This window comes from Musca vetustissima, unplaced genomic scaffold, assembly GCF_032173495.1.
Source record: "Musca vetustissima isolate MV318-11 ecotype Yass unplaced genomic scaffold, APGP_CSIRO_Mvet_v1 utg91577, whole genome shotgun sequence".
NCBI lineage: Eukaryota > Metazoa > Arthropoda > Insecta > Diptera > Muscidae > Musca > Musca vetustissima.
This window is the reverse complement of record NW_026876742.1, coordinates 9,250-153,428: the sequence shown is the minus strand read 5'-3', so window position 1 is coordinate 153,428 and position 144,179 is coordinate 9,250. Positions and strand designations below refer to the sequence as shown.

General features: G+C 34.0%; 7 protein-coding genes across 7 annotated transcripts; 3 read left to right on the top strand and 4 right to left on the bottom strand.

The window, feature by feature from the left end:
• Positions 1-70,734: 70,734 nt before the first annotated feature.
• On the top strand, positions 70,735-84,844 carry LOC133321303 (period circadian protein). The gene is made up of 11 exons (XM_061530396.1): positions 70,735-70,863; positions 77,847-77,930; positions 78,004-78,164; positions 78,230-78,426; positions 78,494-78,914; positions 81,059-81,415; positions 81,485-82,854; positions 82,935-83,090; positions 84,414-84,512; positions 84,579-84,719; positions 84,779-84,844. The coding sequence occupies exons 1-11, from the start codon at positions 70,772-70,774 to the stop codon at positions 84,842-84,844; spliced, it is 3,144 nt and encodes a 1,047-aa protein (XP_061386380.1). The 5' UTR covers positions 70,735-70,771.
• Positions 84,845-85,209: 365 nt separating this feature from the next.
• LOC133321300 (N-glycosylase/DNA lyase) lies at positions 85,210-87,327 on the bottom strand. Its single transcript, XM_061530393.1, has 6 exons — positions 87,305-87,327; positions 87,167-87,250; positions 86,774-87,103; positions 85,782-85,899; positions 85,355-85,720; positions 85,210-85,302 (listed from the first exon to the last, which is right to left on the bottom strand). The coding sequence occupies exons 1-6, from the start codon at positions 87,325-87,327 to the stop codon at positions 85,210-85,212; spliced, it is 1,014 nt and encodes a 337-aa protein (XP_061386377.1).
• Positions 87,328-90,680: 3,353 nt separating this feature from the next.
• On the top strand, positions 90,681-92,305 carry LOC133321299 (uncharacterized). The gene is made up of 4 exons (XM_061530392.1): positions 90,681-90,820; positions 90,887-90,989; positions 91,424-91,879; positions 91,942-92,305. The coding sequence occupies exons 1-4, from the start codon at positions 90,681-90,683 to the stop codon at positions 92,302-92,304; spliced, it is 1,062 nt and encodes a 353-aa protein (XP_061386376.1). The 3' UTR covers position 92,305.
• Positions 92,306-93,006: 701 nt separating this feature from the next.
• On the bottom strand, positions 93,007-94,075 carry LOC133321298 (uncharacterized). Its single transcript, XM_061530391.1, has 2 exons — positions 93,920-94,075; positions 93,007-93,852 (listed from the first exon to the last, which is right to left on the bottom strand). Exons 1-2 carry the CDS (start codon positions 94,067-94,069, stop codon positions 93,007-93,009), a joined length of 996 nt encoding a protein of 331 aa, XP_061386375.1. The 5' UTR covers positions 94,070-94,075.
• A 1,324-nt stretch (positions 94,076-95,399) lies between these two features.
• Positions 95,400-96,008, bottom strand: LOC133321297 (gametocyte-specific factor 1 homolog). Its single transcript, XM_061530389.1, has 2 exons — positions 95,809-96,008; positions 95,400-95,741 (listed from the first exon to the last, which is right to left on the bottom strand). The coding sequence occupies exons 1-2, from the start codon at positions 95,995-95,997 to the stop codon at positions 95,400-95,402; spliced, it is 531 nt and encodes a 176-aa protein (XP_061386373.1). The 5' UTR covers positions 95,998-96,008.
• A 2,326-nt stretch (positions 96,009-98,334) lies between these two features.
• LOC133321302 (large ribosomal subunit protein eL37A) lies at positions 98,335-99,417 on the top strand. The gene is made up of 3 exons (XM_061530395.1): positions 98,335-98,421; positions 98,773-98,908; positions 99,231-99,417. Exons 1-3 carry the CDS (start codon positions 98,419-98,421, stop codon positions 99,371-99,373), a joined length of 282 nt encoding a protein of 93 aa, XP_061386379.1. The 5' UTR covers positions 98,335-98,418; the 3' UTR covers positions 99,374-99,417.
• Positions 99,418-114,902: 15,485 nt separating this feature from the next.
• Positions 114,903-141,567, bottom strand: LOC133321304 (nose resistant to fluoxetine protein 6-like; the record flags this gene model as incomplete). The annotated part of the gene is made up of 9 exons (XM_061530397.1): positions 114,903-115,130; positions 115,198-115,346; positions 115,422-115,738; positions 115,808-116,170; positions 123,479-123,639; positions 123,751-123,935; positions 124,087-124,163; positions 124,255-124,463; positions 141,299-141,567. Coding segments are annotated over 9 exons (1,958 nt in total), but the record flags the coding sequence as incomplete, so codon positions are not given.
• Between the last annotated feature and the right edge of the window lie 2,612 nt (positions 141,568-144,179).

Below are 144,179 nucleotides of genomic sequence, written 5' to 3'. Positions count from 1 at the left end.
TTTCCTTTCCGTTCCATTAAGTTAATTTGTCTTGTCAGAAACCTAAAACACACATTATTTGCAATGAATCAGTAATAATGTTTAAAAGGTCACGGAGGTGGTGTCCTTACAGGAGAATAATGCAAACAAATTGATGGATGATACAAAATCTAAAGGGAAACGACACGACCTTTCCATACATATATATTTAAAAATTCCATGTTAAAAATAGTCTTTGAAAAGTAAGTTTATAAAATACACGACTAAAAAAGTTCTTGAAAAATAAGTTTTAAAAATCCACGCCTAAAAAGTACTTGAAAATTTTCGTTTTAAAAATCCACTCCTAAAAAGTACCTGAAAATTTTCGTTTTAAAAATCCAATCTTAAAAAGTCCTCGAAATAATCCTTGTTATGTGTGGATTTTTTAATTTACTTTAAATTTACTTATAGTCCTTGTTAGGTGTGGATTTTTTAATTTACTTTAAATTTACTTATAGTCCTTGTTAGGTGTGGATTTTTTAATTTACTTTAAATTTACTTTTAAGAAATAGTCCTTGTTCGGTGTGGATTTTTTAATTTACTTTAAAAAATCTACGCATAATAATAGTCCTTGAAAATTTACTTTAAAAAATCCACGCCTAATAATAGTCCTTGAAAATTTACTTTAAAAAATCCACGCCTAATAATAGTCCTTGAAAATTTACTTTAAAAAATCCACGCCTAATAATAGTCCTTGAAAATTTACTTTAAAAAATCCACGCCTAATAATAGTCCTTGAAAATTTACTTTAAAAAATCCACGCCTAATAATAGTCCTTAAAAAAATTACTTTAAAAAATCCACGCCTAATAATAGTCCTTGAAAATTTACTTTAAAAAATCCACGCCTAATAATAGTCCTTGAAAATTTACTTTAAAAAATCCACGCCTAATAATAGTCCTTGAAAATTTACTTTAAAAATCCACGCCTAATAATAGTCCTTGAAAATTTACTTTAAAAAATCCACGCCTAATAATAGTCCTTGAAAATTTACTTTAAAAAATCCACGCCTAATAATAGTCCTTGAAAATTTACTTTAAAAAATCCACGCCTAATAATAGTCCTTGAAAATTTACTTTAAAAAATCCACGCCTAATAATAGTCCTTGAAAATTTACTTTAAAAAATCCACGCCTAATAATAGTCCTTGAAAATTTACTTTAAAAAATCCACGCCTAATAATACCTTGAAAATTTACTTTAAAAAATCCACGCCTAATAATAGTCCTTGAAAATTTACTTTAAAAAATCCACGCCTAATAATAGTCCTTGAAAATTTACTTTAAAAAATCCACGCCTAATAATAGTCCTTGAAAATTTACTTTAAAAAATCCACGCCTAATAATAGTCCTTGAAAATTTACTTTAAAAAATCCACGCCTAATAATAGTCCTTGAAAATTTACTTTAAAAAATCCACGCCTAATAATAGTCCTTGAAAATTTACTTTAAAAAATCCACGCCTAATAATAGTCCTTGAAAATTTACTTTAAAAAATCCACGCCTAATAATAGTCCTTGAAAATTTACTTTAAAAAATCCACGCCTAATAATAGTCCTTGAAAATTTACTTTAAAAAATCCACGCCTAATAATAGTCCTTGAAAATTTACTTTAAAAAATCCACGCCTAATAATAGTCCTTGAAAATTTACTTTAAAAAATCCACGCCTAATAATAGTCCTTGAAAATTTACTTTAAAAAATCCACGCCTAATAATAGTCCTTGAAAATTTACTTTTAAAAAATCCACGCCTAATAATAGTCCTTGAAAATTTACTTTTAAAAAATCCACGCCTTATAATAGTCCTTGAAAATTTACTTTTAAAAAATCCACGCCTAATAATAGTCCTTGAAAATTTACTTTTAAAAAATCCACGCCTAATAATAGTCCTTGAAAATTTACTTTTAAAAAATCCACGCCTAATAATAGTCCTTGAAAATTTACTTTTAAAAAATCCACGCCTAATAATAGTCCTTGAGAATTTTCTTTTAAAAAATCCTCGCCTAATAATAGTCCTTGAAAATTTTCTTTTAAAAAATCCACGCCTAATAATAGTCCTTGAAAATTTACTTTTAAAAAATCCACGCCTAATAATAGTCCTTGAAAATTTACTTTTAAAAAATCCACGCCTAATAATAGTCCTTGAAAATTTACTTTTAAAAAATCCACGCCTAATAATAGTCCTTGAAAATTTACTTTTAAAAAATCCACGCCTAATAATAGTCCTTGAAAATTTACTTTTAAAAAATCCACGCCTAATAATAGTCCTTGAAAATTTACTTTTAAAAAATCCACGCCTAATAATAGTCCTTGAAAATTTACTTTTAAAAATCCACGCCTAATAATAGTCCTTGAAAATTTACTTTTAAAAAATCCACGCCTAATAATAGTCCTTGAAAATTTACTTTAAAAAATCCACGCCTAATAATAGTCCTTGAAAATTTTCTTTTAAATAATCCACGCCTAATAATAGTCCTTGAAAATTTACTTTTAAAAAATCTACGCCTAATAATAGTCTTGAATATTTGCTTTTCAAAAATTCACGACTAAAAATAGGCCTAGAAATTTTACTTTTAAGAAATCTACACCTCAATATTTGTAAAAAATTCAAGCTTGTAACTTTTGAAAAAATACGCTTCGATAAATATGCATTGAAATATATTAAAAAAATTCAAAATATTCTTCCAAAAATATGTTTAAAACATCCACACTTATTATTATGCTTTGAAGAATACTTTTAAAAATCCACGCCTATAAGTATGCTTTATAAAATCCGCGTATAGCAATAGGCTTTGTATTTTTATTTTGGAATTTATTTTGTTTTTGTTATTTTTGCTTTGTACTCATTCCAAAACTGTGAAATTCCATGAAAGCACAGCAAACATGAAATGTCGTACATGAGTACATACAGAGGAGCATCATGTATTACGCACAACAATGCAACATGGATTCAAACATACACACACACTTACACCTAACTTTTCATTTGCACGAACTAGCGTGTCGCTCTGCTTATGGGCTTACTTTTTTCTGTATTGCTCCAAATGCATTTGTATTTGTTTGCAACATGAGATGCACACACAAAAAAAACGACAACAACATAAACACAATTTTTACACAAAAACAAAGTACTTAACAAGAATCAAACCGTTTAACAATACCACCCCGTGTGTTATTCGTGTTTTGTATATACCGTCCGACCAAGCCGTACCGCCCCCATGCCCCATGTTGTTAGATTAACATACGAATGAGTTCGAGAGAAACATGTTAAATTTCAAAAATGTTCGTTTTTTATTTTGCATTCTGTAGAACCTCACATTAGTGGCAACCCAGTGAAAATCGTATCGTGAAAAAATTAAAAAGATTCTACCTTGAAAAAATATTCTTTAAAAAATACACGCCTTGTGTTGATTCTTTAAAAAAAAATCTTTAAAAAATACACGCCTTGTGTTGATTCTTTAAAAAAAAAAATCTTTAAAAAATCCACGCCTTGTGTTGATTCTTTAAAAAAAAAATCTTTAAAAAATACACGCCTTGTGTTGATTCTTTAAAAAAAAAAATCTTTAAAAAATCCACGCCTTGTGTTGATCCTTGAAAAAATATTCTTTAGAAAATTCACGCCCTGTGTTGATCCTTAAAAAAAATATTCTTTAAAAAATCCACATCTTCTGTTGATCCTTAAAAAAATCCACGCCTTGTGTTGGTCCTTAAAAATCCACGCCTTGTAATAGTCCTTGAAAAAATATTCTTTATGACTAGGACTCCTTGCTTAAGACTGCCACATCCTTTCAAAATGTTTGTCTTCTCCAAATATTTTGCTGGTCCTAGTAATGTGGGCCTCATAATAAACCGGTAGGTGGGGAAAATTTTACAGTTATTTTGAGCTCATTTAAGTCCTCTAAATAAATGATAAAAAAACGAACTGGGGTGGCAGCTATTGTTCTGGTTGTTGTTGTAGACACATACAGAAGATATACAATTGTTTTGGATGAGTGTAACGGATGCATTAACTGCATCCTGCTCATTTGACATAAGGATAAAAAAAGAAAACAAAGACGACGGCGACGTTCCGAAGATGAAGGTGAGAATGAATTTACAAAGCAAGGTAGTAGTTGCGAATGTTGCTGTGTGTGTGTCTACTCAGCTAAATCAGATGAAAGAAACTTTTTATGTTCGTCTTTCTTTTTCTATTTTTTGAAATTAGGTTTATGTGTTGCTTTTGATGTAAACACACGAAGGCGAGTGAGTAGCAGGCAGCTGTAGGTATAGCTGCTGTTCGAAAGTGTTGGTTTTCATTACAGCTTGCAGGGCAAAAAACACACATACAGAAATGACAGGATTCAGGGATAAGAGGTAATTTCGAACATGTGTGTCGAGGCATAACTAGATTTCTATAGCCTCCGGCACGCGAACCCCTTCTTCTTGTATCACACATGTGTGTCTAGCATATCTGTAACAAGTATTAAGACGATCCGACAAAAACAACATTACAGACCCCAATTCGAAAAACATGGAATTCAGGGTGGAATGGAGGGATGGCGAAGGTGGCTTAGCAGAATAACAAATATGATATAAGTTAGACTTTAAGTAGGCAGGGAGGCAGGCAGGATGGCAGCCATGTACACCACTCTGATTTTTTGGGGTCTATTACATACTTTTGCGACATAAGTATCGCAAAAGGACACTTGACATTACATGTTTCTGTCCTCGTCGTGTGTTTGTTCGTTATTTTGCAATACTCAATGGATATGTTTTCGAATGTTTTTTGCTCTTCATTCATTTTTTCTATTTTCTCTTTTTCTTCCACTCCTCATAATAATGATGATGATTGGCAAATGAATAATAAATAATTCGACATGGCAAACAATGGATGTGTGGATAGATGATTATGCAGCGTCACATGAAGGATATGGTGGTTTGTTCGACTTGTTCCTGCAGGTCCTTGTTGATCGCATACTACTTCAATATTCTTATTTTTTGTTTATTTAAGGGAATATTTATAGAAATAAGAAGAAAGAAGAAGAAAAAAAAACATTATTGACAAACAATAAGCATCCATCCAAACCATCCTTGGGGAGATTTCATCTATTATCCATAGAATATTTTGTAAGCAAATTTGAATATTTATTGACTCCATGCTTGAACACAAGTCCCTTGCTTATGGAGGATAGAAGTGAACCCTACCCCTGTCGCTACAAACTTTATTTGTTTTGCTAATTGTACCAAAAAATGTCCAATTAGAATATTTTTCGGAAGGGGAATCCCCAAAAATAAATCAACTTGAAATATATTACAATATTTTTGAAGGACTATTAAGGATTTAGAATAACTAATTGTTAAAAACAAAATTTAAAGACATAGATGGACATGGGACCTAAATAGTGGGGGACCCACGAAGACGAGGATTTTTATGAGCCTTCAAGCGAAAAAAATTCAAGGACCAAAAAGGTGTGGATTTTTAAAGAATATTTTTCCAAGGACCTTTTCATAAGGCATGAATTTTTAAAAAAAATAAATTTCAAGGAACTTTCCATAAGGCTTGAATTAAATTTTTTTCGATGACTTTTTTATACAGCATGGATATTTAAAAAATATTTGTTCAAGGACCTTTTCATAAGGAATGGATTTTTAAGGAAAATATTTCAAGGGCCTTTTCATAAGGCGTAGATTTTTTAAGGAAATATTTCAAGGACCTATTTATATAGCGTAGATTTTTTAAAGAAAATATTTCAAGAACATTTCCAAAAGGAGTGGATTTTTAAGAACATTTTCATAAGACGTGGATTTTTTAATGACCTTTTCATAAGACGTAAATTTTTGAAATTTTTTTAATGACCTTTTTGTAAGAAGTGTATTTTTTAAAGAAACGATTTCAAAGACCTTTTCATAAGACATGGGATTTTTAAGGACCTTTTCATAAGACGTGTATTTGTTTAAAGAAAAAAATAAGGCTTGGATATTTTTAAGGAAACAAATTCAAAGGATTTATCATAGGGTGTGGAGTTTTCAAGGACCTTTTCATAAGGCGTGGATCTTTTAAGGTCAAATTTCAAGGACCTTTTCATAAGGCGTGGATCTTTTAAGGTCAAATTTCAAGGACCTTTTCATAAGGCGTGGACTTTTAAGTACACAAGTTCAAGGGCCTTTTCATGAGGCGTGAATTTTATAAGGACAAAATGTCAAGGATTTGTGTATTTTTAAGGACCATCCATACAAGGCGTGGATTTTTAAAGGATATTTTTTAAGGACCATCCATACAAGCCGTGGATTTTTAAATTATATTTTTTAAGGACCATCCATACAAGGAGTGGATTTCTAAAGGATATTTTTAAGGGCCATCTATACAAGGCGTGGATTTTTATAGGATATTTTTTAAGGACCGTCCATACAAGCCGTGGATTTTTAAAGGATATTTTTTTAAGGACCATCCATACAAGGAGTGGATTTCTAAAGAATATTTTTAAGGACCATCCATACAAGGCGTGAATTTTTATAGGATATTTTTAAGGACCATCCATACAAGGCGTTAATTTTTAAAGGATATTTTTAAGGACCATCCATACAAGACCTGAATTTTTAAACGATATTTTTAAGGACCATCCATACAAGGAGTGGATTTCTAAAGGATATTTTTAAGGACCATCCATACAAGGAGTGGACTTTTAAAGGATATTTTTTAAGGACCATCCATACAAGGCGTGAATTTTTAAAGGACCATCCATACAAGCAGTGGACTTTTGAAGGATATTTTTAAGAACAAAGATTGGATTTTTTAAATAGGGATTTTTAAAGGGTATTTTTCAAGGACCAAAGAGCGTGGACTCTTTAAAGAACCATCTTTAAGGGCCATCTATTCAAGACGTGGATTACAAGGAGTGGAATTTTAAAGGATATTTTAAAAGGACATGGAGTGGTTTTTTAAAGATGGATTTTAAAAGGTATTTTTCAAGGACGAATGAGCGTAGTCTCTAATGGATATTTTTCAAGGACAGTCAGACCAATGAGCGAAGATTCTTTAAAGGATATTTTTCAAGGACTATTAGACCAATGAGTGTGGATTCTTTAAAGGATATTTTTCATGGATTATAAGAGCAATGACCATGAATTCTTTAAAGGATATTTCTCAAGGACTGTTAGTCGAATTAGAATAGATTCTTTGACTGATATTTCTCAAGGACTGGCAGACAAATTAGTAGGGGTACTTTAAAGGATATTTTTTCATGGACTATCAGACACATGAGCGTGGATTCTTTAAAGGACTATTAAGCAAATGGGCGTGGACTCTTTAACATATATTTTTTAATAACTATCAGGCCAATGATCGTGGATTCTGAAAAGGAGTTATCGTTTCCATTATTTCCGCCTTAAATATTTATAACCTGCAAATTAAATGACAATTTCTCTTGAAAAAAAAATGATGCTTAGGGTTGTTAACTTTTGTTACAATTTGACTACAATGGTGGTGTTGAAAAAAATAGCTTTTATCACTTTTATGTGTGTGTCTCCATATTTTCTCCATGACATATATATCGAGCTCATTTTGGCTTTAAGCCACCAACCTCCTCTACCACACAAACTAAATATTTGAACAATATTTTTCCTGGAAATCACAAAAAAGCAAATGCCAGGCTTTTGCCAAAAAGTTACGGTAAAATGCTATTCTTTCACAGAAAACCAACCGAACAATCCTACCAGCCAAGCAAATGTCATTGGTATTATATTACACCGACTTTTTTCCTTGTATTGTAACAAAATTATCCCACCTACTATAGTTTCCAGCAAACGAGCTGAGCGACGCGGCGTAAAAACGTGTATTTAGAGATTTATTTGCCAAGGACAAACTTAAATCTAAGCCCATTGGCATAAAATAAACTTTAGACGTCATTATGTTTTGTTGCTGCTGCAAATGCTCATAGGATCCAATATACTGTGGCAAAGAAGAAGAAAAAATCAAGCCAAGCGAGCACATATATCTACTCAATGAAATATGGGCATGGGGAGACAAGGGCATTCTTTGCAGATGATGGCGATGGCGACATACTGTGGAATTTTTTAGAAATATTAGAAGTTTTTAGAAAATTTTTTTCGTTTCATATTTATATAGGGAGAAATACCCCTTATTTGGTATCCCTTTTCATTCTTGCCTTAACTTCTTTGTTGATTTTATGGTATATTCCAATCTACAACTATAACATGTGCAAACATTGTCTTACTTTTTATTGTTGTACAGTGGTTCAGAAAAATATCGAAAGTATTTCAAATTTTTAAAATACTTCCAATTCTAAATAGGCGTTTTCCACCAGATTTTTGTTTTTTGTTTATTGGATTTTTATGAATACCTTTTCCAGGACTATCATACCATTGAGCGTTGAATTTTCAAGGACTATGGCTATTTAAGGACTATCAGACCAATAAGCGTGGATTTTTAAATAATATTTTTTCAAGGACTATCAGACCAATAAGCGTGGATTTTTAAATAATATTTTTTCAAGGACTATCAGACCAATAAGCGTGGATTTTTAAATAATATTTTTTCAAGGACTATCAGACCAATAAGCGTGGATTTTTAATGAATATTTTTTCAAGGACTATCAAACCAATAAGCGTGGATTTTTAAAAGAATATTTTTTCAAGAACTATCAGACCAAAAAGCGTGGATTTTTAAAGAATATTTGTTCAAGGACTATCAGACCAATAAGCGTGGATTTTTAAAGAATATGTTTTCAAGGACTATCAGACCAAAAAGCGTGGATTTTTAAAGAATATTTATTCAAGGACTATCAGACCAAAAAGCGTGGATTTTTAAAGAATATTTTTTCAAGGACTATCAGACCAAAAAGCGTGGATTTTTAAAGAATATTTTTTCAAGGACTATCAGACCAAAATCTACGCCTTCGTAGTCCTGGAGAAAACATTCATTTGAAAAGTATGATCAAAATCGTCAACATCTTTTATTATTCTTCTAAAAGTATTTAATTCAATTTCCCTTCCAGTGGAACCCACTGTTCATCATACACAATAAATATACGCCCTTCATCATCTTCATCACTCTGTAAGTATGTATGTGTGAATAAATGTACATATTGTGGGTGTAGTTAGAATATATTCCTTGAAGGACTTTTTTGCCAACACTTTATTTATATCTTTGGAAAGTTTTTTGCGTTCTAACACCACTATCCCATATAGCCGAAGCAAACAACCCACCACACTCTCTGTTTCTCTCTGGGTGCATTGCATTGTTGTTATTACAATATTATTAAAGGTCCTTGTACTTTACAGTTCTCCTCTCTGTTTACATGACTTACAACACACTAAATGCATGAAATATTATATGAGTGTGGGTGGGTGTGTAAGTGTGACTCTGAGTGTGGTGTGCGCTCGTGTAGAATAAAGGGAATTCTGATTATTATTGTTGTAGGTAGTTTTCTGTGGACTTCACTTGATACATATATAAATAAATACACACACATTTCTAGTTACTCTGTAAATGTATGTATTCTAGCAAAGTATAATAAGTTCTTAAAATAATAATAATAACAATGAAATTTTCATTTAAGGATAACAATAAGATGATGTTGATGATGACGATGAGACGATGACAAGGAATACGGTATTGTTGTTGCTGGCGAAGTAACCGAAGTAGAAACAATGACTGTTAACTGGACGCCAACACGCACCAAAGTAAGGACTATAACAGAGACATTAAGGATAGTTTCAAGTCAAGTAAGTATGTATGTATTATATATGCTTCACTCTCCCTATTTTCTTTCATTTTATACATATTTATAGAAGGATAAGAAGAAGAGTTTAATTGTCATTATTCTAAGATTGCATGAACGACCACTTATGGGAAATATCACTTAGCTAAATTATATGAATTTTTAAAGATTACACTGGCTTACGGAAATTGTTGTGTGTGAAAAGAAAAAATATATATGAATATGTAATTATAAATAATATTTAAATATGCCAGGAGCCAATTTTAATCAAATCTGCGCCTTAAAAGAAAAATTTTTGTAAACAAATAGTCAATGAAAAAATATATTTCAAAAATCCACACCTCCATACTCATTGAAAAAAAAAAAATTTAAAAAATCCACGCCTTCATAGTCATTAGAAAAATATTTGTAAACAAATAGTCCTTGAAAAAATATGTGTAAACAAATAGTCCTTGAAAAAATATTCTTCAAAAAATCCACGCTTTTTGATAGTCCTTGAAAAAATATTCTTCAAAAAATCCACCTTTTTTAATAGTCCTTGAAAAAATTTTCTTCAAAAAATCCACGCTTTTTGATAGTCCTTGAAAAAATATTCTTCAACAAATCCACGCTTTTTAATAGTCCTTGAAAAAATATTCTTTAAAAAATCCACGCTTTTTGATAGTCCTTGAAAAAATATACTTTAAAAAATCCACGCTTTTTGATAGTCCATGAAAAAATATTCTTTAAAAAATCCACGCTTTTTGATAGTCCATGAAAAAATATTCTTTAAAAAATCCACGCATTTTGATAGTCCTTGAAAAAATATACTTTAAAAATCCACGCTTTTTGATAGTCCATGACAAAATATTCTTTAAAAAATCCACGCATTTTGATAGTCCTTGAAAAAATATTCTTTAAAAAATCCACTCCTTTTGATAGTCCTTGCTAAAATATTCTTTAAAAAATCCACGCTTTTTGGTAGTCCTTGAAAAAATATTCATAAAAAAATCCACAATTTTTGATAGTCCTTGAAAAAAAAATCTTCAAAAAATCCACGCCTTTTGATAGTCCTTGAAAAAATATTCTTTAAAAAATCCACGCTTTTTGATAGTCCTTGAAAAAATATTCTTTAAAAAATCCACGCTTTTTTATAGTCCTTGAAAAAATATTCTTTAAAAAATCCACGCCTTTTGATAGTCCTTGAAAAAATATTCTTTAAAAAATCCACGCCTTTTGATAGTCCTTGAAAAAATATTCATAAAAAAAATCCACAATTTTTGATAGTCCTTGAAAAAATATTCTTTAAAAAATCCACTCTTTTTGATAGTCCTTGAAAAATATTCTTCAAAACATCCACGTCTTTTGATAGTCCTTGAAAAAATATTCATTAAAAATCCACGCCTTTTTATAGTCCTTGAAAAAATATTCTTTAAAAAATCCACGCCTTTTGATAGTCCTTGAAAAAATATTCTTTAAAAAATCCACGCTTTTTGATAGTCCTTGAAAAAATATTCTTTAAAAAATCCACGCTTTTTTATAGTCCTTGAAAAAATATTCTTTAAAAAATCCACGCCTTTTGATAGTCCTTGAAAAAATATTCTTTAAAAAATCCACGCCTTTTGATAGTCCTTGAAAAAATATTCATAAAAAAAATCCACAATTTTTGATAGTCCTTGAAAAAATATTCTTCAAAAAATCCACGCCTTTTGATAGTCCTTGAAAAAATATTCTTTGAAAAAGCCACGCCTAGCTAATGTTTAAAATATCCATGTCCATATTGAAGATTTTACGGACCCCTTCCCCAATTATTATAATGTTCTATTAACAATAAAAATTTAACACTTTACCCCCACCCCCATATGTTGGGACTTAAGTGACATGTTACGACCTTAAGTAAATCCCATTATAAAAATAATATCATTTATTATAACTAGGAGGAGGAAGCAAAGGAAAGGACCTTTAATATTGACAATAATGGAGCATTTTATATGTAAATATGTGGGGGATTAAAATAAATACGTTTATTACTGTTTCTGTCTGAATGGCCTCTCTCTATTAAATCTATGAAAAAATATGATAAGCATATGTTGGTTATCCTATTATTTTCACAAAACACACCAACACCAAATTGTATAGCCTTCGCCATATTCTTTTTCTATGCAAAAAAAAATCACACCACCCCACCAAAAAACACAACCAACCAAATATTAGTTCTAAGCAACCTTCACAACCAACCACATTCTCTCCCGCACTGCTGATGATAGACATATCATGGTCAGTCCTTGAAGGGATACAACAACACGTTTCTTCCTCTTTATTTCATTCCATTTTTTGGACTGTGCGAAACTGACCATAACATTTATTAAATGTTACATTCTTGATCGTGATGCAGCTGATGGTTATGAAGATAGAAATCTGGGTCATTCGTGAACACATAAATGTTTGCAAAAACAACATTTCGCTAGTAAGACATTAATATAAATGGAGAAAAGATAACAATTAAAACAAAACGATACGATACCGAACTCAAATCACACATAGAGGACATTTTAAGGATACTACTATGTATGCAGTACAACGTTGAAATCAATTCCCACCTTCAGTTGGAATATTGGCGACTAAGTGTTATTACCATGTAAAGGATTGAGGCTAAGCGATGGAGGACAGTGTTGAAGTAAACGATGCTAAAGGGTCACGCAATATTTGTAATGCATTAAAAAATTATATTACTTGTTAAAGGGGCATGGTGAATATAAAGTAAAAAATCGGTCAGGTTGTAATTTGTTTTACATTAATTGCGGAAAAGTTAAATTAATTTTAAACATTAAAAGAAAAAATATCAGCCATCACAGTATTTGAAAAAATAAGGTTAATAAACACATTAATAGACTTTAAAGAAATTGTTTTTTAAAAAATCCAGGGCTTGATTGTCATTAATAAAATATTTTTAATAAAAATTAAATTAATTTTAACAATTGTGTTTTGGGGAAACCGAAAATTCATTATAAATCCAGGAGAAACATTTGAACATAAATAAGTTTTAATTGATTTTGTTTAACAACTTTACGGTGATAAAAAAATATATATTTTTTGTTTTTGGAATCCAGACTTTACGCCATAGGCGTGAGTTTGTGAAAACTTACTTTTAAGTACTATCAGGACATGAATATTTTAAAAATTAATATTTCAAGGAGTGCCAAGGTGGCTGTCGATTTCATCAATGATAATTTAAATATATATATATATATATATTCAAAGCTGATCAAAGCTTGCCTTTATTTAATATAAAAACTCTTCAGAATGCGGAGTGCATTGGAAATTTTTTAAAAAATCCTGGGCTTGATTGTCATTAAAAAAATAATTTTAATAAAAAATTAAATTATTTTTAAACATTAAAAGAAAAAATATCAGCCGTCATAGTATTTAAAAAAGGGTTAATAAACACACAAGCGATTTATAGTCATTAAAAAAATAATTTTAATAAATCCACCCCTTGCTGGTCCTGAAAAAATATTTTTAATAAATCCAGGCCTAGGTAGTCCTTGAATAAGTCCTTATAAATCCAGGCCTTGATAGTCCTGAAAAAATATTTTTAATAAATCCAGGCCTAGGTAGTCCTTGAATAAGTCCTTATAAATCCACACCTTGCTAAAATCTTTACGCCTTGATATTCCTTAAAAAATATTTTTTTATAAATACACGCCTTGATATTCCTTAAAAAATATTTTTTTATAAATACACGCCTTGATATTCCTTAAAAAATATTTTTTTTATAAATCCACGCCTTGATATTCCTTAAAAAAAATGTTATAAATCCACGCCTTGATATTCCTTTAAAAATATTTTTTTATAAATCCACGCCTTGATAAAAACTTTACGCCTTGATATTCCTTAAAAAATATTTTTTTTATAAATCCACGCCTTGATAAAAACTTTACGCCTTGATATTCCTTAAAAAATATTTTTTTATAAATCCACGGCTTTACGCCTTGATATTCCTTAAAAAATATTTTTTTTTATAAATCCACGCCTTGCTAAAAACTTTACGCCTTGATATTCCTTAAAAAATATTTTTTTTATAAATCCACGCCTTGCTAAAAACTTTACGCCTTGATATTCCTTAAAAATAATTTTTTAATAAATCCACGCCTTGCTAAAAACATTACGCCTTGATATTCCTTAAAAATAATTTTTTAATAAATCCACGCCTTGCTAAAAACATTACGCCTTGATATTCCTTAAAAAATATTTTTATTATAAATCCACGCCTTGCTAAAAACTTTACGCCTTGATATTCCTTAAAAATATTTTTATTATAAATCCACGCCTTGCTAAAAACTTTACGCCTTGATATTCCTTAAAAATATTTTTATTATAAATCCACGCCTTGCTAAAAACTTTACGCCTTGATATTCCTTAAAAATATTTTTTTATAAATCCACGCCTTGCAAAAACCTTGATATTCCTTATATAAAATTTACGCCTTGTAAAAGCCTTGATATTCCTTATATAAAATTTACGCCTTGATATTCCTTAAAAAATATGCTTTAAAAAATCCAAGCCTTGTAATAGTCCTTGAAAAAATATTCTTTAAAAAATCCACGCAATGTGTTGGTCCCTCAAAACATATTCTTTAAAAAATCCACGTCCTTGGAAACATACTCTTGAAAAAATTCACGCCTTATAATAGTCCTTGAAAAAATATTTTAAAAATTCAACCCTGTAATTGTCATGAAAAATATTTTTAGAATAATCCAAACCTCGTTCAGGTCCTTGACTGCACAAATATCTCTTAATTAACAAAGTAAAGAGCTGATATTAAAATTGATGACCTTATCCAAATATGTAGTTATTATTTCTAGGTTATGTTGTTTTGCGCATCCCTTTGTTTATATCATTAATGAAACTAGTTTATATATTTCTACTCATAATGAAATTTCTGTAGTTCAAGTTGCTTTCACATCAAACAAATAAATTTTTAGAACAACAACAACACATACATACACATAAACACAAGTTATTTTTTATGTCTTTCATCCATCGTAACATCTGAACGTGTCCTTGTTTAGATTTTAAAAGCCTTTTTTTCACTGATATAGACGAAAAGTATCTTTTCGTCTAAGTACATTAAACAAATCAAAAAAATATGTATACGAGTATGCTTGTGTAAAGGAGCATGTGTTTGTTTACAAGAAACAACAGCAACAATACCAATGAACTTATATATTGTTTAGACGATAAACTATTTGCCAAGATATGTTGTGGGGCGAATACACGAAGAGGAGGAACGTTGGGTTGGTGTAACAAAATTATGTTTAGATTGCAAATAATGTCATGTGAGTATGTATGTAGAGAGGTATGTGTTTTGGTTTTTGGCAGCCTATTTTAAATAAATGTTCTTCAGTTGGATTTGATACTGCAAACAATAGCCTACAATTTCCAATTACGTAGAACAATTGTGTTTTGGGGAAAACGAAAATTGGTTCTCGATACAGGAGAAACATTTGAACATAAATAAGTTTTAATTGATTTTGTTTCCAGAGTAAGGATAGATTATTTTATTATTTTTTTGTTTTTGGAGGGGTACCAAAGACCAAAACTTGGATTTCTTTAAAACTCAAGGCGAAAGTCTTTTAAGAATATGTTGTAAATGTTTTTTAAGTACTATTAAGCCGTGGATTTTTTAAAAATATATACTTTAAGGAATTCCAAAGCGAATGAAGATTTCTTCATGTATAATTTAAAAAAAAATATTTAAGGTCTATTGAAGTTATTTTTTTAAATATATTTTATGAATTAAAAAAAAAAACAAATAAAAACGTTATAATATTCGATGGGGCCAATATTTTCATACCTTCCAGTATGTGATGTGCATTGGAAATGTTTTAAAAAGGTCGGGACCTTTATATAAAGACTATGTCCTTGTAAATTATCTGCTAGTAGATTTTTTATGCTCTAAGAAAATTAAATGCCAAATTACCGACCCTCAGGATGGAATATTGAACTAGAAAATTGAAGAACGTAACGAAACTTAAGAGGGGCTATATATGGGGGCTATTAACAAAAACATGTACCCAGATTGAAAAATTTCTGCGATGGAGAAATTCGACTAAGAGGATGCCACATTAAAACTGTGTGAAAACATGAATCTACATCAAAAAACCACCAACAAAATTTCATTCATCCCACAAGAACTTGGAATTCCACATTACAGCCGTTTCAGTTGGCAAATGCGAACAAAATCTATATGGGGCTTAGTCCATGTCAAAACATTGAACTACATCGAAAGATCATGCCAGGAGAACCCGGAAAGTTTATATTATGCGGATCATTTATATGGGGGATATGTCCAAGCAAGGACATATATTGAATATTTTCTGCAGATTATATTTTTAAAATAAAATATACAAAATATCGAAAATGGGGCAGGACCTCTGTGTGGAGGCTATGTGAAATCACGGAGCTATAAATATTTTCTGTGATTTATCCTCCAAGAGCAGGGAATGTAAAAATATTTACCTAAACCCTCCAACAAACTAAACTGTTTTCACCTTCCAACAACACTGAATGTCAAATTACAGCCACTTCGGCGGGAAAACACTGCTAATGCCTTAAAATTGCTGAGGACTACCATTATTTGGCAGATATGTCAAAACAAAAATTTGTATGCGCCATGAACCCGCGATGCTAAATTACAGTCACTGCGATGTGAAAATGCAGATAAAACCTAGAAAATGCCGCAAATAGGGCGGGACCTTTATGTGTGAGCTACACCATAATTTTTGGTAAGAAGGTTTGACCCACGATGAAAACACAAAATATCAAATTACGAGCCAATTCCACAGAAAACCATTCAAAAGTACACAGAATACCGAATAAAGGTTTAGATATAGCTTCCATATACATTTTCGTCCGATTTTATAAAAATGGCGCACCGAGAAGTCTATGTTTGTTCTATATTCACGAAATTTAGCAGCGGGTATGGAATATAGTGTTGAATGGTTTTTGTTAAGTTTGAAATCGGTTCAGATTTAAATATAGCCACATATATACTTTAGTCCCATGGTGCACCATAGATTCTGTTCTATTTGCACGATATTTTGTTGTTTAAATCGCTTCAGACCTAGATAAAGCTCATATATATATATATATATATATATATTCCATCTAAAGGATATTATAGCATCTCTTGTATGTACCCAAAGTGGTGAAGGGTATCATATTTCGGCACCGTCCGACTTTAGAACTTTTTTTTTAGTAGGGAGGTTTTCACCTTAGGAGAATAAAAAATATGAAATTGGAGTCAATTGGATTCAAAAAACTGAATGGTAAAGGATACCCTTTTTTTGGATATATACCAATATCGATATGGACCGATATCTTGTATGTTCAACATTAAACATCCTGGGAATATTAGTAATGTATTTGCTAAATGTAAAACCTCCATCATAAGTATTTCGAACTCTACCCTGACTTAGTCCGTTGAAGTTGAAGACCTGCCTAAATCGACATAGAATTTTATTCGATTGGTATTGCAATGGGGTATATCTACACCCGTTTAGGTATAGCTCCCATATAACGGTACCCCCCAATATTCGATTTTTAATGGTTTGGTAGTAGATCTTCCTGCATAAAATGATCAATGTTGGTCCAGTTTCCCTAAAAACTCCCATATAACGCTAGTCCGGAATTTTGGGGAGCTTGAGCACGTGTTGAAACGAATTTGGGTGAGATTGAATATTTTACATTCTATGGAGTACAAAATTTCCGTAACAAAACTCACCAACATTGGTCAATATTTCCGGGTAGGAATGGAAAACCCCACTATTCGGTATTTTTAGGATATTGGGCACGTTTTTAACCGAGTTGGCTTTCATTTGATTTTTCTCATGGGGGGTACTAAATCTGCATACTAAAAATGATCGATATTAGTTCACTTCTTAAAGAATCCCCATATAACGCTACATCCCGAAAATCGGTACTTTGGGGAGCGTTGACTCTTGCTACAACTAAATTAGCTGTATTTTCATATTTTGTGTTCTCCTTGAGTGTAAAATCTCCTTACCAAAAATTCAACCCGGCCGAACTTAACGACGTTGTTACTCGTTTGATAATTTTATGTTCTCTCTTCAATTTAATATCCGTTTAGAAACACAATTGCTTCGAAAAACTCTCAAAAACAAGAAATAATCAGACAATGATAATCGTGCTGGTAGGTCAGTATAATTGCGCGTTTGCTGTTCACCATTCGTGTGTCACGAAGTGCATGTTTTTGGGGGGCGAAATTTTGACCTTATAACATGTAACGATAAAGATCAAATACATAACGAAGCCAACCTAATTACTTTGCTATCGATAGAAATTAGAACACCTGGATCACGATAGCACGATCACTTCCGATTATTTAACCACAAAGAAATTCGATATTCAAAAAAACAATTACCCAAATAATTAGCTAGCCCACACCCCCATAAAAAATATCATGACATTTTTTGACATACCTGTGGTGTACGATTACTGTCATCTGTGGCGGGTGCCGGTACCGTCGCCGATGACGAATAATTACACTGACAGCCCTCCTCGCAACACAATCGTACCAATTCATGTTCACCGCACGTGCATGGCTCCTCATCCTCTTCATCGTAGGCACAATCCTCACGTATCAGTATAATATAATCAGCTTCGAAAAATTCATTACGCGTTTCATCGAATACGACACGATTTTTACGCACCGGTGGTGGACGATTCGGTTTTTTAAGTAAACCACGCAATTGACCGTTAACTTCACGCATTTTGTTTGGCGAGCGATTGTTCGGGTGCGAAGTTGCGAGAGAACGTCTTGCAACGACAACAAGGGCGGCTCGTCGTGCGGGTAAAGGTGGTGGTGGCGATGGTGTTGAAGATCGATTTATTGAGTGATTTGATTCTTGTTTGGGTTGTTGTTTAGATTCGGCTTCTTCTTCAAGTTGACAATTTAGGCAACCACATGGAGATGATGTTGTGGAACTTAGTGATTCGGCATCATCTTCAAGTTCTTTATTGTTGTTGTTTTCGAAATTTTCATATGGTATAGGGTAATCAGCTACAATTGTTTGATTTGCTGGCTTTAAATTTTGAGCTTCCTGTTCCAGTAATAGCTCATCATAGCACTGATAAATAAGGGGCTGGAAAAATTCAGTTAACACGTGTCCACTGCCACAGCTGGTGTAGTGGTTGTTGTTGTTGTGGCTGGCAGCAACAGTTTTTTGTTGTTCCTCCCCCTGATATTGTTTTTGTAAAAATTCACTGAACCGTTGTGTATCAAACTCAGCTGGTCCAAGATCCGCTTGAGTTGTGTGTTGAAGATTATTATTTAGTGCAACCTCTGCTGTGCTATTTCCGTTACGTGGTATCAACCGAGGCTCTATTTCCGGTTTTGTTGGCACAAATGCACTTTTATATGCAGCTGATGAAACGGACGACTCCCCTGGAGCTTTGTTATCCCTAATTGCTGTGGCACCGTTCGGTTGTTGTTGCTGCTGGTTCTGACGCTTAAGCAATTCTTTGGTATTGACAATATGTTGCAGATTTAGGTTGCAACGTTGTTTAGTGGGTGATTCACTGGAGACTCCAACTGTTTCAGTAGATGGCTCCTGGTGGGTATTGCCGTTTAAGTCGTCGTTGGTGGCGGCTAAGGGAAACCCCACTGCATTTGCATTTTCATTGTCTGGCCTTTGATGTGTGCTGTTGTACTGGTGCTGACAATGATGATGGCAACTGAATTGTTGTTGGTTCAGTTGATGTTTGTCGTCTACGTTTGACGTCTGATGGGGGTCTGTCGCGGTACGTGGCGTTGCTGCTCCAGCTGCAGTCGTCGTGGAGCAATTTATGTGGGAGAGAGTTTGTTGCTTTTGTTGCTCTAATGTCAAATGGCTGACAGACTTTTGTTGTTGTTGAGTCTGTTGTTGTTGGCGCAAACGCACTACCTTGGCTGTGACATATGCCTGTGGTGAGTTTGTCGTTTGCCTTGCTATCTGCTCCTGATGGCTCAATTTTTTCGTTTCTCTCAAAGTTTTTGTTATTTTTTCCAATTCCTTTTCTTCTGCTTCTTCTTTGGCTATTTGTATTTCTTGTTTGTTCTTCTTCGCTATTCCCTCATCTATTTTTTCTGTATTTTGTTGTTCATCATAACAGCAGTAGCTACTTGTAGGCCTATTGTGGCTCGTGGAGGTGGTGGTGGTGTTGTTGTTGTTCTTGTTCACGTAGCCTTTATGTATTGGTATCCCATACTCCGTTATGCGTTGCTTTGTTAAGGACGACCTTTCTAAAGTTGTTTCACAGTCTGCCTGAAGTTTGTTAGCCTTCGTCGATGTTAATGGTGTTGTTGTTGTTGTGGCTTTTGAATTTAAGACAGCAACCACCCCCTGTTTACTTTGACTAACAAATGAATTGTCCTTAACATAAAGATATCGGCCTCCTGCTTCTTCTTCTTCTGCTTCCCCTAGAACAATATAACTGGGGTTGTTGTTGCTGTTATATGGCTTTTGTTTTTTGTTAACAAAATTCAAGGATTTTAACTCTTCTTCTTCTGCTGCTGGTGCTACTGCCTTTTCCACTTGTACTATTTTAGTTTCTTGGGATGTTGTTGTTTTTATTGTAGTTTGATTAACTTGTTTATAATCCGATAAAGGTGATGATGACTGGTATTTGAGGGGAGGTATGGTTTTCAAAAGGCGCTTCAGACGTTGGCTGGCCTCAAATTCCTCGGTATTTAAAGGGTCTTCACAGGACGAAGATTTCTGTTTGGATACAACTTCCACAGAATTGTTATTATCCTTAGCAAATACCTCAGGATTTAAAAGGTCTTCACTTAAAGAAAATTGTTGCCTCGGTGAAACTTCCTCTGATTTTTTAGTATCCTTAGCAAATTGTCTAGCCTCAAATTCCTTGGGATTTAAAGGTTTTTCGCGGGATAAAACTACCACAGAATTTTTATTATCCTTTCCCAATTGAGTGGCCTCAAGTTCCTCTGGATTTACAGGATCTCCACTAAAAGAAAACTTTTGTGGAACTTCCTTTGAATTTTTATTTTCCTTCCCCGAACTATTTTCCTCTATTGACCAAGTTTTATTAAACAGGTCCTTCTTCTCCTTGTTGGGATTTTTCACAGATGTTTTTACACTTTCGTTTTGTTTCGATTTTTGATTCTTTTTTGCCTTTTCTTCTTCTTCTATTTTTTCGTCGTTTACTTCTTTACAATTTTTATTATTATTTTGTGTATTCTGTATTGTTGTCACTTCATCCACCCTTTTTGTGGTTTGTTGTTGTTGTTTCTGATTTCTGTTATCACTTTCTTGTAAATATGATTTTTGTCTTAGATTTTCCAGATATTTTTCAAAATTTTCCAATGTAATATTTTCCACAACACTTTCACAAGATTTTGGGAAATTTTCTTTATTTTTAGGAATTTGTGTTTCACAATTTCCATTATATTCTTTGGATTTTGCGAGATTTTTAACTAAATATTCTTGTTCATAATTTTTAAAAACTTTTTCATTATTTTTATGAACAATTTCATACAAATTTTCAGTATTATTTTCACTTTTGGAATTAATTTCCTGATTAATTACATTAAATTGTTGTTCCCGGATTTTAGGTATTTGTGCATAATTTTTAGGAAAAATTCCTAAAATTTCACTCTGAACAAAATCACTATTTATGCTTAGAGATTCTGGTAAATTTATGGAATTTGGTTTATTTTCTGTTAAATTTATTTCATTTGTTATTTTTGAATTTTTAGGAAATTGTTCGTTTAATTTATGAACAATTTCATAGACTTTTATCGATTGATTTTCTTCTACAACGTCCGATTCAATAGATTTTGATGACACATTCAATATTTCTGGTTTATTTTCAGAAATATTTTCTTCTTTTCGAAGTGCAGCAGATTTAGGAATTTGATCATTTGTTTTATGAACAAGTTCGTAGATTTTATTTGATGGGGTTTCTTTTACAATTCCATGATCATGAAAGACTTCTGTGAAGATTTGTTTATTTTCCCAAGCAGATTCTTTATTTGAGCTTTCTTTTGGTTGAGAAAACTGGTCCTCAATCTCAATTAAGACTGGTTGAGATTTGCCTTCGTCTTCTTTTAAATTGATGAAGGTCGTCTCAGAATTTCTAGGAATTAGTTCATTCAAATTACGAACTTTTCCTAAATCGCACGAATTTAGTTCTTTATCAGCTTTCTTTGGGAACTCAAGTACTGTGATTTTATTTCTCCCGCTGTTGTATTTTTCTTCTTTGAAAATCTCTACTGTGAATTCCTGCTCTTTTAGAATATCTTCATTAATTTTAGGAATTAATTCATAAATTTGTATTTCTTGTTTACTGGCGTCCTGCTGTTGGCAATTATGAGGCCCGTTTTGTTCTATAAATAAATTCTTTGGCAATCTATCATTAGCATCCACATAATTATGGTTAACACTATTCCCTTTTTCTGTCTCTTCGTCTCCTTCTATTTGGCGTTTGTCTTCGTTTTCTCCTTGTTTGGGTTTATTATTGTGGTTGGTGGCCTTAACGTCTACTTCCTGAGATTTCAAACAAATTCCATATGTTTTATTCCTTTGACCACATATCTGAGATTCATTGAGATTTTCTTTGTGGTTTTTGTTGTTGCTATTAAATATTGTGTATTCTGTTGTTGGTGTATTTAAATATTCCTTTGTCTTGTCACTTTGCTTTTGCTTGTCTTCTTCTTTTGGTCCTTCGTTCAGTCCAAAGTTGACGACGTTAGCTTCGACGTCGTAATCGTTGTTTTTACCTTGCTGTCGTTTTGTCGTCACCTGCTGCTGGCCTTCGTTTTTTGTCGTCGCTTTCGTCCACCATACATTATTTTCAATACAATTTTCGAACTTTGTGAATACTGGTGGCAAGGATGGCAATGGTGGTGATGATGTTAATGTTTCTTGTTCAAAGTAATAATTTCTAGTTATACAATTTTTGTTGGTATAGACTTTTCCGATTACTTTTTCTTCTTCGTTTTTGTTGCACAAATTTTCACAATTTATTGGAATTCCTTGGTTTGAATTTTGATAATTTTTTGAATTTTGCAAATTCCCATGAATTCCAGGGCCACTGAATTGTGTATCCTTTTTTACTGATACACCACTACTATTGCTGCTGCTGCTAATGATTCTGCTTCGTATGGCTGTCGTTGTTGTCGTCGTCAGCAGGTCTTTGTTGTCTACAATTTTTTGTTCTTCTGCTTGTTCTTCTTCGTCGCAAGTCTGGCGTCTCAATGATAAAAAATATTCACAATTTTCATTTAAAGGATTTTTTTCAAAATAATTTTCGAAATTTCCGTTTTTTAATTTCGTTTCATGCAGAACCCGTTCTACCTCTTCGCGATTTTCTTTATTATTTTTTGGATTCTCTATAACACTGGGAAATTTTTTTAGTATATCATTACATAAAACATTCGAAGCACTTGAAGAATATCCTTTGGATAATCCCTTTTCACTTACACCACTACACTGCACTGGAATCACTGGGTTTTTTACACAATTTTCCGTTAAACCGTTTTCATTCGAATCTATTCGATGGAATTGATTTTTCTCTGCGGTTGTGAAATTTTGCAAATTTTCATTTTTTTGTTTAGCAGAAGTACTGGCCGATGTGTATGTATCGACGATGATTTTTTCATCCTCGTCTGCTGATGGTTTCAGACATTTTGCACAATCCCTTAACGTATACGCACCACTGGCGGACTGTTGGCAATGATGATGATGTTGTGCCAGTAGGTGTTGTAGATTTTCGTGGTGGTGGTCGTCGATGTCGTCTCTTTGCTCGAAGGAGAATTTGCTGTGACAAATAGAGAAACATTGATGGTGTGGTGAATTATCCAAGTTCTCTTCTCGGGGTCTAGACAAACAACTGGTTGGCAATATTGTTGGAATTTTATTTCCATCCACTGGTGGTTCTGACTTTGTCACTTGTCGTCTACAACTAATCGTTGTTATGTTTTGACATGTCTCTGGTGTGGACTGGTGTGCGCATGTCGTCGAGCAAATCTCTCCGTATTCGCTGTCAACGTCAAACGCCACGCCGCTGACTCGACTAACGGTGACAGCTCTGTTCTGCTCACTTTCCTCAACATCGTCTGTCTGTTGTCGTCGTCGTTGACTATGACCACCATTTAAGTGTACATTTACACACGTAACTGGTGTTTTTGTTTCATTCACCTTCTCCGTCTCTGACATTTCCACCTTTACGCTTCGCTCAAACGTTAATTTTTTGTTGACCATTTGCTGTTGTTGTTTATTATTTATGCCACATTCAGCTTGAATTTCACCAGTTGGTTGGGCTATTTGCGGTCGTTCTGGTATCTCCTTACTTTCCAACAGATTTTGTTCCTCTAATGTTTCATTTAAATCACAATATATTGTTGTTGCAAAATTGTTCGGCCTAAAATTGCTCGAAATGCCCAAAATTTTCGTTTTCACCAAATTGTCATCATCGCCATCCTCATCAGCCATCAGGGTGGTATTAACAATTCCAGACATGTCTTGAATGAAATTATTTGTCTTTTCCACAAGTCCTTGATCCGAGGAGAACATTGAAAAGTCATCTAATGGTCCATTGACATCTGTGAAAATATGTGCAAAAGAAACCGAAAACGAAAATAAGTAAACATAAATATTTGAAATAATTAATAGTCAGAGAAAAATGAGAATTTTGAAATGGATGAAAAATGTTGGGATGTGGGGGTAAGCGGGAGGAAATAGAAGGCCTAATACCACAAGGTGACATTTATTATATTTTTGAGGCGAAAATAACAAATTAATATTAATAGGTTTACTTCGCATTCTCCACAACAGATATTCATTAAAATTAGGTAATTTTTCATATATCATAGGAATCTACATGTGAAGTTGTATGACAATATTTTTATGAATTTTTTCATATCCTCTATGAACAGTTATTTAAATAGTTATAATTATGAACAGTTCCATAATTTGTTATTCATGTCTCATAATCTAGATAATGTCTGGATTTTTTTTTTAAATCTACGGGTAAAAAATTCGCAATTCTATTACTTCTAGAAAAATATTTTTAACCAGTGAGCGGAGCAGTATTTTCGGACGGGGCCGACCATATGATACCCTACACAACTTCCACGAAAAACTAACTTTCTGTGGATCTATATTCTGAGCTTAGGCAATATTTCGCGATACTAGAGACCGACAATTACTACTAATGTTCGGTACAACCCTTCTATTTACTTGTCCAGATTTCCTTCCCTTGTGTTGTGATCTTCTTATTCCCATTGGAGACTATAGATCGACTCGAAAAAAAAAAAAACAAAAAATTAAGTTTTAGGTTCACTTCATCACAATATAATTATCTGATCGTCACCGAAAATTGTAGACGTTATCCTTGACCATACCTGGAACTTCATGGAACATTTTAAAGCGATCAGCGCTATATTTCCGCCCTCTAGTGTGGTAAAGGGTTACTAAATAATACCTGAATACATAATCACCTGTAAATATTTACGTGTAAATCCCATATCTAAGTACATATAATTGGTATCAATTTAAAGGTCAACCACTGCCCTTGGATATACCAACAACTTTTCGGGTCCATGTCCTTCAGGGGTAAATCTATACGCTATAGAATACAAATTTTGTAATTTTTCACACAAAAGTCAGGGTCCATTTGACCCGCTAAATATTGACCGATCCATTTCCATTTCATTCCCTAGATATTAACCGATCTTTACCAAAAACAATAGGGGTCTTCATTGTCCAGAACCCATCCTACATGATGGGTTCTGGTCAGCGGCGTTACAAACTCTTTGGGCTGCACAAAGCTATAATACCCTGACAACATAGATGTGTGGGGTATAAAAATTCGAAATTTCTAATATTTTTTGAAAATATATATTAAAAAAAATACGCACATATAATATTCATTATACATATAATATTCCGTATACATATAATATTCCTTATACTGTTGTAGGCATTTTTGATTTACTGTCGAAATGGAGTATTTTTTGATTCTGTTTATAATTGTAACAGTTTGTGGGGGAGTTACCAGAAATGATGAACGTCATAGCATCGATGTTTCATATAAAAATTGAGGTCTGCTATGATTGTATCCAAGAGTTTACTATCGGACAGTCGCTCTAATATTTCATATGAAATTAACCCTTTGTGGAAGTTTGAAATGACTGTTGGAATGCAAAACAAATGTTTAACGAAAGAAAACTATCACTGAATACTTCCTGCGTCCTTATAACAACCAAAATTTAATATTTACATGGCACTGCGAAAACATGTTCACCAATCTACATTCTGTCGAAAACTGGAGATTTTATGAGCGCTGTTTTATACCCTACACAACTACCACCGAACTCCAAATTTCCAGTCTGGACAATATTTCGCGGTTTTAGCACCCTCTAGACGTAAACAGGTCCTGTTTCTTACTCTGGCATATTTTCAGAATCTTGTTTTCCGGAGTTGGACATTTACGTCTTAGCATGTAAATGCTGTAATTTTACACAGAAAGTTTTGTGGCCTATAGAGCGTCTAAAAAACAGACCAAAATAAAGTTTTCAGTACATTTAATTTCGTAACTATCGTCAAGCGTCCAGAAAAACAGACGAAAATTAAGTTTTTGGTAGTTTCATCCCCTAAATATTAGCCGATCATTAAGAAAAACAATAGAGGATTTCTTAAGCAGAAACCGAACCTACATACAAATGTTCGTGATGATTGATTATGGAACTGTCCCGTGTTTACAAGTTATAACGGACAGACGGACGGACACACATGAGTAGATCGACTTAGCTGGTCGATATATAACGATCGGAATTCTATAAGATGAGTCTAGGACTAACATTTTGCTGCCTTACAATCTTTTGGGGCCACACAAAGCTATACTACCCCGAACTATACTACCCGAGCTATACTACCTCAAATAATGTCACAACTGTGACATTATTTGAGTAAACTGTTTTTTTTTTTTTTAAGAATCCGAACCTTTAGTAATTGGTAAAAACTTAAAACATATTTTTAAATACGCCACAAGTAAAATACTCTTTGAAAAATATTTTAACATTCTCACAACATTCCCTAGACAACGTAGTCGCTGCAGCTCGGTACCTCTGACCGTGTCGATATCCGAGAATATATGGTACACTGTCGACGCAGATCGACCCATAGATCTTTCGGAGAAATTTTCTCTCAATCACTCCAAGAGTTGCCTCATCTACTTGCGCGTTAATTTAGCATTCCGGGTTCGTGGATGGTGGAAAATATATTAGGGCAAAGTTTTCCATATATGTAGGTCCATGTTTCGATATACACTTTTCCACGCAAATATTGATTTTAGACTCCATGTTTCTTTGGACCAAACCCGTTTCAGACAATTTGGAGTCGATTTACAAATGTTCATTCGTCTCTATGTCGGGCTGGCTGGTGCGCACGATTACTCTCGAAACGAGTAACCGATTTTATCCGAACTTTGCACATTGTAATATTTCTTCGAAACTTATTTTAAATTCGAATGTGGGAGATATCGGTCCACTATTTCTGCTACTTTCTTCACAAAATGTTGCTGATAATTATTCTTACATTATGCGAACCAACTATCAGATATTCGGAAGAAAGTAGCAGAAAGACTGTCCCATCTTCGAATTTTAATAAAGTTTCGCCTAGATCCGGTCCAAAGATGAGAAAAGTTGGTTCACTCCTACTGATACATCTCCCACAAACGGTGAAATTTTTCAATATTTATAAATCCAATATCAGGCGAACGAAATAGGCGATTTGAACCAAACTTTGTGCAATATATTATCTTTACAAAGCCTAGATCTAGTAGGAAGATGGGACCGATTGGTTGACTCCGTCTAGTACCTACCCCATAAAAGGGTCAACATTTTCAATATTTATAAATCCAGTTTCAGACAATTGGAATGTTCGAATTGAACCAAACCTTGTACAACCTATTGTCTTTACCAAGCCTAGACGAATTCCGAATATACGACCCATTGGTCCACTGCTTCTGGTACCTCCCCAACAGATGGTAAAATTTTCAATATTTATAAATCCAGTATAAGGCGAATGAAATAGGCGATTTGAACCAAACTCCCCTAACCTCCCTCACAAATGGTCAACATTTTCAAATTTGTTAAATTCAATATCAGTGATTAGAATGTCCGATTTGAACCAAATTTTGCAAAGTCTATTATTTTTACCTACCTTAGATCAAGTCTGAAAACGACATTTGAATACGTTGTGAATATTCTATTCTACTAAGACCCAATCCCAGAACGATGCAGAACCTCTAAATTTCTTAAAATTTCAAAAAAAATCATTTCTTACCTCTGTTCTCCCACCGCATCGAATCCATAAGGGGCAACATACAGCCGCCGCGGATCGGTTCATTAACTATCTCGGTAAAAGACATTAAATTGAGGGACTCTTCGGAAGGTCCATTAGAAATTCCCATAGGCAACGTTGCACCGCCAAATGGATTTTCGTCTTCCACCAAAAACTGAATTTCGGTTGAACCGTTTCGAGGCTGAACGGAAGATCCAGACAATTCAGCCATGACAAATGACTTAGGCTGATGTATAGCAGTTGCAGGGGTAAGAGGAAATGCAGTGGTAGCAGCAGCAGCAACGTCGACATCGACGTTCCCGTCATTAACTTTATGGTTGAGCTTTGTCGTGGAAATAGTTCCGTTGGTTGTTGATAGCTGTTGGTTGCGTGTTGATAAAACGCACTGAACCGTTGCAGTTTCGCTGCTGTTGCTGCTGCTTCGATTGTTATTACTGTTGTCGTTCACGTTGTTGTTTTTGTTTATGTTTGTGTTCCATTGAATAGTGGAGTGTTTATTGTTTTCATTGCTGTTATTTGTTGGGTGACAACGAGCACTAAAACCACCACCACCGGCTCCGGCTTCGTCACCCCTTGCAGTACTATCATGACGACCATGGTTATCATTGTCATAGCCACCAGCAAAACTATTGGAATCCCAAATATCAACATTGCTATGCTTGGCACTATCACTATTTGTCTGGTTGTTTTTGTTGTTTTCAGCTTCTTCTTCGTCTTCTGCGTTTCCATAGTTATGTCCAGCAATTGATTTTAGAGCTGCCACCACCACTGTGGATAACTTTAATGCTTGCTCTTGGGGCATACCTTTACTATCGGCCACACCACCCCCACCACTACTACAAAATATTCCACTGTCAGTGTGTGTGTCAGCATTAGGCCATGTTTGATGATGGTGTAGTTGTTGTTGCTGCTGGTGTTGGTGCTGATAGTGGCTACAATGACTTTTGCTGATGATGGTGGTGTCATGAAATACTTTCGTTGTTGCGGCCTTTACATTTGTTGTTGTTGTTGTTGTTGTTGTCGTTGGCATTGGTGGTGGAGGGGGTGGATGAGGAGGTTGAGCTGCTGATGTTGCCACTATTCCATTAAAGCCAACATTATTTGGTTTATTTGTTTGGGCCAAGTTTAATTGTTGCTGTTCCTGTTTATCATTGTTATCGCCCTGGTGGATGTTGTTAACCGAATTTAATGCGGTTGTATTGATGTTGCCATTGTTGTTTTCCTTTGAAATAAGATCGCAATTGTTGTTGCTGGTGGTCGCACAGTTGTTGTTGTTGCTGGTTTCGCAATTGTACTTTGCCATTGCAGTCTTTGAATACTCGAAAGAAGGCGACAGTTCAGGTTCATGTCTTTGTTGTTGTTCTTGTTCTGTCATTGTATTGCTGGCTGGATGTGATGTTGATGTTGTGGTGGTAGTGGTGTCGTCCGATGTTATTGTTGCTGTTCGCATTCTTTTATTATTGCTATTGTCGTTTTTATTGTTGTTGGTGCTGGTGTTCTTGTTGCGGCTTTCAATCATGTCTTCATTTGCATCAGGAGCTTCATCAACTACAACAATGGACGATGATGAGGGGGAGGGCGATACTACAACTTCAGCAATGACAGCAACAACTTCATCAGCAGTCGTCAACAAATGGTGTGACTTTTGTTGTTGTTGACATTGTTTTTGGTTTGATGTTTGAATATGATGGTGGTGGTGTTGGCCTTCTGGCTTTGGAAGCTGCAGTAGCTTTTGTTTATGTTGCTTCTGTAGTTGTTGTTCTTCTTGTTGTTGCTGTTGATTTTGATTGCATTTATTTGTTGTCATTTCACTGGAGGACTTTGGCAAACCACAACAAATGATCACTACTTTTTCAGGCAACAATTCATCAATTGTCGTTTCAATTTTTTGTTGTTGCGTTTTCGTTAATGACAGACTTAAGGAATCCAAACTTATCATGATCACACATTTCGTTCAATTATAATCATTTTTTCGTGGAATTTTATTCTGAAAAAAAACAAACAAAATGCATTAATTTACCAATCAGGGAAATCCCAATCAACAGTTGTTTTGAAGAGGGTTATTTCACCCTTCATTTACATTCCCCACCCTCGTCTCAAAATTCTTCTTGTTTACTATTTATATGAAGCTAATAAATTTAAATCGATGAGCTTTTAATGCTTCATTGACTTCAGTTCTTCACAGACGTTTTATGATACCTTATTGTCATGGCATCGACACAAAAAGGGTGGAAACAAAATTATTACTTAATTTATCGCTGGACCTATTCGGTGTTTTCGTATTGTCAATGAAATGGAACTGAATTCCAAAGAGGTTTATATCCGTTTCCGTGTAATTTATTTTGAATTTTTGTGTATCAAGGGTTGAATTTTTGAAAATTTGTTATGGTTGGTGGGTTTTCTACAATTGGAATTATAATTTTTTGGGATAATTAATGTTTTCTTTTTTTAATTATGTATTTTCAGTTCTAAATAAAATAATAAATTTTCTATCTTTAAAAAAGGTCGATTAAAATAAGTCAATACAATACCAATATATAATAATAATTTAAAAAATAGTGGATAATATTTGAGAGCTATATTCACAAAAGTTTTCATTAAATATAATTAAATTTGATTTTTTATAACATTTTTTGAATGTCGTTAAGTTCAAGTAGACCGAACTTTTTAACCCTCCACTATCGGGATGGGGAAAATAAGTACTGAATTGAGGACAAGGAAATTAATGTTAATGAAGCTAGAACCTTCAACATAATGCGATCGTATATAGAAATAGAACCTTTCCACAACCTCACGCTAATCGCTGAAAAAGTTGTCATATTTTGACAAAATGTAGCATCAAGTAGTAGTAGTCTGCAGGCCGGTCATGTTCGAAGGAAATGTATGCATATGTTTACAAATACATTGTTACCGAAGCACCAACGAAATTCTCAAATAAGAGGACCCATTGGTTAGCTAAAAACTTCGATTTGTTACAAGTGATAATTGGGTTTACATATTTTTTGTAAAGAAGCTAAAAATAGCTTTTGGGGAGTATACCCTCACAAAAAACTATGGGATGATATGTGACGAGATCTGATACTATAGTGTACAATGCCATACTTATGCCCACTAATAAATAGTTGTTTTTGTAAAACAACAAACTGGGATTAAGTCTGAAAATTTGCAGTAAGAAAATATTGGTCCATTTGTATACATTCATCCTTATGGCTAATGAGGGTATAAACACTTTGATACGACAAAAATGGGTCTCATCGAAATATTAGTTTAAGACCCCATATTTGTTTGCGTCAAATCTGTTTCAGACAATTTGGAGTCGATTTACAAATGTCCGGCGTCTGTCTGTCGGACCGGCTAGTGCGCACGATAACTCTCGAAGAGAGTAACCGATTTCATTCAAATGTTGTACATCGTAATATTCCATCCAAACTTAGTTCAAGTTCGAAGATGGGGAAAATCGGTCCATTCCTTCTGGTACCTCCCACACAAAATACAATATTAGGCGTACGATTTAAACCAAACATTCCAAAACCTATTACATTCACCAAGACTAGATCAAGCCCGAATATGAGACTTATTGGTCCGCTCCTTTCTCCTCCACGAAGGGCCATTCTTTGAATCTATATAAATTCAATATTAGGCGAAATGAATGTCTGATTTGAACCAAACTGTGCACAACCCATTAACTCTACCAAACCTAGATCAAATCCGAATTTGGCTCTCCCCTTCTGGAACCTCCCCCACAGAGGGTCAATATTTTATAAACTTGTAAATTTAATTTGAAGCGATTTGAATAACTGATTTGATCAATATTAAATCCGAAACCTCTTTGATAAAAGTATATACCTTATATAAAGCGAATAATATATCCTGTGTGTAATTCCGAAGACTTATGCCAAAATTTTTAATTCACATTGGTTAGGAAATCCGCAAAAAATGTATGAATATTGGCCAAAGTTTTCCTACATTTTCTTATTTGGGCCAAATAAGTAATTTATTTGTATTTAACTACCCTTATATTGGTCCAAAAAAATATATTAAGACATCCATTTTATTAATTAGCCAGATTTTCTTCCTCTTTAAAATTTGCGATGATCTGCTTATAATTGTGACCTTTTGACCGATTAGAAAAACAAATTTTCAGCCCTTTTAATCCCCTAAATATCATCTGTTCTTCACCGATAACTATACATAACTGTACATGCCCTCTAATGTGGGATTGGTAATACTAAACAATATCAATTTTGTCAATTTTGGTCAGAATCGAAGCTGCATGTAAAATTTTGTGATGATTGGTTCATAGCTACGGGATATACTTTTTTTACAACTTTTAATAGACAGACAGTCGAACGGACTGGCACACATGTCAAGATCGACTCAGTTAGTACAGACATGGCGATCGACTCGGTGTGTCCAGGACCAATATTTCGCGGCGTTACAAACTTTTGGTGTCACATAAATTTATAATTCCCTCAGAATATAGTAATAATTGTGACACCTATTACGGTTGATTTTTTGTAGCTAATATATTTTGGGCAACAATGCTCACATACGATTCGGGCTTTGCTTCACCAGCCCATAGGTGGCATCAATCTGCGTAATTCTGCGAATCGTAACTGAATGATATGCTGTTGAAAAATTATCCTATAACCCTCTATTACTACTTAAAACCAGTAAAGAAAGCTTAAAAGTCGGACGGGGCCGACTATATGATACCTTTCACCACTTTGGATACATACAAGAGATGCTAATATATACAACAAAAAAACTTCGCATATGTCTATCTGGACCTAACTCCGTACATAGCGCAAGATTTTTTCTCAATCGGACAAATATTGGGAGTTTTGTGCACTTGGACGAAACTATATATGAGAATTATCAAAATCAGAACCGATTAAAAAAAAACTCCACAGGCATTAAACTGGAATTAATTTGGTTGCTATTTGGATGAACCGATTTCAACAAAACTTCCCAGAAATCAACCTGGACTTAATTAAGTACGCTGTGCAAAGTGCAATATCGCGTCAATCGGAAAAATATATGGGGTTTGGTAAAATCGGACGAAACTATATATGGTAGCTTTATCTAAATCTGAACAGATTTCCACAAAACATCGTATACATCAATATGGACCTATTTCAGTACGATGTGCAAACTTTTGTTTGAACCGGACAATCCGTGGGAGTTTGGTGCACCATTTACCTAAGATCGGACGAAATTATATATGGGAACTATATCTAAATCTGAACCGATTTTTTCCAATTTCAATAGGGTTCGTCCTTGGGTCAAATAAGTGAGCTGTGCCAAATTTCATCTAAATCGGATCACAAATTCAATTTGTACATTGTTCACAAAAATACATACAAACGGACAGGCATAAATCAACTCAGAAAGTGATTCTATGCATATTATCAAAAGAAATCATGTGTCTATCTCGTTTCATGCATGTTACACACATATGCGCAAAGACATAATACCCTGTACCACAGTGTGGTGAAGGGTATAAATAGTAGCAGTCTACCAAAAAATATTTGTAAGAAATTTTCTTTACAAAATATTTTCAAAATAATAGTCCTCCAAAATATTTATTAACATATTTACACGACATACGAATTGTATGTATTTATATAATGTGTAAGTGAGAATCAGTCTGCTTTTTACTTATTTTGTAAAAGACATTGTTCAATGAACTTATTCTAAATTGGTCCCAAAACATACCAGAAAAATATGAGATGAATTTTAAGTTGTGTCATTTTACCGCGACATATTTTCCGAACAAAATCTATGACCAACAATAATATACAATTTCAGGCATTATGAATTTATATCAATAATGATGTTTTTGTAATTTCATTATTAAATACACCTTCCTTCATTAAATACACCTTTCCTTAAAAAAAAATTAACTAAAAATAAAAATTGCAAAATGGTACTAATTATACCCTTCACCACACTGTGGTACAGGGTATTATGTCTTTGTGCATATGTTTGTAACAGGTAAAAGGAATCGAGATAGACCCATAGTTCCTTTTGAGAATATGCATAGAATCACTTTCTGAGTCGATTTACGCATGTCCGTCTGTCCGTCCATGTATTTTTGTGAACAAAGTACAGGTCGTATTTATGATCCGATTTGGATGAAATTTGGCACAGTTCACTTGTTTGGCCCAAGGACGAACCCTATTGAAATTGGGAAAAATCGGTTCAGATTTAGATATAGCTTCCATATATAGTTTCGTCCGATTTAATGTAAACGGTCCCTATATATCTTTCGATTTGCACGAAATTTGGCACAGCGTAATGAGTTAGGTCTAGAATAATATGTGTAAAATTTCATAAAAATCGGAACAGATTTAGATATAGCTCCCATATATATTTTCGTCCGATTTAAGGTAAATGGTGTACAAAAGTCCCTATATATTTTTTGATTTGCACGAAATTTGGCACAGCGTAATGAATTAGGTCTAGAATAATGTGTGTAAAATTTGATGAAAATCGGTTCAAATTTGGATATAGCTCCCATATATATTTTCGTCCGATTTTAGGCAAATGGTGCACCGAAGTCCCTATATATCCATCGATTTGCACGAAATTTGACATAAAGTACTTAATTAGGTCAAGAATGAGGTGTGCTAAGTTTCGAGAAAATCGGTTCAGATTTAGATATAGCTCCCATATATATTTGCGTCCGATTTTATGTAAATAATGCACCAAAGTTCCTAAATATCTTTCTATTTGCATGAAATTTGGCATAACGTACTGAAGTGAGCTTAGAGTGATGTCTGCTAAATTTCGTGAAAATCGGTCCAGATTTATATATAGCTTCCATATATAGTTTTGTCCGATATTATGTAAATGGTGCACCAAAGTCCCTATATATATTTCGAAATTTGGCATAACGTACTTAATTGAGGCTAGAGTGCTTTATGCCAAGTTTCGTAAAAATCGGTCCAGATTTAGATATAGCTTCCATATATAGTTTTGTTCCATTTTATGTTAAAGATTCACCAAAGTCCCTATAAATCTTTCGATTGCACGAAATTTGCTATAGCATACAGGATTGAGCCTGGAATGATATGTGCTGAGTTTCGTGAAAATCGGTTCAGATTAAGATATATATATTTCCGTCAGATTTAATGTAAATAATGTACCAAAGTTCTAATATTGTATAGATCGATTGATTTTAAGTAATTGACGAACCAAGGAACTAGTATATGGTTGATAGAAACAAAACGTACTGAAATTAGTATAACCCAACCTGTGACAAGTTTCGTTGAAATCGGATCATATTTGGATATAGATTCCACATACATTTTCGTCCGATTTTAAGTAAACGGTGCAAATGGTGTTTGTCAAATTGACATGAAATTTTGCGCAACGTATAAAATTGAGCATAGAATAACGTAGTTGAGTTTTCTAGAAGTACAGACATAGCCCAACGGCCCAACATTTGTCCCATTGTAACAAACAAATGACCTGCTTATAGATTGATCAAAGTTGATTCACATTTAGATAAATATCACATATTTTAGTTCATCCAATTTCATGTTAATTGTTCTGTTTAATATACCCATAGTGGTGAAGGGTATCATATAGTCGGCCCCGTCCGACTTTACTACTTTCCTTACTGGTATTATTTATGTATGTGATATATCCTTAATCCTGTAATTTCACGTGTTTGTAAACATTTCAGATTCGTGAGAATTATTATTATTTCAGCCAAAGTCCCTATCAAACAGATTTCTAGTAACTAAATTTAACTAAAAAATATCTCTCTGCCTTTAGATTAGCATAACTTTTACTTACCACAATTAATTTTAATTATCCTAATTTATTCAGTTCTGTTGTTAGCTAGTCCAAAATGGAAATATCCAATGTAATTTCTTAAAATTTTATTCACACACTCACACAAACTTATTTGCATATTAATGTTAAATTTTCTTTCTTCTTTTCAAAACTTGTTTTTATTGCACATTTTCTACGTTTCCTTATCACTTATTACTTTTTTTGCTACTCGTTTCGTTTTGGTGGGAAATTTTTACAAATTATGCAAAATACACACACTCACACACACACGACTTCATTCACTCAAGTGTCAAACACTTGTTCCCACAGTCAAAAATTTCCTTTCTTGGTGGTTTCTTTTATTTTTATTTTTCGTTCGAATATAAATTCCAATAGAGAAAAGTGATCACACAACAGGTGCACAGGTGTTTTCTATCCTCGGTAACACACGCTACTACTCCCTACAACACAACAAGGATAATCATTTAAAAACACCGGTAGAGATAGCGAGAGAGGGAGGGAGTAAGTGAGAGCAGATGACTATCCCCTGGGATGACTTTTAGATAAAAACCAAACAGACACACACAGGACACAGGTGATCGATTTTTCCAATAATACAACAACAACACCAATAATAATAATTAGCTCCCGTGCACTTAAATATTATTGTTGTTTGTGATCCTTGACCATGTTTTTGGTCAATTCGATATTTTTATTTTGAGGGTTGTTACGCTCGATTGACCCCCGTGTTGGAGTTTAAAAATTGGTGTATGAAAATTTATTTCTTTTTTTTATTTTTCACTCAAATTCTAGAATTATTTTTCTGTTTTTGGGTTTCTCTCGTTTTGCTTCCGTTATTACGTTTTTCGAAGGAAAACACGTCCGTTCTCAAAGACACTTAAAAGTAAACTAACTTACAGCGAATTTGTCCATCAAACCAAGTCTGGCTTCAGCCATGGTCGTCCATTCGATGGTGGTGGTGGTGACTGTGATGAGCTGTAGTTGTTGGTGATGATGATCGTCGTAACTCCTCTGAGAAAAAATGACAAAATGCCAAAACCTTCAGACCAAAAAAGGGGGAAAACTGTCGCCGACGTCGTCGTTAGCAGTAGTGATGGTAGGCAGCAGTAGCGTAGTGGCTTTATTATTAAAAGTTATTGTCTTAGAAAGACAGTTTCAGTCTCAAGCTCTTGCTTTTCACACACAAATACACACACCGAGTATGGGTAAGGTTGGCTTTGTAAAAACTTGAGTTTGGGTTTTTTCGCTGCTTCTTCTTTGTCTCTAAAACAATGCCTGGGTGAATTTTTATTCATTCATAGTTACCTTGGTTGTACTCTGTAATTTGCAGAGCAAAAAAACGAAAACGAAGCTCTTCTTTCAAAATATTCTCAAGCTGAAAATTCTCAGTGATAATTGTTGGCGATCGTATAGATAAGTAAAGTTTTTGGAGAGGTGTAGAGTGAATTGAAATACAAGGCATTGTAGTTTACGGATATATGATAACTTCCGAATGATGTCCATAGGGTTTACTAGTCCCGGATCATGGATCGAAACTAGTAGGGTTACCATTTGCGAACTTTGTAGGCTTGTGGAATGATCGTTGGGTGAGGATGGGAGACGTTGTTTGGAAATTGACATCGAAAGGTAATAGTTTTTGCATATGTTATCCATCCTCTTTTAACGGTTATTCCATAGTGGAGAGCCTATTAGTTCAAATAGTAATAGTTTTTTGCTACGAAAACGTGCAGAGGCTTGTCTGTGGGGGACCATTCCTAGGAATGCGGATCTAGCCTGACAGTTAGTGTTGGCCTTTCGGGGAGCATCGTGCTGGAGGTGGTTTATACCCAAATCGCGGTAGATCTTCGGCTCGGTGTGAAGTTGGATTAAAACCCATAGAAATGCAGGAGTTTTAGATGGAAGCGATCGCGTCCAAATACGTGTCCTCGATTGGTACCTGGACTTGGGTGCGTTTGTATTAACTGGGGTTGACAGTACCGTGGGGTAAGACTGCTAAGTAGGTATCCTAGTACTCGAAGGATCTCTGTTGAATGCTGCATAATTCAATGGTTATGTTGAACAGAGGCGGGGGTTTACACCACCAGATTTCCAATATTTGGATATACACTAAAGCCAATGTAAAGTCCTGTTGTGTGATCTAGCAAGGAAGGAAAGTTAGAAAATTCCAAGCTTCACTTTTGGTCTCCCTAAGCTTCTAAAAATCCGATCTTTTTTTTGTGACTTCCACTCCAATTCTTGTCTTCCCAATGTTTATGTAGGCATCGCTGGACATGTAGCGTTATTTACCTTTAGTCCAAACCAGACTTGCCGTAGAAGATCTGTCCAAGCCTACCACAAGGATAGCCCTCTCTTCATCCACTTCTTCATCAGCAGTGTATTGTTTTGCAGAACATGCGTTGTCATGAAATCGCTGCCCCAACCTCTGACCTCCAGCAACAGTTTTTTTGTCTCGCTTATGAAGACAATGTATGCCACTAGGGTTTCAATGCTATTCGAGAACTCAAATTCCAGCATTAAGTAATCGCCTTTCATACCTGTCCAGATAGATAGGGTCCCTTCTGTTGCAAGGTGCTCCATGATCCCATATTGACTGCATTCATCAACACTATTTTCGTAGACAACTGCATAGCACTCTTTTCCTGACAACCTTCACCTATGACAGCGGCTCCTTACCAATTTTTGCAGCCCTTCTTCTGGCTGGTCCTTTTAGGATTCCATATCATCCGGTGCAACACTCGTCTTCTGGATATTGATGGATTATCGTAGAAGTCTCCTTCAACTTTGGATTAGCTGACGGGATGTTCTCATTCTTATTTGTGGATTCGGAATACATCTACTCTTCCCGCAACCTTATCCTCTACGCCGCTTCCAAGGAATTGGAGGCTTATCCATTTGAACATCAGTTTACAATTGTTTCTCCGCTTCATACTGGCCAGTTTCCGTTTTTGCGCCCCGGATAGCCATTTTTTTCTTTCGACATCTTATCAGTATCTCTCGTGTTTTGACTCGGAATTGGCGCTTCCCAGTGGTTCTTAAACTTAAACACTAATTTTTGCTTATTGGCTGTGAGCTTGGAGCGAAATCCTCGATTACAGATGCCACCCACATCTGTAGGAAATGCTCAGGATCGCAGGATGACGACGGGGCGTGACTCGCGGACAGATCAACGACAACCACCGACACTGATTTATTTAGCCACTGCACAGTAACTTTTTTCTTCTTATTTCTTTTTATATTTTTTTATTTTTTTCAGTGGAACACCCCCATAGTCAGTTTTAGTCCGCCGAAGCTAGGCCGTAAATATGTGTGAATTAAATATCCTATTACATCAAGATTTAACTGATTACAATCGATCAGTATGCTCATCCACCTTCCCCCTATCCACCACTGGTAGCACACACTCTCTCAATAGGCAGCATGGGCTATCGCCATGCGAATTATGGGAGCTAATAGGTATATTTTTCCTGGAAAACCACATTTAGCTTCATCGGTGGGAAAATACTGCCAAAACCATACTGACAATGGGGGCTGTAATTTTATGGGTGCTTGTGAAAACATGGATATCTATCAAAATAGTTTTGCGTAAAGGGATGTCACCCTCCAGAACCCGAAATCCCACATTGCTGAGTACAGGCAATTCTGCGAGACCTTTTTGTGCAATGGTGGGAGATACCACTTGCAAGTTTCAACTCATTATGTCGATGTCATAAGTGTGAGAGAGTTGCGTATGCTGTTTGGTTTACAGTGTGTCGTTTCTGTTTATCTTCGCATCTCTCGATTTTTTTCCAAAAGGACGGTTAATATGTCACACGAACTTATCAGAATTATCTTTCGGTATTGAAGTGCTTCCGAACAGTACTTTCGCTGCTGATCTTGTGTCAGTTAAAGTTACGCAGATATGGAATGCGGATTTGTAGTCGGTGAATAAGTTGAATGGGTCGTTGTGTTTTCCTAGGTCTTTTCCAAGATTTGTCGCAATATGAATATCTGATATATAATGGATTCAGGTCCATTGGTTTTAGTCGTTCACACAGCACACTTGATGACACTTTATATACGATGGGAAGGATACTGATTCCGATTTAATTGACACATATCGTCTTACCTCATATTGAATACATGGAGACAGGATGTCGAGGTTGCAATCATTTGACCCCCGAGTTTCAGGGTTTCTCCAATATAAAGCCACCCCCAAATTTCGGTATTTTGGGCATGTTTTTCAATAAACTTGGCTATTAAACGACATGTACATTAGAACTTTTTGCAGGGTCAATCTACATTATGAGGATTTTTTTGACAAATATGTAATTGAATTGACAACAATGTAAACGTACTATAATTTAGTATTTTGAATTGCCTACCGAAATTTTTTGGATTATTTGGCCGGTATTTAGATATTTTATGAAATCCAAGATCATTGAACCAGCCTCTCGTACATTTGTCTGTCTCAACATGACAGAAAACAAATTGTAACAACAAACTACACTATATCGAGGAAATGTCATCACAACAAAACTCACTCTGGTGACACAATGATATCAATTCGAGTTGAGTGGCCAAACGAATTTGGTCGGCTTCATCAAGGAAGTACTGGAGGAAATAGAGGAAGTGTCACTACATGACGATCAACACTTGTCCCCACTTCTTCTTACATCCATACAAACATTTGGTCAGCTGCCCAGCCAAACAACATGGTTAAGACATTTCCTAATAAATCTGTTTTAATTACAAGATTTGTGTGTAAATGTAATCCTCCTCCCAAAATACTACTAACCAAGGTCCGAACCTAAAACAACGTTTGTGGTTTTATTATTTTTTTTTCACTATTTCGCATTTACCAAGATTGTATTTCATTCATAGTTCAATTTACACTAAAATTTAAAAGTTTACGTACGGTTTTTATGGGTTAAAGACAGTTATTTTGTGTTCGCACTTTTTGTCATCACTTTAGTGTCACATTGTCATTTTGTCGTATGTCATTTGATCGCTATCAAACAACAAAAGACAATAGATGTAATGTTTTTATTTTGTTATGAGGAACTGGTGTGTGTGTGCGTGCGTGAACGCTGGACACACAAATGAAGACACAATCACCGACCACCATAAACACTGCTCTCTCCCTCTCATATTATGGTATCATTAAACTACCCATATCAATTGCGCATGCGTCTACTACTTGCGTGCCCTGCTGTCGGCCTGTAATAAGAGGGGCTCTCTTTACTTCGCCTTTTCTTGCTGCGCTGATTTAAGCATAACCATCATCATAATAATCATAGTTAGTTCTTAGTTCTTATTTTTATGAGAAATAAAAATTATAGAATTATGTCTGTATTTTTAGTACTTCTTGTTCTGCTGCTGTTGCTCATGTCATAGTGTTTAGGTATGATACTTCTATTTGATGATTCTTATAAGAAAAACAACAAAATTTTTACCGGTACATTTAATATTTCATATTTATATACAGCCGGTAATTAAAAATTAGTGTTGTGTTTTTTTCATTTCGAAATTCATGAATCTATAGATGTACTCCACTCCATACATCCCGTATTTTTTTCTGTGAGTACTCCAGAGAATGCAGTATATTAAGAATTGCTTTGCGTTTGTTTTCAACAGAAATACCCTTAGTCTTTACATGTAAACTGCCATTAAATCGTCTGTGGCAGACAATGAAGAATATATATTACCGAAGAGACAGTAGCGTAGCACGAAATAATTAAGGTCAGCGTGGGAAATATGCAAAGTGTTTAATACATCAAATCAGTAGAATAACGTATATCAATATACTCTACAAAAAAAAATCTGAGGATATTATATGTTAAGCACAGTCGTGGTCAAAATTTGCTGAATGCATTTTTTAAAATTCCCGCTTATCTTAAAAAACACCCTTTACATAAGGTGCTCCTAGGATTTCTATATTTAATCATCACTTCTTTATTTCATCAAAAAAAATCGAGGGTTCTAGAATGTATTATTTCTAACACGGAAAATCTGTAAGTAAAACAAATAATCATTTATAATAAAACTATATCAAAAATTAATCATCGAACAGCGACATAGGAATTATGTCGATATCTGTAAGTAGAACATATCCCATAAAAAATCGGATAAATCGTTAATAATAAAAATATACCAAAAATTAATCATCGCAATGACGCCCAACATATGGTTGTGCGTGTTTCGTCCCCTTAATATTAACCGATCATTACCAAAAACTATTTTTTTTGTTAGAATTGGGATTAAATGGTACATTTTATCCCCTAAATATTAACCGATCATTACCAAAACCTGTTTTTTTTATCATAATTGGCTATACATGCAATATTTCGTTACGATTGGTTCATTACTGTGGCCTGAATCGTATTTACAATTTATAATGGACAGACGGACAAACATGTCTAGTCGACTCAGCTAGTCGAGATATGACAATCGGTATACTGGGACCAATATTTCGAGGCCTACCTCTTGCGGCCACCCAAAGCTATAATACCCTGACAACATACTTGTGTACGATATAAAAAGCTACACATAACGCCTAACGTCCCTAAAAAAGTCGATTACTTACAATGTTTGAGAGTTTTATTTTGTTATGCAAAGCTACATCCAAGGATTTTTGAAGGTAGAAAATACTACAAATGGCGCCCAACGTAGCAACAAGTGTTTTTTGGTTTCTCCCAACTTCGTAACAATGAATTTATGTTGCCTTCTACCAAATTAGTAAGATGATAAATTTTTGCGAGTACTTACTTACTTCCTTAGCTGGCTTGTTACAGAACAGTTGTTCCATAAGCCGAGCTTAAAAAAGATTTGCAAGCACGTCGGTCTTGTGCTCAAGTCCACCAATTTGGAAGACCAGGTTCCAAGATGTTGTTTTCTACTTGATCTTTCCATCTAATTCGTGGCCTTCCCCTTCTACGGGAACCATTTTCATTCATCCGCGCATTTTCATTCATCCGCACAACATGGCCTAGCCACCGTAGTCGCTGCAGCTCAATACGACCGACTATGTCGATGTCCGCGTAAAAATTGTCGATGTCGTCGTTCATTCGACGCCGATATTCACCGTCGACGCACATCGGCCCGAAGATCTTTCGGAGAATTTTTCTCTCAAACACCCCAAGAGCTGCCTCATCTGCTTGCGCAAGTACCCATGCTTCTGAACCATATAATAGCACGGGTAGTATCAGCGTCTTGTAAAGTGTGAGTTTGGTCTGGCGGGAGGTGGCCTTGTTTCTAAACTGCTTACTTAGACCATAGTAGCATCTGTTGGCCATCACAATCCTTCTCCGAATTTCAAAACTGATGTCATTCGTTTTATTTATGGCGGTACCAATGTATATAAAGTCTTTAACTACCTCGAAGCTGTAGTTCTCAAGTTCCACAGTTGGTCCGAGTATACTGGACGTCTTGCGCGTTGATACCATCAGCTTGGTCTTCTGGCCGTTTACTGCCAGACCCACTTTGGCAGACTCCTTTTCAATTTGTTCAAAGGTGCCTGTTACCGCTCGCAATAGGTCCTTTCCTACTTTAACTGCTGACCTTGTGCCACTTAAAGTTATCCTGCATAGCCGTATTAATTTTGCAGGAATGCAGAACGCAGACATGGCTTTAAACACCTCTGAACGGATAGGGCTGTCGAATGCGGCTTTATAGTCTAGAAATAGGTGGTATGTGTCGATGTGTTTTTCGTGGGTCTTTTCCAGGATTTGCCAGGATAATTTTTGCGAGTAGCATTGAAATATTAAATGTATAAGAAAATTACAAGTGCTATTAAATTAGATGCCTCCTACCGGGCGTGTCCCCTAGTTGGCGGATTTGGGGAAGATGCATGATTGCTCTAATCTGTTATAGTTGATCTGGGTAGTTAGGGCCTTATCCCCGCGGAACAAACCTTACTGTGTGGGTGTTCCTCTAAAACAAAAAATAAACGCCGAAATAAAGAAGAAGAATAAAGTTAAGGTACAGAGCCTAATGAAATCAGTTCCGGGGAGTGTCGTGGATCTGCTCACGTCGTAATCCTGCGATTTTTGGCATCTATAGACGAGGGTATCGCTTCAAGCACGCAGGCAATGAGCAAAAATGGACCTGAGTTAAGGAACCACAGGAGAAGAACAATTTCGACCCAACCTTCTAAGACAAGCGCAGACTTAAACTTCAATTCCGTCTTTGAATGCCGGAGGAGAGGAGAGGCTGATAAGATGATAGAGGAAATGAGCAAGGGGCTCACAACAAGAAAGAAGCAGTTACCTGAGGTACAAAGGCGAAAGCTGACTAGAACGAAGCACATGAACAAGCGCGAAACATTAACTTATGCCCAGAAATGTCGCGATGTGACAACACACAACAGTGGGAAAGGTATGGTATTGTTTGTAAATGCCTTGTTAACCTCGAAGTGAGGCACAAGGGAAATTCGCATGCAGTTTATTTCGTTGGTCAGCTAAGTACTTCGCTTTGTTACAAGAGACATATGGGTATTAAATGTTTTTTGTATAGAAGCAATAAATAGCTTCTGGGGAGAATATCCCAACAAAAAACTAAAGGAACTGATGAGGATCAGTGGCATGATCCGAAACTATAGTCTTCCCTGCCTTACGCCTCGGCAAACAATGCCACACATTCCCCACTAATAAATAGTTGTTTTTATAAAAACAACAAACTGGGATTCAGCCTGACTATTTTGCTAAAACCAAATATAGGACTTTATTTAACATGCATCGGAATGTCCGATTTGGGCCAAATATGCATAGTTTTGTTGTATGATTTGTCATTAAAGAAAGTTTGCAATGCAAGAAAAATATGATAATCGATAATCGCAGTCCGGACGACTGTATGGCGGATGCATTAAAACTTTCCTACCAAGCTCCTGAAGGTCCTGGCGAGTCACTGTAGATGTGTGTGGCCTAGCGTTGTCTTGGTGGAACACGATACATTTCCTGTTGTCCAATTTTTTTGGTGAATTGTAAACGGTTTAAAACAGTTTTATGGTCGATTTTTAGCTCCTGGGCGATGTTACGACTGCTAACATGCCGGTAAATTTCGATCATATCTCCGTTTTTATCGGCATTTTCGACCGGCCTATTTGTGCGAGATGCATCTTTAACATCAGAAATTCCTGAACGGAATCTACGATAATTGTTACAGTATCGGAACAATAAATAACATTCAAAATTTTAGCCGCTTGGCCTGCATTTTCGCCTCTGTCATAGAAAAACGGTAAAATGTACCGAATTATCTCTTTGTGCACTTCCATTTTTAAAACCCTGCAACTCACAACTGCATGCACCAAACAAAAAAACAGCAACATAATTTAGTTTACTGCGAAATGTCACCCTTCCAACGAGCATAAATCTGAAATTGTTTGATCGATACTTTACGAGAAATCTATCAGTAAAGCCATCTGCCGAAAAAATAATGGATCTCTTTTTCCCCAAACTAATATATAAAATACTTTATTTTCTTCTTTTGTGTGTATTAAATATGCCGCTTTTATTTTACTAATTTCTATTTCCATTTTTGGCACCTCATTTAACCATAAATAAAACATTCATTTGCCTTTTTCGTGAATAGTGAAAATAAATTAAATTCTGAAACTGAATCGTGCAATATATACCACCTTTCCTGTCTAGACTATACGTTTGGATCCCTGCTGTACAGGCAAAACAGAAACACAAATTACGAGTACTTCCAAAAATGCCACCTTTCGCCCCATTACAATTATAATATAAACATATCTTTCTCCCAGCTCATCCGACACCACACCACTGTTCTTCCTACCAACATAAACCAATTCGCTGAACGGTTGCACCTCTAAGAAGAGTTCATCATCAAAGTATTTTTTGTTCTTTTTTTTTTACTAAAAACATTAAATTTAGATTATGGGAATTTTGTATAACAACGTGGGAAAATAATTAACCAAAAAAATATGAAACTATTTAACACACAATGGAACCATTAAACACAGTACAAAAAGCACGCTCACACTCACATACACGAGTAGACAGACATGCAGGCAGGAAGGCATATAAACGGGAGCAAAGCACAAACACAGGCTCTTAATATTAAATATCCAGACTTGAGCCAACAATAAAAAGAAAAACTGAAGAAGAATTCCAGAGGTAAATAAAAATTCACACCACAGACAAACAAACATCCTCCTTAAGTGAACCGTAGTAATGTACAAGAAGAAGAGCATCGGATTTTTGTTGATGAAATACTGTCTTAAATAATTATGATGGCTTTTGATTCGATAAATGATCATTAAATAGTTGGAACAGTGATTTGTTTTCAACATGAAATGGTTAACAATACAGTCTGATGGTTCCTCAGAATATTTTATTTTAAAATCCGTCCTTAAAACCCTTATGATTCTCTAAAAAATATCCTTTAAAACCCTGTCATATTGGTCTAATGGTCCTCCATACCTATACTATTTAAAAATCCACGATTGAAACGCTTATGGCTCTTCTCAACTATTAGATTGGGGAAAACGAAATCCAATAGGCCGGTCGTCGATAAAGTCCGAGAAATTATCGAAGTTGACCGGCATATTACTGTTTGAAACCATTTACACAAATCTGGATTCAAAAAGAACCTAGATTTTCCATCTGCGAAGCCAAACGGAATGAGATAGAACCACGTCATAAACGGATGGTGACTGGAGATGAGAAATGGATCACATCGATAAACGATCGTGGTCAAAGATCGGTGAAGCACCTCAAACGGTGGCCAAAGTAGGACTAACGGCCAGGAAGGTTCTGCTATGCATTTGGTGGGACTGAAAGGGGATTATTTATTATAAGTTGCTTCTATATGGCCAAACGCTAAATTCTGATCTCTACTGTCAACAACTGGGCAGTTTGAAGATAGCAATTGAGCAGAAACGGCAAGAATTGACCAACAGGAGAGGTATCGTGTTTCACCAGGACAACGCTAGGCCATACACATCTACAGTGACTCGCCAAAAACTACGGGAGCTTGGTTGGGAAGTTTTAATGAATCCGCCATACAGTTCGGACTTGGCACCAAACGATTATCATTTTTTCTTACATTTTAATGATTAAAAATTGATTAAGGATTGTGAAAATCAACTTCTATGAGAGGCATTATGAAGTTACCTTTAAAATGGCAAGAAATCATACAACAAAACGGTGCAAATCGGACATTCCGAAGCAGACATTCAGAAACATATATATACATATATATTTTTTTAATCTACGCTTAAAGCCCAAACATTTTTCAAAATATATTCTTAAAAAATCCAGACAAAGCTCTGATCTTATTCCAAAATCCTTTACAAAACCTTCCTAAAAGCCCTGATGGTTCTGCAGAAAATATTCTTTACAAATTCACGCTTAATGATCTGATGGTTCTCCAAAAAATATTTTTTAAAAACCCTGGCAGATCTTCAAGAAATAGAATTTAATAATTAAAGTTTCAAGCCCCAATAATTCCGCAAACATATTTTTTTAAAAGCCTGATTAAAAAGCCTGATGTTTTTAAAAAAATATTTCCTTGTTGTCCGTATTGTACTTCAAAAAATATTCGTTAAAAATTGATAATTTAAAGTCTGGATGGTTCTTCACAAATAATTATAACTCCTCAATAATTCCAATTATTCCTCAAAAATAGTCCTTCCAAAATTCTGCTGAAAAATCCAAGCCTATGACAGAGGTAGGTAGTTCTCCCAACAATTTACGTTAAAAATCTAGAAAAATATTTTTAAAAATACTTCTTAACAAATCTTCGCCTAGTCCATTTTTTATAGTCCTTCCAAAAGTACTCCTGAAAATCCAGAAATATTATTTTTAAAATTCTTTTGGAAAAACCAGAGCTAGTCCTTCCAAATTATTCTTCAAAAAGCCACAAACTCTTCTTATAAAATCCACGCCTATGGCAGAAATAGTCCTTCGAAATTGTTAAAAATTCCAAAAAACATGCCTATATCAAAGATAGTCCTCCCATATTATTCTTAAAAAATCCCCAGTTAGTCCTTCCAAAATGTTTCATGATAATCCGGAGACAGTTCTTCGAAAATTATTATTGAAAAATCCACGCCTACGGCAAAGATAGTCCTTCCAAATTCTTGTTGAAAATTCACAGTTAGTTCTTTCAAAATGCTTCTTTATAATCCGGAGACAGCTTTCCTTCGAAATTTCTTTATTAAAAATCCACGTTTATGACAGAGTAGGACATTCCCGAAATTCCACTCATTTGGCAGAGGTAGTCCTCCCAGAATTCGTCTTAAAAATCCAGAGATAGTCCTTCCAAAAATCTTCTTGAAAATTCGGAGATAGTTCTTCCAAAATTGTTAATTGTTCTTGAAAAATATAGAAATACTCCTTCTAAAATTCTTCTTTAAAAATCCACGCTTATGGCAGAGATAGTCCTTCCAAAGTTCTTCTTGAAAGTATAGAAATACTCCTTCCAAAATCTACGCTTTTGGCAAAGATCGTTCTTCCAAAATTATGTTTAAAAAATCCACGCTTTTGGCAAACATCGTCCTTCCAAAATTATTTTTAAAAAATCCACGCTTTTGGCAAAGATCGTCCTTCCAATCCACGCCTATGGCAGAAATAGTTCTTCTAAAATTCTTCTAGAAAAATGTAGAGATAGTCCTTCCAAAATTCTTCTTGAAAAAGAAACGCCTATGGCAAAGATATTCCTTGAAATTCTTCTTGAAAAATCCAAGCCTATTACAGAAGCAGTCCTTCCAAAATGCTCCTTGAAAAGTTCACGCCTATGAAAGGTATACTTCTTCCAAAATTCTTCTTAAAAAGTCCACACCTATGGCAGAGATAATACTTTCAAATTCCTTTTAAAAAATCCGGAGATGGTCCTTTCAAAAATTATTCTTCAAAATCCAGACATAGTCCAGCGATAGACCTGTCAAAGTAAGTCCTTTCAGAATTCTTCTTAAGCAATCTAAAATTCTTCTCGAAAATTTAGAAAGGTTCCTATATATCATCTTGATCATTTTGAAAAATCCAGAAAAAGGCCTTCCAAACTTCTTGAAAATCCAGAGATAGTTCAAAAAATGTTCTGTCAAAGTAAGTCCTTTCAGAATCCTTCTTAAACCAACCAAAATTCTTCTCGAAAATTTAGAGTCCTTCCTAATATCATCGTGAAAAATCCAGAAAGAGGCCTTCCAAACTTCTTCAAAATCCAGAGATAATCCTTGCAAATTTCTTCTTAAAAATCCAGATATAGTATTTCCAAATTTCTTCTTGAAAATCCAGAGATAGTCCCCCCAAAATTCCTCTTTATAAACCCTTGCCCATGACAGAGATAATCCTTTTAAAATTTTCTTGAAAAATCAAAGCCTTAAAAAATATTCTTTATAAAACACCGTAAAAACCACTGTGTAAAGCTCAACCAAGAACAACCATGTTACACAAAAAATAAAAGTCTTAATGAACAAATTCACTTTGAATTTAAATGATGAAGAAGAAGAATAGGTACACGCGACCCAAGGAAATTTAACTCATCTTGATGGTGTTTCTAAAAATGTATATACACACATATATATTTTTATTGTTGGGGTTATCGCGTTTTATTGTTGTTGTGGCCAGCATTTGCTCGGCCGTTTGTTTTGGAATTTTCATTTCATTCAACCTCCAATCTCTGTGGTTTGCGTGTTGAAACATAGATTTTCCATGGGGTTAAATGAATGGTAGGTTCAACACACACACACATAGGCAAACGGCCAGCCACCAATCAACCAACTCTGGCTTGAATGAATTACTTTTAGGCGTGTTTTTGTTAGTTTGTATGTCAGATTGTATTTGTGTGTGTGTTTTTGCGTGCCTTTCAACTCTTTTTTTGCGTTAAATTGCAATTATGCGAAATGAATATCTTAATTGCCATTTTGAATTGAATTCAAAATTATGTTGAATTTTAAATACAATGTTGTTGTCGTTGCTTCGCTGGTAGAGGGAATATTTGAGTGAGATACGCTGAAAACAATTCCTACTTAAAACGTTAAGTATATAACACACACTTTTTTATATAAATCGGATTTTATTTCACATTGTTTTAATTAAAATAATTGGTAGTGTATCAAATTATTTGTTTAATATGAAATGTTATTAATTTTAAATAAAGTACATAATATTAAATTTTGAAAGGACTATCCCTGCCATAGCCATGGATTCTTTTTAAAAATTTTGAAAGGACAAACTCTGGAATTTCAAGAAGAATTTTGAAAGGATGAATTCTGGATATTCAAGATGAATTTTGGAAGGGATATCTGCGTCACAGGCGTGATGGTTTCAAGTCGAATTTTCAAAGGACTATCTCTTCCATAGGCGATAATTTTTAAGAACAGTTTGTAAATACTGACTCTGGCTGTTCAAGAAGAATTTTTGAAGATTTATCTCTGCCATAGTTGTGGCTTTTTTAAGAATTTGAGAAGGACTATATCTCCCATAGACGAGGATTTTTTAAAAATAATTTGGGAAGGACAATCTCTACCGTAGACGAGTATTCACTCTAGGTTTTCAAGAAAAATTTTGGAAGGATTATCTCTGTCATAGGCTAATATTTTAAAGAACCTTACGCGTGGTGTTTTCAAGACAAATTTTGGAAGGAATATATTTGTACTATATATTTTTGGTAGGATTATCTCTACCATTGGATTTTCAAGAAGAATTTTGGAAGGACTATCTCTACTATAGGCGTGGATTTTTTTCGGAATAATTTTGGAAAGACTAAATCTGGATTTTCAATAAGCATTTTGAAAGGATATTTCCCACAGGCGTGTATTTTTCAAGAACAAATTTTGCAGGACTATCTCTGCCATAGACGTGGATTTTTCAACGAATTCTGGAAGGACTATCTCCGCCATAGGCCTGGAGTATGTAACAAGAAGAATTTTTGCAGGTCTATTTTTGCCATAGCAAAGGGTTATCTCCTCGGTATTCGTGACATTTTCAAGATAAATTTTGGAAAGACTATCTCTGGATTTTGGAAACATTTTCGGATGGGCTAGTCTTGATTTTCAAGAAGAATTTTGAAATAACTATCTCCGGATTTTTTAATAAATAATTATGGACTACTTTGCCATAGAATTTTTGGAAGGACTATCTCTGGATTTTGGGAAGAATTTCGGAAGGGCAACTCTGGATTTTCAAGAAGAATTTTGGAAGGATTATCTCTGTCATAGGCTTTGATTTTTCGAGAAGAATTTTGATAGAACTATCTCTGGATTTTTTAATAAAGAATTTTAAACTATTTCTGCCGTAGACTTGCATTTTTCAAGTAGAATTTTTGGAAGGGCGTATTTACTTAGCTCGGTTATTACAGAACGTTTGTTCCATGAGCCGAGCTTAAAAAAGATTTCCAGGCGCGTCGGTCTTGTGCGCAGCTCATACAATTTGAAAGACTATGTTCGGAAATGTTGTCTTCCACTTGATTTTTCAATCGAATTCGTGACCTTCCCCTTCAGCATGAACCGTTGGCTCCCCTTTATATGCATTTTGTGCTGGGGCATCTTTATCCATTCTGACAACATGACCTGCAGCTCGATACGTCTGACTATGTCGATGTCCGAGAATAGATGGTACAACTCATGATTCATTCGACGGAAATATTCACCGTCAACGCAGATCGGTCCAAAAATGTTTCTTTCATAAATCTATCTCATCTGCCTGCGCAAGTACCCATGCTCCATATCCATATTTTAGCACAGGTAATATCAGCGTCTTGTGAGTTTGGTCGGGCGAGAGGTGGCCTTGTTTTTGAATCGCTGACTCAGACCATAGTAGCATCTGTTGGCCAACATAATCTTTCTCCGAATTTCAAAACTGATGTCATTAGTTTTGTTTATGGCGGTACCGTGGTATATACAATCTTTGACTACCTCGAAGCTGTAGTTTTCAAGTTCCACCGTTGATCCAAGTCTACTGGACGTCAACTTGGCCTTCTCGTCATTTACTGCCCACTTTTGTAGACTGCTTTTCAATGCGTCCAAACATGGCTTTCACCGCTCGCAATGTTCGACCCATTACATAGATGTCGTTGTCGTAGGCGAGTAGCATATGCTGCTTGGTGTAGTGAATGTCATTTCTGTTCACCTTTGCATTTCGTATGACTTGTTCCAGCACCAACAAAAAGTCACAAGACAAACTATAAATTTGTCGGAATCCTCGTTCGGAATTTAAGGGCTCTGAGAGGTCATGCCTAGCAGGCATGGCTTTATACACCTCTGAGGGGATTGGGATGTAGAATGCGGCTTTGTAGTCGACGAAAAGGTTTAATGTGTCGACATATTTTTCGTGGGTCTTCTCCAGGATTTGGCGCATGTGAAAATCTGGTCTGTAGAGGACTTGACAGGTCTGAAGTCGCATTGATATCATCCAATAATATCATTGTCGTTCACACAGCACGCAGGATAGCTCTTTATATGCGATGGGAAGGAGACTAATTCCTCTATAGTTGACACATATCGCCTTGTCTCCATTTTGTGCACAGGTCACTAAGGTTTCAATCATTGGGCTTACATTTCTCTAGCCAAATTGTACTAATCAGCTGGTGCATGTTTCTGACCAGCATCTGACCACCGGTCTTGAATAGTTCGGCGGGTAATCCATCGGCACCTGCTGCTTTTTTGTTCTTCAGTCGATTAATTGTTACTCTGACCTCATCTTGGCTAGGTGATATACAATCTATACAGTCATCTCTAATTGGTTCTGGGGTATATTCTTCAACGTTACTATTTGATTTTGAAAGGGCTATCTATGGATTTCCAAGAAGAGTTTTGGAAGAACTATCTCAGAATTTTTCAAGAAGAAGGATTATCTCTGCCATTGGCGTGGATTTTTAGGAAGAATTTTAGAACGACGACGATATCTGCCATAGGCGTGGGTTTTTGCCGAAAATTTTGGAGGGACATTTTAAGGACTGTCAATGCGTTAATTAAAAGCTCATTTTCGCCAATGAAACAATTCCTTACAAAGTTAAAACAAATACCCTATTCAACTTTGTTTGTTGTGTTAGAGAGGGATATCAAAAGCTTTCGACTTAGAATAATTCGAAGTGGAAAAATGCTATAAACAATTCAAAAACAAAACATTTGTACAGCATTTTATACCGGCCTGCCTTGCCTCTATTTGGTGTGTGTGTTTGCATTTGAGGTGAGTAATTTCAATAAACCAAAAATAATAACAAATACGACGACACAATTTTGTTACGACATTCATATTCAAAATCCGCCTCGCCTTGCCTGCCAGTACTTGGCGAGAACCAAAACAACAGCAACACCAACAATTTCATGATAGCAACAACAACTAAATGTTTACAAAAACGGAGCAGCAATTGATTCACGTGTCGAATATGCGTGACTGACGACGAACACAGAAAACAAATGTGGCAGTGCACCATGGCATAAAATCATATAATCAATGGCTATAAAATATGCACAGTAGGCCAGGATTTATATGAAACACATAAGAAGAAATGTTGCAAGGTGAAGGAGATAAGACGGTCCGAACTTTTGATAACTTCCACAATGAGGCGGAAGATTTGCTACATAATTAGTATTCAAAATACCATATTTAAGCCTATACGAATCAAAACTTTAGGTAAAATTCCCAAAATTCCGAATACCGTTATATGGAGGTTACCCTCAAAAAAGAATCATTATTGATAATTTTGGTAGGGTTGAAAGACGAGCCAAAAATTACGATTTATAGGATCTATACGAAACTTGGGTCAATATTGATAATCTATATTAGGGAAATTGTCTACCCAATGAGAATCCCAAATATCAATTCATTTCGATTACGTACCTAAAATACCGAAATTTGCCATGTAGCATTACCTTCACTTCCATCCCACTGTGCGCACAAACAAATATTGGCTTACATTAAATAGTTTAGCTTTTTTTGTTACGCTCTCTCAGCAGGTTAAATGTGCAAATGCAAAAAAAGGAGTTGCGGAGAGTAAAGACAAACACTTTTACTTTTATTATGAAACAGACGAACGGGAGGTTGTTGACGGCTTTTGACGAAGGTGTACGTACACCTAGAACGACGACTATTGGGAGAAGAAGAATTATTAGATATGAAAATATGAATATGATGAAAAACGTCTAAGATACAAATGCAACAGATACTTTTTATACACCGGAATAAAAATGTTCGTTGCAGTACACTTATTCTCCGAACGTATCGGCTTAATCCAGAGTCCATGCTTTGCAATAAACCCCATATGAGGGTCCACCGGAATAAAAATGTTCGTTGCAGTACACTTATTCTCCGAAAGTATCGGCTTAATCCAGAGTCCATGCTTTGCAATAAACCCCATATGAGGGTCCGGCAACATTTTTAGTATTTTGACAAGACTGTAACTTGGCATTCCGGATTGTTGGAGGGTGGAAAACATATTTGCAGAATATTTTCGATATAGTTCGGTATTTTGATATATAACCCGGACCATTTTCAATATTTTGACAAGGGTGTAATTTTTCATTTCAGGGGTGTGAGACATATCTTTTATGGCCCTTGAAAAAATATTCTTTAAAAAATCCACGCCTTGTTATGGTCCTTGAAAAAATATTCTTTAAAAAAATCCACGCCTTGTTATGGTCCTTGAAAAAATATTCTTTAAAAAATCCACGCCTTGTTATGGTCCTTGAAAAAATATTCTTTAAAAAATCCACGCCTTGTTATGATCCTTGAAAAAATATTCTTTAAAAAATCCACGCCTTGTTATGGTCCTTGAAAAAATATTCTTTAAAAAAATCCACGCCTTGTTATGGTCCTTGAAAAAATATTCTTTAAAAAATCCACGCCATGTTATGGTCCTTGAAAAAATATTCTTTAAAAAATCCACGCCTTGTTATGGTCCTTGAAAAAATATTCTTTAAAAAATCCACGCCTTGTTATGGTCCTTGAAAAAATATTCTTTAAAAAATCCACGCCTTGTTATGGTCCTTGAAAAAATATTCTTTAAAAAATCCACGCCTTGTTATGGTCCTTGAAAAAATATTCTTTAAAAAATCCACGCCTTGTTATGGTCCTTGAAAAAATATTCTTTAAAAAATCCACGCCTTGTTATGATCCTTGAAAAAATATTCTTTAAAAAATCCACGCCTTGTTATGGTCCTTGAAAAAATATTCTTTAAAAAATCCACGCCTTGTTATGGTCCTTGAAAAAATATTCTTTAAAAAATCCACGCCTTGTTATGGTCCTTGAAAAAATATTCTTTAAAAAATCCACGCCTTGTTATGATCCTTGAAAAAATATTCTTTAAAAAATCCACGCCTTGTTATGGTCCTTGAAAAAATATTCTTTAAAAAAATCCACGCCTTGTTATGGTCCTTGAAAAAATATTCTTTAAAAAATCCACGCCATGTTATGGTCCTTGAAAAAATATTCTTTAAAAAATCCACGCCTTGTTATGGTCCTTGAAAAAATATTCTTTAAAAAATCCACGCCTTGTTATGGTCCTTGAAAAAATATTCTTTAAAAAATCCACGCCTTGTTATGGTCCTTGAAAAAATATTCTTTAAAAAATCCACGCCTTGTTATGGTCCTTGAAAAAATATTCTTTAAAAAATCCACGCCTTGTTATGGTCCTTGAAAAAATATTCTTTAAAAAATCCACGCCTTGTTATGGTCCTTGAAAAAATATTCTTTAAAAAATCCACGCCTTGTTATGATCCTTGAAAAAATATTCTTTAAAAAATCCACGCCTTGTTATGGTCCTTGAAAAAATATTCTTTAAAAAAATCCACGCCTTGTTATGGTCCTTGAAAAAATATTCTTTAAAAAATCCACGCCTTGTTATGGTCCTTGAAAAAATATTCTTTAAAAAATCCACGCCTTGTTATGGTCCCTGAAAAAATATTCTTTAAAAAATCCACGCCTTGTTATACCCTTGAAAAAATATTCTTTAAAAAATCCACGCCTTGTTATACCCTTGAAAAAATATTCTTTAAAAAATCCACGCCTTGTTATACCCTTGAAAAAATATTCTTTAAAAAATCCACGCCTTGTTATGGTCCTTGAAAAAATATTCTTTAAAAAATCCACGCCTTGTTATGGTCCTTGAAAAAATATTCTTTAAAAAATCCACGCCTTGTTATGGTCCTTGAAAAAATATTCTTTAAAAAATCCACGCCTTGTTATGGTCCTTGAAAAAATATTCTTTAAAAAATCCACGCCTTGTTATGGTCCTTGAAAAAATATTCTTTAAAAAATCCACGCCTTGTTATGATCCTTGAAAAAATATTCTTTAAAAAATCCACGCCTTGTTATGGTCCTTGAAAAAATATTCTTTAAAAAATCCACGCCTTGTTATGGTCCTTAAAAAAATATTCTTTAATCCACGCCTTGTTATGGTCCTTAAAAAAATATTCTTTAAAAAATCCACGCCGTGTTATGGTCCTTGAAAAAATATTCTTTAAAAAATCCACGCCATGTTATGGTCCTTGAAAAAATATTCTTTAAAAAATCCACGCCTTGTTATGGTCCTTGAAAAAATATTCTTTAAAAAATCCACGCCTTGTTATGGTCCTTGAAAAAATATTCTTTAAAAAATCCACGCCTTGTTATGGTCCTTGAAAAAATATTCTTTAAAAAATCCACGCCTTGTTATGGTCCTTGAAAAAATATTCTTTAAAAAATCCACGCCTTGTTATGGTCCTTGAAAAAATATTCTTTAAAAAATCCACGCCTTGTTATGGCCCTTGAAAAAATATTCTTTAAAAAATCCACTCCTTGTTATGGTCCTTGAAAAAATATTCTTTAAAAAATCCACGCCTTATTATGGTCCTTGAAAAAATATTCTTTAAAAAATCCACGCCATGTATGGATGGTCCTTGAAAAAATATTCTTTAAATAATCGACGCCTTGTTATGGTCCTTGAAAAAATATTCTTTAAAAATCGACGCCTTAAAAAAATCCACGCCTTGTTATGGTCCTTGAAAAAATATTTCTACCCACTGCGAATTCTAAATATGAAATAAGAATCAATTCGGTTCTAAATCGCTTTAAAACGCACCTAAATACCGACATTTGGGAGATACCGTTTTACAGAGACTAACCTATGTTTAATAATTATTAAACATAAAATTCGAATAATACCGATACAAAAAAAAAACTATTTCATTCAGTACGACTCACATTGTTTTGCTTCTCTCGAGAATGATTTTTCATACTCTGTTCTGCAATGGTCCCCCTCCTGTTGCTTTTTTTCAATTGCAAGCACTCAAACATGGAGCAAGGCAGATATGCACACACACACCCAACACAATATACACGTTCTCTAATAAAGCTTTTACGGAACATTTAGTTACAATTTATTCCATGAATTATTCACTGTCAATCAGTTTACGTGCGAATTTGTCGGAGTAAAGACCTAAAAAAACACAAGCGAACAGATAGATCTCAGATAAAATTTTGAAAAACAACAAAATAACAAAGCAAAAAAAAAGAAATTAAATTAAAATACATTCAAATGAAAGCAGAGGAAAAATAATGCATTTTTTAATCTATAATTTAAATTTGTGTATTTGAATTGAAGTGCAAAAAACAACAACAACTAATAAATAAAATGAATTATAACAACAATGCAATTTTCTACAAATAAAGTAAATTATTGATTATGCTTATAAATAATAAATATTAATGTATAAAGTGTTGATTGTGTTTATGTGCAACGCTATTGTCACAATTTTTCATGAATTAATGATGTTTTGAAAAAAAATATGTTCATTAAAAAAGCTTTTCATTGCAATTAAAATGTTAAACACAAAAAAAAATACGTTACACCGTAAAAATATAATTAAAATATTATATTTAAATATTTCTCTAATTTTAAATAAAATAATAATAATAAAAATATAAATAAAAAAGTAAACCAGTGAGCGGAGCAGTATAGTCGAACGGGGCCGACCATTTGATACCCTACACAACTTCCACGAAAATCTAACATTCTGGGGTTCTATATTCTGATCTTGGCAATATTTCGCGATATTTGCACCCTCTTGACCGGCTAGAAGTCAACAAATATTACTAATATTGACTACAGATTCCCATCCTTTTTAAAGAACGATTAAAAAACACCACAAATTTAAGTTTTCGGTCTAATTCATCCCAAAATTAGTATCTGATCATCGCCGAAAATTATAGCCGTAGTAGTTGACCATACCTGGATCCTCATGGAAAATTTAAAAGCGATCAGCGCTATATTTCTGCCCTCTAGTGTGGTAATGGGTTACTGAATACTATATCAATAGGTAAGCACCTGCAAATATTTAAGTGTAACTCCCGCATACGAGTACCTACGGCAATATAATTGGTATCAATTTAAAGGTCAATCACACCTCTACGGCATATTATCAACTTCTCGGGTCTATGTCCTTCAGTGGTAAAAATATACGCTATAGTATACAAATTTTGTCATTTTTCACACAAAAGTTAGGGTCCATTTGACCCGCTAAATATTATCCGATCTTTATCAAAACAGGCATGCTTATTCCTTGGCCCGAACCCCTTCTCCATGCAAAAAATCGATTTTTGGGTCATAATTGAGGCCTCTGGAGCGACCAGAAAATCAGACAAAAATAAAGTTTTTGGTCCATTTCATCCCCTAAATATTAACCGATCTTTTCCAAAAACAATAGGGGTCTTCATTGGCCAGAACCCATCCTACGTGCAAAATTTCGTGAAGATTGTTCCATAACTGTGTCCTGTGTCGTGTTTTCAAATTATAATGGACACACGAACGGGCGGACACACATGTCTACATCGACTCAGCTAGTCGAGATATGACGATCGGTATACTTAAAGGTGGGTCTAGGACCAATATTTCGCGGCGTTACAAACATTTGGGGCTGCACAAAGCTATAATACCCTGACCACATAGTTGTGTAGGGTATAAAAATATCTGCGACCGGCACTTTTGTATCAGGACTATGTCATAGTAAATTTGTGGTATAAGATTTGACACCCAATGAAAACCCAAAATATCAAACTATAGCCAATTCGACCAAATGCATAAAAACACCGCATAATGTGTAGGTATATATAGGGAGATTTTGTAAACAATGAGAATCCAAAATACCATATTTTCTTCGGAAAACGTCCTACCAAGATTTATCTACATTGATCCACATTATTGACAATAGCCCCCATATACTATTCTCAAAAATGGATCAATGTTGGGAAATGGGGACCCTTACATGAGGATAATATCAAAGTATGGATCAATATCAAACAATTACGGAAAATATATTTTCACTTTTTCAGGTATGCAAAATTTTAGGCACTTGTATTTGAAAATACAGGTTCGTTAGCGAACGTGATGATTATTTAATTATGGCTACATACATTATTTTGTTTTCACAGAAGAGCTGCTAATCACCCCACACACCAATATTGACCTTAATTAAAATATTAGTACAATTTAGTTCCTTTGTTCTCTAATAGTACATATTTCCAAAACTACCTTTATATCTCAACACTACACACTAATTCTTGTACCATTTATTACCTTTCGTACACTTGAAGTACGTATTTTCGAAACTAATTCGAAATTTCATGGCTTGAGCTATATAGATTAACCCAAATCTTAATTTTATCAAATTTAGTACCATTTAGTACACATTAATATAAATCCAATAGAAATCAGATTTCCCAATTTCAGGATTCCAGCCCGATCGCTTCACCCATATATAATTGTACCAAATTTAGTACCATTAAAAAATTAGTATGAAAACTTCCTATATACCCCAATTCTACACCCCAAAATGACCCTCACACAAAATTTTAGGATTCCAGCTTTATCGGTTCACTCAAAATTAAAAATGTACCAAATTTAGTACACATTAGTACAAATTTCCAAAACTTCTACATATCCCAATCCTACACACCAACAGTGATCCTAACTTTTAATTTCAGGATTCTAGCTCTATCCGTTCACTCAAAATTTAAATTGTACTAAATGTAGTACACATTAGTATGCATTTCCAAACTTTCTACATAACCTAATTCTACAGCTCAGATGTTAGCGTAACGCCAAATTTCAAGATTCCAGTTCTATCGGTTCACCAAAATGTAAATTGTATTAAATTTAGGCACATGTGTTTGTTCGTTAGCGAACGTGATAATTATTTAAATATGGCTAAATACATTATTTAAATAATTATACATATATTTTCCCAGAGAACTGCATATTCAGAAGAGCTGCTAATCACCCTACACACCAATATGGACCTTAATTAAAATGTTAGTATAATTTAGTTCCTTTGTTCTCTACTAGTACATATTTCTAAAACTACCTTTACATCTCAACACTACACACTAATTCCTGTTCCATTTATTACCTTTCGTGCTCTTGAAGTACTTATTTTCGAAACTAATTCCAAATTTTATGGCTATATAGATTAACCCAAATCTTAATTTTACCAAATTTAGTACCATTTAGTACACATTAATATAAATCCAATAGAAATCATATTTCCCAATTTCAGGATTCCAGCCCGATCGCTTCACCCAAATATAATTGTACCAAATGTAGTACCATTAAAAAAATTAGTATGAATTTGCACCCCAATTCTATACCCCAAAATGATCCTCACTACAAATTTTAGGATTCCAGCTTTATGGGTTCACTCAAAATTAAAGATGTATCAAATTTAATACACATTAGTACAAATTTCCAAAACATATCCCAATCCTAAACACCAACAGTAAACCTAACTTTTAATTTCAGGATTCTAGCTCTATCGGTTCACCTAAAATTTAAATTGTACTAAATTTAGTACCCATAAGTATGAATGTTCAAAACTACATCCATAGCCCAATCCTACACTCCACTATTTCCATAATTCAGTTTTTCAGCTCTATCGCTTCTCCCAAATCCGAATTAAGTACCATTTAGTACACAATAGTACGAATTTCCAAAACATCCTACATAACCCCAATCCTACACCCCAACAATGATCCTAACTCGAAATTTGAGGATCCCACGTCTATCGGTCCACCAAAAATTCAAATTGTACCAACTATAGTACCATTTAGTAGCCATAAGTATGAATTGCCAAAACTACATTCATACCCCAATCCTACACTCCAAAAGTAACCTTATTTTCAAATTTCAGTGTACGATTTAGTACCAATCCTACACATCGACAGTAATGTTAATTTCAGGATTCCAGCTTCATCCGGTTCTCCAAATTCAAATTGTACCAAATTTAGCAAAACCACCTTCTTATATCGACCCTACCGCTCAACCGAAATTCAACATTCCCAATTCTAAGTTTTTAACTCTATTCATTCACATGCTACGATATTGTCCCAAATTTAGTACATTTTAGTACTTTTCGGATGCTTATAGTTCGAACCTCATTTAAAATTTAAGAGCTGTAGCTCTACCGGTTCGCCAAATACAAATGGTACCACATTTCTAGTACGAATTTTCAAAAACCTAGCCTTATCTGACCAATCACCCAAAATTTCAATATTCTAGCTCCAGCCACCATCTCCTTAAATAGACTCTACATCTCAACCCTAATTCGCATTCGAAATTTCACGTTTTTAGCTCTATCCATTCACATGCTACGAAATTGTACCAAATTAAGTAAATTTTAGTACTTTTCGGATAGTTATAGTTCGAATTTCCAAAAACCCTTTGGTACACCTATCCTACACTCCATCAGTGACCACCAATCCAAATTTCAGAGTTCTAGCTCTACCGGTTCGCCAATACAAATGATATCACATTTAATGCTTTTCGTATCTTTCTAGTACGAATATTCAAAAACCCAGCCTTATCTGTCACCTTTGGACCAAGAGTGACCCTCACCCAAAATTTCAAGATTCTATCTTCAGCGTTTGGTCTGGGCGTTGATGAATCGTTCAGGCAGTCAAGTCAATCACTTTACTCTTTTATTAGTATAGATTATGCGGAGGAACACCAAAAACCACGGAATGACCAATTACACTCACTATTGTGGGAAAAGGCTGCTAAAACCTTCCAAATCCAAAAATGCGGGCGATAGCTTTATATGGGGACTACATCTAAAGAAATACCTTCAAAGTATCCAACAATTTTGGCCTGTCCAAATATACGCTTATTTAAGTCGATATGTGAGAGTTCGCATTGTTTTTGCGCACAATAATTTGTCTTCCCTTGCTCGTTCGTTCTGTTTTTAATTTCTCCGAAGACTAACAACTGTAGTGTTCCAATTAGAATTGATAGACCTCCTACGTTGCTCAAGCGGATTAGTCGTCATATGACCTGACGGAACAAATGCCCAGAAGTGCCGCCTCTATCTCACGGAATGTTAAATGACGATCACTCTTGATCAATTCACGCATCGCATCAATGTTCTGCATCTATTTGGATTAAATGAACTTGACACAGCTAATTCAATTGGTCCAAGAATAAACCCTATTGAAATTGGTGAATTTCGGTCTGACTTGCCGACATATATAACCTTAGCGGAGGTTTACAGAATAAACTATAGGTTTTATTATAAAACGTACTCGGACGTAATCGGAATCACAGTCTAGACTAGTGTCGATGTGGACATTTTTTCCTAAGATCTATCTCCTACGTTTAATCTGCGTTTGTAAAGTTCCTGTATCGTCAGGTTCCACAGGTCTACGTTACTTAGAATGATGGGCCAGAATATTTTTTACATATGATCCTGATGTATCTCTTGGTTTCTGCAACACCACTCGTTGTTACAGTGCTTCCTATAGCAGAATCTAAAGAAGTGCAGTCAAAATCGTTTATAACTATAATATTTATAACGACATATGATTTACCCAAGGTCCGAGAAAAATTCTGCCCTTCATTTGATATCGTTTATAACGACGTTTCGATTTCTCCGGTCTTTTAATTTTGACAGAACATATGACATTCCTTAATTTACTTTTGCGTTGTTGCGAAACGGTTGGATTATGTTCCCTTTGTGAAGAACTGGAAGTTCTGAATTCGCGTATATCGCTTTAATTATTGGGAAAATTTTCTGGGGTACGGCCTTTTTTCTCAAGGCTTTCTATATGGTTGTTCGTCTGATGGTATCGAAAGGTTTCTTTAAGTCGATGAACGGTATGTTGTTCTATTATGATTCGTAGGGTGTTAGCCTGGTCCATCATAGCTTACTTTGTCTGAAGCCAGCTTGTTCGTTTCTCACAATTGTTAATTTTCATTGCTTTGCTTTTCTTGATGTTAATCTCAAGTCCAACATTGCAAGCCAGTTTCTCTGGTCTTCTAATTTTGACTGCATTGACCTCGCATAATCTAAGTCTTTGAGTTATCGTGGGAGACTCCACATTATGCCTCTTCTTTGATACCAGACTTCATTCATTATTTCATCCAGTACAATTGTAAACAGAACATAGGGCTTTCCTTGTTTCACTTACACGCTGTTTCGAAACGGTTGGACTGTGTTCTCGTTGTGAAGAACTGCGAGTTCTGCATTCGGGAATATCGCATTAATCATTTGGAATATTTTCTGGGGTACCGCCTTTTTTTCGCAAGGCTTTCCATATGACAGTTCGACTATATGTTATCGAAAGCATTCTTGAAGTCGATAAACAGTAAGTTTTTATATTACGACTCGTATGGTGTTAGTCTGGTCCATACAGTGTATTCTTGTCTGAAGCCTGCTAGTTCATCTCCCAAAAATGCACCATTTTGTTTTTGATTTGTTGCCATTTTAAAGGTAACTTCATAATGCCTTTCTCATAGAAGTCATGCTCTCTATTTACAAAAAAACTCAAGTAGTCGATTTTCACAATCCTCCCTAGATACCAATTTTTTATCATTAAAGAAATTTTGTAATGAAAGAAAAATATGATAATCGCTTGGGGCTAAGTCCGGACTGTATGGCGGATGCATTAAAACTTCCCAACCAAGCTCCCGAAGTTTCTGGCGAGTCACTGTAGATGTGTGTGGGCTAGCGGAACCTTATTGTCGTTAGTCCTGGTTTGGCCACCGTTTGAGGTGCTTTACCGCTCTCTGACCACGATCGTTTTCGCACAGGGTTATCGTATGTAATCCATTTCTCATCTCCGGAAATGGGTCTATATCATTTCGTTTGGCCAAGGCTTCCCAGGTGGAAATTCGATCAATCCTATTTATACCCTACACAACAATGTCGTCAGGGTATTATAGATTTGTGCAGCCTCAAGAGTTATGTCGCACTTATGACCCAAACATCGCAATTTTTTACATTGAGAAGGGAATTGGGCCAAAAAAGAAGTATGCCGATCAATATTTAGCGGGTCAAATTGACCCTGAGTTTTGTGTGAAATGGCATATACATTTAGTTCTGAGGGAGATAGACCCTGGAGTTAATGTATGAAAAATGGTTGACCTTTAAGTTGATACCAATTATATTGTCGTATGTAGTCGGATGTGGGAGTTACACTTGAATATTTACAGGTGCTTACGTTTTCATATATTATTTAGTAACCCATTACCACACTAGAGGGCGAAAATATAGCGCTGATCGCTTTGAAATTTTCCATGAGGATCCAGGTATGGTCAAGGACAACGCCTATATTTTTCATGGATGGTCAGATAATAATATTGGGATGAAGTGGACCGAAAACTTTTTCGAGGCCGCAATTGAAATCCGAACATCCGAACGTGGACGAGTAATTAGAAGGGAATCTGGACAAGTAATTAGAAGGGGTTTACTGAATATTAGTAATATTTGTTGACCTCTAGATGGCCAAGAGTGTGTAAATATCGAGAAATATTGCTCAAGCTCAAAATATAAAACCACCCAAAATTAGATTTTCGTGGAATTTGTGTAGGGTATCATATTGTCGGCCCCGTCCGACTATACTGCTCCGCTCACTGGTTTTTTGTTGTTTTTGATAATTAGTGTAGCACCCAAACATCGAGAACCTTTTTGAATCCAGCTTTGTGTAAATGGTTTAAGCTCCCGGCATAATGGATTTCTTTTCCTTTCTTTATTTCTTTCTTTTTTTCTTTATTTCCTTCTTTTTCCCCAAACCATTTGCAAAGTTGGGAAAAGGGGTTATTAACTTCGAGAGTTATCTAATTTTTCGGTATTTTAAGGATTTTCACTCATTTTTATCTAAATTTGGTGTCGGAATTTTAAATTCTAACCCTACGACCTTATTTACTTTCAGCAGTAGCAAATATTGAAAGTTTCTATCAAGTGGTTTTTATTTCGATCAGTGTATTCGATACCATTATCTGCATTGCATTCTATACCAATAGTTATTTAATTATTGTGTGCTCTTTCTTGTTCTTCATTATTAGAATTTTAGTATATCACGAGGCCAAATTACTAAACAACAAACAACAACAGTACAAAGTCACATGGATTGAGAACATGAAACATGTGTAGTCAAGTCCGCCAGCAGCAATGACATTTAAAAATGCCGTTAAAATTCACAACACCAAGAGAAAGAGAACGTAAAGTTTTCCGGTTGACTAGGCCAATAAAATGCAGTGTTCTCAATAGTTATATTCGTTCTCTCGGAAAAACAAACTAGTAAAAAAAGATATTCTACAGATTAAATTTGTTGTTGTGTTGAATGTTTATTTTTAAAAGCTTTTTTCCATTCTTTACAAAAAAAAACAAGCCGCCGCCTCGTAAACAATACGACTTATTGACAATGTGCGGACGAGGAGCTTGACTGCTAGACTAGTTCTCTATGTTGTTTTTTTATTGCTAATCGTCGTAACATTGACTGCAGTTCCGCAGTCAGCCAAACATATGTTCAATGCACGTGAATTACAAAAGGAGAGAGAGCGTAAAAAGCTTTGACAGACAGGTTTTGTTTTCATTTTGTATTGGCAAATGCATACAATGCGTTTTAGGGTTGCCGTCATAGGGGTGTGATATGCGAAAACGTTGATCAATATGACCCATTTTCTGTAGTAACGGTCCCAGTTGTAATGACGTCATTAAAATTGTTTAAAGTTTGATATTCCGAACTTTGATAGGCGACTTACTGATTTTCAAACTTCTAGTGACGGTATCATTGTAAATTATTTGCTAGTAGGTGTTTATTTTTTTAAAATAAAGTACTGAATTGTAGGTACTCAGCTTAGAAAACTGGGTTAGGAACATCGGCGTAAAACATTGAGCTATATGGACAGTTTTCACTTATTTAAGAAGAATCCGAAATGCCAAATTACAGCCACATATGAACTACTTCAAAATACCGAAAAAAAGGCGGAGCCATTATATGTCCACACATGGAAATTTAAAATTTGAAATTCGACATAGGTTTTTTTCGCCATTCAAGAAGAAATGCTACTAAAACCTTAAAAGTGGCAAAAAGTAGGCAAGACCTTTATGTGAGGGCTATGTCAAAACCTGAACCTACATTGTACCAGGGTTACCGTTGCAACCTTTTTGATGGACTATAACTCCGTTTGCAACTTTTTGAGCTTAGTGCGACTTTTCTTCCCTGATTTTGTTATGTTGTATTCTCCTTTTTATGTGTAAATTGAAACTAATTTGGATTCGTCTACGTCGAATTTGTGTTCCTAGGGTATCTGGCATATTCTCGGAACAGTTTTATTGGCAAATTTACATTTTTGTGCGACTTTTTTTAAGCGAAGGACCTTTTGTGCAACTTCTTTTTAAATTCGCAGTGGTAACACTGCATTGTACGCTTAGAAAAGCCGGAATGCCAAATTACAGCAATTTGAATGTGATATTGCCGTTTTTTCAATGGACCGGTGGAGAATTGCGGGTAAAATCTTAAAAATACCGACAATTGCAGCTATTTCGAAACATGTATCCATTTTTACAGCATAACCAAGAAGTGTCAATTTTCTTCATATAAACAATTTATTGTTGTAATGAAAAAGTTCATATTGAACCATAGTTAAGATATGAGACCCCTAAAACTGAATTAATAATGGGTGGAATTGCTTACGCAAATATTATGAGATAAGTATATGCACACAACATGTGTTTGAAACCTGTGAGGAAGAACAGAAACGTTATCTTCTTGTATCATGAAAATATTTGTATGTGTGCATGTGTTTCGGAAAATGGATACGTGATAAAAGGCATGACTTTTGTGATCAATATACAAACATAATAAGAAGTAAACCATTGAGCGGAGCAGTATAGTCGGACGGGGCCGACCATACGATACCCTACACAACTACCACGAAACTCTTACTTTCAGCGGATGTTTATTCCGAGCCTGGGCAATATTTCGTGATAATTGCAGCAGCTTGCCCGATTAGAGGTCAACAGCACCTCTTCCTTACACTGACATATATTTTGAATATTACTAATATATTCAGTACAGCCCTTTAATTACTTGTCCAGATTCCCTTAATCAGGGTCCATTTGACCCGCTGTATATTGACCAATCCTTATCAAAAAGGCATACTTATTCTTTGGCCCGATGCCCCCTTCTCCATGTAAAATTTCGCGATGTTCGGGCCATTGCGGCCTCTGGAACGACCAGAAAAACCGACAAAAATTAAGTATTTGGTCCATTTCATCGCCTAAATTTTAACCGATCTTTACCAAAAACAATAGGGGTCTTCATTGGGCCGAACCCATCATAAATGCAAAATTTTGTGAAGAATGGCCCATAAGCCGAGATCCTGAGTCGATCTAGACACACATGTCTAGATCGACTCAGCTAGTCGAGATATGACGATCGGTATACTTAAAGGTGGGTCTAGAACCAATATTTCACGGCGTTGCAAACTCTTGGGGCTGCACAAAGCTATAATACCCTGACGTATGTATGTAGCATAATGGGGTTGTCCCCATATGGGCGTATTCTACCATAGTATGGAGGATAGTCGCTAATTCCTACACTATGTAATCAATATTGGTTACCCTTGAGGCATTGCCTCGTATAACGTTGCAATCTAATTTGCAGTAGTTTGAGGATTTTATACTGCAGTCTATTTGGTGTTCAAAAATCGGTTTGTAAAATTATCGGTATAGGTCCAATTTTTGATATGTTCTCTATATTTTCATTAAAAGTATCTGTCCTATGGTTGAAGGTATCCAATTTGTCGGCCCGGCCGAACTTAACGCTTTTTTCACTTTTTCAAAATAGGAACGGTTTGTAATGGAGGTACCAGAGATCGTTGACCTCAGCTAAATCTATAGTTTCACCACTCGCTTTATTCATCTTATATAGATATTCTATAATATTGGAAGGTACCAAGGTAAGTTGCTCTATGTGCGGGCTATGTCATATTCACATTTAATGTAAGTTTGCGTAAAAACTTTAGTTGCACTTCTATTGATATAAGGCCCTACATAGGCCCTATATAGGCATTCTTCAATTAGGTACAGGTATTTTGATATTGGAACGCCTAATACCAATGTTGTGATTTTTAATGAGAGGTATTTACAATTTCCTTTAGACTAGAAATGAAAATATAGGGAACATATCAAAAAGTGGACCTATACCGACATTCTTTAAAACGGATTATGTAAACCATAGTGTAAACCAGCAACGTACACAGGATTTCATTTCGGGGGGCCCGGTAGTACAAAATGAAAAAACTCGCTGTTGCAAACATAAATTTATTGTGAAAAGATTCATTTCGTCCTGCGTACGTCCCTGGTGTAAACCATAATACAAATTTCAGAATTTTTTAATTAATAATTATACCCTCAGCCTTATGGCTAATGAAGGCGTATACACTTTAACACGGTGAAAATGTGTTTCATCGAAATATTGTCTAGAACCAATATTTCGATGTTCCTTTGGACCAAATCCGTTTCAGAAAATTTAGATTTCGTCCAAACTTTGCCCATCCTATTATTTCTTCCAAACTTAGTTCAAATTCGAAGATGGTGAATATCGGTCCACTCCTTCTGGAACCTCCACACAGGGGCTAGGTTCTAATTTTTTATCTCGCTATCCTCCGCTAGAGTGATTACAACAGAGGGACAGAAGGACTTGCTTAGATCGTCTTAGAATAGGTCGGAAATGATTATTTCGATGAGTTACAAACGGAAAAACAAAATTAATATACCCTCCATACTATGGTGGAGAGTATAAAAAACATTTTTGCCCATAATTCTATTTGTAATAGCTTAAGTTACATACAAATTATATATATATATATATATATTAAAATTTGGTAATACAGTATTAGTACTTTTTAGTAGCATTTAGTACTAATTTCCAAAAAAATATTTTGTTGCAACTCATCTTTAGCCGTTTCGTCTGGGCGTTGATGATCAGACAGTCACTTATAACGCAACTATTTTATATATAGATTATGTGGCTTCCTCCATAGAGGATACCTTTTATCCACATAGATGGACTTTTTTTCTCCGTCTTCTGGATGGACTTTTTACGTCTTCTGAAAAAAGAGTACTTTTACAAAGCATCGCCAACTTTCTCAATTAATATTCGTCTTAGTTTCGTTATCACTTCTTTTTATTCCAGCTATGTTGATGAATCGTCTGCTGTAGCTTGACCTATGTGATGAAGCTGCCATCTATCGGTACTTAGAAACAAAACCTCATTAAATTCTCAGCCAATGCGCAGAATTTAATGAGGTTTGTTTTTATGTACCGATAGATGACATCATCACATAGGTCAAGCTACAGCAGACGATTCTTGCTTATTTTAGTGTTGTCATTTGCCTCTGGATGACGCTATCTCCTGTCATTTCTTTTAGGTTGTTCTCAAGGCGATGCATTCTGGAGGCTTCATAAAAATGTCATCTGTATGATTAGCTTCTTTTTACAAAATTTCGAAATATAAAAGGTCTACTATATTCCATCATTCTACTCTACTAGGACTTGTAGGATAGAATGATGTATTTCATCTACATCCAATCCCTTTATATTCGGTATAATTCCATGAAAACATTTTAAACCTAAACAAACTACAGATAATCTCCAAAAGAGAATAATGTCTCTCCATGCATCAACGACAATAATAATAAACATAACTCATTTAAATATGGGTAAAGAGTATTCGAAATGTGGTCATAAATGATTCATGAAAATCGCACTACAAATATTCGCAAACACAGACACACACGCAAACAAACAAATAACGGATATGAATAACGAAACACTAAAACGTTTCGAATTTTCTGGAAAACCCCACAAACAAAATCAATTCGAAAACGGTGTTCATCCTTATTTGTTTTTTTTTTTTTTTTTTTTTTCCTTTTGAGAAGGAGGAATTCCATAAGACCACATGTACGACATGGTGTATCTGTTGCTTGCCTTACAACTGCTGTATTTCATGGCACATTGGCCATTGTCGTGCGTGGCGACAAAAGATGGTTAAATGGTGACGATGGCAATGGTATTTTCTGTGTGTTTTGTATTATGGAATGGATAGATGGACGATATGCTTGGATAGATGGATGAATGGGTGAGTGAGTGGGTGGGTGGTACTGACACCCGTACGTAATCATGTAGACGACGCAAACATCCCTGAAGAACATGTGCTACTTCGAACACTGCCACTGACACGTGATCCCATAAGGGATGCACGTCAGATATAGTCAAATTGTTTTACAAAGCAGCGTTCAGTGTCGACTAATAATGCACAGCGGATACATTGTGGGAATAAAAAACAACAATAACAACAAAATAAAATAATAATTTGTAACAATAAATATTCTACCCATTAATACACAATAACAGAAAATACAACAACAATAAAATAAATTAATTAAACAACAAATAAGTTATTTAGTGTTTTGAATAATTATTTTGAAATATTTTAAAGGAAAAAAATAAAATCAAGTGAAATATAAAAAATAATGAAATATAGCCAATAAGTATATATTTTTATGGAATTTTATAAATAAAAATAAAACATAGTGAAGAGGCCAATTACACCAATTTTTGCAATTAAAAACAATAAAAGTGCACAATAAACTACAAAAAATAACAAAAATGGAAGGCGAATCTACAGAATCAACACACAACACTAAGGTGTCAGATTCGGCATATTCAAACAGTTGCAGTAACAGTCAATCCCAAAGAAGGTATGTTTTCTTAATTGTGTGTGGCCATTGATTGAAAGAAATAGTAACCAAGATGAAAATACCCGTCTATTGACTTGACCCATAAAAAATGTGTCACTGTAATCTTCAATTGCAGTGGATACTAAGCTATTTTTGGGCGAAGTGACCGAATATTAACCAATGACATCTGTTAAAAGGTAAACACGTCGTTTCTTAAGTCGATCGGGACATTTATATGGGGACTATAGTATGGTGTTATGTGATAGTAGGTTGTTCATGCTCCCAAAAAAAAGTGTTTCAAATTACAAACACTCTAGTTGGATAACCGAAATTTGACATTTTTAATTTATTTTTTATTCATTCATTCGATATGTCAAATTATGAGAAAATTCGGTTAAAATTATATTAATACCGATAAAAGCTGAACTTTAGGTGGGGTTATATCAGAAATTGGTCCGATATATATACCGCACAAATGTGTATATAAGTCAGCCTTCCAGAACCCAATTACAGTTCTATCGGTTCGAAAATGCGCCTTAAGTCTTAAAAATACCGAAAATGATACCTTTCTGTGGTAGTTATATCAAACCGTAAACTGACATTGATAATTTTTGTTTGGAAAATTTGACACCCAGTGAGGACCAAACGTAGCAAAGAAAAATATTGTAGTCTGTATGGAAAAACAATCAATCGCTACAAGAAACATTTTTCTCTGAAAAGAAATGTTCTGGTGTGATGCCAAATGTCAGAACCTTGACACGGTTGAATATAATTCGTAGATGCAATTTCGCAACAATATTCGACATAAATACAACATATCAAGTAACGACATTTGTAAGCCACATTGACCAATATGCCTGATGAGCCGCTTAACCAACGGCCTCCCGAGAATATTTCGATGTGTTGCGCGGGAATGGAAAATTTAATATACTCTGGTGGAGGGTATAAAAACGTACTTGGTAGAAAACATGCTGGAACAAAACAATAAATTTTTATTTAACCTCTGTGCGTTTCTTAGTTCTTCGCGTTTCAGGTAGTATCCCCTATTGAAATAAGGGATCAAAACCTTCCCATTTGACAGAACTTTGAAGAGTTTTTTTCGGTTACCTTCTCGGCCCGGTTATACCATTTGAACGTGTTCTGCTCATAATAGTCTAGGCAAAAATCAGTGTCAACATTTCAATTCTCCATTCCATATTCTCCAGGAATCCAGAATGCCAGAAATTAGTCCAAAGACCTGCAAAATGTCGTAAATGTGGTGGGGCTATGTCAAAACATGATCCTCTAACAATTATCCGGAAAGCAGAAAAACTAGACTAGAAACCATTGTAGGGTCATATATTGAATATTTTTTAAGAAGAAGTTTTTATTCGTCAGGAATCTGGAATGATAATTTGCCGCCACTTCGATGAGAAAATGCCGTGCGAAAGCACCCGGAAAACTTAATAACAGGACATTTTTTAATATTTGGTAGGGCCATAAACGCTTTGGCATACATGCCAAAGGTGTGGTAGTGTAATAATTATGTATGCACTATGGGCCAGAGAAATAAATAAATATCTCATATAAGGGTGGCGGTAAAAATTTTAAAAAATTAATTTATCAAATTATTTTTGGACACGTTTTGTCACTGATCATTGATTACAACTGTGAAATTAAAAAAAATAAATATTATTTTTTTTGCAGTATTTATTATCAAAATAGCATGAATCGTTGTGGTATTAAACTATGGTACAGCTTAATTATAATTGAAATATAGACGAGTTAGTCAAAAAAACGTGATGAAAATCCCCAAGTATATTGGTAGGTTTTGGTACTTACATTTCACACCCAATGAGAATACAAACAGGTGAAAAAAGAGTTAAGTTCGGCCGGGCCTTTGAAATTATACTGTCGAATCTTCTGATTTAAGGATGTGTTCTATACCGACAATTCTATCATACGATTGTTGTAAGCCATAATGCACACGAAATACATATGTCAGCAATTTTTTATGGAGATTTTTAAAATCTCAAAACTCCAAATCGTGACCCGATATTGATGAAGCATGGTAGGTTGCAACATGTGTATAAAATCATCAAAGTACTGCAATTTACATGCCAAAGTCATGTGTGGTTCTATACATAAGGGTGATCAATATCGTCTAAGAATTACCGAACATTTGGAGTTACCATATGAGGGGCTATCCCTAATTGAGGACCGATATAGCTCAAATTCTAATCTAACCTCGTTTTGTATGACTATATATATCTTTAAATATTAAATTGGTAGGTATCATTATATGAAGCTAAACCTACATGAGGGCCGGTATAGTGCATTCTCGAACATGAGGTTCTAGTTGTTTATCTCGATGTTATAATCATATTTTTTGGGGTATACTCTGAACATTTTGAGTAGATAATATCCCCCAAACTATGGTGGATTTTGGCTATATGGAGAGAACCCAAAAACGCGGAACAAATAAATTAACTTCTTAAATATAAACCAGAAAGGAAAGTAGTAAAGTCGGGCTGGGCCGACTGTATGATACCCTTCACCACATTGGGTATATTCTACATATCGACGCCTCCGAACCATAGTATGCTAAGTCGACTTAGCATGTTTTAAAGTTCTTTACGATTTTAGATACTACGGTCCCTTATTTAAATTCACTGAAATTTTGGTAATCATCGGTCAATCCAAACCAAAGTTATAAGCAAAAATGTGCTTAGCATGGCACGTACGATAAAAGAAACTTTCATACTTTAAAAGCTTCTACAGAAAAACTCACTTTTCAGACTTAGCATACTATGGTTCGGAGTCGTCGATATGTATTCTAACTACTTCATGTCAATGTTGCTTCGTGGTAACACTGTACAAACTTAAAGTCAACCGACCAACATCCATGCACATGCCTTTCTGCAACCTATTCGGGCAGATTTATAGTCGTTTGCGTACTAATACGAAATTATACAAATTTCAGTATGATTTGTGAATATCGGCCACATTTGAGTTCTTGGTGCATCATTTACTTAAAATCTGGAGAAAAAATATATAATATCCAAACTTTCCACATGGTAGGTTATATTAACTGCAGTATGTTCTGCACAATTTTGTGTCAATCGACCTAACTTTAGGTCTTTGGAACACAACTTACATTAAATCGGACAAACATATATATGGGAGCTATACATAAATCTGAACTGATTTCTACGAAACTTAACACACATCATTATACACCTAATTTATTATGCTGTGCAAAATTTCGTCCAAATCGAAAGGACTTTGGTACACAATTTACCTTAAATCGGACCAAAATATATATGGGAGCTATATCTAAATCTGAACCGATTTTCGGGAAACTTTGCACACATCATTCTAGACTTAATTCAGTACCCTATGCAACATTTCGTGCAAATCGAAAGATATATAGGGACTTTGGTACACCATTTACATTAAATCAGACCAAGATATATATGTGAGCTATTCTAAATCTGAACCGATTTTCAGGAAACTTAACACACACCATTCTAGACCTAATTCAACGGTATGCCAAATTTCGTGCAAATCGAAAGATATATATAGGGACTTTGGTACACCATGTACCTTAAATCGGACCAAAATATATATGGGAGCTATATCTAAGTCTGAACCGATTTTCACGAAACTTAACACACATCATTCTAGACATAATTTATTACGCTGTGCCAAATTTCGTGCAAACCGAAAGATATATACGGACTTTGTTGCACCATTTACCTTAAATCGGACGAAGATATGGGAGTTATACCTAAATCTAAACCGATATTCACGAAACTTTCCACACATCATTCTAGACATAATTTATTACGCTGTGCCAAATTTCGAGCAAATCGAAAGATAAGTAGGAACTTTGTGAATCATTTACATTAAATCGGACGAAGATATATATGGGAACTATATCTGCTATATCTAAATATATTTACAATTTAACGTGGACAGACACAATTTAACGTGGACAGACGGACGGACGGGTGGACGGACATGCATAAACCGATTTAGAAAGTGATTCTATGCATATTCTAAAAAGGAACCATGTGTCTATCTCGTTTCCTTTTGCCAGTTACAAGCATATGCACACACAATACCCTGTACCACAGTGTGGTGAAGGGTGTAAAAACGGGTCATAAGGGAGCGAATATAAATATTTTTTAGGAGAAAGATTTGTTACCAAATACGACTGAATTCGAGAAATTCAGCGAATTCGGCTGAAAAGCGCGCTCAAGAACCCCAAAATATAGAAAATTGGGGTGTACCCTTATATGGGGGCTATGCCTAAACGTGGATCGACAAATGACAAATCCATGCAAAATTTTGGTGATTTATCTCAATTCGTTTAGAAGCTACAGCGATTACAGTATACAGACGGGCATGCTTAAATCGTCATAGAATCCCCAAAAAACCTATATTAGGGTGGTAACGTTATATGGGGCTAACACAGATTCTAAAACTCGACTGGTTTGGAAGTAATAATGAGTTTTATATACGAAATGTTATGGATTAGCAAAAAGAAAACCCTTAATATACACATAAATTGAACCGCTCCCAAATATTATTTAAAATTAAATTCATTGACATATTAGAAGTCTGGTCCATGATTGCTTTTAACAATTTGTAAATGAACTGTCTTATACGTAAGAAAATATGCTATTCTACTTCTCAAGAAGTGAGCAAACACATTTAACTTATATAATAAAACACCCATTAAAATATACAACTTGAAAACGTGTTTATTTATAAATACCAAATTCAAACTAAATTTCCAATGGTCATATTGGAAAATATCATACGGGGGATGCAAATGAAATTCGATATTCTATAACATGTCCTAAAGGAGACACATTGTTTTATAAACAAAAATATATTTTTGATGGAATTGTTGCATAAACGACATATTACAGACAACAAATATAATTTTGTTATTCCTAGAAAAAAATCCAAATATTTTCTAAAAATACAAAATTGTTGTTTGAAGAAATTGATGGGTATACGTATGGTATAATAAATTTAGTTTCGTGTATTTTTTCATTTGTCTATCATATTTATCTAACAAAATAATATTTTTACTTTGTTATATGAACACTCAACAAACGTAGGATTCGACATGTTCTACCTTGACAAGGATCTTAAGGCATTAAGGCCCGAAATGACGATTAGGTGGCGGAATGAGGAAAATGTCTTTAAAAAATGTAAATGGTGCGGAACCACAAAATATGAACTTATATCGAAATTTTTTCTCTGACTTCCGTGAACCTGCTCTGTTAAACTACTGACACTTCGGATGAAATAAGTGATGAAGAACATCAAGAATCCTAAAATTGGATGGGAACCCATAATGGACTCATACTTAAGAAATGGCGATTAGGTTGAAGAATAAGGCAAGAACATTGTCTTGGGGGCTATTTAAAAAAATTCACCTATATTCAACGTTTCTGCGATAGTTCCAAAATTTCTTCGCTGAACTTGAACAGATAAATTGCAGACACTTGGGTTAGTGGATAAGAAGAGATACCTTGGGAACCTGAAATTACGATTAGGTCTTAGAATAAGGTAGTAAAATAAACCAGTGAGCGGAGCAGAGTATAGTCGGACGGGCCGACCATACGATACCCTACACAACTACCACGGAACTGTATCTTTGTGTGGATGTTTATTCCAAGCCTGGGCATTATTTCGTGATATCTACACCCTGTTGCCGATTAGAGGTCAACAGCACTCTTCCTTCCTTCCTTCCTCTTCCTTATACTGAAATATTTTCCCAGTATTACTAATATTCTGTACAGTCCTTCTAATTACTTGTCCAGTTCCCTTCACCGTGTGTTCTGTTGTGATGTTTGACTTTCAATTGTGGCCTATACTTCGACTCAAAAATACACAACAAATTAAGTTTTCGGTCCACTTCATTATTTGATCATCGCCGAAAATTATAGGCGTTGTCATTGACCATAACTGAAATCTCATGGAAAATTTCAAAGCGTTTAGAGCTATATTTCCGCCCTCTAATGGGTTGCTATATAATATATAAATACATTAGCACCTGTAAATATATAATTGGTATAAATTTAAAGGTCAACCACTCCTCTTGGATATGGTATCAATTCCTTGGGTCTTTGTTCTTCAGGGGTAAATATATACGCTATAGAATACAAATTTTGGCCCAATACCTTTTTCCATGCAAAAATTCGCGGTGTTTAGGCCATAATTACAGCCTCTGGAGCGACCAGAAAAACCGAAAAAAAAGTTTTTGGTCAAACTTATACAATAATAGGGGTCTCCATTGGCCAGAACCCATCATACATGTAAAATTTCATGAAGATTGGTCCATAACTGTGGCCTGTATCGTGTTTACAAATTATAAAGGACAGAGGGACGGACGGACACACATGTCTAGATCGACTCAGCTAGTCGAGATATGACGATCGGTATACTTAAAGGTGGGTCTAGGACCAATATTTCGCGGCGTTACAAACTTTTGGGGCTGCACAAAGCTATAATACCCTGACAACATAGTTTTGTAGGGTATAATAAAATGGTTCGGAACCGTTATATGGTGGCCATTTGCAAACATGCTCCTATACTGAGAAATATCTGCGATGAGGCCTTTTATAATCAGAGGCACTTCGGATTCCAAATAATTACCACTTTGCTTGGAAAATGGGCCTAAAGGCCTTTAAAATACAAAAAAATTGTATGGAACTCAAAATGGAACTATTTTGAAAATATTCTGCAAATACTTGAAATTGCGTAGTACCTCAAAATAAAACATTATGGACCTACATAGAAATGTTTCTGCAAGAACGCCTTTTATATTAAAAATAACCCGGATGGCTATATTACGGTCACTTCGATTGGAAAACGTGTCTAGAACCTTTCCTATACATAAATTTAACCGATTCCAAATATTGACCTATCCTGAAAAGTCTTCAGTCTTTAATTTGTTTAATCCTTACACCTAACTTATGTACTTTATTTCCCTTTCCTTACAGCGGCAGTTCAAAATCTCGCCTAAGTGGCAGCCATTCATCCGGCAGCAGTGGTTATGGCGGCAAACCCTCAACACAAACCAGCAGGTTAAAACCTAGATTTCCAATTCAATATTATTTTTGAAACTAATCGTATTCTTCTTCAATATTGTACACAAAGTGAAATTCACATTAACAAAAGGGGTAAGGACAAGGGCCGGAAGAAGAAGAAACAAAAGTGTTCGGCAACGGTGGCAAATACCTTGGATTCACAGGAAGATGCGGCCAAAACAACCGAAACAAAAGCGGATGAAGAAAATGAACTCAATGATATTACAATGAGTAAGGCTGGCGGGGAAAACAAAAATAAAATTTTAAAAAATTAATTTCCGAATTCTTGTAAATAGGTCAGGGCAATCGCCAAAAGGACAATAAAGAAAATTTGGAAAAGGAAAGTAATGAAACCAAATTGGAAAAGTCACTGCAGTCTCCCATACCATCACCATTATCGGCCACCACCAATCAAGGTGTCAAATCGGAAAAGACATGTGAATCTGCACCGGGTAAATTGGAGACATCGGGTAAAACTGAAAAACTTAAAGAGGTAAATCGAAAGGAAAACATTCTTAATGGAAATCCCTTTAATTTTATATTTTTTGGTTTGGTTTTAGGATAGTTTCTGTTGTGTCATATCAATGCACGATGGCATTGTCCTGTATACCACACCCAGTATTACAGATGTTCTGGGTTTCCCCAGAGATATGTGGTTGGGCAGGTCATTTATCGATTTTGTACATCCCAAAGATCGTGCCACATTTGCAAGTCAAATAACGACGGGCATCCCCATTGCCGAGTCACGAAGTAGTATACCGAAAGATGCCCGCAGTTCATGCTGTGTAATGCTGAGACGTTATCGTGGTCTAAAATCTGGTGGTTATGGTGTTATTGGACGTTCAGTGAATTATGAACCTTTCCGCTTGGGTTTAACATTTCGTGAAGCACCCGAAGAGGCGAGGTCGGATAACTCGTTGCCGAGTGGTACAAATATGCTGTTGGTAATATGTGCAACGCCCATAAAAAGTGCATATAAGGGTATGTAACGAAGTCTTATTTCTTCTTTTCAAACACCTCCACCCGAAAAATTCACATTTTGTCGATTTTTTATCCTCTGAGAAACCGGAGTGCTAAATTACAACCAATTCGAAATAGCGTTTAAGTTGCAAAATTTGGTCAGGACCATTAAAGAATGACAAACCGATATATTGATTTTTTTTGGTTGTGGTCTTATAGCCACAGAAAACAAGGACCCGTAATGCCTATTAGGTTGAAGAATTAATAAACGCATTACGAAAATACCTTAAATAGTGCGGAACTCTTGTATGGGGAAAATGCCAAAACATGGATCTACATTTAAAATATCTGAGATGGGGACTTTTACCCTGAGGGAGCACGATGTGCTGAATTGCAGCCAGATATGTTAAACATAACAGGAGTTTTTAAAAGGCCTATATTTAAACGGAACCCAAAATGGCAATTTATTTTTTTATGAGCCTATATATAGAAAATTTTCTGCGGAAATATATTTTAACCCCCGAGAAACAAAAAGCAAAATTCGATAAGAAAAATTGTGTGGGACTCAAATATTAACCTATTTTAGAACCCCAACATAGACCAGAACATAACATATATTTCAACAACGTATTTTTCCCTCCAAAAACCCTCAGATTACAGAACAGTGGTGGAAAACAAGGCAAAGACATTCAAAATACCTATAATGGTCGGGACCTTCATATGGAGGATATATCAAAACATGGATCTACCTTTTTAACCCTTCGAGAACGGCAAAATAGCAAATTACAGTTACATAGGTTTGAAAATGTATAGAGAACCGTCAAAAATAGGCGTGACCTTTATATGAGGGCTATGTTAAAACATGGACCTATTATGAGCATTTCCTGCGCGAATGACATATATCCTCCAAATATGCCACTTTGATTGGAAAATGCGCTTAGGGCCTTTAAACACATTAAATTAGGCGAAACCCAAACATGGACCAGTACCGAAAACTTCTTCGGTATGTAGTTTAGCCTCCGAGAATCTTAAATGACTAATCACACTCAGATAAGTTTGAAAATGTGTCGAGAACCTTTAAAGCACCTAAATGGGATGTGGCTTTTGTATGGAAGGCGGATTAAAACATGAACCTACATTGAAATTATTATTTAAAGAAGACATTTTACCCTCTTAGAACCTTATATGACAAATTCGATTACACTTCCATCGAAAAATGCGCTTAGAATCATTAAAACACCTACCATTGGGCAGAACCCTCAAATGGAGGCTATATCAAAATGTGGACGGAACCCAAACATGGACCAGTACCGAAAACTTGCTGCGAGATTGTAGTTTAGCCTCCGAGAATCTCAAATGACTAATCACACTCACATAAGTTTGAAAATAAGTCGCGAACCTTTAAAAATACATAAATGGGATGTGGCTTTTGTATGGAATACGGATCAAAACATGAACCTAAATTGAAATTGTTATTTCAGGAAGACAATTTACTCTCTTAGAACCCTAATTGACAAATTAGAGATACATTTTGATCGAAAAATGCGTCTAGAACCGTTAAAACTTGAGCGGAACCCTCAAACGGAGGCTATATCAAAATATGGACCTATATTAAAATATTTTGTGTGAAGGTATTTTATCCCCTAAGAACTTAAATATCCCAAATAGGGCGATACTATAGAATAGGAGCTATTCTAAATCGTGGATTTATATATCTCATTTCAATGCCAAACTTCCTAGGATTATTTGCAATATATCTGCTGTGTCAAAACATAGGACCATGTTGCACATTTTCTGTAAGGGATATTTTACCACCTGAAAACGTTAAATGACGAATTTAAGCTACGTAGGTTGAACGGAATTTCAAAACTTGGGTCTATATTGACTTTATTTCTTCAAAATGTCTAGTTACAGGCATTTTTTAATGTGCTTAAGATCTGTTCAAGGTACCGAAAATGGAGCATAGGTGCCATTCGAAATCGTTTTCCATAATAGGGAAGTTAGCAATGTAGGTTCAAAATTTCACAAATCTATATTTAATATTTTGAGCTCCATCAATTTAGAAAGTTACTTTGATAAATAATAGGGTCTTAGACAAAAAATTTATGGTGGAACAACTGCCCTTTTTTACCTAGTTCCTTTAATTTTTCTTCACTTTTTTCCAGTATGCGATGAATTATTGTCCCGCAAAACTCCCAAATTTGCAATACGCCACACAAAGACTGGTATTATTTCCACGGTGGATAGTGGAGCTGTATCGGCCTTGGGTTACTTACCACAAGATCTTATCGGTCGTTCCATTTTGGATTTTTATCATCATGAAGATCTCATTGTTTTGAAGGAAATCTATGAAACGGTTATGAAAAAGGGACAAACGGCGGGAGCTTCATTTTGCAGCAAGCCCTATAGATTCCTCGTGCAGAATGGCTGTTATGTACTCTTGGATACAGAATGGACTAGTTTTGTTAATCCATGGTCCAGGAAACTGGAATTTGTTATTGGTCATCATCGGGTATTTCAAGGTACATTTGAAAACTTTGTTCAATATACTTCGTTTTTAATTTCAAAATGATGTGATTTCCTTTTTGCAGGTCCTAAAAATCTAAACGTGTTCGATCCACCACCATCGAACAAACCCAAACTCTCAGAAGAGGCAATGCAACGTATAACCCGCATTAAGGAGGACATTCTCAAGCTATTGTCCGAAACAATATCCCGTCCCAGTGATACGGTGAAACAAGAAGTTTCACGTCGCTGTCAGGCTTTGGCATCTTTTATGGAACCTCTAATGAATGAGGTGGCACGTCAAGATCTCAAATTGGAGCTGCCAAATGAAAATGAGCTAACCGTCTCGGAAAGAGACTCCGTAATGTTGGGTGAAATTTCACCACATCACGACTACTATGACAGTAAAAGTTCCATTGAGACACCACCATCCTACAATCAATTGAATTATAATGAAAATTTGCAACGTTTTTTTAACAGCAAGCCTGTTACAGCACCCGTAGAAACGGATCCCATTAAAATGGAACAATCGTATAGTACACCGGCTGATACGGGCAGTAATTTAAGTCCAATGCAATGTTTTGAGGATAGTGGAGGCAGTGGCTCGTCGAGGAATTGTACATCGGGTAGTAATTTGAATATGGGTAGTGTTACGAATACCAGTAATACCGGGACAGGTACCTCTTCGGGTAGTGCTCCTTTGGTCACACTCACCGAATCTTTACTCAAGAAACATAATGATGAAATGGAAAAGTTTATGCTTAAGAAACATCGAGAATCCCGCGGACGAGGATGTGGTGAAAAGAATAAAAAATCCTCAGATAAAACTATGGAGTATAGTGGACCGGGACATGGTATAAAACGTGTGGGTTGCCACTCGTGGGAGGGTGAAGCAAATCGCCCCAAACAACAACACACCAATCTCGTGGATATGCAACGAGATTTCGTGGAACATCACAATGTCAACCAACCTTCCTGTAATCCCAACAATAACAATAAAGTATTTAATAATCGCCAAACCACCTTGGATAGTTCTGCCTTGAGAATACCCTATACCACTGGCCTCAATTATACACGCAGTGTTAATTTATGGCCCCCTTTTTCGGTGGGCCTTTCCACCCATACCACACACACATCACCCATAGCCCAAAATAGTTTTACACCTCCGCACAGTATGTTTCCCACAATTTATTATATACCCGCTCCAGGTCCTACCGCTGCTGCCGCTGCAGCAGCCGTACAAGCTAAACGTAACACCGCCGATATGCCAAGTACTTCAAATCAAACATTACCTCTACAGTATATGACAGGTGTTATGTATCCCGCACACCCGCCTTTATTCTATACCCATCCTGCAGCTGCAATGATGTATCAACCGGTCTCTTTTTCAAATGTCACGAGTAATATAAGTATGGCGCCGGAAAGAAGTGTCGGATCGGCTGTAGATTTTCGAACGGTAAGGTGGAAATAAATGTTATTGCACCGCATAAGAGGTGAATAGTATTATATTTTCGGTTATTTTTTCCTCCCCGGTAGAGTCAAAATTTAATGGTGGCCCCTAACAATTCTAAGCCTCAACAACAGCAGCAACAACAACAGCAACAGGGAGCTTTTCATTCCATTACACCAGTACAGCTGCAACGTCCATCGTCACAGGCAACTTCGGTTAAAGCGGAACCAGGATCAAATATGGTATGTATAGATTTAAGTTCGAACAGAACGATCTTCATAGTAAAGAACCAAATGAGTCTAAATAGACCTATGTCTCCCTGGATGTTTATTATCCTCTAAGAACCCAATTCTAGCTACTTCGGTTGGACCTAGGACCTTTGAAATATCTAAAATCGGTCGGAATTTTTAATTTTTAGGCTACTTCAAATTATGAGCATTTATTGAAATGTATCGGCAAGGTGTCCTGTTATCTTGTGAGACCCTGAAATGCGAAATTAGAATCACTTCGACTGGAAAACTAGGCTAGAGCTTTTAAAATACTTTAAATTTGTCAAAACAGGTGCTTACAAGGGATATTTTCTTCCCAACAGGTTTTTATTCACAGAAAACCCTTAATAATAACTATAATGGGATTGAGCCTTTATATAGGGGGTATGTCAACATGACCCCAACACTGAGGAGGGATATTTTTTAGGAAATCGGAAATTCAAAATTATTGTGATGGAACTTTAATATGGTGACTTTGCCAAACATAGGCCTTATAATATACGCCAAAGGGATCTGTTATAATCTGAGAACCTGAAATACCAACTTCTAGCTACTACGGTTCGAAAATAAATATACATGGAGAAATTGGAACCTTCATCGAAAAATTTTCTTTCAGGAGAGTTTTATGTTTTAAAAACTTTTATATGGGCGCTAGTCAAAACATGACGCAACTTAAGATGTGAGGGTATTTATTCATTAGGAAAACGAAATGCTAACATACAAAAATAGCCAACGGAGAAAATCTGGCAATATCCTTCAATATATTTATATTGAGACGGAACGTTTATATGTGGCTTTGCGAAAACATGGACCTATATTGAAAATTGTCTTCAATGGGGTCAGTTATACCCTGAGAATCGGAAAATAAGGGATCTATGTGAAAGCATATATAAGTAAGGAGGGAACTGGGACTTTTTATTGAAGAACCAGGGAATGGAATTCCCTTCGCCTGCCATATCACAATACAATGCTTCAGGCAGAGGTTCAAGCAATAAAGGGGACTGCAAAAGACATTAAATATTATGGAGCGACCCAAATGAAGATAAGACGAAGCAAAACTTAGAATAGATGAGTCGGAAGAGCATGGGGAAAAGAAAAACTTTGCAAACCAATTAAACCCAATTTGAACGACATGAGAATAGGGAGACCAATCTCAATATGTTTCACATAACGTTTTCTTTCTGGAAATCACAACAGGTCTTCACTGCATTAAGTGCATGTCCTACTACTTCAACCTAACCCTAACCTAAATCGATTCATAAAATATATAACTGTTATTTTTAACCCTTGAAATAGGCTCCTTCGGATTCCTCAAAGAAAGGAATTGCAGGTTCACCTATTGTATCAGTTATGGGTGATTATGTCTCAGATCAGCACAATGATAACACACTTAAGGTAAATTTCAAATTTATTGGGGTTACAAAATGTATTCAACTAATTTTAACAACTTCTTTCCTATAGCCCAACACTGATAGTAATGGTAACAGTGATGATATGGATGGTTCAAGTTTTTCATCATTCTATTCGTCATTTATCAAAACAACAGATGGCTCAGATAGCCCCCAGGAAAATGATAACAGCAAAGAGGCAAGGAAATTTAAGGTAATCAAGAATATAAATCGAAAAAATTCAAAATTTTATAACATTCTGAATTTATAAAGGTACAGACTGAAGAAAAAATAATGGAAGATGCCGAAGAAGATGAAACACAACATGGTGGACTATAACTTGTAGGATATACAAGCTATTTTGAAAATCATGTGTCGTCACAAGAATTTTTTGGATGGTCGCTCAAGTACAAATCAGCATAGATGGAATGCAGTAAGGTTCAAATGCATTTACTTAGATATTTATTTTTGATAACAGTTTTTTTTTTCTTTTTATTTCATTTTACTTGGCAGTTTTAAAACCACTTCGGGATACATGTAGTGTGTTATAGCAGTTTTCCTACTATAAATATACTATTTTGTTAAACAGTTGGCTATTTTGTAATACTATATAGACTATAATTAAGAATGAAAGGAAAACTAAATAACTAAAATATGAAATAAAGAATATTTACAGAACAATTACTTACAATATCGTATTGTATTTATTTGCGTTTCTTTTTTGCATTGGGCTTAGACAATGTATTTACATCCTCCGTTGGAGTATGAAATTGTTGTAACTCGGAGCAAAACAATACCTAAAAAATAATTATGTTATTAAAGTATATTGGGTGTAATAAACGAACTTACCGCCTGTGTCCATCCCGCATAAGGACCATAAATACTTCGAAAATTATCAGCAATTTCTTCGTAGATCTTTGGTGTTACGGCCTTAACCGTTTTCAACTGTGGCATATAAACACTTTGAGCAATTTTGAAAATATGTGTATCGATGGGCACTGATTCTAGATGATTCAGCGACATAAGGCAAATACAATCGGCAACTTTAAAACCAATACCCGTCAATTTTACTAGCTCATTACGCGCTTCGGTATATGATAATTTGCGTAAATGTTCAAACCATTTTGTGCCACCAAACTCATGTATTTTCGCCACCGATTGTGCTATGAATTTTGCACGATATCCAAATTTTGCTGTTCGTAATTCGGCTTCCAACTGGAAAGGTATTTTGTAATATTATTATTTTTAAAAATCGATTGTATTATATGAGTTTTACCTCTCCTTGATGTTTCACCAACGACTCCAGGGAGGGGAATGTATAGACATCTTTGGCATGGAAATTTCCAATTTTATTTCCATAACGATAGCAAAGCCACTCAATCATAGATGATATTCTGAAGTGTAAGTAAGGAAAATTGAAAGAAGTTGATAAATAAAGATTGGGCATAGATCTCAACTAACTATAAATATGGCATCGTATGGATGACTTTCTGTGGCTCCTACTCCTGTGTATTCTATAAGAAAATGTTGTTTTCTATTTCAAGAAATGTTTGTCTTTCGAAGAGCCTTTTGGTCTGCCTATGAGAATCCCTTCAGGTATTCATTAAGACTTTCTGGTCTTCTGGTATTCTATAAGAAGACCTTCTGGTCTTCTATAAGAAGACCTTCTGTTCTTCTATAAGAAGTCTTTCTGGTCTTCTATAAGAAGTCCTTCAAATCTTCCATTAGCAGACCTTGTGGTCTTCTATAAGAAGTCCTTTTGGCCTTCTATGAGAAATCCTCAGGTATTCTATAAGAAGAACTTCTGTCATTCTACAAAAATACTATGAAACTTCTTTTTTTAAATCTACTAAAACCTGTTAGTCTTCCCTGCAAAGATCTGCTGGACTTCCTTGCATACAAAAACCTTTTTGATTCGTAAAGAAAGGCCATCTGGACTTCTATTCGAAGATATTCTGGTCTTCTATGAGATGACCTCTTGTTTGTATTTCTGGAAGACATTCTTGTCTATAAGAAGACCTTCCTGTCTTCTATAGGAAGATCTAGACTTCTATGGGAATAACTTATATAGGCCTTTCGGAATGTCATATAAAGAACTCTTGGTCCAGCACACGAAGTTTTTCTGATTTCCCGGTCGTAAACATTCTAATCTTCCACACGAAGTCTTGATGGTCTTCTCTTCGATTTCGATTACCATCAAGTCCCTTTCTGTAAACTTAATGCATATTTATAAGATTATTCATATGTTATTTACAGAGTCTGACATACCTTTTAATATTATTATTCTGACTGCAAATAAAGGAAAGAATATTCTCCAATGGCTCCTGATCCAATACACGAACTGCTTTCAATTTTGTCGATAACTCTTCAAAATGTGGATGTAATTTGCGCCACTTTTTTACATTTTCATTCAAATTAAAATCCAAACGTAAGTATCGGTTCAATAATTTATCATAGAAATCAACATCCTGCTTTTGCTGTGGATCACCATAGACGGTGTAATACACATTTTTTGAATCTTGTGTTAATTCCCAATATGAATTGTATGCAACTCCTTTCCATATAGCATCACTACCAGCAACTTCCAATTTTTCCCATCTAAAAGAAAAAACGATGTTTCATTCATTCTTATGAAGGGAGATATAAGTTATTGTAACATACCGGAAACTTTGTCCTCCCAGTAGGGTTAGATCCAAATTTAGTTGATTTTCATCAATTGCAACTTTTCCTTTAATGGCATGCATCCTTTGTGCGTGGTAGTAATGTGAAGAGGTTGTAAATCGAAGATATATTGCGTACTTCCTGAATTGAATGCGGATCATTTATCCCGCCAATAAGAAAAAAACTGAATGAAAACATAAACAGCTGATTATGAACACAAATGGGTGGCGTGGCAACTCATTGAATTTAGAGATAGGTAAGGCAATCAACCAATTAATCGTTTAATCGACTTTCACCTTTGAAAGACAAGTTACAAATAAATGGTAATTAAATCGGTACCGGACACAATATACTGCATAAAAATATAGATATTTTTACTGCGATAACATTTTGCTAGATAAATGTGGGACAATATACATCCAATTAAATCGGCACCGGACACAATATAATGCATAAAAATATAGAATCGGCTACAGTCGTAATCCCAACCAGATGTAAACTCTGATACGAGACCGAGACTCATGGGCTAGGTTAGGTTTGGGATGTCCAGTGACTAATATGGCTGTAGCACTCTGAGACCATCAGTTCCATTGCAATCATCCAAGAAAAGAAAAATATATGGAGAGATCTTTGGGGGGAGAAAAAAGGGGGATAGTGATATATGAGAAGCTTACAAGGAAGTATATGAAGGTAAGTATGAGATAGTATCGATGGCTATAGTGATCGTACAGAAAATGTATTACGTGCCAAGGTTGCAATTTCCCAACCACTTAAGGTTTCTAATGATGCTGTAGATTAGAGCAGATTCCGTTCTTGAGAATAAACTAATGATCGGTGGAAAGTGAGCACCCACTAGTCTGTGCCTTCTGTAGGCCAAGACTGGGCAGCGACACAGGAGATGCGCAATTGTCTTCGTCTCCTCCTTGTCAACGCAGAGTCTACAGTAATCAGTAACATCATGGCCCCATTTACTGGTAAAAGCCTGATATTGCAATGACCAGTAATGATTCCTGTCATTACTATTATTTCAGCTTTGTTCAGGTTCAACAGTGAGTGGGTTCTTTTGGTAAACAGAGTCGGCCAAATATATCTTGACATATTTAATGTGTTCGTCGTACCAAATTCTCTTTTGTTGAAGAACGCCTCAAAGTTCCAATAAAGATGGCATATGGGTGGTTTGATTGAGCAATCAATTGCTAGATCTGTAGATTGAGATCCTCGTCTATCTAATTCGTCTGCTCTTTCATTACCGATGATATCCCGGTGTCCTGGTACCCAACACAGCCGATAGCTGTAAGTAAAGGGCTAAGCAGAATGCTCGCGTTGAGCGTTTTTTGTTATCGCGTTAACGCACGCAAAAAGTTAAAATATATTTAACTCCGAAAGATATATTTAACTGAGAAAGATTTCATCATGGAAAACACTACACTCTCTGTACCTTATCTAGTCGACTTGTAGCGCAGGCATTGCCACCAAACAAGAGAACCATAAGAAAGGATGTGCCTAACACGGTGTTATACAACCAGTGTATAGTCGATGGTTTTAGCCCCCAACTTTTCCCAATGGAATTCTTGCGTCCAGTTCCGTCAGTATATTGAGCGATATGTAAAATTTGACAGTATATATGACATTTATGGCTCGTATATATGGCATCAAGGTCATTAGTTCCCCATAAAATCTTAATGCTTAGAAGAAATATATCAGCAGACTGACAGGTACTCTCACATGATATTTCAACGTCAAAAACAGAAGCAAGTTGGAACATTTCCTATGTCACTGCCAAAACTTTTGCAACCCTACGAACCCAATTGTTGGCAAATTATTCTATTCACGGCCAAAATAAGAGGAGACTGCACACAATAAGCCTTGACCAAGGTATATTAAGAAGGTAACCGTATCAAACCAGCTGATGGTAACATTATATGTCATAACAGTTTGTTGTTGTTTTTGATTTTTTTTCAAACCCATTTCGAAACAAGAATTTAAAAATTGAAATATATTTGAAAATAAAGAATAAAAAAGGATAAAAAGGCATACCGATAGGCTATGGAGATGATATTTCTTTAAGAAGTCAATGGAATCAAAAACAAGACTTTGGGATCGAAAAGAAGATTTGGTTCGATAGGACGTTTTTGTCTTTATTATATATTGTTTTAAAACATTTCATGTGAGGGCATGATAAAACTACGTAAAGAAAGCTTAAATCTTGTTATCTCACACTACATCCGATGTCACCAACATTATCACATTTAAGGCGCACTTTTGATGTATTTTTCTACTCAAAAATCAGATATTTACACAACTTATTTTAAAAATTTTCAATTTTTAAAAAGTAAACAAATATTTTTCTTTTTTCAAAATGCTTAATTGTGATTGGTTGAATTTAATTTGCTTCGAGTTTTTTATGTCACGGCGAAATTAGTATTATTCGCCTGGTAAACAATTTTGACATATCATGTTCCCAATTCGCCGATGCGACTACCTTGTATATCTACCTTGGCCTTGACTGTGTTAAGTTAATGTGCTACTACTGACATATAGTGGATTGGAAAATATAAACATTTTCAGAATCTATTAAGCTACCACCTCTTTCGTTTGTACCGTGATATTGATCCGATCAAATGCCATGTACAAACGAGCGCTCTCTCATTCGTTGTTCGATCCTTAATTATGAAGTAATTATTTAGTTCCCCATACAAAATTTTCTGAGCGAACACCGACTTTTGTACATTGTTCAATTCGAATCACTCTCTGAATAACCAAGAAATTTGTCCCATCCCTAACAATTGAGAACATTTATCGAAAATAAATTAATTTTGACAGCTTGAAAAAATTTATAACATTTTCAAACGTTTTTAGTAAAATTGAAAATGATGAATGAAAAGTAAATTTTGTTACCTACATAATGTGATATGAATTTCTTTCCCCTTGCTTCTTATTAGCGTACAAAACAAGAAACAAATTTGGGGAAACTCAAACAAAAAACTCTCCAAATTTTTATATGTGACATTTGAATTTAGAAAATATAAAAATGTAAGAAAACAACAATATTTTCAGAGAAAATGGAAAATATGAATTAAAAGTAAATAAATATGGGTTCATTTTATATTCAGGAGAAAGAGAATTAATTTTTCTATTTAGATCCATATGTGATTCATGCAAATATGCTAGAATTTTGGTGAAAAACAAGAAACAAAAAGTTTGAAATAAAAATTCTGATGACATGAATTAAGAATACTGTTGTATGAACGGGTTAATTCATGTACGTAATTCTGAGAGCGAATTACGTTGTTCGAATGTCCGTCAGAACATGGAATAATACTATTAAAATTTGAATGCAAATTATTTGACAAATTGATGTGTGGCCTGCTAGTTCACAACAGAGCATACTGTTATCAATCTTAAGTGAATGTTTTGTTTATAAACAAAAATATTTGTAGTAGTGCAGTGCAAAAAAAACTGCAGTAGTAAAGAAATTAATTGAAATATATATTTTTAAATCTGTTAGAAAAACATGCCGAGGAACTTATGGGGCGAATTCTGTGATGATGAAAAACCAGCACAGACTGACCTAAACAAGGTGGTGCCGCTCAGTGCAAAGCGAATCAAATTGTCGGAAGTGCAAAATCAATTACCAGTTGAAATTAACAAAAAGTTTGTATTGGAGAATTAATTATATTGGTTTATAAGAAAATAACAGTGTGTCTTTCATATTTTCAGTGTAACGGTTAAAGTGAAAAATCCCTTGGTAACTCAAACCATAGAAGTTATGAAACAAACGGAAATGTTACAGTCGCTGATTGATACCTATTCCAATAAGTCGGTATGTAAAATTAAGGATATCATGGAATAAGATTATGTGTGAACATTATATTCTAAAAGTGGCTTGTTTATGAGAAAACCTTTTGGTGTTCTATAAAAAGAACTTTTTGTTTTCTAGTCATCTAAGGAAAATCTGAAAAACCTACTGGTCTTACTGCATTACATCTGGAAGGGAATGCAAGCTATTGCGTAGTTTACTAAGGGCACATTAGACTAGATATAAAACAATTTAAATGATCATCGACCTGATCTTGGTTTCTTTCATGTTTGGGGGTTTGGTATAAGCTGAATATAGCTTAGGACTCAACTGAAATATATCCGAAGAAAATACCTACTTTTTATATACAAATATTTCCTAAAGAAGGCCTCCTTAGAAAATATTTTCTGCAACATTATTGAACTTTATCAAAAATATTTTTGGATTTTGTTTTCCAGGGCACCTCTAATTACCTCCTAAACCCTTGTCAAATGATACCCGAAGTAGATTTCCCACCAGAAAACGTAGCCGATTTTGTATCCGACGATAAATTTACAAAACCAATTTGGTTTGTGCCACCACAAGATACCAATTTTGCCAAAGGTGTACCACAAAATTATCCTAAAATCACCTCGGAAATATGTAGGGCATCTTTGCGTAAAGCGGTATGCGGTCAAATGCGTGTCGCTGGTTTTACCGACACAGCTGAATCGGCACTAGTTCTATTCGCCGATGCCTGTGAGGAATTTATGCGAAATTTGCTGCAAAGTGTACGAGAAGTTCATGCCAATGATACTAAATTGGAAACGCAACGCGATATTGAAGTTAAAAATTTAGAAAAGGCCTATTATTCGATGACAAATAATTCGCTAACACAGGTTCATAACTATTTTAAACATCATTTGATAGCAAAGGTAAGCAGCTAATAATATAATTAAAGAGATTTGTTAAATGTATCCTTTTCTTCCTCCCTTAGAACCGCATGGAAATTGCCGAATTCAATGGTGTCTTCCAGGAATACGACAAACTCATGAAAGAAAGTCAAAGTATGCAAAAGGAGGAATTCCAAGAGGGTGACTTTATGAATATCTTTGAAATACCATCAACTTCGGATGGCAATAATTTGGGAATGCAAGACTTTTCAAATGCCACCACTGTTATGGGAACATCTGGCATGGCGAATAATGTTAATATTGTAAATCAAAATACCCTCATGAGTCTTTTGGACGGACAAAATCAAATCGCTATGCAACAACCCGATAGTGGGACACAATCTACTGTGGAATTACAAACATATACCACAGATATAAATACACATTTTCAAAATCAAGAACAATAAATATAAGGAAAACTAGTGTGGAGTGTATTTTTTTAAGAATGCAGGGTAAATTTGGGCTCAATGCAATGATCATGGAGCAAATTGAATTTTGTAGCTACGTAACAAGGGATGTTCATCCGGTTTAGTTTTTTTAATCATAGATTCTCTTTAGTTTGGTATTGGCATTGACTTCAAAGGTTCATGCAAATACTTGTACCTACTTTCGTTTACCCAGACTACTGTTCCTCTATCAACGGGCTTTGGCCTATTTTATTTGGGCCTTTTGCTTCTATACACTGGGTACCCATATGCACCACATTGGTAGAGATTCTGATAGATGCAGATGTCGCCATCCTTCCAATTTTTAAGAAGAAAATTATGTTCAAGGATTTTGTTAGGGATTTGTTAGACATATCTCTGGCAAAGCAGATTACACACCGATGTCTTCCAGGTCAATGATAGCTAATGAGATTTCTCTCAGTCCAATCACCTGTCTTAAAGAAACCAATTGATCTCGTATTTCTCCCACTCTCCATCTCTTTTAATATCCAATCAATTAAATTATTTTGGTTACATATTCCTGTAGATTCCATTCATTTATTCTCATATCTCGTTTTCGTTTTATTGACAAACTAAAATTAATAGTTCTTAATTAAAATTTAAAGTATGTATAACAAAAAATAGTAAATGAAGTCATACCAATGAAATAAGAAACTAAAGCTCTTAATAATTATCATTCCGTCTCCGACTATATGTGGGTGATCGACTCCTATGTCTATGAGATTCTCGGCTATCAGAGTATTTTGACTTTTTATGATTAGAAGGAGAATAACCTCTTGTATTTCTCGATGGCGAACGTTCTTTGGAATATCTTGATTTTGAATTATGTGTATAAATTTTTTTTGGTGGCAATTGATCTCTGGAAGAACGTCGTTTTGGTGAACGTGGACGCTGACGGCGATATCGATCATCTTTTTCGTGATAAGAACGAGATGATGTTGATGTGGCATTACTTCTATAATATGGATCATCGTCACAATTATACGCTCTGTTATCACTGCCAGATATATTTGGTGGTGGCGGTGGAGTACGTTCATATCGTCTATGATTGTTTCTAGAATCATTTCTTGGTGCATTCTCTATATTTACAGGACGATTGTAATAAGGCTCATCATTACAATTATATATTCTATCACTACGATTAGTTCTTTGTGCTGGAGATTTACTTCTTGAACGTTCCCAGCGTTCACTATTACGAGATTCACTTCTAGGTTCCAACACTTCTACACCATCATTATCGTCGTCGCCCTCGCTATCAACATCACCCAAACGTTTTCGTTCCTGCTTTATAAATTCCTTGCGTTCCGATGGTGTTGGACCCTGAGGACACCTGATGACAGTTGCCTTCTCCACATAAGTGCTCGGGTCGTAATCGGCTACATCTGTCTCATCCCAGTTTTCTTCACTTTCAATGGGCGCATGTTTAGGCTTTTCCTCATCCAAATCTTCGGGAGCATCATATTTATATTGTGTTATCAATTTACGATCTGGGCAGTTCGTGGCATGATGCTAAAATAATAAAAACAAATTATAAAATGTAAAAATTATACGCACGTGTTTTTCCTAAGTCTCTTACTGTAAACTCAGGTTCGGGTATCAAATGTGACAAATTGAAAGGACATTTCCTTAGTTCAACATTTGGATACTGCAGGCGACACTTGAGAAGATGCGACTGCAAACGTTTCCTTAACATACGGTGAGCCTTATTGTAGGGACATTCAACCATGTCCTCATCGTTGATAAACATCATCTTGCCGAAATGTAAGGTTTCATAAATATCTTCACTTCAATTTTTTTGTTTACTTCAAAATTCCGCTGATTGGTAAATTTTGGTAAAAATACAATAGCGTTACAACAAACACAACAAATGGTTATCAAGATAACAAGTGTGTGGTGTTGCCAACTATCATTAAATCAGGCATGGGATTACTGGTGGCATTTAATGACATGTGTTGTGTAAACACGCCTCTATGACTGATACACAAATTCATAGAAAATTTTAAAAGAACTCGTAAAACATACTGTCTGTCGGTGTTGCCGGCAGACATATACCCTCCTGACATTTTATTTTTCTATAGAAACACGTTCTAGATGGATCTATTTGTTTTATTAAATTTTAAACTTTTGAAAAATATGACGGTTTGGGTAGAGGTACCGGAGATGATGGATCCACTATGTATAATATTACGATGTACAAAGTTGACATTTTGTGGGGCATATACCAGAAGGTGGAGATCGATGGGTCAGATCTTCATCATTTTCTAGGTTTGACTAAACTATTACTATGTGCAAAATTGGATCAAATCGAACTCTCCACTGAGATTGGTTTTACAAATGTTCACAAATTTGGTACTTTGTGTAATAAGTACCCGAGGTAGTGAGTCGATGTATCATATCTTCACACTACGTCAATTATTGAAAAAAATATTACTATTGGCAACGTTTAGGTGAAATTAGTCATTCCGTTCGATTCATAATTAGAAATGTTCAAAATTTTGACCCTTTTAGGGTCAAACCATATCTTTAAGATTGATTAGATTTAAAAAATATATTACGTGCAAAGTATGGAGGGGATCTTTTCGGAAGTCATCGTGCTCACCACCCAGGCAGATAGACGGACATTTGTTAATCGACTCTAAATTGTTTGAAACGGATTTGGACCAAATAAACTTGGCTAAAATTATTAATTCGGACGAGCCGAAATGTTTATACCCTTCCACATTGGAATACTGACAGTTCATTGAAATGTAGTTTATGGAACTATTCAACAACGAATGATAAGGGCTTTATCATATACAATTTCCCTAAATTGTACACCAAAGGGGCGCCGACATTTATTTCCAATGAAGTTTCAGAATTTCATGATATACAACTGTCCTTTTTTGCCTGAAGTTTGTACACAAGACAAATTTAAATGTATATTTATTAAGGAATAACTTAAAACAGAAAACGCATGTGTTCAGTTAAATTAAAAAAAAAAAACGAAAAACAATTCATGTATATTCTTTTAAAAAAGAAATCGAATTATCACATATGTATCTACATAACCTAAAAACTTATTTTGCTAACGACTGTAAACGTTTTCGTTCGGCCAAACGAAAAGCATTTCGTTCGGATGGTGTCATTCCTACGGGCATACGCAATACATCAGCTTTATGTATATAATCGGTTGGATTATAGCTTGGAACTTGTGGTTCATCATCCCACGACTCTGTTGGCTCTACAAATTCACCACCCACAATAGTAACATCACTGGCAAGACTTATGGATAAGCTACGATTGGTGGCATCACTTTCACAGAAAGTACGATCTATGGATGAGCTAAGGCCGACGACAGGAGCTGGGCGATTACGGAAATTTTCAAAACTTTTGCGATCAAAGCAATTGGAAAGATGCCACTGTGCGAAGAGAAAGAAACAAGAGTCAATTACAACCTTGAAAATCGTATTTTTTTAATGTACATACCTCCAATTCGACTTTATTAACACGATGGGTGACATTAAAAGGACAAGTCACCACCTCAGCTTTGGGATGATTTTTACGACAGCGCACCAAATGAACTTGAAAACGTTTGCGCATAATCATATGAGATATTTCATAGGGACATTGTAGCAGTTCGGTTTCTGAACCCACAGCACTTTCGGGAACACTCATAGCGTTTGGAAGTCCTTGAAAATTTCCGGGATTTTCTATGCGAAATGGAAATAACTTGCAAAGCTGCGAATTTGTTGGGCGAGAAAAAAACCAACGGTAAAAAAGCAAGAACAAGCAAAACTACGTGAACTGCATAAAGTGTTGCCAACTGAAATCGATTTGTTTAAAAAGTTTATTTATGGTATATAGCAACACATCAGCTTCATTTCAGACGAAGGTATAATTCGTAAACACAATGGCTAAATGCATAAGGATTTAAATAGCGATTTTAATAAATTTTCATATAAAAATTATTACTGTACACATTTTGTGCTTAAAATGTATTGGAAAACGCATAACTTGAGCTAAAATTTGAATTTTACATTTTTCTTCTTCACATATGTGGGCTATAATGCCAGAATAAAAATGCAACAAGTCGTTCTGTTGTCATATTAGTAACATTTTACCAAAAACGCGAAAAATGAATGAAATGTCAGGTTTTCGTTTCAAAATCGAGGTGGGAATATGTTTTACATATTCGTTCATTCACAAATCATACATTTCTTCTTACCAATGTTGTAAAATCCATATTTAAACAAATGGATTTTAGAATAAATTTTTCGAAAAATCATATACAAGCCACAATATAAAAAAAAAAAAATAATAATATTTATAAGTTGCTATAGCCTACCTTGAATACCTTAAGTATACAGTGCTGCTCAAAACATTTCCAACTAGAATTTCAATGCAATAAAATGAGGCGAAACTTAAAATTTAGATGGTTTTATAATTTTTACTTATGTCTAAAAACAATCTTTGATGAGCCATATTTCTAAATAATACTTGGAAAAAATAATATATTTCAATACGTTGATGTTATTTTCACAAGAATATAAAGAACGAATTTTTCGCCCGCTCAAAACATTTGCAACTGTATAATAAACTTTCTTTTTTTTAATATTTCGAGAGTTTTATAACCATTAAAAAAGATCGGCTAAAAATAGACCCTATTGGTAATAATAAACAAAGCAATTTTATAGTCCGTTTACATTTAACTTACAGAGTTCGGATTCAGGTGTCTGGTGCGTAGGCTAAAAGGCGAAATGTTTAAACCAAGATATACAAACGGTTTTGTAAAACATTATACTATGGGGGTATTTTTCAGAGAAAGTTATTGATCCGATTTATAAATTCACTAGAATTATAAGGTCAAAAGATAATCAAAATATTTCATCCGACGTAGTGTGGGAAATGCCTCTCCCATTGATGTTTCAACAAGGCAATGACACTATTCACGCGTCTACGTTGGTAAAACAACGGATATCCAATAAAAAATTGTGTGTGCTTGATTGGCCTGCTGAATCACCTGACCTAAATCTCATAAAGAATCTTTGAAGAAATTCATGGTATAATAATAAAAGGTAACAGCAAGTGTTGTTGTACAAAAAACGATACAACAACCACATGGAAATTTGTTGTTGTAAGTTCTACTAGTGTCAACTCATTTGACAGAAAAATGTAAACAAACAAACAAATTATCATCAAATTATTTTTATTTTGAAAATGGAATATTTTCGAATCCTCAAAATAAAAATTGAATGAAAATCTATCAAATTTATATTTCTATCGATTCCACATCTTTCCTTTAATTGAGCCATTGCCATATATATGTGTAACACATATGACAATGCTGGGAATAGCGAGTTATTCCTTCAAGAAAAATGTGCTTCCTGAAACTTTCCCAGCAGGCAGATTGAGCACATTAATAAAGAACAATTTCAGATTGTATGCGTTCCCAATTTTCCTGTTGGGTAATTTTAAAAAACATAATTTGTCAAATTCATATTGACACTAGTATTACGTTGGAATCAAATCAGCTGGGATTTACTGTTACCTTTTATAATTGTACCATGGGAGAAATTGTATAACGAAAAATTGAAAATCAATTTTTTTTACAAATTGAGGATTTCTATGTAGGCCTAAATGATCAGAGGGATAATATCCAAACGACATAGTTGATCATTTAATCCACTCCATGCCATGAAGATGTGCAGAAGTTAAAAACATGATTTTTTACGTTATTCTTATATATGAAATTAATATTAATATTTTCTTGACCCGCACATTCCTAAAAACGCTATATTGGTAACATTTGCAGCTCTGCTCCGATCGCGATAATAATCAAAAGCGGCGAAGACAATTTATTAAAGTTATTAACAAAATTCATATATTCCTTGTGAAATTATTTTTTAATTAAACAAAATAAATAAATTGAACTTTTAAATACATCTCGCGTTGCCAATCAGTTTTCTTTACAAAGTGTTTTCTTCACGTGAAGTTAGTTGTAGTTACATTTTTGACAACTACAAACGTCATGCGAAGTTGGCCGTATTTCGGCCTTTTCTTTGTGTCGCTCTTTCTTCTGCGGTCTTTCGATCCAAGATGGTAGGAATTATTTATATTTTGTGAAAATTTTTTAAATCTTGAAAATTCTAAGCCATCACCAATGAAAATTATGTGAAAATGCACAAGAAATATGCAAAATGGACGAATGTGTAAAATGTATGAAAATTTTGTGTGATAAATGTCGATATTTAATTGTGCAAATAAAATAAATGTAAAGTGAAATAGTGAGTGAGTGTGCTGGAAATCGACAAAATTGGTGTTGTTGTGTTTACAATATGGAATAGTGATGGTTTTGAACTCCAGCAAGATTTAAAAAAAGTGATTCATTTTGAATTGAAAAATACGATTTTGGAATATTTTTGTTAATATCTATTTCTTTCAATATTACAGACGAAAGGTACATCCAGCTTTGGTAAACGCCATAATAAGACGCACACTTTGTGCCGTCGTTGCGGTCGCTCCTCCTACCACATCCAAAAGTCAACTTGCGCTCAATGCGGTTATCCCGCTGCTAAGTTGCGTTCCTGTAAGTATCTTATTATATGTGAATAACAACAAAAACAAAATCGGAAAGGCACAATTCATATATTAAATTATGTCAAATTGAAACTTTGGACATTTTGCTTTTCCAATTTTGTGCCTGTGTTTTGAAGATCTTAGCTTATTTGCAATAGCTTTCGGTCCCAAGCACACAGGCAGATGAAAACAAACATTACAAATGTTATGCATAAGTGGATAATTTTATCCTCGAATCATTTTGTGTGTTTGGACATGTCCAATAAAACAAAATAAACATGTAATTTTGAAATATTAGCTAATTTTATTTATCCTTTTCTCTTTGTTTACAGACAACTGGTCCATCAAGGCCAAGAGGAGGAAGACCACTGGTACCGGCCGCATGCGTCACTTGAAGGTTGTCCGTAGACGTTTCCGCAACGGCTTCCGTGAAGGTACCCAAGCCAAGCCCAAGAAGACCACCCAAGCTAAATAGATAGATACCATGTATCTAGATAGCAGATTGGTCCAAGTTGTGGATTGACTCAAAACAACAAAGTGTCACCTTCGTCTTTTTTTAAATAATATTTTTTGTATGTTTTCCGGGTTGTTTACTGGATAAAGCAACTTTAAAGATAATGTGAATATGTTTTGCGAAAAAGAATAAAAAAATAACATCTGTTGTGACAAAAAAGTGAATGTATTGAGTTGATGGTTGGATCTACAAGTGGATTGTTAGCTTGGAAGCTACAAAACAGAATTTATATAAATTAGATGTTGGCTTTTACAGCCGATTAAAACAGAATTTATATAAATTAGATGTTGGCTTTTACAGCCGATCTATGTAATCCCATATGATTAAGTTATTTTTCTACGATTTACTTTTCATACAACGAATGAAACAAATACCTTTATGCTTAATCAGAGATTTTCTGTGGGATATTTTAAATTAAAAAAACCTTATCCGCGTTATCACGAACATTACATTGTAATTTGATGCATTAGGTATAGTAACAATGTGAAAGAGGTCATTTGAGTTACTCAAAACAATGTTAAGAAAATTCGGCTACGCGATCACTATTTCATTTTAGAGTAACTATTTCCATTTTTTCCATGCAGCAGACCTATGGGCGGACTTTTTTTTAATCTAATGCCCAGGTGACAAATTTGGCTATGCTTAAAAAAAATGCTAGGCTAATCCTGCTACTTTGACACCCATTTTTATATTGATGAAATTTTAATATGCTCTTTTCTAAAATTTTTAAAGCTTGTGATTCATGCAGTGAGTAGTTAGAAATTTCCACCATTAAGGGGACCCCCCCCCATTCTCGGGGTCAAAATTTTTGTTGACTTAATTCCAATCTATACTAATTCAAGAATGTCCCTGCAAAATTTCAAGTAAAAATCTCAAGAACTCTTGAAGATATAGCCGATTTATTGTGTCAGCATCAAGTGACGGCTGAAGAGCTTCTCAAACTTTAAACGCGTTTTTCTCTAAACATTTTTTTGCGAATGGCGGGCACGATAATTCAAAAACTAATAACCCAATCGATTTCAAATTTTTACACGTTTCTCTGTGAGTGTACAGCTATCGTATGAACTAGGATAAAGCCAATCGGTGAAGATCTTCCTTATTTTTTAACTTGGTTTTTGGTAAAAAATCGGCGATTTTCCAAAAATATTTTTTCAAAGGTCCGCCATTTTTTTAATTTTAGAGCGAGGTCAATAATCCTAGTTCATACGAGAGCCAGACATGTACTCTTTCTAACACCGTTGGAATTTTCGGATTCCGATGTTCCAGTGAGGAGTTATCATGCCCGCCATCAAAAATAAGGACTTTTCTTTGATCACAAAAAACAACAACAAAACAACAACAAAAATTTTTTGTAAATTATTTTTCTTCCTTTTTAAATCTTCAAATATATATGTGCAAAGTTACAAACCTTAACAAGCATTGGTATTCATTTACCAGCCCATTTAAAATCTTAAAAATAAAAAATCGAGAATGGGGGGGGGGGTTCCCTTAAACAAATATGATTATGATAAAACGCTATGGGTCGTCAAATGACCCATAACGTGGTAGTAGGGTTAGATAAAAAGTTTTTTTTTGTTTAAACAGACGGCCAAAGCTGGACGAACATTCTTTAACAAAAAATGGCTAATCCGAAAAAATGCTCCTGACCAGGGGTACGAGTCCTACATATGGATAAAATGTTAGAATTCGAAATTGACCCCTAGATTATTTGACGATTGGGCTTATCAGTACACAAGTTCGAGTACCTCCTAATAATTTTTAGAAATTTCTAAATATTCAATTCATCACAACTAGATCAAGTTCGGAGATATGGTACCCAACAAAATGTACAAATTTTATAAATTCATACCAATCGCAATATTTTTAAAAATACATATGAAGCGAATGGTGTATAATACAATTTGATCCAGTGGACGTCCAACGCGATAATCTTACCACACCAGTTCTATTCGTACCTACCCACAGATACTCTACTCTTTGTTAAAAATGTTAACCGGTTCGAATTTGTTATACCCTCCACAATGAGGTGGACATTTAAAATATCAGTATTTTTCCGGAGACTATATACTGCGACCTTTTTCATTATACATATTTGGAATGAAAATTTGACACTTAATGAAAAGAAATTACAGCCAATTTGCTCAAAACTCGTGACAAAATCCGAAAATACTAAACGTTAGGGGTGTTCCATTTATGAGCTAACTGAAAAGTGGACTAATTTAATTTTTAGTAAGAACATTTGCTACATATTAACAATACAAAATTCTAAATTGTAGCCAATTTGATTGGAAAACATGACTACATTCCCAAAATAACGGCAAATGGGGATATATTAGGGCTTCCCATGAAAGTAGGCCTATTTTGATAATTTTTTGTAGGACGATGTCCTACACAATGAAAGCTCGAAATACCGAATTACAGCATTACAGAAATGGCGAATATTTGTGGGTAATGTTATATGGGGTTTAAACCAAATGCTCTGTCTTAAATATAGTTCTATAGGGATTTCAACAAATGACTTAGAATTTAAATGTAATTTAATGGTGTTGGCCTATAAATATACTTAGTATTAAATATATTTTTTATTTTCGCTTATTTGGTGTATTGAAGGCTTCTTTGATTGATGATATACATATTTGTATAAAATAGGAAATTACAAACAATAGCATTAAAAATCTTCAATAATATTGCAACATATCTCTGTATATAATTTCATTGAGCTAAGTATATTCATTCAGGCACAATTAGTTTCTTCAACACTAGCGATAATTCATGTTTCTTAAGAACAATTAGTGGACATGTCGATTTTAAAAGGCTTGTAAATATATTACAATTATATCTTTTTCACAAGGATTTTTTTTAAATTGTAAAGAACATACAGGAGAACACCTTAGAATTTAAAATGATGAAAAAATATTTGTAATTATATTGTTATTGATGACGCCCTTAGGAACAAAAATCTTCAAGGTTTTCCTGCAGTGCAACTTTTCGGCTATTTTGGCTCAAAATTTAAAAAAAAAAATGTTATATAGGTGCTCTAAATATAGAGTTATGAGTGGTTTTACTTAATAGAATACATCGTTTTTATCTTAAATTATTTTAACCTCTGAAATGCCTAGTTTAGCCATGCCGAGAATTGAATAACAGTTGGGAGCCTGTTATTCAATTCTCGGCATGGCATCACCATGTTTTATAATTTATATATTTTAATAAATAAAATTATTTTTTTATAACTTTTTCAATACAATACTGATTGAAACGTCCGATAAAATTAATTTATTAATGAAAATAACTGAAAAATCTATTAAATATATAATTTTTGTTCAACTAAATTGGAACATGACATGCTGACAATTGGATGGTGAAACGTTTAAATGAAAAAATACTAGAAAGTAAATACCTGAAAAAATACTAGAAATAATATCAATCAGGTACCCATTTATTATTTGGTGTAAATAAGCATGAAAAGGTCGAACTTATATATGGAAGCTAAGCTATATCTAAATCTGAACTGATTTCAAGGCAAATTATATAGAGGGACTTTGGTGATCCATTAAAATAAAATCGGACGAAAATATACCTGAGCTATATCTATATCTTTTTGGACTTTGGTGCCCCATTTACCTTAAATCGGACGAAAATATATATGGGAGCTATATCTAAATCTGGCCCTATTTTCTCGAAACTTGACACACGTCATTCTAAACTGAATTCAGTACACTATGCTAAATTTCATGAAAATCGAAATATAGGGTAAACGCACCAATAGTCGGCACTTTAAGAATTTCCGCTTTTTAAACGTTTCACCATTCCGAGTGCATTTTTTCCACGATATTATATTCAGGTTCATCTGTTTCAAAATTTTGTTTACTCACCGATGGAATACAAATTTGGTTAATTAATATGTATTAAATTAGATTAAATTAATAATTATGTATAAAAGTGCCTTTGTGCCAATAGTCGGCACGTTTTTCCAATTGTCGGCATGTTATGTTCCAATAGTCGGCATGTCGCATTTTAGTTAAACAAAAATTATATATTTAATGCATTTTTCTGCTATTTGCAATAATAAATTATTACTATGGGACGTTTTCATCAGTGTTATATTAAACAAGTTATATAAAATAATATTATTTATTAAAATATTACAATTATAAAACATGGTGCCGACTTTGGGAAACTGTTATCCAATTCTCGGCATGGCTAAATAAGGCATTTCATAGGTTAAACACATTTAAGATTAAACAATGTCTTCCATTATGTAAAACCACCCAAAACTGATTTTTTATAAATTAATCTTTATTTAGAGCACTTATTTAAAATTTTTTCCAATTTTGAGCCAAAAAGATCGAAAAGGTGCTTATTATTCACCCATATGCCGACTATAGGAAAACCTTTAAAAATTGTGTTCCTAAGGGCGGCATCGATAAAAATATCATAATTACAAATATTTTTTAATTATTTTAAATTCTAAAGTATTCTTCTCTATGTTCTTTACAATTACCAAGAAGATCGTTGTGAAAAATATATAATTTTAATATAGTTACAAGTCTTTTGCAATTGACATGCCCACTAATTTCTTCTTAAGAAACATGATTTATCGTTAGTGTTGACAAACCTCATTGACCAAATGCCAAATTTTGACTCAATAAATGTACATAGTTCGATTAAATTTTATACAGAGATAGGTTGCAGTGTTATTAAAGATTATTCGAGGTATTTTTCATATAGTTAGTTATAGGATTTTTTAGTTATTTGAAGTTATATAAAAAAGATGCCGACTATTGGTACATGCCGGAATTAGGTGCGTTTACCCTATATAGAGGCTTTGGTGCACACTAAAATCGGAAGAAAATATATATTCTCCTCTATCTGAACCGATGTAAACGAAACTTAGCACACATCATTCTGGACCTAATTGAGTACCCAATGCCAAATTTCGTGCAATTCGATATACAGTGGTGGTCACAGAATTAAAACATTTACTGTGGTAAACATTTTTTGATGAGCCCTCGATTCGTTTGAAGTATTTTTGAAATTTTTTTAATTCAGAACACTTCGATATACTGCACTTAAGAGATTTAGTGTGAAAATGGAAAATTATTGCATGCAATTTTTCCATAAATAACGGTTTTTACGAAAATACGTCGACTTTGAAGTGGCCATATAATTAAAACATTGTGTAATTTTTTACTTTACTACATTTTTTGCAAAATATTTTTAAAAAAGCTCTTTAATTTAGTTAAATTATGTAAACTAAGCACCGATAAAATCATTTACGATAAAAATTTTTGAAAAAAATTGTAAAATCTATCAAAATTGCCAATAATTTGTACAGAACACCTTACATTCAGAAAATAACCCTTATTATAGAAAATAAAGGTCCGAATGCACCAGAAATTGCTAGAATTAGTAGAAAACAATAAATAATTCTCAAAATAAATAAATATTTGAAATAAAAACTGAAAAAATAGGAATTAACCTAAAAGAACGACTCAATTTCGAAAGCCTTTATTGAAGAAGGCCCGAATATTTTTGTAGTATGTGAGGAAATATCGATTGATATTGGCATTTATTATACCAAATCGATTGTTCGAGTAGTACAGAATATATTTTATCAAAAAATATATCAGTCACACCAGAATGAACAGAGATCAACACTTATGTTGACGAGAAAACGTTTCTGGTACACAGCAGCATGTTTGATGGTTAACTCTTGACCCTTAAAATCTATTGAACATGACAATATTTTTTCAAAATAATATTTTTTGAATGGAATAATGCCTATTTAATCTATTTTAGCCCAAAAGAAAGAAAAAATTTACAATTTGACAAATATTTAAAGTCTTGTGTTGAGCATCAAAAATGCTGCTGTGTGGCAGAAACTTTTATTCGTCAACATAGGCGTTGATCTCTGTTCTTTCTGTTGTGACTTGTACATTTTTTGATAAAATATATTCTGTACTACTCGAACAATCGATTTGGTATAATAAATGCCAATATCAATCGAAATTTCCTTACATACTGCAAAAATATTCCTGCGTTCTTCAATAAAGGCTATAGAAATTGAGTCGTTCTTTTTGGTTAAATACCATTTTTTCAGTTTTTATTTCAAATATTTATTTATTCTGAGAATTATTTATAGTTTTCTACTAATTCTAGTAATTTCTGGTGCATTCGGAACTTTATTTTCTATAATAAGGGTTATTTTCTGAATGTAAGGTGTACTGTACAAATTTTTTGCGATTTTGATAGATTTTACAGATTTTTTCAAAAATTTTTGTCAATAAATGACTTTATCGATGCTTAGTTTACATAATTTAACTAAATTAAAGAGCTTTTTTAAAAATATTTTCAAAAAATACAGTAAAGTAAAAAATCACACAATGTTTTAATTATATGGCCACTTCAAAGTCGACGTATTTTCGTAAAAACCGTTATTTATGGAAAAATTGCATGCAATAATTTTCCATTTTCACACTAAATCTCTTAAGTGCAGTATATCGAAGTGTTCTGAATTAAAAAAATTTCAAAAATACTTCAAACGAATCGAGGGCTCATCAAAAAATGTTTACCACAGTAAATGTTTTAATTCTGTGACCACCACTGTATATAGGGTCTTCGGTGTACCATTTACCTTAGATCTGACGAAAATATATATGGGAGCTATATCTAAATTTGACCCGATTTTTTCCGAAACTTAGCACACATTATTCGTGACCCAGCTCAGTGGCCTATGCAATATTTCGTACAAATCGAAAGATATTTAGGGACTTTGGTGAACCATTTACCTTAAATCGGACGAAAATATATATGGGAGCTATATCTAAATCTGAACCGATGTTTCCCAATTTCAATATGATTCGTCCTTGGGCCAAAAAAGTGAGCTGTGCCAAATTTCATCCAAATCGGATCATAAAAGCGACCTGTACTTTGTTTACAATTTAACATCTACAGATGGACGGACGGGCGGACATGCATAAATCGACTCAGAAAGTGATTCTATGCTTATTCTCAAAAGGAACCATGTGTCTATCTCGTTTCCTTTTGCCTGTTACAGACATATGCACAAAGACATAATACCCTGTAACACAGTGTGGTGAAGGGTATAAATATTTAAAAAATCCACGTCTGAAAAAAAATATTTAAAAAATCCACGCCTATAGGATAACTTGGAAAAAATATTTATAAAATCCGCGCCTAGAAAAAAATATTAAAAAAATCCTCGCCAAATGGAGGTCTTGAAAACAAATCTTTAAAAATATCTCGCCCATAGGAGTTGCCTAAAAATTATTTTTAAAAAATCTTTACGCCTTTAGGAGTTCCATAAAGAATTATTTAAAAATTTCACGCAGATTGGAAAAACATAAAATGTTATTTTAAAAATCCACGCTTGTAGGGGTTATTTAAAACATGAATGTGTATTGGAGTTCACTGAAAACCTGACTATAAAAAATATTTTAAGTATCCTCTTCTATTGGAGTTCCCTACAAAATCATTTAAATTATCCACGCCTATTGGAGGTACCGAAACAAATTATTTTAAAAAGCTAAGCCAACTGGAGTTCCCTATAAATGTATTAATAATTTGTTTTCAACCATTTTATATTTATAAATAAACAATAGTTTACTTTTGAATCTTTTGTTTTCTTTTATCCCATATGGAATCGAATTTTTTAAACAAGGTGTGTATGTGTTCTCGTATCTCCTTCAATATTGTGTATGTATGCTCATAAGGTTAACAAAACTGCAACATTTTCCCATACCTTCCATTTCCATTGGAAATATTCTCAGGGAATGTAGACTCTCTTAAAAATCAAAGGAATTCAATTCAAGAACTCTTCATTTAAACTTCCTTCGTTAAGTTAAGACTTCATATTTCCTCTTTTTATCCGTAACAGAGATAGTTCTAGAACTGTCCATTCTTCAATTTCCTTCATAGCCACTCCCAGAGAAAATGTTAATTTTTAGTACACTCTCTTCATCATGAAAGGAGATCATTGGAATATCTTCGTTTCAACTTCATAATCGCCATACCAGGAGAGTGAGTGCGAGAACTTTTCATATTCATTCTGTTTTCATTGTTGTTAAGTTCAGCCGGCGCCATTTTCTGTATACACTCTTACAACATCAAAGGAAAACAATGCAATAAATCTACATCAGTGAGCGAGATAATGAGTAAGGTTTTAAAACTGATGCATGTTCCCATTTCTTCATTTTCCCTTATAACTATTCCCAGAGAAAATGTCCATTTTCAGTACCCTCTCTTAAAAATCAAAGCAGACCAATGCAATCAATCTTCATTTCAACATCCTTTCGTTAAGTTCCCAGTCCGAGAACTTCCCATTCGTAAGGAAACTACATCATGTTCATATTCCTTCCATTGTTGTTTCGTTCAGTCGCGGCCATTTTCTTTATACACTCTTAAAAATCAAAGGAAAACATAAAGAGCTGACTTAACGAATGAAGTTTAAACTTCAGTTCTCAGTCTCCATCATACCGGTATGAGAGATTTGTAGAACTGTCCCCTTATTTAGTTATTTGGCCGCGTTCATTAAGTATAGACGTCCGTTGTAGTGATCGGTGAATTTTGTTGTCAAATTGAAAGAAAGAAAATAAAAAGAAAAATAATTCAAAAAGTTGAATAAAAAAAAATAGTGGAAAATCCTTTCATATGGTGTAAAAAAATATTCTGCAATATTTATTTATAAAAAATCCTAATATGTTTGCTTTTGTTAGAATCTGTTAGTGTTCGTTTTTTTTCTTTGTTCAATCTATGCGCCTTTGGCTACAAAAAGCTTTTTAATAAGAAACAAATTGCTTCCCAACGTTTCAACAACAACGTTTCCGTGTCCCTCTTAAAGAAAGCAAAAACTGCATCTATTCTCGATTTACAATCGGTTGTTTTCGGGCAAATGAGTGCTAGTTAGTGTGTGTCTGTTCGTCTACGCAATCGGTTTAGATTTACTACAAAAGCTTTTATAGATAACTACTTTATTGTTAGAAGTGTTCATCAGTTAGTGCGGTTTTCAACCAGAAGCAGTGTGTTCATTTTCGCAATCACAGATAAAGCACAAATAATTTAGTAAAAAAAAAATTGTATTCGAAATTCAGTATTCGGATTCATTGTATTAATAATGCAATAAATTCATAGGCAACGGAACTTTAAAAGGTAAGTGATTTATTGTTTTCCAACTGCGACCCCTTCTATCGTTGCTTATTACTATCCACATATATGATTAAAAAAAACCAAAAAAACAGGTGAATTATTATAAACAGATCAAATGTAATTTCTGGTGCTGCTAGTAATGTGGACTACCATTTTCATATTGTCAGGAAAAATAATAGTACGTTTACATTAAACCGGATTTCGTTAACCCAGTGGGTTTCAATTGTCATTTCCTTTGCATATATGTCAAATAAATCCTCATAAAGTAGGTTAACCCGGTAAAAAGTTCTAATGTGCAAGGAGTTTAATGGTAAAAAAATTAAAAACAAATGAAAAGGACCTCATTACTCAAAGTTGAGTTTTTTATTTAAATTTTTTTTTCGACTTGAAAAATAAATTAAAATTACAACGCACCGATTGCAATTACAGCTGAACGTACATTCTCGTTTTAGAAAATAAATTACCAGATTACTTCTTTGTATTTAGAAAATATTCTTTGGAAGAACATCTTCTTAGCAAAAATGATCCGTATCGGTCCTCTTTTTATGACAGCCCCCTAATAACGGCACCTCCTAAATTGCGGTATTTTTAGCAGTGGTCTCAAACGAAATAGCTGTAATTTCATATTGTGGATTCTCATTGTTTAAAAATGTCACTATTCTGGGTACGTTTTTCAATGGAATTGGCTCAAATGCGACCTCTACAATAAAATATGCAGGAATTTCGAAAACACAAATAAAATTAAAAATATAATAACTTTCCCGCCGAAGTGGCCGTAATGCGCCCTTCTGGGTTTCTGATGAATAAAAATCTTTAGCACAAAATTTTTCAATATAGGTCCAAGTTTTTTACATAGTCCCCATTATGACGATCCTACTGAATTTTTCGTATGCTGTAAATCGTAGCCCATTTTCCAATCTAATTGATTGATTGTCTTTAAATTGGCATTTAACTTTCTCAAATCAAAAGGGGGACATTTTCGATGTAGGTCCTTATATAAGGTTTCCGCTCCACCTTAGATATTTTAATGATTTAGTGCGAATTTTTCCACAGGCTTTAAAAAATGCGAAGATTTAGTAGTTTAAACGTTGCCTTAGTGTGGGCATGGGCTATATAATTCTATACGATTTCATATAAATGGTTTATCTCTAATTGAAACGAAATTACGTATATATTGCGAATTGTGTGTGTGTCAAATTTATTGAATCGCTTTATATATAGTTTCAATTTTGCACGATTTGAGGTCAATGTTGCACGAAAGAAGCTCCTGTCGGACGATAGGCGGAAAATGTTGAATATATACAGTGGTGGTCACAGAATTAAAACATTTACTGTGGTAAACATTTTTTGATCAGCCCTCGATTCGTTTGAAGTATTTTGGAAATTTTTTTAATTCAGAACACTTCGATATACTGCACTTAAGAGATTTAGTGTGAAAATGGAAAATTATTACATGCAATTTTTCCATAAATAGCGGTTTTTATGAAAATACATCGACTTTGAAGTGACCATATAATTAAAACATTGTGTGATTTTTTACTTTACTGCATTTTTTGATAATATTTAAAAAAAAAGCTCTTTAATTTAGTTAAAATATGTAAACTAAAACTCCTTGTACATTAGAACTTTTTACCGGGGTTAACCTACTTTATGAGGATTTATTTGGCATATATGGAAAGGAAATGGCAATTGAAACCCACTGGGTTAACGAAATCCGGTTAAATGTAAACGTACTGTAAGCACCGATAAAAATCATTTACTGGTAAAATTTTTTGAAAAAATCTGTAAAATCTATCAAAATCGCGTTTTCTCGTCAACATAGGCGTTGATCTCTGTTCCTTCTATTATGACAGGTATATTTTTTGATAAAATATATTCTGTACTACTCGAACAATCGATTTGATATAATAAATGCCAATATCAATCGATATTTCCTCACATACTGCAAAAATATTCCGGCCTTCTTCAATAAAGGCTATCGAAATAGAATCGTTCCTTAAGGTTAATTCCCATTTTTCAGTTTTTATTTCAAATATTTATTTATTTTGAGGATTATTTATTGTTTTTTACTAATTCTAGCACTTTCTGGTGCATTCGGACATTTATTTCTTATAATAAGGGTTATTTTCTGAATGTAAGGAGTCCTGTACAAATTTTTGGCGATTTTGATAGATTTTACAGATTTTTTCAAAAATTTTTATCAGTAAATGATTTTATCGGTGCTTAGTTTACATATTTTAACTAAATTAAAGAGCTTTTTTTAAATATTTTCAAAAAATGCAGTAAAGTAAAAAATCACATAATGTTTTAATTATATGGTCACTTCAAAGTCGATGTATTTTCATAAAAACCGTTATTTATGGAAAAATTGCATGCAATAATTTTCCATTTTCACTCTAAATCTCTTAAGTGCAGTATATCGAAGTGTTCTGAATTAAAAAAATTTCCAAAATACTTCAAACGAATCGAGGGCTGATCAAAAAATGTTTACCACAGTAAATGTTTTAATCCTGTGACCACCACTGTATGTAGATACCATGGGTCACGATAAATTTCTTAAGATCTATTGAATATACATAAAGTGGTTAGTGGTATAATATAGGCAATCCCGTCCGACTTTGGATCTTTCTTTTGAAGTTTTCTTTATCATTTTCCCTAAACGACATTCACATTAGAATGTCGTTTAAGTTTTCTTTACCATTTTCCTTAAACGACATTCACATTAGAACATTTTGCTGGGTCTGGTGATTTATTTGGCATATATTTTTGTCAATTACATTAAATAGATTTAGATCAACTGGAATTAACAATAAAACCAGTACAACGTACGTTTAAATGCGTTTAAATATCAAAAACTCTGAAATGTAACGTATTGACGTAACGTATGCCATACGTTACGAGTACTACCCGTCAACTAGTCCACTAACTGTAATACACAAAAATGCAACACACAGTCGAGCTTTTTTCATTACTCCATAAATATGCAACACTGTAAATAAATGAACAAAATCTAACTGTATTCTGAAAATATTTTTTGACTTAAAATTTGGAATTACGTTTTACAGCGAAAATGTGAAATAGTTGTGCAATTTCCGATTCGTTAAGTATGATTTAAAAAATTCGTTAATGAAAATATGCCTCAGTAAAAAAATTTGTGATTTCTGCCTTTTAATATAAATATATTCGCCTCAATCGGGTATCGAAAATATTTGCGCGTTTTTACTGTATAAAATGTCGGTTCGGTGCAATACAATGGATTTCAACTAGAGACTGAAACAATATTCAACATCCTTGCCAAGAGCTTTAATAAAATTTATATGCTAGAAAGTTCCGCGTTGGCTTGTGTGTATCGAAATTCAATATAAAAATTCGTGTGGTTGATATTAAAGGGTTTGTAATTGTAAATAATTGATATGATGATGTTGAATGTGCTTGATTGAAGCAGAGCAGACTCCAAACCTGGTTGGATTCCGTCCTCTGAAATAAGGTAAATTATAATTTCAGTAACTTCTATTTAAGAAACAGGAAAACATACTTCTAAAGACAAATAAATTATAGGAATTATTTATTTATTTGTTTATGCGTTGTTTTTATATTCTATTACAATTTGTTTTCGGAGAAAATAGAGCTTTGAGCGTTAAATCTATCAGAGTCAGAATCGAAAACCTTTGAAGTTTTCAAAATTGTTCATATTAATTTCATATAAATATAATTTTGTGAAAAGTTTTGTTCTCATCGGACTCCCATTTCGGCAATCCGTATTAATTTAAACCTTTCTGGAGAAAAAGATCGGATCTTATCTATCTTTAAACTACCTAATTCGGCTTTATATAAGATGTATACCAATTGCAAATGTTTGTCATTTATGTGAGAGGTATGTCAGTTTGTAAATCTCAAAATATTTAACAGAGACCATATTAAAAAAAATGAAGCTTTAACAATTTCAATAAGGGTACCCAAAGTTTTGATATTTTGGGGTTCTTGAGGGCGCTATTCAAGCGAATTCGCTGTACTTTGGTGCAATAGGTTCTTATTGGGTATCAAATGTATCCATTAAAAATTATTAAGGAAAATAAGAAGAAATGCACTGTAGTACAAGCTGCTACAACAACAACTAAAAATTATAAGCATCGGTCCATTATTTCTAGTAGCCCTCAATATAAAGTTACCCCCAACTATCGGTATTTGTATTCTTAGTGGATACATTAATCCACACACATGTCCTCGGTATCCTATGTTAGATTTCATATCATTAGGAAAAATTTAGAGTCGATTTTGTGCAAAGGGACAAACTTATGTAAATCGATTAACATCAAACTATTCATTATGCTACAACACAACATTTAATCTTAATTGGTCACCCGTTCATTATTTGGTACACTTTAAAATTTCAAATTTGAGGGCTACGTTTTTTTTTTGGCGAATATATCTCGTTATTTGAAAGCAATAATTGCATCTGAACCAATTTTTAAAAAACGTAATATTCTAGCCTCAATTTAATACCTTAAGTCAACAGATATTAGGCTATTCTTACTTTCGAACGTTGTGTAAAATTTGGTGTAAATCGAACAAACAAACATATATGGGAGCTATATCTAAATCTGAACCAATTTCATCCAAACTTACCAGACGTTATTTTAGACCCATTTCGATACGTTCCGCCTAATGTTGTGTCAATCGGACATATTGTATATAAAATGATAAAACACATTTCATACAAAAAAACAAAACAAAAAAAATTCTGCACATGCAAACTTATTGATTTTGCATAACTATAGATGTACTTTTACAAAATTAGATAAATTTAATAAATTAAATAGATAAATTTATTTTTAAAATTATAAATAAAATTATTTTGAATAAGTTCAAAAATTCTATCAATCATACTATCATTTTTTTTGGCATATCTTCATCGATAATCACTCCTTTTGGGTTGATATTGGCGGTTTTCTGCGTAGACACGACGAAGTAGATTCTCCATATGTTCTCTATCTGATTCTGGTCAGAAGTTTGAATATTTTTTTTATATTAACAATTCTTGAGTATGGCGACTTTTATGAACAGACGAGATATCTTGCTGAAAAACCAGTCCTTCTTTGTTGCTTCTTTCCCAAAATGACAATAATTTGTCTTCCAAGACTTGACCATTCTCCATTGAATTAATCCGACAACTAGGAAATGCCAAATCAAGTATTCCGTCTCTATAAAATGTTCCCAAGACCACTGAGGAACCGCCAAATCAGTATTTTTATGACTTTCTCGAATAAGCTACTCATTTCACGACCTTCGTGCCAATGCTAAAGTAGACGCCAACAAAGTGAGATTTACGGCCATTATCTACCTTTTTCGAAAAATTATCTGTATCTACCTGTAAATGATGTTTATTTTGAATTTATTTGTGTTGGTTGAATTTTTCTTTTAGTTTCAATGTGCAATCAGGAATTTCCAATAGACACTTTTAGGATTTTTGATTATCGTTGAGGAGTATTTCGAAGTGGTTCTTATATTGCAGTATAGCCCATAATTCGACATTTTGGATACCTTTTCAACCGAATCAGTTATAATTTGTGTCTTGGTGTTCTAATTGTTTTGAAAATCATCCAAAAAGTATTAATATTGATCCACTAAACCCCATATAACGCCAAATTTCTTTACCAGAAATTTACCATTTACCAAAAAGTTCTAATAGATTTTGAATGTTTAGTAATACTGTATTCTTACTACTACTTTTCTTACTAGCGTTTTTTTAATTTTCACAATTTCATTATTATTTGAAACGATCATCTATTTTTTTCTCAAAATGTAACAAACAGTCCAATAATTAAATCAATGATCATTATATTTTATAAATTCTTTCATTTATTTATTATTTTTTTTAATTTTTAACTGTACACATTATTGTATGGCTTAATTAAAAACAAATGACTAATTCAACTCATTAGTTACTCGTATCGCATGAATAATAAAACTAAAATAAAAATAAAAAATAATACTAGATGTGGATGCAAATGCAGGATGCAGGTTTCGCGTCGTGCTTTTTTTGTTTCTTTGTTTAGATGTATGTACAGGAATAGCGTCGATTAATGCGTAATTAATTTAGGACTACCATGTAAAATGCTTAAAAGATGAAGGTGGAGGAGAAGGAGGGAGGAATTGAAATACGAAATATAATGCATAAAATTAAAATCGAATTAAATATATATGTACGACTAAAACAATACTAGACTACATAAATACACAAATTATACAATGATATTTTTTTTGGTCACACCACTACAATGAGAAGGTCTTCCCTCTCCGTGAGGGTGCGTTGTGAATTAATCTAATCGGAATGCAAACGTTTAGTTGATGTGCTGATGGTGGTGGTGATTTCTTTAGCGGCACTATCATTGGCGTTAATTGATTTGTTGGTGGCATTGGCAGGACCAGAGGCTACAGCGGTTGGTGTACGTTTGGTTATTAATTTTCTTATGTTTTGGAATGGTGCATCGAACAGTACTGTCAATACCACAGAGGCAAAGAATATGCACAAATATTCATTGGTATCAAACTGTAAGGAGAATAATTTTTACGATTAGAAATTAGCTGATGAATATAAGATGTATAAGAGTACCCACCATAACTGAGAAGAAATTATAATAGTGATGGACATGGCGACGGCGTCCCACATTGAAGAAATATGCCGGGAATTGTGTCAAATAAATGGCATAGGACAATTTTGTGGTCACCTGGAATCCCTTCCACGAGAACATATCTGTGATTTTATCTGCAAGGGAAACAGGTATGTAAATTAATATTTTTTGTAAAAATGTGTAACTAATTTTTTCAAATTTCTTCTTACTTGTATAGCCATTGTGTGAGGCAAAGACCACCCAAACAAAGAATATACACCAGGTGATGGGCACAAAGGCGGCATAAATGGCCGAGTGTGTGCTATTGTATTGATAACTCATTGAACCCATTGGTGCTGGACCCAACAGTGATATCAACAAACAGGCAATTGCCACAGTCCAGCCCCAATACACTTGAGTCTTGGACAATTTAATGCCACGGAATTTACGCAATGCAAAGCCCAAGAAAATGCCCATAATATAAACGGTAGAACGCAATGGAGGGAAGGAGTACATGCGATCAGCTGTGCGGAATAAACGTTTGATGCTGAAAAGAAAACACAAAAACAACATAATTAAGTATTCTCGTGTAAAATAATGAAAATCCTGAACTTACTTGGTACCAAAATAGATGTAATTCGAGAGTTCATACAAAACCGTTACATAATAACGTCCAAATGTGGCCAGCAATGCCAATGCAACCAAAGCCATAGCACCCTTACGTGGCCATTTCCACATGGCAAAAATCATAAATGGAGCCACAGCAAACAGTTGAGTATCAATGCCCAAATGATGGGTATGGGTCAAACACATATTACTGAATCCAAAGTAGTTGTGAATGAAGAGCAAGTTACGCCACCAATTCTTTTTGCAAATATCAGCATGATGTCCAACAACCAAATTCCATTGTGGACCCGAACCCAACATTGGCAAAATGAACGTGCAGAAGAGGATAAGAGCGCCTAGTGGAGGAACAATGCTGAAAATAGACAACAAAAAAGTGGATAAAGAAATTATTTATAAGTTTTATACAAGGATTTAATGAATTAATTGTAAAGGGTAGAATAGAGGACAATTTTAAAGGACACTAACTTAAAGACTAAAAATATTACTACACAATATTTAGACTAAACCCCACGTTACGTTAGAAAATTAAATTGTTAAATTCAAAACTCTCTTTGGTTGACTTTTACAAAACCGTTTCATGTATAGTCCACAAAGTTGTCGATGTAATCATGTTAAGCAATCCTCTTTATTTAACATAAAAAAGAAAACAAGATAGAGCCATTTGTGAGTCAATTTAAATCGGTTCAAATTATCCACCAAACACAAAACGTGTTCGATTAAGATAAAATTTTGTACTGTCTTGAAATTTTCTCGAAATCTGTTCAGATTTGAATAAAACTCCCATATATATTTTCTTCCGATATCATGTGAATACCCACATTTCGTCCGACTGTTTTTTTTTTGCATAACGTATTAAATTGAGTCTCGAATAACATGTGTTAAATTTTGTTTTGTTCAAATGGATTCAGTTTTGATATAGCTCTCATATTTATTTTCCTCCGATTTCATGCAAATTGTGCTTCAAATTCCCAATCTTTGCCCCATTACAGTACAATTTTGTACTGAGTATCACATTGAGCCTATAATGATGCGTCTTTAATTTTCTTGATATCGGTTCAGATTTGAATACAGCTTCCATATATAGTTTCCTTCGATTTCATGTAAATGGTGCACAAATTCCCATTGTTTGTCCGAATAGGACGAAATTTTGTATAACGCACAGAATTGAGTCTAGAATGACGTGTATTAAGTTTTACTGAAATCGGTTCAGGTTTGGATATGACTTCCATAAATACTTTCGACTGATTTCAACTTAATGGTGCACCAAATACCCAACATTTGTCCGATTGAGATTAAATTTTATACAGTCTACCATATAGAGCCAAACATGCATTTGCATATTGCACTCATACAAAATTTTATCCAATTTCATATAAATTTTACACTTAATAATCTAATTCTTTCCGATTGAAAAGAAATTGTGCATATATTACTGAATGGCACGTATATGGATTGAAATCGGTTCATATATAGATATAGAGGACATATTTAATATCGTCCCGTTTTCAGGATCCAGAATATCGTCATTCGAAAATAGTTAGAGTGAAACCTTTGTTAAACTTACTTATATAGGAGTTATTATTATTTTTAAGTTAGTTTTTACTCAGAGATTTTATTCAGAGCCGCCCATCCCCCTTGGACAAAATATCTGAAATCTACGAAAGTATTTTTTCCTCAATTAAAATATCGTTTAATACGATGGGAGTCCATTTCGTTTGATGGTCATCAAATTTGCAATTAAATATCAATATCAGTCTGCTGGGCAAGCTATGTAATATGATTACAATGCCTATTTCCAATTGAATGCGATTTGCAAACAACAAAACAACCTTGACCGACTCTATCAAAAATATTTTATTTCACTTACACTTTCTGACAACTTTAAAAGCAATTGATTTGTTGATTACTGCTACAGTTACTGTATTCACATTACTATTTTCTCTTTCTTTCGAAGCTGAGACAAATTGTTTACGTGAGTAATAGATATATTGAAAATGATTAATTGCCGGTGTGAATAAAAAATGCTACAGGTATTTACAGCAAATGGTCAATGAATTAAGACAAGCCATATTTCGAATTAGTATTTAATATTAATGACATCTAAGCAGAAAATAAGACAATATTCCATTTATCATTTCGGCTTCATGTTGTCTTAAATTGTTATAGCTTTCATATAAGGTTCCGTCTTTTCCTGTAATTTAGAGTTTCTAGTTCAGTTTTCCCATTTTGTAGAGGGGGAATCTTTCATTTTGCATTTTTTGTAGAGGGGGAATCTTTCATTGTAGGGGGTGAAATGATTTTTATTGACAAAGTGAGGACTTTACTTTTTTTAATTAATGAGTTGAATAAAGACTTTTAAGAATTGAAGGCAGTAAATTTAATAGGGAGGAAATTCGTTCTAAGAGCTGAAGTACTAACGGCTATCTTGTTGAGTACCAGGGCACTGTGACATCATGGATAATGAAAAAGCAGACGAATTAGCTAGACGAGGATCTCAATTCACAGATCTAACAATCGATGACTCAATCAAACCACCCATCTGTCATCTTTACCGGAAATTTTTTCCCCTACAGATCTCTCCATATCTTCAATAGATGATCACAATGGACCGGACGGTCTCCGAGTGCTGTAGTCACATTCCTCAAACCTAACCTAGCCTAAAAGCTAAAGTAAGTAGCTTTTTTGTAGATAAGTTGTAGAATAGACTTATTTTTTATAGACGAATTAAAAACCATTGTTCTTGTGGGGGTACTGTATAGAGTAAATTTTTATAAGCGACCTGAAGACATTTTTTTTAGATGTACCGAAAAGGGTTGAGGCTCTAAAGAGAGATCATATTTGAACTTATCAAGGGAATTTTTATCAATAGATCTGATAAAGGTAGTCTATATAGACAAGCTGAAGCCTGCGAATCTTTACAGATAGGCAAGCTTATGGCAGTGAGTCTTTTCGTAGAAGATCTGTAGTAAGGAATCTACAGACGAACTGGAGAAAAACATTATAGTCGATAAGACCAAAAGTGATCATTTAAGCTTGAGACTACAAATGTCTTAAGGGAACCGCACCCATTCTCGATTTTAATTTTTCAAGATTTTCAATGGGCTGGTAAATCAATACCAATGCTTGTTAAGGTTTGTAACTTTGCACATATATAATTGAAGATTTAAAAGATAAGAAAAATAATTTACAAAAAATTTGTGTTATTGTTTTGTTGTTGTTTTTTGTAATTAAAGAAAAGTCCTTATTTTTGATGGCGGGCATGATAACTCCTCACTGGAACATCGGAATCCGAAAATTCAAACGGTGTTAGAAAGAGTACATGTCTGGCTCTCGTATGAACTAGAATTATTGACTTCGCTTTAAAATTAACAAAATGGTGGACCTTTGAAAAAATATTTTTGGAAAATCGCCGATTTTTTACCAAAAACCAAGTTCAAAAATAAGGAAGATCTTCACCGATTGGCTTTATCCTAGTTCATACGAGAGCTATATACTCCCAGAGAAACGTTGCAAAATTTGGAACCGATTGGATTATTAGTTTTTGAGTTATCGTGCCCGCCATTCGCAAAAAAATGTTTAGAGAAAAACGCGTTTAAAGTTTGAAAAGCCCTTCAGCCATCACTTGATGCTGACACGATAAATCGGCTATATCTTCAAGAGTTCTTGAGATTTTCACTCAAAATTTTGTAGAGACATTCTTTAATCAGTGTAGATTCGAATTATATCAACAAAAATTTTGACCCCGAGAATGGGGGGGTCCCCTTAAAGGAAATCTGAGGAAGATTTTTACTGATGTCGAGTTGAAAAAAGATTTTGAAGAAGCCAATATATGGAGTTCTTGTAATATATGAGTAATAGATGAGTTCTTGTAATAGATCTTTATATTCAAACTTATGTCTTTACGTAGAAGATCTGTAGTAAGGAGTCCACAGACGAATTGAAGAAAGACATTATAGTCGATAAGATAGAAAGAAGTTATTCAAGGACGGAGATCATTTAAGCTTGAAGACAACAAATGTCCTTAATGCGATATGAGGGAAATTTTTTTCCTTAAAGGAAATCTGAGGAAGATTTTTACTGATGTCGAGTTGAAAAAAGATTTTGAAGAAGCCAATATATGGAGTTCTTGTAATATATGAGTAATAGATGAGTTCTTGTAATAGATGCTGAACAGTTTTTTAGATGTGCTGAAAATGGTCGCAGCTCTGAAGAGGGATCTTATTCTGAAGAGAGATCTTAGTCCACAGACGAATTGAAGAAAGACATTATAGTCGATAAGATAGAAAGAAGTTATTCAAGGACGGAGATCATTTAAGCTTGAAGACAACAAATGTCTTAAATGCGATATGAGGGAAATTTTTACTGATGTCGAATTGAAAATAGATTTTGTAGAAGCCGAAGTGAAGGGATGTTTTTGGACCAGTCTTTATAATATAGTCGAAGATATTGAAAATATAAAAATATTTGATATGAAAAAATATTTTTCAACATTCCTGTTATCATTTCCGGATGCTGTATTTCCAAAACACGCGTAGTAGAAACAATAATAATTGTTACGTTACTTTTTGAAAAAAAAACACACAAAATATATTTTATGAGTTTTTTCTATTGTTGTGTTTTGTTTACATGCAATAACATTTTTAGTGGGCATAAACGTGATGTTTTTCGAACGTGATTTTGAAGTCAAGAGCTACCGTAATAGAAATCTGTATTGTATAGATTAGGGTCACACCCGCAAAAAGATTAATAACGTTGATGTCGATAGTGTTAGGGTAGTGTACAAATCGATTTTTTAATTGAACCGTAAAGAATCGTAAAAAATTCAAAAAAATTAAAATTGGAAGCTCATAATCTATTGAAGATCTGTGAATGAATTAAACAATGAAACCCTTTACGATATGGGTTTTTTTATTTTACTCACTATTATAGATTTTTAACTAGTAATAGAAATTATTTCCATAAAAAATGTCAAGAATTTTTCTTTAAAAAAAAAAAAAAAATCAATCCAATATTATCTTAACCCACATAGAGGTATTTTTTACAGAAAAAATGCAATCCTGTATTTTTATCCTTATCCTCAATAAAGTGGATTTCAGCAATTATAAAATTAATCCTTAGCTATGAAAATGGATAAAAAACTCCATTAAATATTGGCACAAGGTTTGCGGCAACCCCTATATACTGTTACACCTTATTATTCGGCATTTTGTGTACGTTTTTCATTCGAAATGGCTATTATTTGGTATTTTGTGTTGTAATTTAGTGTCAAATCTCCCTACTAAAAATTACTAATATTGGTCTATTTTATATGTAAGTCTCCCCATATCCGTACCCCCGAAATTTCAGTATTTTGGGAGTTGGAGCTTAATTTTCTACCGATATGTCTCTAATTTGTAATATGAGTTATCATATGGTATCAAATCCTCGTACTAAACACTACCAGTATTGGTCCATTTTTTTGCATCCAAATTGCCTGCAGTTTAGTTATGTGGATAATCATTGAGTAGAAAATCTCTCTACCAAAAATTATCAATATTGGCCCTATTTCCAGGGTAGCCTCCATATAAAGGTACCACCACCCAATATTTGCTATTTTGGTCACGTTTTTCAATCGAAACGGCTGTAATTTGTTATTTTCGGTTCACATTGGATAGGAAATATTTGTACCAAAAATTATCAATATTATTATCAATTATCAATATCAACCTCCAAAATGTCACAATTTTGAGGAGTTTGAACACATTTTTGGATCCTCATTTTTCTATCATATTTCTATTAAAAATTATTAATATGTTGACGATTTTTGATGCAGTTTTCAACGGAATTGGCTTTATTTTTATATTTTGAGTTCTCAATGGGTCCCAAATATTCTTCTCAAAAATTGTACACATTCGATATTTGGGTATAGCATCCACAAAAGGGTTCAGCGATTTATAGGTATTTTAATGGTCCTCGATTAATTTTCCAACTGAAGTGACTGCATTATATGAGGCTGGGGAAAAAGAAATCCATTCTTTTTATATGAACTATAGGACTTTATTTATCATGCTTCGGAATGCCCGATTTGGGCAATTTATTATCTTTAAAGAAATTTTGCAATGCAAGAAAAAGATGATAGTCGCTTGGTGCCAAGTCCGGACTGTATGACGGATGCATTAAACCACCACCCAATATTTGGTATTTTGGTCACGTTTTTCAATCGAATCGGCTGTAATTTGTTATTTTCGGTTCACATTGGATAGGAAATATTTGTACCAAAAATTATCAATATTATTATCAATTATCAATATCAACCTCCAAAATGTCACAATTTTGAGGAGTTTGAACACATTTTTGGATCCTCATTTTTCTATCATATTTCTATTAAAAATTATTAATATGTTGACGATTTTTGATGCAGTTTTCAGCGGAATTGGCTTTATTTTTATATTTTGAGTTCTCAATGGGTCCCAAATATTCTTCTCAAAAATTGTACACATTCGATATTTGGGTATAGCATCCACAAAAGGGTTCAGCGCTTTATAGGTATTTTAATGGTCCTCGATTAATTTTCCAACTGAAGTGACTGCATTATATGAGGCTGGGGAAAAAGAAATCCATTCTTTTTATATGAACTATAGGACTTTATTTATCATGCTTCGGAATGCCCGATTTGGGCAATTTTTTATTTTTAAAGAAATTTTGCAATGCAAGAAAAAGATGATAGTCGCTTGGTGCCAAGTCCGGACTGTATGACGGATGCATTAAAACTTCCCAACCAAGCTCCCGATGTTTCTGGCGAGTCACTATAGATGTGTGTGGCCTAGCGTTATCCTAGTGGAACACGACACCTCTCCCTTTGGTTAATTCTGACCGTTTCTGGTCAATTTTAAACGGTTTAAATCAGTTTTATGGCAGATTTTTAGCTTCTGGGCGATGTTACGACTGCTAGCATGCCAGTCAACTTCGATCATTTCTCCGATTTTATTGAATGCGAGGTGCATCTTTAACATCAAATATTCCTGAACGGAATCTGCGAAACCAAAATTGCACATAATTGGCTGTTATAGTATCGGAACCATAAACACCATTCACAATTTTCGCCTTTGTCAAAGAAAAACTGTAAAATGTATCGAATTTTCTCTTTGTTCAGTTATATTTTTAACACCATGTAACTCACAACTGAATGAACCAAACAAAAACAGCAAAATATTTTTTTACTGCGAAATGTCTAAATCTGAAATTGTTTGATCTATACTTTACGAGAAATCTCTCAGTACAGCCATCTGCCGAAAAATAATGGACTTTTTCCCAAACCTAATATTTTGATGAATTGCTTGCCAAAACTATAAGTATCGGTCGATATCTCTAGCCTAACAATGTATCCCCCAATATAAGGGTTCAACCCCTTTATAGATATTTTGATGGTTCTAAATGAATTTTCACACCGAAGTGACAATTTAACATTACGAAGTTACTGTATTTTGGCATTATGGGATTTTTTCAATGTAGCTATATAGTTTCTGCATAAAGGTCAGTCTTTATTTCCGGTTCTATATCCAAAATTCCCAATCTGACTGTATGTAGTTTGTCATTTCGTTTTCCGATCTAATAGTTCCGATCGATTTTAGGGTTTTTGAATAACCTTATGACGGAGGGTATATTTATTATGACAACTTACCGTATAAAACGATTGATATATTCATTTTTCAGTTTGATGGTTTGACCCTTATTCAAACGTCCAAAGAATGAATAAGCCGTCAACATGCCACTGAATAATAAGAAGGGATCTGTGTACAAAGAAGCGGCACGGCCAACGACGGTCCAAGGTTGTCCCAAAGACTGGAAAAAAATAATTAATTTTTTTATTAATAAAAATTATCTCTACCTTTACAATTGCGTATTTGCAAAGAGACAATCTTATAAAAATTCGCATTTAATGCGACAACTTACCTCTGCCATTTCGGTACGATTATCATATGGATTGAAAAATATGGCCATTGACTTGTGAGAGAACAACAACATAATAGCATTTAACAAACGTAGACCATGTACAGCTTCAATATCATCGGAAGAGGAGGATGTGTTGAAGAGCCAGCGTAGATTTTTGTCCAAAGAAAATGCGACAAGCCAATCGTCTGAGAATATAAACAAATATAATTAAAATTTAAATTACCATAAAGAGATAATCTTTTTTGATTTATTTCTGTTTTCTAAATGACAACAGCTACTAGTATTATTAACAACAAATTACAAAAAACAACAACTAATTATTTAATTATTACTTACTTGGCTTTTTGCTCTTGGTGCAGAGATGATAGACGGTTGACAATATTGTTATCGATAGAATGATGGTAAAGAAACGCCTACAAAATATAATAAGAAATTATCATTTAAATGAATATTTCCGGGATGTGTTTTGTTGACGGTTTTTTTTTTAATTATGTATATACTTACACAGCCCAGGTAGTTCCACTGTCCCATGGTTTATTCTCCTTAACTTGACACATTTGTGGTTCAACACGAACTTTGAAAGAAACACCAGTGGATTCGGTTACATTGTTCAAATATTCTTTGACCGTATATTCAACATCTTTGTGCGAACAGGATGAGGGTACACAAATACCCCAGTTAATCAGGAAGAAACGTGGTACACGATGGCCAGGCTGTAAAGAAAAAAATATGGGGATACAATTAGAAAAAAAAAAAATCAGGAAAAAAGACTATTAAAATTTATCAATAGAAACAAAATCAAGCTTATGTTATTAAGAAGGATAGAATATGGATAGAGTTCTCTGAAAAAATCCTGCCTGTTATTCAGGCATTTTCCCTTCGAAAAAATAGGTCTCGATATTGAGATTTCTTTTTATAAAAAAAATCCGGAATTGAAATAAGACATTTTATCTATTGAAAAGAATAAAACACGGAAAATGAAGCCTATGGAAAACAATTACAAATGTCGTTATGTTCGGTCTGACGAAACTTTTTATATCATCCTACCATGAGGACTTTTGCATTAATTTGCTTTCAAGTGGGCTTCACTGGGCGGAAGTGATACGTGACCTCTAACTACGAATATGAACAAGTTGTTTACCCATCAAGATGCCGGAATGCCAAATTACAGCAACTCGACAATGGTATTATAAAGGGGCTGGACCGATTTGTATTATTTTTGAAAGGTCGAATTATTTCCCTTATTGAGAACTAAAAATATAAAATTACAACAAACTTGGTTGGAAAACATGTCCGGAATTCTCAAAATAAATAACATTAGGGTATACCAAAACTTGGGTCAATATTTTTTATTCTTGGGAAATGTTCTTTGAATAAGTATTTTACCAACTAAGAATGACACGAGGAATGCCAAATTACAGCAGCTTGGTAATTGTAAAATGTGGTCACTCGCACACAGTAGTCTCAAAATACCTATAATGAACTGAACTTTATTTTGGGGGTTATACCCAAAAATCGACCAATATTTTCTATGCTAAAAAGATTTGTTACCCAATGAGAACCCAAAACATCAAATTGAAGCCAGATTGGTTGAAAAACAGGACTGTTATCCTCAAAATAACGAAAATTAGGAGGTTCCGTTAAATGTTGAAGATTTCATACATAGAGGGAATCCAAAAAAATAATCTAATTCTAGCTAAAATGGGCCCAACATAGCTATTGAAGGCCTACATCTCTTCGTGGGTGGAAGACTTGACACCCAGAAAGAATCCAAAATATTAAATTATAGCCAATTCTGTTGAAATACATGCGCAAACTCTCCAAAATAACTGGACCGATATTGCTAATTTGTTGTAGGAAGATTGGGGGGGAGGTGATACTTTTCAATGGGGACTATTCTAAAAAGTGGACCTATATTGGTAATTTGTTGTAGGAGTATTTGGTGCTCAGCAAGAACCCAAAATATCAAATTAGAGTACATTCGCTTGAAATTTTTTTCTCAAATCACCGAATTTTAGAGGTTACCTTGAATCTTAGGGGAATATTGATAATTTTTGGTAGGGAGATTTTAATGAGAACCCAAAATACCAAATTACAGTTAATTAGGTTGGAACCCGTGACCAAAATATGGGATATTGTGAGGGTACTGTTAGATGGGGGTTTAAGCAAAACTAAGGTCTATGTTGATAATTTTTGGTAGGGAGATTTCCTACCCAAATGAGAATTAAAAATGTAATAACCATACCCATACCCTCCCCCAAAATAATGAAATAATTTTTAGTAAAAAGTGTCAGTCGGCATTGCCGACCGATATATACAATTCTCCTATGGTTTGCGGTGAAGGTCTTATTATTCGTTACATATAAGGTATATGTTTTTATCAAAGATGATTCAGATTTAATGTTGATAGAGTCGGTTATTCAAATAAAATTTATTTGAATCCCCTTTATGGGGGAGGTACCAGGGCAGAGGGCAGACCTTTCCCAACTAAGATGCGCAAAGTTTGGAAGAAATCAGTTACTACCTTCGAGAGTTATCGTGCGCACCAGCCGGCCAGACAGAGGGACGGACATTTATTGACTCCAAATTGCCTGAAACGGATATATGGTCCAAAGAAACATGGGGTCTAAAACCAATATTTCGATGAGGAACATTTTTGCCGTATCAAAGGTAATGAATCTTAAACCCATATTGGCCATTTTTTGAATCCAAGTTATCAAATTATTTCGATTAAAAAACATGCCTAGAATACGGAATAAAGTGTGGTACGGTTAGATGGGGCCATTTTCAGTACCAAACAACCTAAAAAAATTGCAATGTATGTACAATGTCAAAGCCCTATATTATATATATTGGAATGTATATCTTGATTCCAAGAGACAGCTTGATTTTTTTTTCTATAGAGAAAAATTACTCATTATGTGAGGCTTGATTTTTTATAGGAAGAATGTCTCTTTAGCAGAGGCTTTTTATACTCTCTGCTTAATGACTAATTAGGTTATACCCTAAGCTTTATGGTTATTGAGGTTATATACACTTTGATACGGTAAAAATGTGCCTCATCGATATATTGGGTTTAGAGCCCATGTTTCTTTGGACCAAATTTAGAACATTTGGAGTCGATTAACATATGTCCGTCTGCCTGGCTGGCTGGTGCGTACAATACACCCAAACTTAGTTTAAGTTCGAAGATGAGATATATCGTTCCACTCCTTTTGGTAGGTCCCCCACTAAATGGGATGTGGTCTTCAGCACCAAACAACCTAAGAAAAATTGCAATGTATGTACAATGTCAAAGCCCCATATTATTTATTGGAAGCTATATTGTGATTCCAACAGACAGACATGGCTAAATCGACATCGAATTTTATTGCTTTATGGGGTCTCCTGTGAATATTTAATATCTAATATTATATGTATATAAATATTAATATTAACTGAAAAAAATACATATTTGCCAGTCATTTATCAATCTCTCAATTTAAAATAAATATTTTCATTTCATTTGTCTCAATAAAACGGACATTAATATCAATTAAATACGCAAAAAACTTATCGATCGTTTGCTATTTATATTTTTTATTCAAATTCCAAACTACTTCAAATAGGCACTCCCTTATGTTAAACATTATGTGAATAAATTGTAATTTATAAGTGTAAAAATATTTATCCAAAATAAATATTTAATAGAAATTAACTGAATTTAATTCTGTACAAAAGAAAGACTGGTGATCATTCTCTGCTGTGAAGTGGAACTCAATGTCCAATGACCTAAACGGTGAATCTGACCTTATGCTAATAATAATCCCTAAGAACTGTTGTTCTTCCCCTCCAAAAAATAATGAAAACGTTTTATATATATATACAGTTTAACTATATGCATGGGTTGTTCAATTTATTTCACAAATTAGTTTATTTTTCAAATAAACAAAAAACAACGTTATGAGTCATCTCAATCTTAAGTTTGTGACAAATTTAAAAGTAATTATTCTTTTAACTCATAATTGTCTAGTTTACAAATCAAATTCCAAATCCAAAAACACAGGGCCAACCAAGCATAAATATACAATTATCTTTTATTTCCATTTCGAAGATAATTGCATTGTTTGTTGTACACCTGGCAATACCCTAAGATTTTTAATCAAAAAATATAAACTTGAACTTGAAAATTGTTTTGCTTTTTGTTAGCATAATAACCAAAAAAATATGAAATGTTAACAAACTTCGTCATGGCTTGTTGTTTCTATTTTTTCTCTCAATTTGGACTGTGATTTTATTTCATTTTAATCGATTGGAAAAGGAAATAACGACGATAATCATCATCGTATTTTAGTCGCTGACATCTAAAGTTCAATGCACCCAACCATACTGCGTTCAAAGGTGAACCTATCTGAAATGTTCACAACATATGTATAACATACATAAGCATAACATACGTATGAATGTATATTTGATGACGACAAATATGGTGATGCTGATGATGATCTCAAAACAAATAGTATGTGAATGCGTTTCTTTGGCTAGATAATTAAATTAAAATAGATACGCAAATTAGTTATACTAATAAGATGAAGATCAAAATAAATGATTTTTTTTATAATATTCTATGGCTAGAAAACGCAACTGAGTCACATATGTGTGTGTCAGTACAATGTACATATATGCAGCATAACAAAAGACTTAAGAAACAAACGTTAGAAACTAATTTTTGTTTTATTTTCCAAACAAAAAGTGAGGGAGTGTTAAAAGAATATATCCGGCATATTTTTAAACTATTGGACTATGGAAGAAAACTACGTACATTAAAAAAAGTGCCTCATTATTGCGGATTTATTTTTATCTATAGAAAAATGCCTGATGCTTGATTTCTTTCTATAGACAAAAATGGTTCTTTATTGTAGCATAATTTTCTTTTCATGCCTCATTATGAAATAGAAAAAAATGCCTCATTTACAGAGACTTTTCCAATAGAAAAAAATGTTTTCTATAAAAAAATGCCCCATTTATTGAGGCTTGATTTTTTTCTATAGAAAAAATGCCTCATTTACTGAGGCCTTATTTTTTTTTTCTATAGAAAAAATGCTTCATTTAATGAGGCCTGATTTTTTTTTCTATAGAAAAAATGCCCCATTTACTGAGGCTTGATTTTTTTCTTTCAGTAAATGAGCCATTTTTTCTATAGATTTTTTTTTTTATTTTTTTCTATACAAAAAATGCCTCATTTACTGAGGCTTGATTTTTTTCTATAGAAAAAATGCCTCATTTACTGAGGCTTGATTTTTTTCTATAGAAGAAAATGCCTCATTTACTGAGGCTTGATTTTTTTCTATAGAAAAAAATGCCTCATTTACTGAGGCTTGATTTTTTTCTATAGAAAAAAATGCCTCATTTACTGAGGCTTGATTTTTTTCTATAGAAAAAATGCCTCATTTTCTGTGGCTTGATTTTTTTCTATAGAAAAGGATGCCTCATTTACTGAGGCTTGATTTTTTTCTATAGAAAAAATGCCTCATTTAATGAGGCTTGATTTTTTTCTATAGAAAAAATGCCTCATTTAATGAGGCTTGATTTTTTCTATAGAAAAAATGCCTCATTTAATGAAGCTTGATTTTTTTGTATAGAAAAAATGACTCATTTAATGAGACTTGATTTTTTTCTATAGAAAAAATGACTTATTTAATGAGGCGTGATGTTTTTTCTATAGGAAAAAATGCCTCATTTAATGAGGCTTGATTTTTTTTCTATAGAAAAAAAATGCCTCATTTACTGAAGCTTGATTTTTTTTCTATAGAAAAAAATGAATCATTTATTGAGGTTTGTTTGTTTTTTTCTATAGAAAAAATGCCTCATTTATTGAGGCTTGATTTTTTCTAATGAGAAGCAATGCCTCATTAAGTGAGGCTTGCTTCTCATTAAGTGGGGCTTTTTTCCCCTTAAGTGAGGCCCAAGTTTCGTTGGACCAAATCCGTTTCAGGAAATTTGGTGTCGATTTACAAATGTCCGTCCATCTGTTGTCCGTCTGACTGTCTGGCCGGCAGGTGCGCATGATAATTCTCGAAGGGAATAATCGATTGCAAAAAATTAATTTTATAATATCATGCGAACGGGCTATCCGATTTGAAGCAACCCTTGCACAACCTTTTACCTCTACCAATCCTAGATCAAGTATGAAAATGATACCTCCCCCATAATTGGTCAAAATGTTCAATATTTATAAATCCAATATCAGGTGAATGGAATTTCCGATTTGAACCAAACTTTGCATTACCTATTATCTTTACCAAGCCTAGATCGTGTCCGAAGATGGGACTCCTTCTAGTACCTCCCCTAAGAAGTGTCAAATTGTTCAGTATTTATAAATAAAATATTAGAGGAATGAAATGACTGATTTGAATTAAACTTTGCACAGTCTATTATCTTTACGAAGCATATATCAAGTTTGAAGATGGGACTCATTGGTTCACACCTTCCGGTATCTCCTCCGCAAAGGAACAAATTTTTCAATGTTTTCAAATCCAATATCAGGGGAAAGGAATTTCCGATTTGAACCAAACTTTGCACAACCTATTATCTTTACTAAGCCTAGGTCAAGTCACAAGGTGGGACCCGTCTGCCCTGTCCTCTGGTACGTTCCCCATAAAGGTCAATATCATATATTTGATCAACATTAAATCCGAAACATATTTGATAAAAAATATACTTATATAAAACGAATAATAAAACAATTGTGTAACTCTAAAGACCACCTCCGTAAGCCATAGCCTGGGGGTATATATCTGTTGGCAACACCGACTGACACTTTTTTACTTGTTTTTTATAGAAACAATTGATTCTTGAGGGTTCATAAACCCTACAACAAATATTTCTACCATATATTTGTTTTTATAAAAAAGAAATCCTTTATGAAAATGTCGATAAAATCCGTGAAATGATCGAAGTTGACTGGCATGTGAACAGTCGAAACTTCGCCTGGAGATGAGACGTGGATTACATACGACAACCCTGTGCCAAAACGATCGTGGTCAAAGAGCGGTGAATCACTTCAAACGGTGGCCAAAGCAGGACTAATGGTCAGGTAGATTCTGCTATGCATATGCTGGGACTGGACGGGGATTATTTATTATGAGTTGCTTCAATATGGCCAAAAACTAATTTTCTGATCTCTACTGTCAACAACTGGGCCGTTTGAAGATAGCAATTGAGAGGACAGGAGAACGCTAGGCCACACACACCTACGGTGACTTGCTAGAAACTTTGGGAGATTGGTTGGGAAGTTTTAGTTCATCCTCCATACAGTCCGGACTTGGCACCAAGCGATTATCAACTTTATCTTGCATTGCAAAATTGCTTCATTTATACAAAATTGGTATCTAGGGAGGATTGTGAAAATCGCTTACTAGAGATTATTTTGCAAATAGAGAGCAGGACTTCCATGAGAGAGGCATTGTGAAGTTACCCTTAAAATGCCAATTAAGGGAACCCCACCCATTCTCGATTTTAATTTTTCAAGATTTTCAATGGGCTGGTAAATCAATACCAATGCTTGTTAAGGTTTGTAACTTTACACATATATAATTAAAGTTTTAAAATAGGAGAAAAATAATTTACAAAAAAAAAAATTGTTATTGTTTTGTTGTTGTTTTTTGTAATTAAAGAAAAGTCCTTATTTTTGATGGCGGACATGAGAACTCCTCACTGGAACATCGGAATCCGAAAATTCCAACGGTGTTCGAAAGAGTACATGTCTGGCTCTCGTATGAACTAGGATTATTGACTTCGCTCTAATATTAACAAAATGGCGGACCTTTGAAAAAATATTTTTGGAAAATCGCCGATTTTTTACCAAAACCCAGGTTAAAAAATAAGGAAGATCTTCACCGATTGGCTTTATCCTAGTTCATACGAAAGCTATACACTCACAGAGAAACGTGTAAAAATTTGAAATCGATTGGGTTATTAGTTTTTGAGTTATCGTGCCCGCCATTCGAAAAAAAAAATTTCAGAAAAAAACGCGTTTAAAGTTTGAGAAGCCCTTCAGCCGTCACTTGATGCTGACTCAACAAATCAGCTATATCTTCAAGAGTTCTTGAGATTTTCATCTGAAATTTTGTAGGGACATTCTTTAATTAGTGAAGATTCGAATTATATCAACAAAATGTTTGACCCCGAGAATGGGGGGGGGCATGTATGGCCAGATCGGACATTCCGAAGCATGTTAAAAAAAGTCCTCTAGTTGATATGAAAATAAAGATCATTCAGACTATTCCTATGAAATATATAATGACTTTTTCATGGATGACGACATAGCGTTCTTATAGAAGCTTAAAATCCTGTAGAAGGAGGGCCTTTATATGAGGGGAATACCACCTGAAAGATTTATTGAAAACATTGAAATAGGATGGTTGTACACATTTATAACATTTTAGCAATTCAAATTTTGTTCTGCAAGAACACCAATTTAATTTAAATTAAGATAAAGTTATAGAAGTTTAAAATGTGTTATTTTTGTGGTAGACCCCAAGGCCATTTATAAATGTCTTGAAAACTCTAACGTTTTTTAGACGTTTTTTTTGTAATCATGCTCTTGAAATATCTATTCATAAGAAAAATGATCAGTACGTGACCACATTTTTCGGTTAGTAATACGAATACATGATATAGATTATATAAGCTATTTCCGTTGTTGAAATTGCAATAAAAATGCCTCTATCTATTAAATCTCATTTACGGAGATACGAATTTGAGGCCTCTATTCGTAATTGTCACATACAGAATTACAAAAAATAAAAGTTTAACAAAAACAATTTTCAATGCCCAGACAAAACTAATTTTGTTCACAAGTTAACGAAATAAAAAACAATGAAAATTTAACCGATTTTCGGTAGTACAATTTCGTTTTCATTTTGAATGTAATTCACACCTGAATTATTTGCTAAAAAACAAATACGACTACAACAACACTACTATAACAATAATAAACAAATCATAGCCCCATGATTGTGGTTGTTGTTATTGTGATGTAATAATAGGACAGGAGAGCCGGTGGAGTGTGGCCAGATGCTGTGTTGGTGGTCGGATGGCCGTCTGTACCACAAAAAAAGCGACTGTATACAATATGGGTAATTAATCGTACAACCACACGACGACAATTTAAATTATAATTTGTTGCTGTTGTTGTTTTGTTTTCTTAGATGTATTTTTAAACGGATGCCGATAATGTTATTTGTTGCTATTGTTCGTAAAGTTATTCAGTGTAAATTAATTTGTTAAATAATTGAGCCTTTTTTATTTGTGTTTTCAACCAAAATTAAGAAAAAAAAAACGAAAAATAAAAAAATATTCAATGAATTTACTCATTGTGTATAGAAGAGAAGAAGCAGAAGCAGCAATAATAATAATGAGCTTTAAGCCCGACAAGAAAACACTTCGCGACGAATTAGCAAATTTGTAATAACAAACAGACAACTAATGTGCTGATGATTAATGTCGGATTAGGGTTCGTAGAGGGGACTCGGTTATGATTCGATGACAACAACGACAACAAAGTAGTCAACAAATAAAATATTTATTTTTTTGTCTTGTTTCGAATATAATTTGATAATAGTTGAAATTCTTTAGACATTTGAGTGAAGAAGGGAGAGTATCTTAAAGAAGGTATCTTGTATGGCAACAAAATTAGTTTTATTCTTTCTTTATACAAAATTCAGCAAGTCATCCTGATGCGTGTTAATCGTTATTATAAACAAATTACTAAATTTGCATATGAAAAAGACTTTGGACTGTGTGTTTTTAGTCGAAAATTTACACTGAGATCAGATTTATTCTAAAAACATTTTTTAGGATTTATCTTTTCAAAGAAAAAAGTAATCTTCAGTGGTATGAGGTATTTTTTTTTATAAAAAACAAACCTTAGTTTTCTATAGAAAAAAGTCAAGCTTCAGTTAAGTAGGCATTTTTTTCTATAGGAAAAATTCATGCCTCATTCAATGAGACGTGTTTTTTATAGAAAAAATCAGGCCTCAATTAATGAGGCATTTTCTATAAAAAATGTGGACCCAGTTTATGACGTATTTTTTTCAGCAAAAAAAAAAAAAAAATCAGGTTCAGTTAACGGGACACTCTTTTCTACAGGAAAATAGCAGGACTCATTAATTAGGACACTTTTTTCTATAGAAAAATAATCAGGACTATTAATTGTTTTTTTTTTTTTCATAGAAAAAATAGGTATAATATAGTAAAGCTTCAGTTTTCCATAATAAAAAAGTCAAAACTCAGTTCTATGAGAATTTTTTTATAGAAAAAAATAGAACCTCAATTCTCTGAACCATTTTTTCTACAGAAAAAATCAACCCTCATTTTTAAGCATTTTTCTATAGAAAAAATCGAGCCTCAGTTAATGAGGCATTTTTTCTACAGAAAAAAAATCAGGTAGAGTTTATGGGACACTTTTTTCTACAGGAAAATAGTAGGGCTCATTTAATAGGACATTTTTTTCTATAGAAAAATAAAAATAGGTATCATATAGTAAAACCTCAGTTTTCCATAATAAAAAAGTCAAAACTCAGTTCTATGAGGTTTTTTTTTTACAGAAAAAAATGGAACCTCAATTCACTGAATTCACTGATCAAACCTCATTTTTAAGCATTTTTCTATAGAAAAAAATTAAGCCTCAGTTTAGTAAGCCATTTTTTCTATAGAAAAACAAAATCGAGCCCCAGTTAACGATGCATTTTTTATAGAAAAAAGTCGAGCCTCAGTTAATGAGGCATTTTTTCTATGGAAAAAAATCGAACCTCAGTTAATGAAACATTTTATTGAGGCATTTTTTTTTTCTATACAAAATAATCAGGCCTCAATTCAGTGAAGTATTTTTTCTATAGAAAAAATCGGGCCTCAGTACAGTGAGTCATTCTTTTATATAAAAAATCAGGCCTCACTTAATGAGTCATTTTTTCTATAAAAAAAAATCAAAAATCCTGGAGACCTCAAAAAGCAGTCATGTGCGCCGCATGCCTATTGAAATAAAGATTGAGCTCGCAGTATTTAAGATGACAATACGTCAAAATTACGACATTTTGCGAACTTTTTTCCTCAAATTGACTGTAATTTGGTATTGTGGGTTCTAATTGGCTAGTAAATCCTTTTATTCGTCTTTTTGGCCAAGTTAATCCCAACATGAAATTATAAATAAAGGTCCACGTTCTGGTATAGCCTAGCCTCCTTATAAAGGCATTTACCCAATTGCAATATATTAGGGTTTTTGGGCACATTTTCAACCTAAGGGGATGTAATTTGGCTAGGGGTAGAAATTTTGCTTCTTAAAATTATCAATATTGGCCCATAATGTGGTGTCCTCATTATTCGTTATTTTGGGCACAGCAATACGCCATGCCATAGCTCATATATAGAAGTCCCGATCGATTATAGTTTTCCACCTCATGGTGGAGGGGTAATAAGTTCGGAAAATAAAAACTGTTGTTCTCTGGAATCCGGCTTTTTTTTGCAGAGAAAAAAATCCTCAAAGAACTGAGGTTTGAGGGTTTTTTGAGGTCGTCTGAGAACTGATGTTTAACTTTTATGTACATAGTGGTAAATGTGGATTAATTTTTTCTATAGAAAATAATTACTCGGAAAATAGTGGATTCTTCTTGTCCAAGAGAAGGAGAAAAATACTCACGGGGGCTGAGTTTTATTTTTTTTCTGCTGGAAAAATATCTCATAATTCGGTTTCATTTTTTCCAACAATTACTCTGATCCTACAGTCGACTCCGCTTTACTGTAAGTCGCTTAACTGAAAAATATCGGATAAATGAAATTGATTTATTGCACCATTACATTTTAGGTTTATCGTCCACAATTTACTCCGTATAAGTGAAGCTTCGCATAACTGAAAATATCGGATAAATGAAATAGCCTTTGAAGTCAAATAATGAAATTTCCTTTTAAATCACTCCGTATTACTGAAAATCATGAGAGTGAAAGATAATGACAGAATATTTTGCATTGATGATTTGACGCAATTAATGATTTGTGCAATTAATGATTTGACGTCGAAGAACGTTAAGTTTGGTTGGTCAAACTTTTAAAACCATTTGGGAAATTCGAAAAAAAAACTCGGTTCCGCATTTCTATAGGGGAAATGTCAAAATGAGGTCCTATATAATTAACAAAATTTTGAGGAGGTCGTCCACTTTTAACCACTCTAATATATTATTTAAATCCTTCAAGATGATGACTGAAACAAACATCAGATTTTTTTCCGCTTCAGTAAAGCAGAGTCGACTGTAATTTCAGATTTTTTTATATGAACATATTTAGCATACATTTTATACAATAACAAAAAATCTCCAATAACTTGCTAACCTTGAACAAAGAATTTGTAAATATTTTTTTTTTATTAAACATAATTGCCTATTCTAGATTTTTAAAATGTTCTAAAAAATACAAAGAAAATAATTGTTGGTTATTTTGTAATAAAACTAGTTTTTACAACTTATTTTTAAATTATTTTTTAAACATCATAACAAAAAAATCGTTTTACAACATATCACAACATTGGTCTAGTTTTTTTTTAATATTGGTAATGGTCATAGTAGCGTAATTAAAGACCATTTAGTTTTGACATTGAAAAGCTCATGCCATTCGATAAGAATGGATATACAAACAAATGTTTCTTATTTTTATTATGGAGTATATACAATTTTTTTATTATCTTTATATAAATGTTGTTTGAATACCATCGGCAAGCACATTTATCAATAAGTCATTATCTATAAGAATAAAATCGCCAGGGTAAAACAAGTTTTAGTTGAGCTATTTAAAATAAAAATGTTATTCGGAAATCATATGCATGAAATAAAAATAACCGAAACTTAGCACATTTTTAGCATTGTGTACTATTAATGTTATTAGAAAAATAATATTTTATATTAATGAATTTATATTTTTACCATTCACCATGGCATCCGAATATATTCAATTGGGTGACTAAGAATTTTACGTAAAAAAATAACCATTCCAGACTAAATCAAATGTAAGATCTGTGAATTTATGTAATGAGAGCTACTAAATATATCGCTGGCCTAATAATGAAAATTCCGAATATTCATCATCTGAAATGATTTTATAATTTTTCAAAATATTCTCCGCCCTCAAACCTATTTTCCAATACAGACACCTCCACTTCGATTGAAACAACCCTAAAAAAGGGGTTTTTGAAATTTTCAATATTGAACTCTGACAATGAAAATCTTTGACTACGTGTCATTGACTTTGCATTATCACTAGTTCTGATTTGTCATGAAGGCATGCACAAATTCTGTAGATTTTATTTTGCTATTCTTGATTTTATCTTTCGTCAAAAGAAGACCTATAGAATATTTATGTATCAAGAACACATAATAAAAAACTAACCCAAATTATGGCAGATATTCTAAAAAAGACCGTTAGAAAGTTTTAGTTTGCTATATAAAATTTCAGTATAAGACAGCATTTTTTAGTGTTGGAAAATAAAAAAAATAAATCGGGATTTTTAATGATTTTTTCTTTGGGTTTTTTGCAAACTAAAATCAGGTCCGACAACATAAAATCGAGAATGTTATAATTTGTTTTATGAGTCTAGCTAATAATGATTTGCATAGAAACAATGAAAGAAATAAAAATTTTGTGGTGTTTAAATAGTTTTATGTTTTGAATACTAACTATAGAAACAACGAAACGAAAGACTTAAGAAACAAACTGTTTTCATTTCAATTAGCTGGGTGATGATGATTTCTTTATGATTTTTACAATTTTCTATTAGAATGTTTCCATAATAAAACAAGTTTTTAATTTCAAATGATAATACTAATAGAATCTTTAATTTGTTGATAAAATGAATCACAATGGAACACAAAGTTTTTTTTCTGTTCTGGTGAAACGAGAGTAGTTTGAGACTATTGTGATTAGCATCTTGAAATTGTTCAATTTTTGTTTAGAGAATTTGTTAATATTTTATTGTATACTAAGAATATATGATTTTCATTTTTATAATTTCAGGTAAGGATAATTATTGATGCAATAAAAATAATCTGTTGAAGACTGATAAATTACTAAGTAGTTCTAAAGAAAAATCGACCAATGAAAAGGTAATTGTCAATTTAAATCAAGAATATGCAGATGTTCCATTATATACCTTGGGAGTTGAAATATTATTTTAGGTATATACGACAATATATGTTTACCCCAAGATAAATTTACTTGAATGGACAATATGAAATAAATATCGGCCAAAGTCATTGGAAATAATATACACATTATGTTATTTTTATTATTAGCTCGTACTATATATGCCCAGATGATTATATCGGATAGCAAAACAAGTACAACGAAAAAAATTAAAAAAATACTTTGTCTAGTCGAATATCCTACCCTTTTGAAGGATACTGTCATTTATAGCAAGTATGGCCAAAACTTTTGAAAGCAAATCTGCAACGGCAATCTCTTCCATAAAAATTAGGCAGCCTACTGGCTACCAAAAATATTAAATTGTAAAATTTCTCAGAGAAGTGTGGTTCTCAGGATGAGTGAGGAAAAAATCAAACTTCACTTCTCTGAGGATTTTTTAGAACAAAAATCCTCATAGAACTGAGGTTTGTTTTTTTTTTATATAGAAAAAATTCCTCTAAGAACTGAGATTTGATTTGTTTCTATAGAAGATCTGAGGTTCTCAGAGGATTGTTTCCATAGAAACAAATCAAACCTCAGGAAATGTTTCTATAGAAAAAAAAAAACAGTGAGCGGTGCAGTATAGTCGGACGGGGCCGACCATAAGATAACCTACATAACTTCGACGAAAATCTACCTTTCTATTGTTCTGTATTCAGAGCTTGGGCAATATTTCGCCTTCCCTCTAGCACCCTCTAGATTCCAGATTCTCTTTACCGTGTGCTATGTTGTGATGTTGAGCTTTCAATTGAGGCCTGTAGATCGACTTGAAAAAAAAAACACAAAAAATTAAGTTTTCGGTCCACCTCATTCCAATATTATTATCTGATCATCGCGGAAAATTATAGGCATTGTCCTTGACCATAACTAGAACCTCATGGAACAATTCAACGCCATCAGCGCTATATTTCCGCCCTCTAGTGGGGTAATGGGTTACTAAATAATATCTGAATATGTAAGCACCCGTAAATATTTAAGTGTAACTCCCGCATCCGAGTACATACGACAATATAATTGGCATCAGTTTAAAGGTCAACAACTCCTTTTGGATATACTATCAACTTCTCGGCTCTATGTCCTTCAGGAGTAAATATATACGCTATACAATACAAATTTTGTAATTTTTCACACAAAAGTCAGGATCCATTTGACCCGCTAAATATTGACCGATCTTTATCAAAATAGGCATGCTTTTTCTTTGCCCAATCCCCTTCTCCATATAAATTCGAGATGTTTGGACCATAATTGCGGCCTCAGGAGCGACCAGAAAAACCGACAAAAATTAAGTATTTGGTCCATTTCATCCCCTAAATATTAACCGATCTTTACCAAAAACAATAGGGGTCTTCATTGGACCGAACCCATCCTACATGCAAAATTTCGTGAAGATTGGTCCATAACTGTGGCCTGTATCGTGTTTACAAATTATAATGGACAGACGGACGGACACACATGTCTAGATCGACTCAGCTAGTCGAGATATGACGATCGGTATACTTAAAGGTGGGTCTAGGACCAATATTTCGCGGCGTTACAAACTTTTGGGGCTGCACAAAGCAATAATACCCTGACAACATAGTTGTGTAGGGTATAATTAAATCTCAGTTCCCTGAGGATTTATTCTATAGTAAAATTGTCATTTTGAGACATTGGTTTCAAAATAGATAAAAACGATAGTTAACGAGACTACGCCATGAAACATTACGATCAGGAGAAAACAAAATACCAAACTATAGACATTTAAGTGGAAAAATTGGTCTAGGACCTTGAACACACCAAACATGATGTACGACCTTTGTTATTAAGGCTATGTGGAAACATGGACTTTTATTGAAAATTTTCTGTAAAGAAGTTCTTTATCCTCCATGGTTACGGAATGTTAAATTTTAATCACTTCGATAGGAAAATGGCCTAGGATCATTAAACAACTATAAAGGGACTGGACCCTTAACTTTTATTTACAATGTCATGTTATTCCAAACTTTGGGCCTATGTTGTGGGATTTTCTATTTGAAAATGTGATAGAGTGATGACCCCCCTTCCGAACCTTGAGCCAATGTCTATATTTTTTATTGGGAAATTACGTACCCAATGAGAATATCAAACATCAAATTGCGAGCCATTTGTTTTGACATACTCGGCCAAATTTCCTAAAATACCGAATAAAAGCTATCCAGAAACTTGGGTCAATGTTGATAATTTTTCGTAGGGAGATTTTTTTATCCAATGAGAATCCAAAATACAAAAATAAAATTATTTTGCTTAAAAACGTGCCGAAAATATCAAATTACAATTATTTTGGTTAAAAAATGTACACAAACTCCCTAAAATATTGAAATTTGCGAGATACTATACATGAGGACCAATTTGCATAATTTTGTTACCAAATACCAAATTAAATTAATAAATTAATGTGAAATACCAAATTACAGCAAACATATAATGGGGGCTAGCCCGAAAGAGACGCCAATGTTGATCATTTTTTTTATTTTCCACTCAATTATTATCTAAATTGAAAATTACATCCAATTTTATTAGAGCAATCATCAAATATAACACAGATATGTAACTCGGTAGGTTATGTTGTTCGTATCAACATTAGCTTGATATCTGGTATTTATATCGAAAAATTTTGGAAAATACATATGCGAATTTTATAATTGCAATATAGTGTCTTAAATAAACAAACAATGGAATGCTAAATGACCCCAGTTTGTTATAACAACCAAACACGCGGTTACAACACCCACCAATTGGGTGTAGAGACTGATTGTCTATGTCAAAACAAAACACAACCGATCACTGAATGTTGGTGTTTATTTATTTTTTGCGAGGAATACATTTGAGACAATTCATTGTGAATTTCCACTTCATGGTGAAGGGCTACAGAGTTGCTAGTTCGGCTAAAGGTCAATGAAAACTCTTATTTGTGTTCTATAATACACGCATCAGCAAGTTTTTTTTATTCTAAGAATCTGAGTGTAGAGAAGAGCTCCCTATTTACAAGCGATATTGATATTGTTTCTTATTTCTCAACCATTATCGTATTTGACTAACCTCTCCTAAGATGAATATTTCTAATATATCTCAATCAACAAGACAATACCGTTTTCAAATGCATTTACCTCTTTCATTATTTCTTCACACCATTCGACGCTTCAAACCCTATCCAATGCATTAATTTTACAATTTCATTGTAACCTGCACCAATTTCAACAGCTCTAAAACTTTAATCATCACTTTTCATTTTTCCTCTTTCTCAATTTTCACCACCCAAAATCATAAATCGATAGATAAATAGATTTGTATGTGTGTATGCTAATAAGTTTAAACTACTACTTACATCATCGAATTCACTGCGGAATGGACCATGTGATCGGACAAGATTGAAAAATGTTTGCAAACGTTTCGATTTATGTGGCAATTCGGGTTGAGCATAAGCCAAACAATATTGTCCCTTCATTTCGACATTGGAGCCCGTTGCAGCATCATCATCGCCGCCACCATTCACCATTTGTTGCTGATGCACTCTCAGACATTGATCGAAATCGCCCAACTGATTGATGTTGCCATTCAAGATGCCAGAGTTAAGTTTGCCAGTTGAGTCGTGCACTGTAATAAAAAAAAAAAACAGAAATTATTATTATGGAAATGCATTGGAAAAAAGTTTCTATACAACAATCATTGTTACTACAAAAGACAAAAACTATTAGTTAATATTGACATAATTTGTATATTTTTATTTTCTAAAGATGTATTTATAATTTTTTATTTATTTTACATTTTATTACAACTGACTTGTACCACTTCGTGGTCGTGGGATACGACCAGTTACTTTGTTGTTAATATTTATGTTTATTTTTTATTCATTCTTTTGAATTTGAATTAATTATTTACATGAGAATGGGCTGTAAGATCATCATCACGATATAATACTTCACAAAAGGTATCAATATTAGGGCGGGGGAATTTATAAATCAATGAAGTTAGTTCCCTTTTGTTCGATGTAACTGTGAACTTTATGCTTGGCTATTATGATGAGGGCAATTGGTTGACATGTGTGTAGAGATTATTTTAAAATATTAGGTTGGGGAAAAAGAAATCCATTTTTTTTTGTAAATGGTTTAAAACAGTTATGGTCGATTTTTAGCTCCGGCTGCTAAAATCTTGGTCAACTTCGATTATGTCTACGATTTTATCGACATTTAAGATCAAAAAACCTGAACTGAATCTACGAAACCAAAATTGAACCTAATTGGCTGTTACAGTATCGGAACCATAAACACCATTCACAATTTTAGCTGATTAACTTGCATTTTCGCCCTTGTGAAAGAAAAACTGTAAACATGTACCGAATTTTCTCTTTGTTTACTTCCATTTTTAAGTTACAGGGTGTTAAAAATTTTAACACCCTGTAACTTACAACTGAATACACCAAAAAAAAAAATAATAATAATAATAATAATTTTATTTACTGCGAATTGTCACCCTTCCAACGAGCATAAATCTGAAATCTGTCGAAAAAAGAACGAATTTCTTTTCCCCAACCTAATATTTGGACCTTCAGTTCTTCCAAAAAAGAAGAAGGATACTTTGCGATCTTCGATAGAAGAATATGGAGAAACCCAATTTGTATATAAAATAAAACGAACTTCAGCTATAGATGAGGAGACCTTCAGCACTTCTATAGAAGATATACATACCTCCAGATTCTATAGAAGAAGACTTTCAACTCGACAATAGGGGGCCTTCATCTATTCCATATAGGAAGAATAATTTATTCATTACAAGAAGTTTTCCGATATAGAATATGTATACCCTCAGACCTTCCATAGAAGTCCTTAATTGGTCCTTCAGTTCTTCTATTTAAAAAGAAGGAGACCCTCACATTCCTTAAAGAAGATTTGCACCTTTAGCACTTCTATACAAGCAGATCTATATTTTCAGCTCTTACAAAGAAGAAGAAGAAGGAGACCTTGAGCTCTTCAATAGAAGAAAATGGATATCTTCAGTTTTTCTATAAAAGAAGACGTCATTCACTTCTTCAATAGAAGAAAATTGAGATCTTCAGCCCTCCATAGAAGTATAGACCCTTCGCACTTCAACGGTCTTTTTTGTCCTATTTTAGAAGAAGCATACCCTCAGCTCCTCTAAAGAAGATTTGTACATTCAGCTCTTCCTTGGGCTCTTCAATAGAATAGAAGAATGTGGATACCCTTAATTTTTTTTTTTATAAAAGAAGACCTTCACCTCTTCTTAATAAGAAAATTGACTCCTTCAAAAGATCTTTAGAAGAAGAAGAAGGACAGTTTTGGTCATCTATAGAAAAAGAATTACATCCACAACTCTTCTTTTTCGATAGAACAAGTGAAAAGTGTCAGTTGGTGTTGCCGACAAATATATACCGTCAGCCTATGGTATGCGGAGTTCTACGGAATCTCACACAGGTTCGGATTATAAAATGTTGAATGTTTGACCATTTGTGGAGGAGGTAGCAGAAGCAGTGGACCAATTAGTCTTATACTCGGATTTGATCTAAATTTGCTAAAGATAGTATATTGTGCACAGTTAGGTTCCAATCGAACCTTCCATTCGCCTAGTATTGCATTTATAAATATTGAAAATTTGTAGGATAGGTATCACAAGGAGTGGGGCATTGGGTCCCATCTTCAACTTGATTTAGGCTTGGTAAAGTTTGGTTCAAATCCAATATTTCGATGATACACTCATTAGCCATAAGGCAGAGGGTATAACAATTACAAGATCCGTGGATTTTTTAAAATTATTTTCAAGGACTATTAGCAGGTGTAGATTTTTTAAAAATTTTTTTCAAGGACTCTAAGCAGGCGTCGATTATTTTTAATTATTTTCTGGGACAATTATCAGACGTGGATTTTTATACCTTTCACCACACTGTGGTACAGGGTATTGTGTCTTTGTGCATATGTTTGTAGAAGGCAAAAGGAAACGAGATAGACACATGGTTCCTTTTGAGAATATGCATAGAATCACTTTCTGAGTCGATTGTCCGTCCATGTATTTTTCTGAACAAAGTACAGGTCGCATTTATGATCCGATTTAGATGATATTTGGCACAGGTCACTTATTTGGACCAAGGACGAACCCTATTGAAATTGAAATTAGATATAGCTCCCATATATATTTTCGTCCGATTTAATGTAAATGGTGCACCGAAGTCCCTATATATCTTTCGATTTGGACGA

Coding starts and splice junctions, on each gene's coding strand:
- LOC133321303 (XM_061530396.1), top strand. CDS start 70,772: ATGGAAGGCGAATCTACAGAATCAACACACAACACTAAGGTGTCAGAT. Junction 78,427..78,493: donor AAACTGAAAAACTTAAAGAG/GTAAATCGAAAG, acceptor GTTTGGTTTTAG/GATAGTTTCTGTTGTGTCAT. Junction 84,720..84,778: donor AAGAGGCAAGGAAATTTAAG/GTAATCAAGAAT, acceptor GAATTTATAAAG/GTACAGACTGAAGAAAAAAT.
- LOC133321300 (XM_061530393.1), bottom strand. CDS start 87,327: ATGATCCGCATTCAATTCAGGAA. Junction 87,104..87,166: donor CTGGGAGGACAAAGTTTCCG/GTATGTTACAAT, acceptor TTTTTCTTTTAG/ATGGGAAAAATTGGAAGTTG. Junction 85,303..85,354: donor ATGCGGGATGGACACAGGCG/GTAAGTTCGTTT, acceptor ATTATTTTTTAG/GTATTGTTTTGCTCCGAGTT.
- LOC133321299 (XM_061530392.1), top strand. CDS start 90,681: ATGCCGAGGAACTTATGGGGCGAATTCTGTGATGATGAAAAACCAGCA. Junction 90,821..90,886: donor CCAGTTGAAATTAACAAAAA/GTTTGTATTGGA, acceptor TCATATTTTCAG/TGTAACGGTTAAAGTGAAAA. Junction 90,990..91,423: donor ATACCTATTCCAATAAGTCG/GTATGTAAAATT, acceptor TTTGTTTTCCAG/GGCACCTCTAATTACCTCCT.
- LOC133321298 (XM_061530391.1), bottom strand. CDS start 94,069: ATGGTTGAATGTCCCTACAATAAGGCTCACCGTATGTTAAGGAAACGT. Junction 93,853..93,919: donor TACCCGAACCTGAGTTTACA/GTAAGAGACTTA, acceptor TTATTATTTTAG/CATCATGCCACGAACTGCCC.
- LOC133321297 (XM_061530389.1), bottom strand. CDS start 95,997: ATGAGTGTTCCCGAAAGTGCTGTGGGTTCAGAAACCGAACTGCTACAA. Junction 95,742..95,808: donor TTAATAAAGTCGAATTGGAG/GTATGTACATTA, acceptor CTCTTCGCACAG/TGGCATCTTTCCAATTGCTT.
- LOC133321302 (XM_061530395.1), top strand. Junction 98,909..99,230: donor CGCTGCTAAGTTGCGTTCCT/GTAAGTATCTTA, acceptor CTTTGTTTACAG/ACAACTGGTCCATCAAGGCC.